The 144,179-nt window shown below is 45.0% G+C and overlaps 7 protein-coding genes, 2 long non-coding RNA genes and 1 pseudogene across 10 annotated transcripts in view; 5 read left to right on the forward strand and 5 right to left on the reverse strand.

Moving 5' to 3' along the window:
* LOC102705972 (probable protein phosphatase 2C 8) overlaps positions 1 to 4,330 on the forward strand; it is a 6,320-nt gene extending 1,990 nt beyond the window's left edge. Inside the window, exons 2-3 of the mRNA XM_040528399.1 lie at positions 3,102 to 3,207; positions 3,690 to 4,330. Coding sequence (XP_040384333.1) covers positions 3,102 to 3,207; positions 3,690 to 4,024 — 441 coding nt within the window. The 3' untranslated portion in view covers positions 4,025 to 4,330. The remainder of the gene's footprint in view (positions 1 to 3,101; positions 3,208 to 3,689) is intronic.
* A 2,622-nt stretch (positions 4,331 to 6,952) lies between these two features.
* On the reverse strand, positions 6,953 to 7,489 carry LOC121053319. The gene has a single exon (XM_040520131.1). The coding sequence runs from the start codon at positions 7,410 to 7,412 to the stop codon at positions 7,089 to 7,091; it is 324 nt and encodes a 107-aa protein (XP_040376065.1). The 5' UTR covers positions 7,413 to 7,489; the 3' UTR covers positions 6,953 to 7,088.
* A 12,294-nt stretch (positions 7,490 to 19,783) lies between these two features.
* LOC121054947 (glycerol-3-phosphate acyltransferase 1-like) lies at positions 19,784 to 21,854 on the forward strand. The gene is made up of 2 exons (XM_040526107.1): positions 19,784 to 20,023; positions 20,945 to 21,854. Exons 1-2 carry the CDS (start codon positions 19,784 to 19,786, stop codon positions 21,767 to 21,769), a joined length of 1,065 nt encoding a protein of 354 aa, XP_040382041.1. The 3' UTR covers positions 21,770 to 21,854.
* Positions 21,855 to 35,863: 14,009 nt separating this feature from the next.
* Positions 35,864 to 37,190, reverse strand: LOC102714963. The gene is made up of 2 exons (XR_423035.3): positions 36,793 to 37,190; positions 35,864 to 36,253 (listed from the first exon to the last, which is right to left on the reverse strand). It is a non-coding gene; the product is annotated as an uncharacterized LOC102714963 (long non-coding RNA).
* A 6,957-nt stretch (positions 37,191 to 44,147) lies between these two features.
* Positions 44,148 to 49,142, reverse strand: LOC102714412 (coiled-coil domain-containing protein 12-like). The gene is made up of 4 exons (XM_015837918.2): positions 49,058 to 49,142; positions 44,919 to 45,054; positions 44,722 to 44,836; positions 44,148 to 44,612 (listed from the first exon to the last, which is right to left on the reverse strand). The coding sequence occupies exons 2-4, from the start codon at positions 45,039 to 45,041 to the stop codon at positions 44,557 to 44,559; spliced, it is 294 nt and encodes a 97-aa protein (XP_015693404.1). The 5' UTR covers positions 45,042 to 45,054; positions 49,058 to 49,142; the 3' UTR covers positions 44,148 to 44,556.
* A 200-nt stretch (positions 49,143 to 49,342) lies between these two features.
* LOC102706526 lies at positions 49,343 to 52,283 on the forward strand (annotated as a pseudogene).
* A 4,553-nt stretch (positions 52,284 to 56,836) lies between these two features.
* LOC102714234 lies at positions 56,837 to 59,248 on the forward strand. Its single transcript, XR_423034.3, has 3 exons — positions 56,837 to 57,556; positions 57,753 to 57,854; positions 58,920 to 59,248. It is a non-coding gene; the product is annotated as an uncharacterized LOC102714234 (long non-coding RNA).
* A 40,738-nt stretch (positions 59,249 to 99,986) lies between these two features.
* LOC102721612 (transcription factor WRKY19-like) lies at positions 99,987 to 101,643 on the reverse strand. The gene is made up of 3 exons (XM_040530033.1): positions 101,176 to 101,643; positions 100,909 to 101,034; positions 99,987 to 100,832 (listed from the first exon to the last, which is right to left on the reverse strand). Exons 1-3 carry the CDS (start codon positions 101,535 to 101,537, stop codon positions 100,277 to 100,279), a joined length of 1,044 nt encoding a protein of 347 aa, XP_040385967.1. The 5' UTR covers positions 101,538 to 101,643; the 3' UTR covers positions 99,987 to 100,276.
* A 10,476-nt stretch (positions 101,644 to 112,119) lies between these two features.
* LOC102721045 (COP1-interactive protein 1-like) lies at positions 112,120 to 119,312 on the reverse strand. Of its 2 annotated transcripts, none has more exons than XM_006664914.3 (4): positions 119,222 to 119,312; positions 119,024 to 119,088; positions 116,198 to 116,393; positions 112,120 to 115,855 (listed from the first exon to the last, which is right to left on the reverse strand). In XM_006664914.3, exons 3-4 carry the CDS (start codon positions 116,250 to 116,252, stop codon positions 112,341 to 112,343), a joined length of 3,570 nt encoding a protein of 1,189 aa, XP_006664977.1. In that variant the 5' UTR covers positions 116,253 to 116,393; positions 119,024 to 119,088; positions 119,222 to 119,312; the 3' UTR covers positions 112,120 to 112,340. The 2 variants fall into 2 exon arrangements, with proteins under 2 accessions (XP_006664977.1, XP_015698979.1); XM_015843493.2 differs by lacking the exon at positions 119,222 to 119,312 and adding an exon at positions 119,192 to 119,209.
* A 14,367-nt stretch (positions 119,313 to 133,679) lies between these two features.
* On the forward strand, positions 133,680 to 143,147 carry LOC102707085. The gene is made up of 4 exons (XM_040526145.1): positions 133,680 to 133,685; positions 134,115 to 134,342; positions 138,716 to 140,883; positions 142,700 to 143,147. Exons 1-4 carry the CDS (start codon positions 133,680 to 133,682, stop codon positions 142,878 to 142,880), a joined length of 2,583 nt encoding a protein of 860 aa, XP_040382079.1. The 3' UTR covers positions 142,881 to 143,147.
* Positions 143,148 to 144,179: the final 1,032 nt, after the last annotated feature.

Raw genomic sequence — 144,179 nt, forward strand, 5'->3', positions numbered from 1 at the left:
GTTAGGAAATGTAGTTCAGGCTCTTTGAGTTGGGATGCAGTAATTAGCTAATGGCTCATATATTTTGAACTACCTCTCCTGTTTGTCATTAGTCATTACGGTGACGCTTGAGATGATAGCATATGTGTTGGTGAATTCGGAAAGCACAACGCGTTAACTAACTAAAATGAAATTCTGTCCTATGGGAAGAAGTAGCTTAGTACGGCTAGGCCTGCTAATGGGTTAGATGGAAATGGATTAAATGGGTTGGTTTTAATTTGGATCATCTTTGGTTGGATGCAATTACAAATCGATTATTACTTCACATGGTTTAGATTGATATGGGTTATAGAAACAAATGGATTGGTATCAAGTGGATTTGGTTAGATGATTTTAGGTTCTAAATGGATTTGACACATGGAGGACAAAGGGATCCTTTAATTAGGAACTTAATGGATAAGAGAATAGACATATGTGGGACCCACATATAGAAATAGATCAAAATTTGTATAAAGTTGCTTTTATACATAATAAATCATCCCACTAAGTTTTAGTCAAATTTGATAAATTTTTATAGTGTGAACGTATGTTTTAAAATTTTAGGTCCGAGTTTATACATACCAAATCGGTACATCTATTCTGCAAGAGTGGATTGGATCCATTTTAATTAAATGGTTTGGTGCGGGTTAGGCTAAAATCAAAGTTGGATTGGATTCTAATGAAGAATAATTGGTGCGGGTTGGTTTGGTAGACTAATTAACAAAGAGATGGATTGGAGTAGATTTGGATTGGATTTCAATCCATTAGCAGGCTTAAGTACAGCGTCCAAGATGATTTACGCTCCATGATTGGCTGGCTCCTTATAGTTGATAGAATACGACAGCAGCGGATCCAGCTCCCAGGCAAGTTGGACGGCGCCCCTAGCTCTGCCACTGCTGGCTCCATTACAAACCACTATTAATGTCCGAAAGAATTGGTTGATCACCGTAACACACTACTAATAACCCATGCTAGCTTAATCGTATTGCTGGCTTCGCCACTGAAATACGTAATCGCTGCCTTTAACTGACCAGCAATCGGTTCATTGCCTTTGCTAGGTCGTTAGGTGTTAGTTGCTTCAAATTGGGGCGAGAATGAGTTCTTTCTCTGTTTATACTTTCTTTTGAAATGGTATCTAGAACTGAGTTCGCCTTCATGGAATCTAATAAACCTTAAGAGTACAGTTATGTGGGGGGAGAAGGATAGATAGGAAGCAAGTCTGCACGTGCAGAAAATAAACTGGCAATCTCCAAGACAGATACTTCAAACATTAGCAGCAAATCCCTTTCTCTGTTTTGCATGTCCCTGTCTTAAGTGTGCTAAAAGTTCCCTTTTGCGGAACGAAACCGCAAGGCTTCTAATCAACTCGTGTTTTTTTTGTTTTGTAAGTTGGTAGTTCTATGCATTAGGAGTGAGCAAAGTTTTTCTATTCTGATGTTTTGGCTAGGTTTGGATTTGTAGTGATATATGCCCTTGTTTGGAAATATTGACAACCAAGTAGATTGACTCGAGCTGCCTTTTGCTTTATTATTGATGGCTAGCTTAACTTCTTAAGTTTATTGATGCCAAATTAAAGGATTACTTTTATCTTGTCAAAGTTTGATTTAACTCCAGCTCTTTAGGATAGGATTTTTTTTAAGGTACCCTCGAATAATTGCGAGCCGTCTATTGCTTTGATCCAACGGATCTGATTTTGTTATACTACACCGGTAGTATGTGTGGTAGAAATCCTATAAGGATAAAATTGAAACTAAAATATATAACTCTTCGATAAAATTGTGTGTCATATATCATTTTAAAATAGATAAATTGATAAATATATCTTACCAAAGTTTGGAATAAAATATTTAATATACTTATAAAAATAGATATAAATTTTACTAAACTATTACCACTACTACTAGTAAAATTTACCGTAACATTGCCCTTATGATAATATTGCTTTGCCAATTTCTGTGAAGAGAACTCCCCATGTCCTTAATATGTTCATTCACATAGTATTGCCACCTTATTTGGCCATAATTGAACTTGAACGTGCCATATAGGAAGTTTTTTTTATTTATTTAAATATATTTTTTTCTCACCTACAATAAATGTTAGGCTATACTATCTTAAGCTTCAATCTGTATGGGAACATTTTATTTTAAATTTTCTACAGTACGAACATCATACTGCATATGGTGATTGTAGGGTATATGATGCATGCTGAGAAAGTAGATATAGCAATGAGGAGCGAAACGTTTGGCATTTTTAGGTGTGGAGGAAGTTGAGGTTGGTGTCTATAGTAAGTGTACGCGTGAGCACTACTAAATACAAGCGAGGAAATGTTGTGTTGTAGATGCGGGTGTGTTAAGTCATATCAAGTGCGACAGTCGTTTTTGTTGAATTATTGCCAGGTTGCTGCCTTAAGAATTGTCATTTGTCAGCAAGGCGTTTTCAGTGCCAATGTGGGGACCAACCTTGATTACATGGCGTGCAAGCCTTGACCTGCAATGATATAGGATTCAAAAGTGATATTAGACAGTCCTCTATGTGTGATTGAATAAATTTGTAGTAAGAGGAGAGAGTTCAATATATTGGCTATAGCTGCTAACTGCTAAGTACATGGAGGTGCGTGCACACAGCACAACCAACATTGTAGTCACATTGCCACTTCTTTTAGATTATCCTATTGGAGGTGACTGGCATTAGATGGCTGCATTGGTACTGTGAGTGATTAGGAAGGTTGTTGACAAACAATTTTCCTGTTTGCTACACTGTCAATACTTGAAAAGTTAGGTTCTCACGTCGCACTTGATATGGCTTGATACACCCGCAACTAGAACATATCATTTTCTTACATTTCCTGAGAGTTGATGCATCATGCTTCCTTTTAGATACCAACCTCTGCTTTGTTCAATATGTCCTTTCTGTTCTAGCCACTTTATACTACAAAAAGCACTGAAGTTTCATCATACTCATCATTTTAAACTACAAGTTGTGCAAATTGTCTGCCATTTTCCATGCACGGAAACAGTAAACTTAAAGTTCCTGAAATGTTTGTTGCAACAAATTTTAATGAAACTTTTATTGACTGTACACAGCCAGACAGACCTGACGAAATGGAGAGAGTAGAAGCAGCAGGTGGCAGGGTCATCAATTGGAATGGATATCGTATCCTTGGGGTCCTTGCTACTTCAAGGTCAATTGGTACGATTTCGTCTTCTGTTGCCCTGTATACATATTCCAGACTAGGGTAATCAACATATTTTATACTTCTAGCTGACTACCACTTTAAGTATTATCAGTGGAGAGAAAATATAGCAGAAGATAGGTCATTTTGTCATATGCAAGTATCTAACCATTTTAAAGATTTGTGATGCCTGTGCACTCCAGTAGGACATTCTAAGCTAGTACTACTGGTCATTGTGATAGCTAGTAGTTCAGCGACCAATTTCCCTGATTCATCTCAAAAAAGAAAAAAAAAACCCAACTTCCCTGAGATGAGCAAAGCAGGACACGTGTGATTACTGTAGATAAACTGTCACAATTCACAAGTAATGATCTTATTAGAAGCGGGAGGTATAACTTCGAGCCGTTACACCAACTACGAATGTACACAATGCTATCACAAGTTACGATCTATCTCTATTTTGAATTGCTCACTGAATTTCTTTCGTCTGCAATTTCAGGAGACTATTACCTCAAGCCCTATGTGATAGCAGAGCCTGAGGTCACCGTCATGGACAGGACGGACAAGGACGAGTTCCTCATATTGGCCAGCGACGGGCTGTGGGACGTGGTATCCAACGAAGTGGCCTGCAAGATTGCGAGAAATTGCTTAAGCGGGCGGGCGGCTTCCAGGTACCCAGAGTCCGTGCCCGGGAGCACCGCTGCCGATGCCGCCGCGCTGCTGGTCGAGCTCGCCATCTCTCGTGGCAGCAAGGACAACATCAGTGTTGTCGTCGTCGAGCTGAGACGGCTGAAGAGTAGGAGGACGACGGCGAGCAAAGAGAACGCCAGGTAGCATAGCATGTAGAAGTGGGAGCGGCTGTCGCAGTACTCGAGGCATGGCGCGCGCGAGAGAGAGAGGGGGGAAGAAACTAGAGAATTTGCAGCTGAGTTTGCTGGGATGTTGTAAAGAAAGGCTCAGGATTCAGTCGCTAGAGTTTGAGCTGCGCCGGTGTTGGGACCGTTTGAGAGTACTGCGCGTGCGCTATTTGTAGCTGAGATGATATATTGCGTTGCGTTCCGTTCTTTAGTTCAGCTGACATTTCGGCCGAAGCAGCACAAAGCATGAGCTGCTCTCGTCTGTTCTGATCTTTGGTTGGTTCCTTCTGTCTCATGTCATGTGCTTCCCTGATTTGGGAGGGGGGGGGGGGGGGGGGGGCGGATTAGCGCCTTTTGGTCACTGTTACTGCAGTCACGTTGCCAGATCTTGCGGTGTGCTCGTCGTGTGCTTTCTGCCCTGAACACTGGACTTGGCTTAACTGGAGAAGCAGTCGCATGTGGGTGGTCCTTGAGCCTGCGCTTGGATGTTCATGGCATGCCTGGCGTGACACGGTGAAGACTCGGGGCAGATGCTATTGTTGAGAAAATATTCTAAACTTTTAAGGCCAAGTCCTCTAGTATATCAAATATCATCCAAATAGTTACTAAAGAATTTGAAAAAAATATGAAGATAGATTAATACTAAATATAAAACTTCATAAACATACAAGTTCTAACGTTCTCGTTCTTCAGAGTTTAATTTAGTTCTTCAGAGTTTAATTTATTATTTTTGTTATGTATTGTATAAGTTATATTTAAACTTATATATTTATATAGTGATATATTTCATATTAATCTATCTTTATAGTTTTTTTAAATTAATAACTATTTAAATAAAATACAATAAATGATGAGACGTCCACCAATAGTTTAAAATAAGTGAAGTGATGGTGGTGAGCGTTTTCCCGGGTGGGCCATTACCTAGACATGCGCGCATGCATGGCCGGATGGCGAATTTTTTGGATTTTAAATTTTATTTATTAAATAATTTATAAATTTAATTTTGTATTTTAAAAACTTACAAAACTAATCTTCTGTCACCCTATAGGAGGGCGGAAAGGTGACTGCCACGTCCACTCGGTCCCGATGGACGGCCGGAAACGGTGGCACCCATCGGCCGAAAACGGTGGCACGACAAATTGGTTTGATGCTCTAACGAGGATTCGAAGTGGGAGACGATGACCACGGAGCCAAAGGAGTATTTGTGACTAAACAATTATATATGTTATACATATATGTATCAAACCGTGTTTCAATCGAAAAATTCTGGGTTCAATCACAAAATTTCTGGGCGACACCGTGAATTTTGCATAAGGGCGGTAAAGGCCTAAATGCAAAATTCACGGCGCGCCATTTCCGGCCGGTTGTCACGTCATCTTTACGCCCTCCTAAAAAACTATAGGAAGTTAGTTTTATGATTTATTGAAATACAAAATTAAATTTATAAATTATTTAATAAAAAAATTAAAAATTCAAAAAATTCGCCGGATGGCTGTGAAGCCCAGCCACCCAGGCTCGTGGGTCTCGGTTACGGGTTCTCACTTCTTAGCGATACCGCTACGTTTAGGTATCACGACGGGTACTGCAGGCACGCAATGCTGTACGGAAAAGGTACGTTTTAATTGCTGATATTTGAACAAAAAGTACATGGGTAAGGCCAGTCTCAATGCTCAGTTTCATCGTATAGTTTCTAAAACAGCTAACTCGATAAAACGATACATGAAACAGCAACTCATAGTGCAACGTTTTATTGTACTATTTTCAAAGCTAAATAAACCATTTAATTACTGCTGAAAGTTTGATTGCATACAGAGAGTGTTTGATTGCATGAAACGCCTTAAGCCCCTCAATGCTAGTTTCACTACGTTACCGATGACTTGGTAACAGTGCCCAAAGGTTTCATGGTCATGAAACTAATTCCTTCTCTCTCCTCGTAGTTTCATACAAATATTTCTTTTTTTACTGATGTGTCACCTAATTAATGTATATGACACCTCTATGAAACTTCCATTGAGACTAGCCTAAGGGCAGTGAAAGTTTTATGGTCAATAAATAGGGTGTCGTGTAGACATTTTTGATGATATGATAACGTATTAATGAAGAGAGATGAAATGAGTTTCATGGGGATAAAACCCTATATGCACAGTTACCTAGACAGTTTATGTCTTGCATGTAACCTAGGAAACAACGATAGATAAAACTATGCATTGAGAGAGGGGTGTTTTATTCTAGTTTCAAATATTTTTAGATAACATATCACTCTAGGTAATCGTGTACATGAAAGTTACATTGAGAATGACCTAACAGCTAATGTTGTTTCACTAATTAGCACATGTAAAACAAGAAAAATTGTTAGCGCCAGATTAATTATGTAGTAGCTGCTAGAAACTTAAAAAATAGATTAATATGATTTTTAAAGTAACTTTGATTTTTTTTAAAAAATACATAGTTTTACCGTGTAGGAAACATGCACTAGAAAATAGCTCAGATTGAAGGTGGTGAACACGCTCAACATGTGTTACGTAAGATCTGAAAAATGCAGTATATCACACTTTCTCCAACCCAGACCTTTTCGGTACGTGGTCACTCCCCAAACACAATGTATACCTTTTTTTTATGTGAAAATAAGAAAAACGTACACTTTCTTTTAGCCCCCATGATAGAAAATGTATCATCCATATTTATTTTCCTTCTGTTTATGCTCATAGGTTAAATTTGTAATTTTCAATCTTAAATTTTAAGTTCAATTTAAAGTGTTTTCATCAAAATTTATTTCTCAGGCTTGCCTTTTAAATCGCAAATAATATATATATATATATATTTTATTCATAAATTAATTTTTTGTTTGTAAATATATTGTGAAAAAAAAACCAAACAATCACACCGTAATCCACAACTAGTAACGCGTAGCTGCATACTTTGTTCGTGCGCCCCAAGATAGGAACAATGTACATGTACCGTAATACACACAATCGGGCTCTCGCTCTCCAAGAATAATCCAGAGTAGACGCATCTGCATATACCCATACCGAATCCTCTAATTACGGCGTCCTCCAGCACGCGACAGCCCTGCAGATGGCCGCCATGGCCTTCCTCCAGGCCGTCCTCCTCGTCCTCCGCCTGCTGCTGGTCTTCCTCGCCACTGCACCGCGCTTGTCGTCGTCGTCCACCTCGGCGGCACGGCCGGCGCCACGCCAACCGTCCAGCATCCGCTGCGCCGCGGCGTCGGGCGGGAACGGCAGGATCATCAGGTGGCTGTCGACGACGTGGTAGAGCCTCGCCAGCTCGAAGGAGTCGTACAGCGGGCTCCCACAGTCCCATGCGGCTCCCAGTACTGCTGCCTCCTGCTTCTCATGATCCTCCATGCTTGGCTAACGTGGTACTGGATCAGGCGTCGAGCTAGCTAAAGCTCCTGATGAGCAATTGGTAGGATAGGAGTACGCAGCTGGTTAGGTGCAGTGTGTTGCGATTAGGAGGATATTATAGTGGCATTATGTTCATTGCTTTCCGTCTAATTTTATCAGGTTGTTGCGTCCCATCTTTTCGGTTTTGCTTTATATTTATAAACCAAAATTTAAAATTAGATTTTTTTATCGTAGTTTAGTTTTAACCTTTGTTTTTGGTTTAAAAAATACACATATAAAAGTTTTTTACATGTAAATATGATGTTTAGAAAAACAAAAAAAATGATTCGGGGAGGGGTAGTACTCTTGTGGTTGACAGTGTCAGGTTCCTAATTTCATAATGGGAAATAAATACGCCATAGGATGTGATGAGTGGGTGTGGGGCCGCGCCTGTAACAACGTACGTACGTGCTTCTTCTGGTCGAGCATGAGCTTCATGCACATGTTTTGTGGACTTTTCGTTTCTCCAACTAAATGTTTGTACATGCAAACTGATAGCTCCAGATTCAGAGACTAATTAGTCATACAATCCGGAAAATTTAACTACCTAGAAGCTGGGTAATCCGTATTAGTACTCCAAATTCGAATATAATCAACTGGAATTAGTACACCGCCGGTAAATTTGCATCTATGGAACTCCGTAAGTCATCTAAAAAGACAATTTCGTTCCTTGACTTTGTTAAGTGCCATCATACTCAATGCTTAAGTTACCTTAAGAATCTTGTAAATAACTGGATAACAAAAATGTACAAATTCTGTAAATGGTCTCAATGGGGTCTTTCTTGGGACAAAATGTTCTTTTATACCTTTTAAATACTTACATAGGTGTATAGATGAGCGACATGTAAATAAATTATAACAAAGAGTTTATACGATGGTATTTCGTTGAACTTGGATTCATCAACAATAATTTATAATTTATAGAGCTTATCGTTTATAAATGGCAAAATGTAGAAATTTTCTGGAAAGATTGTGTGATGTTGCCGGTACGTTAAGAATCTTTTGAACTCAAAAATCGGTGGGGGCGAAGTTGTTGCTTTGTGGGACGTTATAGCCTTGTAGGGCTGGACGGCGCTACAGAAATAGACCTGACAAATATCTACCTTACACGTGCTATTTTCTTTTTTCTTTGTGAAGAATCTTCATGGAGTAGCGATTACCTAGGGGCCAATCTTATCTTTGAGCAAGTTTAATAGTATAGCCAATTCCTAGCTCCAATTAATCTATAGTTAATCTAATAGTCAATTCATACAATAGCTAACTATAAAACATATACTACTCCGTCCGACCTGTCATACAAATGTTATGTCATGGAGTTCGTGCTGCAGTTGACTATAAATTTATAGCCCATTGCTCTTCTCTCTCCTCTTTTATTTTCTTAAAATATGTTTATAGCTCACTAGCATGGGATCGCTCATCTCTAACAAGCTAAAAGCCATCTCTATCGGGTACAACCCCCGTCAGTCAGCAAAGGTCACTGATATGTGCTAATATCTCAATCAGACATGATGCAGCATTGATGGATGTTATCTCAATCGGGCCAAATGAAATGCCCGTCAGTGATGAGCTTGACCAAACGGTGCGAGTCATACCTAGCCCATCACGAATAGTCTATCTCAATCGAACGAACCAACCAACCCGTCACAGATAACTACTTATCTCTATCGGGCAAAGTAACTAGCCCGTCACAGATAGATTTGACCCACATGAGAGTCAAAATTGACCTGACTCGTATGACCTTATCTTTATCGGGCTCAAACTTTTAGCCCGTCACAGATAACGATATCTTTACCGGCCTATTATAGAGCCCGTCACAGATGACACTATCTGCAACGGGCATAAGTACTACACCCGTCAGTGATGAGTAGGTTAGGAAAGAAATAAAATTTATACTTTTGGCTATCCACAGAAGTTTGCTAGCTATGTCTGCTGCGAAAATGACGTAATACCGACTCCACCTACATCGTTCTTGCATTAACACCCGCGGATTAACTACCTTTACTCGCAGCGAGATAGTAGCTCGATCGATCAGCCGTTAACTGGGATGCATGGTTCCAAGATGTTAGGTGCCTTTTATGGGTCTTAACTATCTTGGTCTATCCCCTGCACGGTGAAGGCGCACGACGAGTAATGGCTTGGGGGTAGGACGACGTCGGAACTAGTGGCTCGATCCATTTAACTATGTGTGGCTATGTGCAAGTGCGACACTGCAGTCCCTGCGTAGGACTCCCGGAATGTGTGGCTCAATCATATCAATAAATTCACAAACATTTAGAATACATGATAATTTCAAAATAAATTGTATAATAAACATGTTCGTGCAACACATTATAATCTAATCATTTAAAAATAACTCTCTCCCTATTGAAGTTGAAATAATAATACACAGCAATATTTAAAAATAGAATGCGCATCTCGCCATGTACTTAATTCTTGAGGCCCAATTTGAAGTTGCTTATGAAATTTTGCAGCCAAGCATCCTAAGCTCTTAAACACTATGACTCCCATCATTTCGCTTTTTAGAGGAATAAGCGAAAACATGTTTTTACAAACGAAAAATAATTTACAGTTAAAACTTTTATATACGTATCCATTGTGACTTAAAAGCAAAATGTGTAAAACAAACCATGATGAAAAAACCACAAAATCAAATCTAGAATTAAGTTCTAAAATTCAAATTTTGGTTTATAAGCAGTTACAACTGCGAAACGATGGGAATCTATATCTTGTGTAAAAGTTTATACACAAAAATGTCTACGATAAAAGAAAATATTCACAGTAAATTATGTGTTCCTGTCAATCAAACTGTTTAGAGGTTATATACTAGCACTTCTAGAGCGTTGCCAAAAAAAAAAAAAGTAGAGAACCATTAAATGATGATGGCAATATGCATTTACACACTGGATGGTATATTCCAAATTTCCAATTCCGTAGTCTTTGTGACACATCAATATGACTGGTTCAGTGGTTGTGAGGAAAGCAATCAATTTTCATCAGTTTGTTGGGAGCATTTCACAAAGAGATTTTCTTTTTGCAAGGACAAAGAGAACTTTCGAAGCTAAGGTAACAGCTTATTATTGCCACACTAATAATATTTTAATTTTCTCATTCTGACTGCGATCGTGAAAACATTTCGTCCCTAAAGTCTTTGCATCCCATCTTTTCGTTCATGCTTATTCATAAGCCAAAATTTAAATTTTTAACCTTAAATCTAGAATTGATTTTAGGGGTTCTTTTACCAAAGTATATTTTTTTATCCTTCACTTTTAAATCATAAATTTTTTAGTCATAAATTATATATTATTTATAAATATATTATTTGACTTTTTTGATAAAACACTCAAACAATAGCCCTGTAACTCGAGTAAGGAAAGAATTACTCCTACGCAGAGTAAAGACCAGAGAGTATAGTTACCAGTTACCACACGTGGATTGATTTCTACACGAAGTTTACGTGGTGAACAGAGACAGCAGCAACAGCGATAACGCTCGCACTAGTACAGATCGGGCTATCCACAACGGTGTAACCGTAACGGCTCAACTTGGCCCGTTACGGGTGAATTAGACCGTAACGGGCTGTATTGAGGCTCGTGCCTAATATGGTGCATCATATTAGACCGTGACGGATAGAGAAGTATCTGTCACAGTCCAAGTAAAAGAGCCGTGGCCGATATATCCGTAATGGTTCCAAATCACCAGCCATTACCGATACATACATATCAGTAACGGTTTTGAACTTACCGACCGTGACTGATATTGGCCATTAACCGTAACGGTCGGTTTCTACAGAACCGTGACCGATACACTGTTATCGGTCACGGCTCTTTTGTTGCGAGCCGTGAGAGATTTTATTTAATATTTGAAACGGTTTATTTTGTAAGAACCATGACCCATATTGTGGCACTATATATATCTATATGAACCAAAGTTTTGGCTATCCCAGCCCATTTGACTGTTCACATTTTGGGTGGGAGACATAGGGGGGAGAATTTTTGCCCCAGAAAACTGCAAAAGTTAAATTGAACATTGAAGAGAGCAAGATACTATTGACTACACCCTTATTGCATAATTAAGTTCAGTTTGCAAGTATTACATAATTGATAATGATCTTCATTGATTTTAGATGGATCGAACCTGGATGTACAACACGAATCGTTTGAGCAGTGAATATAGAAGTGGACTCAGAGAATTTCTAAATGCAGCAGAAGATGAGAAGCGTGCGAGAAATGCTCAGTTCATGCGTTGCCCATGCACAGACTGTAAGAATGAGAAGTCTTGGGAAAATCGAGTGCAGATACAGAGTCACTTAGTGAGAAGAGGCTTCATGCCAGGATACGACCATTGGATCTGGCATGGTGAGGGAGTTGAAGCGACGAGCGATGCAATAGAAATAAACGAAGATGAGCACGAAGAACAAGAAGGAATCAAGCATATGTTTGTGCCATCAACATTGGGGTGGGGAAGGTTTGATGTGGACTGGAACACACTGGACGCAATATTGCGAGATGTAGAGCAAAAAGAGTACAATGAGAGAGACTATGAAAAGTTCACTCGGTTACTGTCCGATGTGGAGACACCAGTCTATCTAGAATGCAAGACGAAGTACACAACATTGTCTACTGTCCTGGAGCTTATGAAATTGAAAGCTAGCAATGGATGGTCAGATAAGAGTTTTTCAGAACTTCTAGTTGTTCTAAAAGATCTGCTACTGGAAGAGAATACACTGCCGCGTAGTACATATGAAGCTAAGAAGGTGTTGTGCCTTCTCCGACTGGAAGTAAGGAGAATTCATGCATGTCTCAATCACTGCATACTGTACTATGGGGAACATGAGAGTCTTGATAGTTGTCTCGTGTGCAATGTTTCCCGTTACAAGAGGAAGGCTAGCTCCATTGATGGCAAGAGGTCCAAGAAGGGTGGTCCAGCAAAAGTTCTGTGGTATCTTTCGATTGTAGGACGTGTGCAAAGGGTTTTTGCGAATTCGAAGCTAAGTTAGTTCGTTGGCACGACGTTGATCGGAAGAAGGATGGTATGCTTAGACATCCCCCAGATTCCATGCAATGGCGGAATATCAATAACATATTCCCTGCCCTCGTCTAGAAGATCCATGAAACATACGGTTTGGTTTAAGTACAGATGGTATGAACCCGTTTGGGGATATGAGCAGTCGTCACAGCACATGGCCTGTTCTGCTTGTTAACTACAACCTACCCTCTTGGTTGTGTTTCAAGAGAAAGCACATTATGTTGATTTTGCTTGTGCAAGGTCCAAAACAACCTGGAAATGACATTGATGTATTCCTACAGCCACTCGTTGATGACCTTCAAGTACTTTGGGGTGGTGTCGATACTTGGGATGCGTACGGAGAGGAGAATTTCCAAGTGCATGCTATGTTATTCAACACCATTAGCGATTGGCCGGCTCTTGGAAACCTATCAGGCCAAACCGTCAAAGGAAAATGTGCCTGCTCAGAGTGCATGGAAGAAGAAACACACAGCAGGTGGTTGAAACACTCTCGCAAGATGGTGTACATGGGTCACACGTGATTTCTTAGGCGGAATCACCCGTATAGATCTATGACTAAACCATTCGATGGTAAGAAGGAGCTTCGTGAGGCCCCTCGGTCATTGTCCGGAGATGAAGTGTATAATAAGGTAAAGGACATTGAGCATGTCTTTGGAAAGAGAAGTAAAACCAGTAAAAGTAAAGAAAGAACAATATGGAAGAAAAAATCTATGTTCTGGCAGTTAGAGTACTGGAAGCACCTAGAGGTTCGACATTGCATAGACCTAATGCACGTCGAGAAGAATGTGACGGATAGTGTCATTGGACTGTTGCTGAACATCAAAGGGAAAACGAAGGATGGGTTCAATGCACGGAAGGACATGGAGGATATGAAGATTCGACCTGGACTAGCAGGTAGAGTGAACGAGGACACGGGAAAAGTTTACCTTCCGCCTGCTTGCTATACGCTGTCAGACCTAGAGAGAAAGTCCTTCCTGGACTACATAAGTGGTATTAAGGTACCCACAGGATACTCATAACGGATCAATAAGTTTGTCTCCGACAGCGAGTTCAAGTTGGGTAGTCTGAAGTCACACGATTGTCATGTCATGATAACTCAACTTCTTCCAGTTGCTATTAGGAATATTTTGCCACCTAAAGTCCGACACATGGTTATGCGGTTGTGTTTCTTCTTCAATGCAATTGGTTAGAAGGTTCTAGATCCCGCTATGTTGGATGGATTACAAGAAGATACAGTGAAAACCCTGTGTCATCTGGAGATGTACTTTCTGCCTTCGTTCTTTGATATCATGGTCCATGTCATCGTGTACCTTGTGAAGCAGACGAAAAATTGTTGTCCAGCATTCATGAGGCAGATGTACCCATTTAAAAGATACATGGGCATTTTGAAGGGATATGTGCGTAACAGAGCACGTCTAGAAGGAAGTATTATGGAAGGGTACACGACGGAGGAGGTCATTGAGTTCTGTGTTGACAACATGGAAGAGCAAACAGCCATTAGAGTTCCGAAGTCATGTCACGAAGGAAGACTTCAAGGTGTAGGCATTATCGGTAGAAAGATTATTATATTAGATCGAGAGCTATATGAGAAGGTCCATTTGACGGTGCTACAACACATGGTAGATGTTGGCCCATACATTCAAGAGCATCTTTCACATATACGGAAAGATAACAGTGGTCGGTCGGAAGGTTGGACATCCAAGGAGCACAACACACACTTCAATGCATGGTTTAAGAAAAGAATAGCGACTAGTACTTTGCCCGTCAGCGACACACTGAAATGGTTGGCGCATGGTCCATCATGGAATGTGCAAACATGTCAAGGGTTTGACATCAATGGTTACACATTCTACACATGTGAACAAGATGACAAAAGCACCATGCAAAATAGTGGTGTCCGTATAGATGCTATTCAGGATGGTGGGGGTTATAATTCATACTATGGCCGAATCACCGATATTTGGGAGATCAACTATGTGAAGTTCAAAGTGACGTTGTTTCGGTGCACATGGGTCAATAACCTTCGAGGCGGGGTGACGATCGATAAAGAGGGCTTCATATTAGTTGATTTCTCGAAGATAGGTTACAAGGATGAGCCTTTCGTCCTAGCGAAACAGGTAGTACAAGTTTTCTACATTAAAGACCCGGTAAATAAGAAGCTACATGTTGTTCGCGAAGGCAAAAGGAGTATAGTTAGGGTCGAACACGTTGTTGACGAGGAGTACAACAAATGCGTGAACGCAACGCAAGAGCTACCTCAAGAAGAGGAGTCATCCGAAGATAGTAATGTGTACGTGAGAGTAGATCATGACGAAGGCCTTACTGTCGAGATGTAATAAATTATGTATTGTACTTAATTGTTCTAAAATTAAATGTTCTGAATTGCTGCGCAAGTGGTTCCTCAAAATTTAATTTTTCTATAATTGCTATAGATTATTCATGTATAATTATATTGTTATGCATTTATGGAATAAATTTAATTGATCTAAATTTAATGTTCTATATTTAAAGTGGTAAATACCCTGTAATTGCTATAGATTATTCATGTATAATTAAATTGTTTTGCATTTATGGAATATATTTAATTCATCTAAAATTTAATGTTCCATATTGAAAGTGGTAAATACCCTATATTTGCTATAGATTATTCATGTATAATTAAATTGTTTTGCATTTATGGAATATATTTAATTCATCTAAAATTTATATCATGGTGCAATGTATCCGTCATGGTCTAGGAAACGTTGACCATGACGGATAGATGTTTTCGTCTCGGTCGGTACAATACGAACCGTGACGAATACACCATTTCGATCACGGTCTGTGATTTGAAAACCATGACCGAAATACATATCCGTCACGGTTTGGACCACACCGCCCGTTACGAATAGGTTGCAATGGTTTTTTTTGCCCACTTCGGTCTGTATAGTGGACACTAGTCCACTCCATCCCAAAACCCTCACCGACCCCGTGCGCGTCGCCGCCCCCTCCCCGAGCGCGGCGCCGCCCCCCTCCCAGACCCCGGCGCCGCCCCCCTCCCCCGAGCTTGGTGGCCCCCTCCCCGAGCGTGGCACCGCCCCCCACCTCGACCCCGGCGGCCCCCTCCCCGAGCGTGGCGCCGCTCCCCTCCCCGACCCCGGCGGCCTCCCCTCCCGACCCGCCAGTCCCCTCCCCGTCCCCTACCCGACGGTCCCCTCCCCGTCCCCTACCCGACGGCCCCTCCCTGGTAACTTCTTGTTCATATCATTTTTATATGAACATATTATGTTATTCCTACAATAAATAAAATAATATTTGTCATGAAATATGTGAACATGGTTTTTATATAGTAAAAATGCATCTAGATAACAACTTAAAATAGAAATGTGTATATGTGTTCATATCATTTTTTATATGTGTTCTTTTGTACTGTTACAATAGAAATGTGTACGTGTTATATGGTATGGAGACTATTGAATTGTGTGGTGAGCAAACTAGATTTTTTTTCGGGCGTGAGCAACTTTCGTCTAGTCTCCTAAGATGTGTAACACATTTGGTTGCCGCCATCGTACGGTTTTGTCTTAGGCTGAAGTTGACTGGCACGCTCAGTCCGAACAAAAACTCGTATGCTCACGGGATATTTTGTATGTTCATGTAGCCATGTGTCCATGAGTTTGGTAATAGTCTTGTAGTACCAAAATATTAGTCCCTAAGTAAATGTGATTGGACTGGCAGTAACTACAGGCTAGTTAATGTACACTTGTTGTGACAGGAAACCAGACCCTTCGCTCTTGCGAAATGCATATTTACTTGTGTTCTTGGGGCAAGCATGCACACTATGGGATGAGAATCCAGTTGTAGAGCGCGTAAAGCGTGACACAACCAAAAAAGCAGGAAGGGTACCTCTGTAGATACTGGACTCCGTATGACATGATGCAAACTCCGTACCAATCCTATGCGATGTGTCATACGGAGTTCGGTCTCTTCGAAGGCACCAATCATTTTTTGTTGTGTCACGCTTTACACTCTCTACATCAGGATTTTCATCCTATAGTGTGCATGCTTGCCCCAAGAACACGAGTAAACATGCATTTCCTAAGAGCGAACGGTCTGGTTTCTTGTCATGGAGGAATCGTTAATTACCTTGTAATTACTGGCTTTACCAATATAGACAAGATTTATGTCATGCCTCTTAGACGAATTTGTAATTTGTGAGTGTGGTGTCCATGAGTTCGTGAAGTAAATTTGATTGGACTGGTAATAACTATAGGCTAGTTAATGTACACTTCGTGACTCGAAACCAAAACCCTTCGCTCTTAGAAAATGCATATGTACTCGTGTTCTTGGGGCAAGCATGCACACTGCGGGAGGAAAATTCAGCAAAAAAAGCAGGAAAGGTGCCTCCATAGATACCAAACTCCGTATGACACGACGCAAACTCCGTACCAATCCTATGCGACGTGTCATGCAGAGTCCGGTTTCTTCGGAGGCACCCTTCCTGCTTTTTTCGCTGTTTCCGGCTTTACGCGGTCTACGACTAGCTTTTCGTCACGCAGTGTGCATATTTGCCCCAAGAACACGAGAATATATGTTCTATTAGAGAACAGTCTGGTTTCTTGTCACAGAGGCATTATTAATTACCCTGTAATCACTGCCTTTACCAATATAGACAATATTTATTTCATGCCTCTTACATGGATAACATATTTATATGCCGTCAATTTCACGTGACTTAGGTTAATTTAGATTGTTACTCCGACGTGTCTAACATATATTAATTGTATATGCAACTAACTCTTAATTGTATTTGTTATATTGTTAGTCCGACATGTCGGATAATCAAGACATAACCACATCGGCTGGTACAAGTGCAACAACTGGGGGCCGGCCCCCCAAGTCACGTAACAGGTTGCCAGAATCAAAGCTCACAATCACTGTAGTTGACCTAAACGGGAACCCCACACAACCCCCTACGATAACTAGTAATTTTGCAAGCTCCTGTGGGGTTGTAGCTCGGGAGTGCATTGGGATACTACAAAAGACCTTTAAGGAAGTGCTGCAAGAGGAGAAAGAGTTTGCTTGGGAGAAATTAAAGGAGAAGTTTGACTATCCTCCGGAAGCAGGGTTAGCGTTGAAACGTCAAGTGTTGATCAAGATAGACAGCTCCTGGAAGAAGTTCAAATCAATGTTGGTCAACGAGTACGTCTTCAATAGAGTGGACCCACCCCCCGACCCGACTGGCGAGTACCCTCAAATCACGGCAGAAGTATGGAAAGAATTCCTAAGTTGAAGAACTCACCTGAGTTCGTCAACATTAGTGATGACCACAAGCGACTCCAGGCTAGGAACGTACATCCACACCTACTAGGAACGGGTGGATATATTGGAAAGACGGATAGATGGGCCGAGGAAGATGAGGCTGCTCGTAGGTCAGGGGGCCCTGTCTCCTTTGCTGACCTCGAGGAGGAACGTGCTAGGAACTGGGCAAGGGCTCGGGCTAAGAAAAACCCGGACGACACCTTAATGTTTCCGAATCAAGCTGATGCTGATGTTTTCAGACAAATGCAGCTCTTTGCGGTGTCAGATTAATCTTCACAAAGTGAGGTAGAATCGGCCAGACGTGAGGACGACATCTTAACGAGGGCGTTAGGAAACCCTGAACATGGGGGCCAAACAAGAGGCATCGGTTCAACCGTGCCTTGGAACATAGGAATGCCCAAATATCTCACCTAGTACAAGAAGCGCAAGATATGAAGGGCGGAGAAAGAGGCCCTTATGGAGGAGTTCAATGCATGATTAACACGCGAGGTTGCCCAAATATCTCACTTAGCTAAGAGCTTATGGAGGAGTTCAATGCATGATTAACACGCGAGGTCGCCCAAATAAGGCAAGAACTTCACAGTAGACAAGCCGGCACAGCAATTGTCAGGACATGCAGTTCCTCAGGTTGATGTTAGCCTCACAGGTCTACCAAGCAGCTGTGCATCAATGGGCATGGATGCTCAAGACTGTGTGGTACCCTCCTCAATCGACCACATAAATGAGTTAATACCATCTATAGTTCACACGACTCTAATCGTACTATACTAATATTTTTGTTTGCCCTCTCGTGTAGGATATTTCCCCGTGCGTGCTACAAGTTAGGGTGATGGCAAAGTTTAGCTCTGATGCAGCTGAGGGACTTGTTTTCAAGCCTTCGAAAACAATTAGAGTACACGGTGCTCAATTGTTGGATGGCCATGCCAAGGTCCAAGTCGATAGAGTTCTCGATGGTTGGGCCACCTTTCCACTTGAGCACCCTCCAATCGACGAGATCCTGACCTTGGATGCTGCAAAGGGCACATACATACAATGGCCTAAACACGACATCATCATAAGGATGAAACCCAAGGCTCCTCCTATTCCTGAGCCTATGGATTCCATGCCACCTCCAGATGAGCCGAATGTTGAGGTCTCCATCGGTCAAGCCCTTACGGATCCTCATTTTGGTTCTGGTCCAGCTTTGGAGGTTGAAGATGTCCCGCAAATTTGCCTCCTATCAAGACTATTGTCCGGGCTTCCTCCTCCCCTTCCATGACGTACCAAAAAAAATATACTAAGGGAAGGCGATGGGGAAAGGGCTCCAAAAAGCCAGCATTGGCCAAGAAACTTGACATGGGTAAACGAGCCGTACCATCCGGTGTATCCAATAAAGGTAAAGCTAAACAATTTGTGCTAGGTTGGCGATTGGTGGACGACCTAGCACTAACATTAGTTGGTCAGGCATGCCAGGACCTTCACGCATGGTACATGACCACGACCTCTTCGAAATGCCAAAATATGGATGAGTCTGTAGTCGGTTCACATGGGTGCGAGCCTTTCCTATCTCCAATGGCCATGTTCGTCGTGGGCTTCAATGATCTATGGGATTTGTTCAACCTAACCCAACTCGACACGGGATTGCTCAAGTGCTACAGTTTGTAAGTCCGCTAGACTTATCAACATTTAACGCACTATTATTACGTGTTCTAATCTAACCCTTAATGAGCTCAATTACTGCAAGATGTGTTGGAGAGAGAGTCGAAAGAAGGGCTTGAGGGTTGGTTTCTTAGATCCATCCCTCATCAACGAGACAACTCTTCAGTCCAACTTGGATTCCACTATTGAGTACATTAGGATGAGCTTGTGGGCCCATCAAGACAAGGAAGCTATATTTTTGGCTCATAATCAACAGTAAGGGTGATAGCTCACTAATTGAGTTTTCCATTCGATTATGACGTATTTACAAATTTACTCTCGCCTATTATAGGAGACATTGGATCCTCATATGCATATGCCCAAAGTGGAACATGGTGTACTACCTCAATTCCGCCATATCGCCGATTTACACATGGATCCCAATCAAAGAAGCTTTGGAGAGAGCGTGGGAACCATATGTCACTAAGGGTGGGAAGCATGATGCAAAGAGATCGGGTCTTACTCATAAGTTCGACTTCCCCATCGCTCAACAAACTGGACTCATGTGTGGTTTTCATGTTTGTCACCACATGAGCAACTTATCCCAGCAGGTGAACACGTTTGATCCTGAGGTTTGTCTAAGTCACCCAAACTATGCCACCATCTTACCTATTTCCTAACTTAAGTAATAACTAAACCTTTTATCTTACAGCTAGCTTTCGTGAAGTCAATACATTTGATGCGAGCAAGATCCGAGGAGAAATTGCCGCATTCTTGTTAACCGATGTAATCAATCCAAAGGGGCAATTTCATGCTAGCAAGTATAAAGGATAACTGATTAGTCACTGTCTTAAATTTCATTCAAAATTTTCAATATACCTATGTCACTGTAATTCGATGAGTTTTTCTTACACGTCTAACTTTTTTTATTGTGATGGAAGAGTTGATTGATTGTGTATATAGCTGATATTTCGTTGTTACATCGTGCATTACTGTTTATGTGTTACTAATTGCTTGCGTACCATAATATTTGGCATGACGTATATTTAATTGAAATATACCAGTTTGCTGCACATATTACTGGAATATATTGCTTGTTTACAGAGGGTATGGCTGGCATTACCTGAGACCAGTCGATTTTTAGAATTTCTTTTTTTTAATAACTACATATCCGTAACGGGTATAAACTACTAGCCGTTGCCGATATTTACAATATCGGTAACGGGCCGTAATCTAGAACCGTGATAGGAGAGTATCGGTTACGGTTCTACAAGTACGGACCGTGACCGATACTCTCCTATCGGTCATAGTTCTACATTCTCGGCCGTTACGGCTAAGTATCGGTCACGGGTCTTCTCCGCTTACCATGGGTTCCTGGATCAGTATCGGTCACAGTTCTAAATGACGAACCGTTACGGGAATAGTTTATCCGTAACGGTCCGTTGGCCCGTGAGTGAAACATTTGGGTTTCAGTGACCCTTTGTCCGTCACGGACCACATACCCGTGACTGATACCTATTTCGGCCCGTTACGGATAGGGGGTTCCGTAGTAGTGCCGGCTGCTGCGGGATAGGTACCCGAAGCCGCTCATCTTCCACGACGGCCACCTCGCATTCCTCCCGACCCCCTCCGCCGTGCTTGCTTTCTTCCTCTTCCCCCCGCTCGGCGTCACCCTCTCCGTTATCCGCATCTCCATCGGCATCGTGGTTTCCTACAAGATTAGCTTCAGTGCCGGCGCCGTCTTCGGCGTCCGTTTCCGCACGTCCGGCCTCCGCGCCCTGGAACCCGGCGTCAAGCGCAGGGGCATCCTGTACGTGTGCACGCACCGGACGCTGGTCGACCCGATCATGCTCACCGCCGCGCTGCAGAAGCCCGTGCCCACCATGACGTACAGCCTCAGCCAGCTGTCCGAGATCATCGCGCCCATCAGCACGGTGCGGCTGACGCGCGACCGGGTGCGTGACGCCGAGACGATGTCGTGCCTGCTGGAGCATGGTGACCTCACGGTCTGCCCCGAGGGCACCACCTGCCGTGAGCCGTACCTGCTGTGGTTCAGCCCGCTGTTCGCGGAGCTGGCCGACGACATGGAGCCCGTGGTGCTGGACGTGCAGGTGACGACGCTGTACGGCACGACGGTGAGCGGCCACAAGTGGCTGGACCCCGTGGTGTTCTTCGCCAACCCGCAGCCCGCGTACCGGTTGGAATTCCTGGGCGCCGTGCCACGCGAGTGGCCCCGCACCGGGGGCAGGCCCGGCACCGAGGTGGCCAACTGGGTGCAGCGGCGGCTCGGCGAGGCGCTTAGGTACGAGTGCACCGGGCTGACCCGCCGCGACAAGTACATGATGTTCGCCGGCAACGACGGTGTGGTCGCCAAGTAGAGTGGGTGCGCCCCATCTGCTCCTGTCGTTATGCATACTTGCATGCTCTGTAACCAAATTATCAAAATTAGTTACTGTAATATGCGTCGAATGTTAGCGACAAGAGGGATGACGAGCTACAGGACTAGGAAGCGGCAATGAGCGGCCACGCCGTCGATGCAGACCAAGTGTATGCGTCTCTGGGCCGGAGTGGGCCAAATGAACTCGGCCTGCGTGCCAAGTGTGTTTTGGCCTGCGTGCCAGCTGTTCCCGCGTTGTGCGTGTCGTGTAGCGAACTCGGAGTTGGCGAGACATATATAAGGGAGGCGAGACCCGGGGAGAAGGGTGGCTTTTGGCTGGGCGGCGATCGGCGGTGGTGGCTCACCCATGTCGGGTTGAGAAGGTTGTAATAGCCACAAACCATTCCTCTACTAAGCCGTTCCTTCCCTCGCTGAATTCTTCTGTGAAATTGTGTTTGATCGATCGATCGGGTAGCTAACAAAACTGGTATCAGAGCCAATTCTGAGTCCACTACTAAATTCTCTTGATTGAGCTGTAGAATTACCAGGAAGGGTGGGATTGATTGCGTAAGCAATCGTGATCTGCAAAAGCTACGGCTACCCGGACTGGGTTGGCTTGATTCGGAGTGTGGTGATCGTGAATAGCCAATCTGGAGAAACCACGCTATTTGACCAAGCAAACCGTGAAGATCATGGAGCGGAACGACAAGCTGGATCTGCTGCTCATGAAGATGGATGAAGTGGAGCAGAAGCGCGCGGTTTTGGACCACCAGAATCGCACCGAAATTCAAGCCATCAAGAGAGTTGTTGAGACAAGATTGCCCGAGATTGAGAAGAGGGTGGATGGCCTGCATGCTACTATCGCCGGGTTGCAAACCAAGGTGGAGAACTTGTAGAAATTGGCTAGCAACTTCACACGATCTTCTCATGGCTACGACACACCACCACCTATGGGTAAGCCACCATTCTCATCTAGCCCTGATTTCAATTCTGGCTCCTCTCATATTTCTGCTGGCATTAATGCAAATGTGCCCCCATGACTTGCCCTCAGTTCAATGGGGAAAATCCTCAACTCTGGAAAGACAATTGTGAAGCCTATTTTGATGTGTATGGGGTTCACCCAAATCACTGGGTCAAGGTGGCTGCCTTGAATTTTGTCGGACCCGTAGCATTCTGGTTGCAGTCAGTACGATCTGGTCTGGTAGGAGTAACTTGGCTGGAGTTTTGTGACCGTGTGGGAGGCAGATTTCTGAAAGACAAGAAGGAAGCACTCATTAGGCAGTATATTCATATCAGTCAAACTAGCACATTTGCTGAATATGTTGAGAGGTTTGATGTTCTCATGCAACAGCTAAACTCCTATGACAATCCTGCTGAACCATCATATTTTGTCACTAAATTTGTTGATGGGCTTAGAGAGGACATCAGAGTGGTGGTAATGATTCAGAAACCCAGGGATATTGATTCAGCTTGCTCAATTGCCCTACTGTATGAGGAAGCAATGGAAGGAAGCAAGGCTTCAGGATCAAAAAGACAGGAAGGTCATGGCAACATCAAATTCAGCAACCGCCCTACTTCTCACACCAATTCTAATTCACCACCCAAATCTGCAACCAGTTCAGGTGGAGATGGTAGTAAATCCAGAGAAGACAGGCAATCAGCACTTAAGGCCTATAGGAGAGCTAAGGGACTCTGCTTTGTGTGTGGTGAAAGATGGGGAAGGGATCACAAATGTGCACCTTCTATTCAACTTCATGTCGTCCAAGAAATGATGGAAGTAGTGCAATTGGATTCTGACATTGAGGAAGAACATACACTTGAAGAAAATACTGATGGTGACAATGGGAACCTCATGACCATTTCACAGCAGGCATTGTGGGGTACTGAATCAAACAAGTCTATCAGATTACATGTATGGGTGCAAGGTCAGGAACTACTTATGTTGGTTGATTTAGGCAGCACACATTCATTCATTGATCAAGTAATTGGAACCAAATTACAAGGAGTCAGAAAGTTGAACCAACCTGTGTCTGTCAGAGTGGCTGATGGTAGTACTCTCAGCTGTGAACAATTTGTTCCAAATTGTCAATGGTACATGCAGGGCCACTGTTTCACCTCTGATTTCAGATTGCTACCTTTGGGTAGTTATGACATCATACTTGGCATGGACTGGCTGCAACAGTTCAGTCCAATGAAAATTGACTGGAACTTAAAATGGTTAGAGTTCTCTTACCAGGGAGAAATTATCAAGTTACAGGGCCTCACTGCTGATCTACCCACTGTTCTACTGTTACTTGTGACCAAGTCCAAGGAATGCTAAGACAAGGATCTTTGTTGCATTTGGTTCAAGTTCAGTTACAACAATCTGATAGCCCTAAAAGTGTACCTGAACCAGTTCAGAAATTGGTACAACGTTATTCTGATATATTTGCTGAACAAACTTGACTACCCCCTAAGAGATCATGTGACCACTCCATTCCTCTCTTACCTAGCAGCAAACCAGTGAACTTGAGGCCCTACAGACATAATCCAGCTCTCAAGGATGAAATTGAGAAACAGATTGCTGAAATGCTTAATTCTGGAGTCATCCAACACAGCCAAAGTTCCTTTTCATCCCCAGCAATTCTGGTCAAAAAGAAAGATGGAACCTGGAGGCTAGTAATTGATTACTGGAAACTCAATGATATAACTGTCAAAGGAAAATATCCTGTGCCAGTTATAGAAGAATTACTGGATGAATTATCAGGGGCACAATGATTTTCTAAATTAGATTTGAGGGTTGGGTATCACCAAATTAGGATGGCACCAGGGGAAGAGCATAAAACAGCCTTTCAAACACACACCGGTCATTATGAGTACAAGGTTATGTCATTTGGCCTTACTGGAGCTCCAGCCACATTTTTATCAGCTATGAATGATACCTTGCAACCAGTACTCAAAAAATGTGCTCTTGTCTTCTTTGATGACATCCTTATTTACAGCCCAGACCTACAGTCTCATTTAGCTCATTTGCAACAAGTTTTTCAGCTATTAAGAGAGGGACATTGGAATGTCAAATTAAGCAAATGTTCATTTGCTCAAAGGAGGTTATCCTATTTGGGCCATGTCATTGGAGTTGATGGTGTCTCTACAGAACCCAGTAAAATACAAGATGTTCTCAACTGGCAACCACCAACCAATGTGAAGAAATTAAGGGGCTTCTTGGGTCTCACTGGTTACTACAGAAAATTTGTCAAGAATTATGGACTAATTAGCAAACCATTAACACAGCTGCTCAGGAAGGATGCTCCTTTCCAGTGGACACCAGCAGTCAATTCAGCCTTCCTTGAACTCAAACAAGCCCTGGTAACTGCTCCTGTGCTAGCATTACCAGATTTCAAGAAATCCTTTGTTGTTGAGACTGATGCTTGTGACAAATTGGAGCTGTTCTGTCACAAGAAAACCATCCCATTGCTTATGTGAGCAAGGCTTTGAGTCCCAGATATATTGGACTATCTACCTATGAAAAGGAATGCATGGCAGTTTTATTAGCTGTGGACCACTGGAGATCATACCTTCAATTGGGTTCTTTCACTATTCTCACTGATCATCATAGTCTCATGCATCTCAGTGACCAGAGACTCCGTACTGTCTGGCAACACAAGGCTTTCACTAAGTTACTAGGTCTGGACTACAAGATCTGTTACAGAAAAGGGAGCTGTAATGCAGCTGCTGATGCTCTCTCTAGGCAATTTCAGGAAACCAATGCCATATCTACCTGCACTCCTCTCTGGTTAGAGGAAGTAGCCAAGGGCTATGAGCAAGATCCTGACTCAATGCAGTTGTTGTCCTCCTTGGTTACCAACTCTACCACTAAGGCAGGTTTCACACTCCACAATGGTATTATTAAGTTCAAGGGGAGAATTTGGATCGACCACAGTTCTAACTTACAGAACAAGATCATTACAGAACTCCATGCCAGCCCCATTAGGGGCCATTCAGGTTTTCCAGTGACATACAGGAGAATCAAACAACTTTTTGCTTGGCCACACATGAAAAACATGGTAAAACTCCAATTAAAGAACTGTCAGACTTGTATCCAGGCTAAACCTGACAGAGTTAAGTACCCAGGATTGTTGCAGCCATTACCTGTACCACAAGGAGCTTGGCAGGTGATTTCTATGGACTTCATTGAGGGCTTACCCAAATCACATAGATTTAACTGCATCATGGTTGTGGTTGACAAATTCTCCAAATATGCTCATTTCATACCTCTGGCACATCCATTTACTGCTTTAGATGTAGCCAAGGCATTTATGTCCCAAGTTAACAAATTGCATGGGTTACCCACTACCATCATTTCAGATAGAGACAAGATTTTTACTAGTAATCTCTGGGAGCAACTCTTTATGTTGGCTGGTACTTCCTTACATCTCAGTTCTGCTTATCACAGCCAAACCAATGATAGAACAGTATACCTTCATGTCGACATCCTTACCATTGATGTCGAGGTCGAGGTGCCCATTGATTTGCATAGGTGTCTTGATGGGTTTGGCGCCATCCATATCGAACTTCTTGAGAACGTCTTTCAAATACTTTGCTTGCGATATGAATGTACCATCTTTGAGTTGTCTTACTTGTAATCCGAGGAAAAACTTCAATTCCCCCATCATTGACATCTCAAATCGCTTGGTCATGATCCTACTAAATTCTTCACTAAAAGAGACATTAGTTGAACCAAATATTATGTCATCGACATAAATTTGGCACACAAATAGATCATTCTTGAATTTCTTAGTAAAGAGAGTAGTGTCGGCCTTCCCGATTTCGAAGCCATTCTTGGCTAAGAAATCACGAAGACATTCATACCAAGCTCTAGGAGCTTGCTTGAGCCCATAGAGAGCCTTGTGAGCTTGTAGACGTGCTCGGGGTGCTTTGGATCTTCAAATCTCGGTGGTTGCTCCGTATACACCAATTTAGAGATTGGCCCATTCAAGAAGGCACTCTTGACATCTATTTGATACAACTTGAAATCATGGTTAGCGGTATAAGCTAATAAAATTCGAATGGACTCAAGGCGAGCAACCGGCGTGAAAGTTTCACCGAAGTCAAGTCCTTTTGACTTGGGTGAAGCCTTGTGCCACTAACCGAGCTTTGTTGCGTGTCACGACTCCATGTTCATCTTGCTTGTTGCGGAAGACCCACTTGGTCCTGATGATGTTTTGCTTGGGCCTCTCGACTAGCGACCATACTTCATTCCTCTTGAAGTTATTGAGCTCTTCTTGCATGGCCATTACCCAATCCGGGTCACCAAGTGTCTCTTCCACTTTTACTGGTTCCAAAGATGAAACAAAGGAGTAATTTTCACAAAAGCTTGCAATACGAGAGCGAGTTGTTACCCCTTTACGCATGTCGCCTAGGATATTGTCGATCGGATGATCCCTTTGTACAACTTGGTGAATTCAAGGATGATGAACCGTGGGGGCTTGAGCTTGATCAATTTGCTCACTTGTGCCCACGACATCAATCCCATCCCCAAGGTCTTTATTTTCACCACCATCACCAACTTGTACTTGATCATCTTGGGTTGAGGGATCTTGTGGTATTTCTTGCTCTAGCTCCCCCTCAACCTCACGGGGTCTCACATCTTCAATTGCCTTGTGGTCTATGTCCTCCTTGGAAGTGGGAATATCTGCAACATCAACTTCAACTTGCTCTACTTGAGAGCCGTTAGATTCATCGAACATCACGTCCCTAGAGATTTCAACAATTTCGGTGGACTTGTTGAAAACCCAGTAGGCACATGCATTCGCCTCATATCGTATTAAGAAGCCTTCATCTACTTTGGATGCAAACTTAGAAGATCTAGGTCTTTTGCTAAGAATGAAACATTTGCAACCAAAAAGACTCAAAAGTAAGACACATTAGGCTTTTTATCGATAAGAAGTTCATATGCAGTTTTCTTGAGTAGTTTGTGGAGGTATAGACGGTTGAGGGAGTGGCACGCGGTATTGACGGCTTTGGCCCAAAAGATATCCGGTGTCTTGTACTCGTCGAGCATTGTCCGAGCCATCTCAATGAGTGTCCGGTTCTTCCTCTCCACAATCACATTTTGAGGGGGATCGTATGGAGCGGAGAACTCGTGCTTGATCCCTTCTTCTTTAAGGAACTCTTCAACTTGGGTGTTCTTGAATTCTCTTTCATTATCACTCCGAATTCCTTTAATCTTCACTTCGAATTCACTTTGCACCCTCTTGGTGAATTTCTTGAAGATTTCTTGAGTTTCGCTCTTGTCATGAAGAAAGAAAACCTAAGTGAAGCGAGAAAAGTCATTGATAATTAGTAGACCATGCTTATTACCTCCTAAGCTTAGATAAGCTATTGGCCCGAAGAACTCCAATGGTCTTGTAGTCGTCATGATGTTCTTTGGGGGATGAAATGCTCCGACTTGCTTCCCCGCTTGACAAGCACTACATACACGGTCTTTCTCAAAAGATACATTAGATATGCCAAGTATGTGCTCCCCCTTTAGAAGATTTGATAGATTTCTCATCCCGGAATGGCTAAGGCGACGATGCCAAAGCCATCCTAGAGTGGACTTGGCAATTAAGCAAGATTCGGGGTTAACTCTATCATTGTCAAAGTCAACAAGATAGAGATCTCCCTTCAATGTACCCTTAAACACCTCCAACTTGTCATCTCTCCTAAAGACGGTAACATCTATATCGGTGAAGAGGCAATTGAATCCAAGCTTACACAATTGAGAAACCAAAAGTAGATTATAGCTAAGAGACTCGACAAGAAGAGCATTGGAAAGGGAATTGTCTTTGGAGATTGCAATTTTACCTAAGTCCATTACCTTCCCTTTGTTGTCATCTTCAAAGATTATATTTTCATGATCTCCGCTGTTCTTGTCGAGTGAGGTAAACATACTCCTTTCTCCGGTCATATGGTTTGTGCATCCACTATCGATCACCCAACTTGAGCCACCGGAGGAGTATGCCTATAAAAGACATGTCAAACATGCAATTTAGGTACCCAAACTTGTTTTAAGTTTGGGTCCCTTTACAATAGTGGTCAAGTCCTTTATAATCCATATGCTTACCCTTCTTTCTCTTTGATTCGATCCAATAAAGATAGTAACCACACGTCCACGGCCGTTCTTCATGATCTCATAAGAGCCATAGATAAGCCTAATTTTAGCTGGACCCTCATGAGTTAAGGGAAGCTTGAAATCAGTCTTTCTGCTCTGCTGGGGTCGGACTGTTCGGACATTGGGACCAGACCATCCGGTTGGACTTCTCTGCCAGGCAGATGGTTCTGGTCGGACTGTCCGGACACTGGGGCCAGACCGTTCGGCCGGACCTTTCTGCCAGACTGAGAGGTCTGGTCGGACTGGCCGACCCAGACCGAACTGTCTGGTCTGCCCTTTCTGTTGGACAGAGTGGCCGAACCGGATCATTCAGCCTGGACCAGACCGTCCGGCCTGACTTCTCTGTTGAGCAGAAGTCACAGTTCGAACTGTCCGGCCATGTCCGGACTGTCTGTCTACATAGCAGATTTTGTCTCCTTTACCAATTAACTCTCCTTCCTTCACAAATGCAAGGCACGGTTTACCATTGATCATTACCCTTTTTTGAGCTTGCATTTGAGTCGGAAGAATACCCAAGACCCCTCTTATCCTTGTTGTGATAAGAGGTAATTGTCTTGAAGAGGACATCCTTGGATTGATATGTTCGAATACATCCAAACTTCACCAAGGTCTCCAACCTCTCATTCTCCTTCTTCAATTCCTTTAGAGCTACATTGTTAGTCTCAACAACACTTAAGTCAATAGTTTTGCATTTCTCACATTCAAATATGGTATTGACTATAATGTTGTCCTTAGAGTTGCCCTTAAGAGTGTCAATTTCATTCTCAGGACTATTGTGCCTCAATTTCATGGACACAATTGTTTTCTCAAGAATTTCATTGACATCCTTAAGATTGATCATGGTTTGGTTTGCTATTTTGAGTTTCTTAGTCAAACCATCCATTTTCTCTTCATTTGTGGCAATGATTTCTTCAAGAGAGGCATTTTTCATTCTCTCCTGAACTAGAAGATCCTCTTGCCTTTCAAGTGAGTTTTCTTTCATTTCTAGAGTTCTCATAAGCTTGGCAATATGAATGAGAGCAGGTTTACTAAAATTCTTAAGCATAGCATCATCATCATCATCATGATCCACATCATCATCATCACTAGTATCAACACTATGCTTAGGAGCAAGGAATACCTTACGCTCTTGAGCCAGAAGGCACAATGACATGTGATCATTGTCGTCGTCACTCAAGTTGGGGAAGAGCCGCTCTGTGCTTGATGAAGAGATAGCCATGGTGGCGACACCTCCACCCTTGGAGTCACTTGCCTTGGAGTCATCCTTCTTCTCATCTTCATCTTCACTAGAAAACCATTCCTCTCCAATATGAGCCATTCCGGATCTTCTCTTGAAGTATTTAGGCTTGTCATCTTTGTTCTTGGAGAGCTTGGGGCAATCCGCTATGAAATGCCCAAACTCCTTGCATTCATAGCAAGTTTTCTTGGATTGGCGCTTGGACCGATCACCATCCTTTCTTCCATAGCTTTTCTTGCGAAGAAACTTCTTGAATTTGTGGACCAAGAGAGCGAGTTCCTCATCCTCACACTCCGAGTCACTTGAACTCTCCACTTGAACCTTGGAGCTACTTCTCTTTGCCTTGGAGGCCACCTCCTTGTTCTTGGCTTGAGCGGAGGTGGTGGCGAACTTCTTGACTTGGTTTCTTCCTCCAAGAGCTCATGTGATATGATCCTTGATAGTACGTCGCTTGGAGTCATCCTCTTCAACCCGCTTGACTCACGGATCAAGGTCACCAAGGTGGGATTCCTTGGTGAGATGGCTCGAAGTAAGCGCTTTACCACAACATAATCCGTCATGTCTTCGCTTCCAAGCCCACGGATCTTGTTCACTATGACCATCACGCGGTCATACATTTCTTGTGGTGACTTGTCGTCCTCCCTGACGAACCTTCCAAGTTTGCCTTCTAGAAGTTCAATTCTTGACTCTCGAACTCCTCTTGTTCCTTCATGTGCCACCCGGAGAGTATTCCAAATTTCCTTGGCCCCATCAAGTTGGTCAACCTTGTTGAACTCCTCCGGGCTCAAGGAGTTGAGGATGACGCTCGCCGCTTGAGCATTGTGATGGATGAGGAACTCTTGTGCCGGGGTGAGTTCTTCTTTATCCGACATGTCACCTATTCCTGTGCAAACAACCTTCCACACACTTGGATGCATAGATATTAGATAGAGTCTCATCTTGTGCTTCCACGCCCCATGGTGTGTGCTATCAAAGAGTGGGGCGCGGCCAGAAGATAGAGACACATTAGTGGAAGAAGAGTTGTTGAGTTTAGAATAGTCGAACTCATAGGATGCTCCCTTCTTGGAGTTGGTTGATTTTTCAGAGAACTCTTCTCCTCCTCCTCCTTCATTGCTCTTGTTGTTGAAAGCCTCGTCTCTCATCTTGGATCACTTCAAGCATTAAAGCATTTTCAGAAGAATAGGCTCTGATACCAATTGAAGTCCTAGGGGAGACAGCCTAGAGGGGGGGTGAATAGGTGTCCTGAGAAATTCTTTGAACCTGCAGCGGTTAAATAGGGGCCGGACCGTCCGGTTGGCGCTCTCGGGTTGAGCCGAGAGCTCTGGCCAGACTGTCCGGGATAGAACATCGGACTGTCCGGTCAGTTGAAAAGGAAGACCTGAGAGTCTCCTTTTCTAGTGAGGTTCCTGGGAACGTGAAGTGCTCGTGTGCAAGAAATAAACACTAAATGATCACAGGATAAACAGAACACCGAAAGAAAAAGACGTGCACAAGAGATTTATCCCAAAGTTCGGATCTCTTGATCCTACTCTCCATTGAGGCACTCCTGCGAGCAGGATCTCTCTCGATCCTTTTTCTCTCTTGGCTTCCTCCCACAAGGCTAGCACGGGTCTTTGGATTCACACCTAAGAACTAACAAGTCCTTGATCGACCATCAAGGTCAAGATCAAGCGACCATGCCCAGTCCTAGGTTGCAACCCGCTCTACCCTGTAGCCTTCTATGAAGAAGCCCAAGAATCTACTATCAATCTTACATATTTCCTTGCGGAAGTTAGGTATCAACTTTCACAACTTGCTCCCGGGCGATTCACGAGAATCGGAGGCTCGCGGGCAACGCCTATCCGTCTAGGAGATCAATCTCCAAGAGTAATAAGCCACCTTGACTCCACATGCATCCATCAACGCCCAAGAACTCACTCAATCACTCACTAGCCTAAACACTCTTCCTAGGATTCGATCCAGCGATTAATCTCTCTAGGATGTCTTTTTGGGTTAGTGGGGAGGCTTGAGAGGTGCTAAACTTGCCCTAACACCCAGTGAATTCGGACATAAAACCTCACCAACAGCTAGATCTAAAGGGGGCCTTATATATGCTGGCAGACGTCACTTAGCCGTTGAAAAAGAAACCTAACCAAACTGTCCGGCTAGGGGGCCGGACCGTCCTGCCACCAGATTGTCCGGCCATGCTGCTGAGGAAAAGCAACGACAAAACTCTACTCGACCCAGACTTAACTCTAAACACTCTTGGATGCATGCTAAGCTTCTGGTGACCCCTCTTAATAATACGGAGTTCCTACTACTCAAAAGTGAAAAAGAAATTTCGTCGTCGAACGTCTTCAACTCCGAGGAAACATCGCTTTGGGTCACTCAAGCTTCAAATTAGATCACTTAATCCTTTAATCAAATTTATCCTTTATCTTCTCTGCAATCACAAGTCATTAACGCATACATACTTGGCTAGCATTGTCATTAGTCATCCAAAACTCCGTTTAGGGGCTAGATGCACTTTCAGGGACGACGATCTGGACCGGCGACGGCTGGGGCACGGGTGCGGCAGGGCTGGCGCATGGGAGAGAAACGGGAGTTGAAAAAGGCGAGGCCCTAGGGGGTTATTTATAGAGGAAACTAGGGATAAACTAGAAATCCATCTCCTATAAAAAGGAATTGATTGAGTCTCAAAGAAAATATTGTCCTAATATGTGGGGATTGATTTTTGGCAGGAGGGAGAGAGTTGGGGCTGCTCACGGCTACGCAGGAGGAGAAGATTGCACACACAGGAGAGGTGCTGGGGGGAGCATGTGCGACAGGGAGGGGGAAGGGGTGGAGGTCGCACAGGGGGAGGAGGGAAAAATTGAGTGCGGCACTGGAGGGGAAGAAAAGGAAAAGAGAAAAAGAAAAGGAAGAAAGTTAGAAAGAAAGAAGGGAAAAAGAAAGGAAAGGACGGGAAAAGGGAAGGGAAAAATGGAAAAGGAAAAAAAGAAATTGCCTCTAATTTTGCCGATTTTTACTTAATTTATTTGAGTAAATTTTATTCTCTGAGATTCAAGTTTAAATCCTGTTAATAATTAAAATGCTTTCGGGACATTTTAGAACATCCGAAAAGCTTCCATTTAATTAAATTAATTTATACACTGTTTCCTCTTGAATTTTAATTAACAATTTATTTTTAATGTATTATTTAATTATTTTTAGCTTGGGAAAAAGTCTGGACGTGACACTTGATTGACGGTAATCCACAATCCATTCCTCATATTTACGAGGCACATAGACACAACTACCATCATCAAGCTTAGCTGTATATCGACCAAACTGAACACACACTAAATGCCACATCATGATTGATCCTATCATATATGAATAACAAAATCCAAAAAATTAATTTGTTAGTTTGCTCGATATTTTTTCTACCCTAAGTTAATGTGCCTACTATCGAACAGTAATGGAGATGATGATTTTATGGTCTTACTGGAAGGGAGCTCGCTAGAAACTTTAGAATATTTCACCGATTGCACCTTGCCCTTTTCCGGAACCGCCATCACCATATCAACCCTCTCTTTCCCTTCAAACCCTAGGTGAGAAAATCCATGGCAGCATCGACTAGAGATGTGTTGGGGGGAGGGCTGCGGTGACTGCCGCTACTAGGGCCGCCGATCACCTGGAGTTAGGGCAGAGACGCAGATGGATGCGATGGAAGAGAGAGCGAGTAGGTGCGCGACGTGAGAGAACAAGCAGCGATGGCAAAGAGGGAGAGAACAATCTGGTCGTTCTCATCTTTCCCTATCCCATCGTAAACTCTAAACCTTCTGATTGGTGGGGCTAGGGGCAAATATGTCCATAAGGATGAAAATAAAAATAAAACTATTAAGAAAATTACAAACTAAGAAAAAAAGGATGTTGTGGTACCAAATAAAATAATTTGTAGCCCCAGTGGTATTTTATTAAATATGAGTGGTAAAAGATCAAAGGTTACCAATTGAGTGCTATATTATCAAAAATCTCGTTTAAAGGTGGGCCGATCGGTCATTTCGGTTGATTGGATCTTCGTTTTCAGTTTTCATCAAAATTTTGCTCTTTAAAAATTCAGGATATATCGATTTTGAGAAAAGTTAGCCACCGAATTTTTTTGGGTGTTTTTGATCTTTATCTTGGTATTAGTCATGACCAAAATTAAGCAATATATATATATATAGCAGCACTAATATGCACAACCCCCTTAGAAAAACCTATTTTGTGCACCCCTCACCTTTTCCTAACTACCACCTCCACCTTCCCTCCCTTCCTCCTCCTCCCAACGGCAGCGACCTCCCCCCCCACTCCTCGTCCTCCTCCTCCCCTCCACGGCGCCAGCAGCCTCCCCCCTCCCCATCCTCCTGCCCTCCATGGTACCGGCAGCAACCTCCCCTCCCCCTCCCCGTCCTCCTCCTCCCCTCCAAGGCGGCAGCATCGTCCCCTCCCCCTCCTCGTCCTTCTCCTCCCCTCTAAGGCGGCAGCAACCTCTCCCCTCCCCCGTCCTCCTCCTTCCCTTAAAGGCAGCAGCACCTCCACCCCCTCCTCATCATCCTCCTCCCCTGCAAGGCAGCAGCACCTCGCCATCCCTCCCTACAGCAGCGACGATCTGGGGCTCCTCCCCACCCCCATTGCAACAGGTTCGTCCTCCTTGAACCCAAAAAAACTGCTATCTCGATCTTGTTACTGCACAAAAGTTTTTGTTACTGCAAATTGAGGATTTTTTTTACTGCATAAATAATTCTGGCTCCGCCTCCCTAGCCTAAATTCAGGCTTCGATCTACTGCATAAATTAGTTAGATTACAGAAAAATTTACTGTTTTGTGTTTCTGCTAAAAAACCTAGGATTTCCCCCCTTTTGAGGTTTTGTGTTACTGCAAGTTAATTATGTTACTGCAAAATTTCATGCTTTCGTTGCTGAAAAAAATGAGGCATTTTAGGGTTTTATGATACTACATGAATAGTCAGGTTACTGTAAAAAATTTATGGTTTGTTTTACTAAAAAAAATCAGGATCACCCCTTCCCAATTGAGGCTTTGTGTTACTGCATATTGATTATGTTTTTACTGTAAATTCATGATTTATGTTGATGAAAAAAATTCAGGACATCGACGAAGTGTTTGATAAAGGAAAAGAACACGTGATGAGGTCTATGAGGAAGAAGACGAAGAGGATGTAGATGAAAAAAATGGTGAACCCAATTAGTTGCTGCTATGCTCCAATACTTTCATGATCTTTTGTACTTAAACTAGTTTGATGTACTGTCTTGGTACTTGTTACTGCAGACATACACTTATGATGCTATAATAATAATGCAATATTACTGCAGTTCTGCTACATTCGTGCTCTAGTTGGTTTGTTGGTTGCAACATTGTACAACTACTGTGATGTCTGTTACTGTATATATATACATGTGTTACTGCAGAAATGTACATATGTTACTGTGTACTATGGAAAATTTTGGCGGCAGAGTTCCTCGTGTAGATATGGACATGCAGGACATGCAATTAGTGAAAAAAATATACATGTATGATAAAAAGAATCACAATGTTACCACTGTTACTGCAGATATACACATATGTTGCTGCAAACATACACATATGTTACTGCATATTATGAAAAATTTTGACAGAGTCCCTCTTGAAAATATGGGCATCCACGACAGGCAATTAGCAAACACACACATATATATAGCAGTGGAGCAGTGTATAAAACAAAAATATCACAATGTTATCACAAGTTGCCACCAAACATAGTTATAAACACATGAAACTAAAGTTTCAATGCCACCACAATTTTGGCACAAAACACATGCCATTCACAAAAGGACGCTGCTGCAACCACTTAGGTACACATGTTTGGTTTTTACATAACTAGGATACTAATTGGGGGCCTTTGCATTTACATAACTAGGATACTCTCTTCATCATCAGCTTGTTTTGGCTTTTCTTTTCTTTGGGCAGTTAGTTCTTGATTACGCCGACATCCTGGTGTTGCCGACGTACTTTGTGTTTGCGTGAGATCGAAAGAAACCTCCAGGTCATGGTCACTATCTCTAACCACGACCTTGGCTACTTTCAATTGCTTCCCTTACTTTGTAACTGACCATACTGCAATGCACCCAAAAAAAATAGTTGAGTTATGAATCATATTCATTGACATAAAAAAAACATACTCTAAAAAATGAGTTACTGCATATTTGGAGTTATGTTACTGCACACTCAGAGCTATGTTACTGCATATACAGGGCTGTGGTAATGCACATTCAAAAACAAGTTGAGTTTGTAAACATGTTCATTGCTATTGAAGTAAAATTTAAATGTGTTTTTGCAAAATTATAAATGTGTTATTGCATATTCAGATTTGTGTTACTTCATGTACATGGTAATATTACTGCAGATTAATTGCACAGTTACTACATATTAAGAGCAGTGTTACTGCAAATTCTGATTCACACACAGAGCATAACATCAATCTGTCAAAAGACTCACATACATTCAAACGCGACAAAACATTCCACATCCAAGAACACAAAAAGATCACACAGTATATCGATTAATAACATGAAGTACTCCTCCAATAAACATGAAGATAAAAAAAACATGAGTTTGAAAAAAAGAGGGGAAGAAAAAGGGAAGAAAAAAAATACCGTCCCAAGTCAGGCGCCTCCACCTCCTGCACCCACCGCCGGCCGACCGCCCCCTGCCACCGGCCGCCTTCCCCCAGGATTTTCCCTGTCCGCGTCGGCCCCCTGCAGCACCGACGCCGGCAGCCCCATGTAGCCCCGCCACCGGCAGACCGCGACGGCTGCCCCGTCTTCTTCGCCCGCTGCCCGCGTGCGCGCGGCTGCCCCGACGCCAGCCGCCCGTGACAGAATCTGCCCCCGACGCCAGTCGCTCGCCTCTTCGCACGCCGCCCGCCGCCAGAATCCGGGCGCCGCCGACGAAAATCGCCCAACCCTAACTCTACCGCACAAGCACGGGCGTTTCAGATTTTGGGGTTTTTTTTCCTAGCTTATTCTCTTTCCTTATTTTTTGTTAGTGGGCCGGTGGGAGCGCAGGCCGCGCAGGCGGGCGGGAGGGGAGGTCGCACGCGCACGCGGGCTGGGTGCGCGCGCGCGCATATATATATATATATATATATATATATATATATATATATATATATATATATATATATATATATATATATATATATATATATATATATATATATATATATATATATATATCAGCACTAATCTATATCTACCTCACCTTCCTAGCCTAGCCCCACCTCTTTTATTCCTCTCTCTCCCTCCCTCTTTCAGCAAAGTCCCAATGCGTCCTCCATCCTCACCGTCCTTCTTCCTCCCTCCATCCATCTATCCCTGCATGAGCGATTCCTCCCTCCATCCGGCCGTTCATCCTCTCCCTCAATCCTCTGCACAGCGCCCGAGGTTGTCTTTCTCTCCCCAAGCGGCGGCCATCTGTCCTCCCCCCATCCCTCCCTGCATCGGCGCCTACCAGTCCTCCTCCCCGCCACATCATATAGATTTCACGCATAAAAAAGGTGAACATACGTAGCAAAAAATACATATATGCAGAAACACACTCACATGTGTGTAAGTACGGTTATTGTCGAGTGTTGCACAAGCCTCTAGATTTATTGGGAGAGGTGGGGTGATATTGGTCCTGTGTAATAATGGATCTGTGTAACGCTCTTCTACATTTGGTGGAGGAGGGCTCGTCGCTATTGGCAATACATCCAACACTTCGTCCATGTTCTACAGTAATGGGGATGCAGTATCTCCTATGTGTATGCCATCTTATTACCTCTTACTATAAAGTATCATATTTAACATCCAAACATGAGGAAGCCTGAATTGGGGCAATCCTAATTTTTTTTCAGTAACACAAATCATGAATTTTGCGGTAACCTAATTATTATGCAGTAACACAAAGCTTGAATTGGGGAAAGCATGAATCTTTTTTGCAGTAACAGAAAATGTGAATTTACAGCAACATAATTATTATGCAGTAACAAGATCAAGAAAGCAGTTTATTTCGAGGAGGGCATGCCTATTGCAAGCGGGTGGGAACGCCGGGGAGGAGGATTAGTAGACGCTGATGCAGGGAGGGATGGGGGAGGACAGATGGCCGCCGCTTGGGGAGAGAAAGACAACCTCAGGCGCTGTGCAGAGGATTGAGGGGAGGATGAACGGCCGGATGGAGGGAGGAATCGCTCATGCAGGGATAGATGGATGGGGGGAGGAAGGAGGACGGTGAGGATGGGGGACGCAGTGGGACTTTGCTAAAAGAGGGAGGGAGGGAGAGGAATAAAAGAGGTGGGGTTGGGCTAGGAAGGTGAGGTAGATATAGATTAGTGCTGATATATATATATATATATATATATATATATATATATATATATATATATATATATATATATATATATATATATATATATATATTCGTTGCTTAATTTTTGTCATGACTAATACCAAGATAAAGATCAAAAACACCCAAAAAAATTTCGGTGGTTAACTTTTCTCAAAATCGATATATCCTGAATTTTTAAAGAGCAAAATTTTTATGAAAACCGAAAACTAAGATCCAATCAACCGAAATGACCGATCGGCCCACTTTTAAACGAGATTTTTTGATAATATAGCACTCAATCGGTAACCTTTGATCTTTTACCACTCAATCCGTATATATTTAATAAAATACCACTGGGGCTACTAATTATTTTATTTGGTACCACAACATCCTTTTTTTCTCAGTTTGTAATTTTCTTAATAGTTTTATTTTTACTTTCATCCTTATGGACATATTTGCCCCTAGTCCCACCAATCAGAAGTTTAGAGTTTACGGTGGGATAGGGAAAGATGAGAACGACCAGATCGTTCTCTCCCTCTTTGCCATCGCTGCTTGTTCTCTCACGTCGCGCACCTACTCGTTCTCTCCTCCATCGCATTCATCTGCGTCTCTTCCCTAACTCCAGGTGACCGGCGGCCCTAGCAGCGGCAGTCGCCGCAGCCCTCCCCCCAACACATCTCTAGTCGATGCTGCCATGGATTTTCTCACTTAGGGTTTGAAGGGAAAGAGAGGGTTGATATGGTGATGGCGGTTCCGGAAAAGGGCAAGGTGCAATTCGGTGAAATATTCTGAAGTTTCAAGCGAGCTCCCTTCCAGTAAGACCATAAAATCATCATCTCCATTACTGTTCGACAGTAGGCACATTAACTTAGGGTAGAAAAAATATCGAGCAAACTAACAAATTAATTTTTTGGATTTTGTTATTCATATATGATAGGATCAATCATGATGTGGCATTTAGTGTGTGTGTTCAGTTTGGTCGGTATACAGCTAAGCTTGATGATGGTAGTTGTGTCTGTGTGCCTCGTAAATATGAGGAATGGATTGTGGATTGCCGTCAATCACATGTCACGTCCAGACTTTTCCCAAGCTAAAAATAATAAAATAATACATTAAAAATAAATTGTTAATTACAATTCAAGAGAAAACAGTGTATAAATTAATTTAATTAAATGGAAGCTTTTCGGATGTTCTAAAATGTCCGAAAGCATTTTAATTATTAACAGGATTTAAACTTAAATCTCAAAGAATAAAATTTGCTTAAATAAATTAAATAAAAATCGGCAAAATTAGAGGCAATTTTTTTCTTTTTTCCCTTTTTCCCTTCCCTCCCTGTTGCACATCCTCCCCCCAGTCCCTCTCCTGTGCACGCAATGTCCTCCTCCTGCCTAGCCGTGAGCAGCCCCAACTCTCTCCCTCATGCCAAAAATCAATCCCCACATATTAGGACAATATTTCCTTTGAGACTCAGTCAATTTCTTTTTTTATAGGAGATGAATTTCTAGTTTATTCCTAGTTTCCCCTATAAATAACTCCCTAGGGCCTCGCCTTTTTCACCTCCTGTTTCTCTCCCATGCGCCAGCCCTGCCGCACCCGTGCGCCAACCGCCCCCTCTCCCCCGCTGTTGTGCGCTGTCCTGTCCAAGCCGAACAGCGAGCAACAGCAGCAATTCATCACCAATCACTCCACCGAATCACAGTTCACGGTTTTGCGTTTTGGATCTGATTCGTCGTGCGAGTCTCCGATTCGTGCACGTCTTGTTTCTGTTTTGCGAATACATGTTTTGTTCACAATTTCCTGAGACACCGCCTCCTCGCGCAGCTGGGCCACCCCTTTGCCTACGCGTGTCGTCGCTCGCACGATTGTGCCGCTGGTTGTCGCGTCCTTGCCCGTGCCCGCAATCCCGGCCGCGCGCGCGCAAGCCGCGATCCCCGCCGCCAGTCCCTTAAATCCCGCCGCGATCAATGCCGCTAATTCCGCCACCAATCACACCCCTAATCATGCCCAAATCCCCGCTTTCCATGTTCCCCGCCCTTTCCAAACCTAGTGGCACCCCTCCTCCTATTTAAACCCCTCCCCTCGTTGTCGTCGCCGGTTTCCTCGCTTCACCCATGTGCCGCCGCCGAGCGCCACTCCTCCTGCGCCCATGCCCTACCTTCCCCGGCTGACGCAACGACCACGCCGCATTCATCGCCCGTGCGCCGCCAAACGTCGATCGCCGCCTGTCTGTCACCGCCCCTCCGCACCTTCCCCGGTCCTCGTCGCGCCAGTGAACCAATCTCCCCTTCCTCCTCTCTGCGTCTCCCTCGGTGCTCGCCACCGCACGCACGCCATGCGCCACCGTCGATGTCTAGCCGCATCGCCATCACTGCCGGTCGTCGCTGTCACCACCTCGCTCCCCTCCCTTCCTCTCCGCTTCCCCACGCGCGCTGTCGCTGTCTTCCCGATGCCGTCACCACCTCGGGCCTCCTCGGCCATCGCCGCTGCCTCTCCCTCCGCTCTCCTTCCCTTCCTCCCCTGCCGCTCACCCACGCCGTCACCCATGCCTGCATGGCCGATGCCGATGTCTCCTCCTCGTGCTGTCGTCGTCGCCGTGCCGCCGCCACTCCTCCCCTTCCCTCGCCGCGGTCGCCGCCTCCTCTCCCCGTCCGCTCCCTTTCCTCTCCCCGCTTCGCCATCATTGCCTCACCGCGATGCCCCACTACCGCTCGGCCAAGCCGGTCTCGCTCTTCTCCCTCCACACACGCCGCCACCGCTCAGCCGCCGCCGCACACACGCATGCACGCTCAGCCACCCGCCGCCGTCGCCGTAGATGCACCGCCGCTGCTCACCGCCGCCGAAGCCGGGTCACCAATCGTCGCCACCGTCGGTGCTCGCCGCCGCCGCCGGTGTTTAGAATGAGTACGAAAAGCCTCCTTCATGTGTTGTCTCCTTCATGGCATGGTATCTTGAGTAAAAAAAATACATTTTGCTCGTCACTAACAACTGGAGTACATTAAAAAAAAACTGATATCACACAATAATTTATGATTTCCAAGTGCAGGAACAGATTTAAAAACACATGGTTGACTAACCTAAGTCAACCATCCGGAATAAGATCACACTTGTCTTCCAAATAATGGTGCCATTTATAATTTATTTTTGTCCCAAGAGTTCCCGCAAAAGCTAACATGCGTAGAAAAGTCACAGGTCGTTGCCATCTGGTTGCACTTGCATTTACACCACACCTCACTTCTCCTCTTAATATAAAAATGGTTTCCACGATGACTGGCTGTTGTATCAATACCATTAACAAGAGGAGTTAAAACCACAAGCTCCTTATTCTGTTTGGATACTTCCAGGTAGAATATAAAGCTTGTGTTTTTGCTTCCAGATTCAACAAACATACTGCTTGCTTTCAGAAGATCGGAGGCCAAGGGAGAACATATCATCTTTTTCATGATACAAGCGTATATCATTTGACTGATCAGATCCTAACATGTGCAACCATACCTTAAAATGACCATAAAATAAAGGAAAAAGTCAACATAAATATTAAAAAAGCAGTGCAGAAAAAAAGGAAAGAAACACGTTGTCGGTTTGCCGGTAGTACCAAAATTTGGTACTGTAACAACAAGAGAGTCTCAACAGACTTTGGCATGAATCAATAGTCTGAACAGATCACTAGCATTTTCTTGAACAGTAATTGCGAATAGAAATCCTAAGAGAAATTTCTAAGAATAGTATATTCCGCACAGGATTGCAATTAATAGCTTGAGAGAGTAATGATGACCTGGGGTAATTGCATTTAATATGATGATGAATCGAGACTTTGTTAATTTATTTCTAGAGAAATGCCATTTGCTAATTGAATGACAATATGCAAAATGTCCAGCAAGGGAGAAACAAACCATCCTTGTTTTTATTATGTTCCCTTGTGTTGTACATACACCTTGAACCAAGACACATGTCATATAGGGGCCAGAAGAAGAGGGCACATACTTTATCTGGCCGGAGAATAGCGTTCATTGTGACGTAAACAAGGTAGTCATCACCGGCCCACTTAATGTCATAAGTAATTCCTTCAAGTGGTTGGCCAACATATTTTCCACTCTCGGCATCAATAACATAAACAGTGTAAATTTCATCGCCTTTAGTGTCTTGTGCGTAAGCAACTAGCTTACCATTAGGACTGACCTGAAATGCATATAAGAGAGGTTAAAGAGGCACATGCATAAGAGGAGCAGAGACAATGAAACTTGGACACAGGAGTAGGAGGATAGAAATGATACCTTGAAAGCCCCAATGCTATAGTAGTCATGGCCCTCGGCCTTGACATTCTCATCCAAAATAATATGCTCATGGCTTCTTGATCTTGACCTCGCCTGAGACCTTATCATCTAAGACTAGGTTCTTCTTCTACTTGGCTTGCTCGGTCACTCGTTCGTTCATGACCGGCATGACCAACATAAATTGTACCTGTCTCACTGACAGGTGGGCCTTCACATTCTTTATTATCCTTTTCAACCTGTTTAATATCCATGTGGAGATAGGGAAGGGAACCCAAAGAGAAAATTCTCCGTGGAAATTAATTGATGGCTGCGTCCCTTTTGATATTTTCTTTTGTTGGTGGAGAAAAGAATGTCGGCAGGGTGTGATTTCAGGATGCATTTTCTTGTTTTTCTTTTCTTTTTTTTTTTCATTTGCGGCAGGAGTTGTCTGTCGCCATGTTAGTGTGGTTAGTCTAATTAGCTATTCATCATACTACCTGCAGTTGCTAGTTTTGTGGATAAGTCTTGTGTATTGCATACATGCGTCATACCTACCTGCCACTGTCATCTAGGTGCCAAGTGCAGGTTGTCGTTCAAAGCCTCACCTCTGTCCTGCTATCGCCCATTCAGTTCAAAAAGCCTGGACAAAAACGAAAACCCTAAAAAAAGATAAAAATTTAAAATAAGAGTAAGAACGGAATTGTCTCTTGTTTTTTTATTCTTGGTACAGTTTTATAGTTTAAGAAAGGACGTTGAGTTTGACAATACTCCGTCCAATAAAAAATATATGAGACGTTTTGAAAAAAGAAAGTTCTATTAGGACCTCATTTTTATAATACAAAAGAATAATCATGAGGATCTGAAATAGGCGCATCTTCTTCCAGAATTCCATTGACAGAATTCCGGAAGCCATTTTGGCTATTCCGCCTGCCATGCCTTTGTTTTTAATTCTTGGTATAAATCAAACAAACCTGAAAGGGAACACATAAAGTTCAATAGTTTAAGGCTTTTAAGTTTGACGATTCTTCGGTCGTTCAAAATTAAATGCATATTAGGTTTGGTTAGGATAAGATTTTAATTAAAAAAACTTTCCCTGGTAGAATTTCATTTTTTAAATACAAAAGCATAATCCCAATTAAACACTTTTAAATATGAATCTAACAACATCAATTTTATGTTATAAAAGTTATATGCGTTAGTTAAACCCTTATTACTAACAAAACCTAATACATCTTGTATTTTTGAAGGGAGTATATTGATAGATATTTTGCTCGTTCGTCTTGAATATACTGCTCAGCAGAGGCCAGCGTGTTGAAAAGAGAATCTGCCACCTACCAGCTCTGTTGTATTTTTCACCAACTATTTCGTATACTTTAATACTACAAATAGTCATGTATATTGGTTCTATCTTATTTCATCTTCAAAGACAAGTTTATCATGGAAGCATGTTATAGGTCAAATTGTTTTAAAAATCTTACAAGTGATCTGTTCCAAATAATACTAAGATACACACAATTCATATTTATACATCCCAAAGCACGGGTATTTAGCTAGTTAACTGATATCCACGGCAGCCTGTTGACGGCTTGACGCAAGCTAGGTCTGCACCACAGCCACTTTAAACTGCTTGTTAGGTAACCATCAGAATCTAAGCACAATTGAGATGCAACCAAGCTTTTACGGTTTTCCATGTTCACAAGCATAACACACTAACTGCCAGACACGGAATGTTACCATTAGCAACGCAACCCTTCAGCATTCTTGACATTACAAGATTCAGCTATTTCCATCTACCTTGATGTCTCAATCTTGGGCATCGCTTCCTTCCTCCAGTGCTTCTTTCTCCCTTTGTTGCTCCACTGCTCCACAATAGTTCAACATGCGTAAATGCGCACCCAAGCATACCAGATAACCAACAAATGAGCTGAAAAGAAACCTGGCTGGATCAGACATCAGTTAACACAATACCTGCAATCTCAGCCAGTGCTTTCTGCGTGCGCTTCTCGAGTTTGTCGATCCTCTTCTGCACGTCTCGTTTCAGATCCCAATTTGGATTCTTTGGAGCTATGTTTCCAAAAGGGTCCTGCAAGAGAAAAACTAGTGTTGACAGTATTGCAATGGTGTTTGGTAAGTGTGTTAAACAAATAATACCACGATACTAGTACCTCCAGTTGCTTTGGCTCTGCAGTTTCAGCAGAAATTGGATCTTCAAAATTTGGAAGGGAAACTGGAGCCAGCTTACCACCCCGAAGTTGCTCGTCATGAGGAAGGTAGTTTCTGAACTTCATGGCTGGGATATCACTGTATGAAAACATTGAAAAGCCATGAGCATATATCATATTATACAGGATCAATCCACTAAAACCATAACCCAAGGACCCAAAGAACTTCAAATGCTAATATTACATGTTCGTTCAACAACAAACTAACACAATACACATCCTTGCAAACAATAAGGCCAGCAAGCCACCCAACATAAATAAGAAGTTTACAACCAATTGTCCAGTGAATACTCAGAGGAAATTTTATCTAAACAATTTGTCATGTACATTATTTATCGACCAGTGACCTGTTTAATTTTTATGAGGTCTATACAATGAGATTGCAAACATCAGCCTTTGCAATGAAAACTATAACTTATATCCAATTAAGTTTACACCAGAATCACAAGCATTCAATTGCGTGAATGACTAAAGAATGTCAAAATGATTATATGCAGAATATATAATGCAAAATATGGGTTATATTTGATGCACTCCTTGCTCAAGCATGCTAGGCAAAGCCGGTCTTCCAGATTTACTTAATCATCATCGTTAACTTTTTCAGAGTCCTCACTAGGGTAATGTTCTCCTTTGAGGCCTCCTTAGCCTCAGGTGTGTGCAGGGGAGCTAGTAAAGTTGGATTCTCCAGTTGTTGTCCTGTGGTGTCATGGTTCCCATTTCTAAATGCAGTCAATGAGAATAGCAATCAGATAGATGAACCAAGTCAGTTGATAAAAATAGTAGACAAGATTTACATCTTTCTAAGTTAGTTTATTTGGTATTCTCATATTTAGAGCAGTAAACTAGTAACTAGCAAGGTGTAAAGATGATCAAAGTATGACATCATAGATAAAAAGCATGATTCATTTCCAGCAGCAGAGTGGCCTGTAGGGTTGATGTTACCCAATTACTGGTGGGGAAGAAGGGGGAGAGAATTGGTACTTACTGGTGGTGTCCGGCGGTGGTGTAGAGGAGGTCCTTGGCAACGCGAAGGGCGAGCAGGCGGTCATGGCGAGCGGCAGCGTCTTCCATCTCCTCTCCTATGGTGGTTATGGAATCGATCTGTGGGAGGGAGGCGGCGTCTCGTCGTTCGGAGTGGAGTGAGAGAAGGGAAGGAAGGAGGGGGCGGCGTGCGTCGGTATGGGCTAATTGGGCCAAACCCAAAGAGTAATGGGCCTAGCAGATCTCTCTCGCTCTCCTCTGAAGAGAGGAGCGGCCGGCGTCGGAGAAGACAAGAGAAGAAGCATGCGCATCCCCTTCCCCGCCTTCAGTTCGCTTCTCTCTTCGCGCTCGCGTCCTCGCTTCTCCGCCTTCAGTTCGCTTCTCTCCTCACGATTCTCCGCCTTCGCCATGGCCACCCCGCCGCTGGTACCCAGGAAGGTGCCGCGAGAGCTCCTCCAGCACGGCGATATCCGCGTCGACAACTACTATTGGCTGCACGACGACTTCCGCTCCAATCCCAACGTCCTCGCCTACCTCCGCGATGAGAACCATTACACCACCACCATCATATCTGGTATCAATGCTTCTTGCAACGCAACGCACTACCCCTTCCCCTAAGCTAAATCCCCCAACCAAACCATACCCCCTACCTACTAGACTAGATCAATTCTTCAATTTGCACTCATTACTTTCTCTCCCAATGTCGCTCAATGGGCCATTCCCAAGCAGGGGGCTTGGCCAAATTTTATTAAGATAAAAGGGAATTTACATGTAATGTCGCTCAATCTACGATGTCATTGCTACTTGCATACCTTAACTAGCTTACCATTAGGACTGACCGTGGCAAGATGGTAAAATTGAGGTATGCAAGATGGCAGACCGTGGCAGCAATGACATCATAGATTGAGCGACATTACATGTAAATTCCCTTTTATCTTAATAAAATTTGGCCAAGCCCCCTGCTTGGGAATAGCCCATTGAGCGACATTGGAGAGAAAGCAACGAGTGCAGATTGAAGAATTGACCTAGTCTTAGTAGGTAGGAGGTATGGTTTGGTTGGGGGATTTAGCTTAGGGGAAGGGGTAGTGCGTTGCAAGAAGAAGCATTGATACCAGACATGATGATGGTGGTGTAATGGTTCTCGTCACGGAGGTAGGCGAGGACGTCAGGATCGGAGCGACAGTCATCGCGGAGCCAGTAGTAGTTGTCGACGCAAACATCGTCGTGCTGGAGGAGCTCTCGCGGCACCTTCCTGGTACCGGCGGCGGGGTGGCCATGGCGGAGGCGGAGAATCGTGAGGAGAGAAGCGAACCGAAGGCGAAGAAAGGGGGACGCGAGCGCGAGGAGAGAAGCGAACCGAAGGCGGGGAAGGGGATGCGCATGCTTCTTCTCTTGTCTTCTCCGACGCCGGCCGCTCCTCTTTTTAAAGGAGAGCGAGAGAGATTTGCTAGGCCCATTACTCTTTGGGTTTGGCCCAATTAGCCAATACCGACGCACGTCGCCCCCTCCTTCCTTCCCTTCTCTCACTCCACTCCCAACGATGAGATGCCGCCTCCCTCCCACAGATCGATTCCATTTCCACCATAGGAGAGGAGATGGAAGACGCCGCCGCTCGCCATGACCGCCTGCTTGCCCTTCTCGCTGCCAAGTACCTCCTCTCCACCGCCGGACACCACCAGTAAGTACCAATTCTCTCCCCCTTCTTCCCCACCAGTAATTGGGTAACATCAACCCTACAGGCCACTCTGCTGCTGGAAATGAATCATGCCTTTTATCTACGATGTCATACCTTGATCATCTTTACACCTTGCTAGTTACTAGTTTACTGCTCTAAATATGAGAATACCAAATAAACTAACTTAGGAAGACATAAATCTTGTCTACTATTTTTATCAGCTGATTGGTTCATTTATCTAATTGCTATTCTCATTGACTGCATTTAGAAATGGGAACCATGACACCACAACACAACAACTGGAGAACCCAACTTTACCAACTCCCCTGCACACACCTGAGGCTAAGGAGGCCTCAAAGAAGAACATTACCCCCAGTGAGGACTCTAACAAAGTTAACGATGATGAGTAAGTTAATCTAGAAGACCGGCTTTGCCTAGCATGCTTGAGCAAGGAGTGCATCAAATATAACCCATATTTTGCATTATATATTCTGCATATAATCATTTTGACATTCTTTAGTCATTCACGCAATTGAATGCTTGTGATTCTGGTGTAAACTTAATTGGATATAAGTTATAGTTTTCATTGCAAATGCTGATGTTTGCAAAGAGATGGTCTGCCATCTTGCATACATGAATATTAGCAAATGGTTTAAGTTTAATATTAGCAAATAAATAGAAAAATAGTTTCAGTCAGCAAAGGTCACTGATATGTGGTAACATCTCAATCGGGCACATGGCCGTCACTAATGGATGTTATCTCAATCGGGCTTCACTTCGCGTGGTACATTTGAATATGCTGAACAATCGGTCGTATATCCAAAAGTAAAAGATATTAAATAAAATACGGATGGAGTAATATATAGCCAATCATAAATTAGGAGAATCCCAATGCTTATCGGAGAGTTTGTCTAGAAGCCTGATATATTAAACCGGGAATTAATCCCCTGAGACCTTATCGTCTAAGACCGTGTTCTTTTGTGACTGTGACTGTGACTGTGACTGTTTGTCTAGGTTGCAACTTGACTGTGACCGAGGTTGCAACTTGAGCCGTAATAGAATGTCTCCACTTTAGGCCTATTCTATCATGAGCTTTCTATAGGCACAGGAAGGAAAACCTTGTACGGGTAAATTATCACATCTACATTCAAGTTCATGGAAAGCAGGACAAAGAACAACTGTAAGGAATTTAAGTTGGAAAAACTATCAAACGCTAGTTACTACAGAACTGTTATGCCAGCATATAGAATAGCATATGAACAAGTAATCAGCCTCATAACATAACGCTTAAATCAAACAGGATCTAGCGTCATGCTACAGGAGTCGGCCTGCGAACAAGCGGAGCAGCACACAGAAGGGGGGCGTCAGCACGGGCAAAAGAGAGAGAGAGGGAGCACTAGGGCAAGGAAGAGGAAGGGAGACTCACCATGGACGGCGGCGACGCGGGTGCGGAGAGGGCAAGGGGGGCTAGGGTTTGGGTGCGGCTTCTCTCTCCCGTCTCCTCTCCTGCGCGTGATTTGGTCGGTCGAAATGGTTTCGCCTTGGGTTTTTGTACACGCACGCGCGGCCATGGGCCGAGACGCGTGAGGCCCAGGCCCACAGAACCAACACGGAATCAGGCCCGTTCGTTGCGAAATTGAACGGCCCATCTGCCACCTCCGCAACGCAACGGACTCAACGCAGCCGTCGCTCGCAGGCGACGAGGAGAGAAGAAACCCTCGCTTCGCTGCGGCGGAGGAAGAAGAAGAAGGCGATGGTGCCGCGGGAGGGGACGCGGATGGCGGGGCTGCGGGAGCGCGAGGTCGGCCGCATCCCGCCCAAGCTCTTCGCCAACTCCGTCATGGCCTCCCAGGTCCAATCCTCTCACGCACTCCCTCTCCCTCTCCCTCTCTAGTTTCTTCCCCTCCCCCTTGCTCTTCCGCACCATCCGGTAAAGGTCGCACTTCTGTTCGTTCCACCGTTCTGATCCTAAAATCGAGCAGTGTTAGTTTGATTTAGAACCAGATTAAGTATCCAATCCTACTGTGGAACTCGGCACGTTCCATTAATGTTTCGGGATTCTTGTGCTACAAAGTTGAGACCTCGGAGAGGAGGATCGTCAGCGCAACAAAGCAATTAGTTCATGTAAGCTTTATATTTCTGTAACCATGGGGGCATGATTGACTGATTGTGCAGGACTTTGTGCGGTCTCTCGGCCTCCAGAAGAGGCTGCGGAAGCACGGGGGTTTCGTGAACACCATCGGCTTTAATGGGGATGGGAACCTGCTCCTGTCTGGTTCCGACGATCGGACTGCTGTACTGTGGAATTGGCAAGACGGGACGCCTACCTTCACATTCCACACTGGCCACAGCAACAATGTGCTCCATGCGCAGTTCATGCCCTTCTCGGGTGACCGGAGCATTGTCACATGCGATGCTGATGGACAGGTATACATAATGGCACAGCGGCACCTGATCTCATGACCATGCTTTCATCATTCTCCTCCACATCGTTTCATATGGTCATATGCTATGTTCTTTTACTGCATCCATGTAACAGGTTAGGCATTCACAAATACAAGAAGGTGCTCGTGTAATTACAACTGAGCTAGTTGATATAGAGTTAGCTGTGCACAGATTAGCTATCGAGCCTGGAAATCCTCACACGTTCTTTAGCTGTGGAGAAGATGGCTAGGTTTTTCTTGTAAGCTGCTAAACTTTTTAGGTTCATCTGTAATAGTCATTGCTGGGTCCTGTTATTGCTAAAATGCTGATTATGGGATTGCTCCAGTTTGACCTTAGGGAGAAAGATGTTACAGAACTCTTTAAATGCGCAGAAGTTGATAACTTCAGTGGTGATACCATCGAAGTCTATGCTATTACCATAGACTCAAGAAAGCCCAGTTCTTTTGCAGTTGCTGGATCTGATGAGTATGTGAGAGTATATGATAGCCGCAAGATTCATGTGGATGGGGGTTCCAGTTTTGGTCGCCCAATTGAGTACTTTTGCCCTCCACATATGATTGGTGAAAACGAAGATGGAATAACTGGTTTGGCATTCTCACAAACCAGCGAACTTTTAGCATCCTATAGTTATGATAATATCTACCTTTTCTCGAGAGAGCATGTCTTACACTTTAACAATATTGAGGTAGGGGAACGACTCCTGATGGATGAGACTGAAGGAGACTGCCATATAAATACAGCCCCATTACCCTTTTGTAGAGATAAGTTACCAGTGCCTCAAACATTCAAGGGACATCGTAACAAGAACACCATTAAGGGTGTTAATTTCCTTGGGCCCAACTGTGATTACGTTACCACCGGATCAGACTGTGGACGTGTATTTATTTGGAGAAAGAAGGACGGGGACCTTATGCGAGTTATGAAAGGGGACAAACGAATTGTTAATTGTGTTGAACAGCACCCTTCTGGGATTGTTATTGCAAGCAGTGGCATTGAGAAGGATATCAAGATTTGGGCACCTGGTGAGAACCCCGATGAGGTATGGCCTTTATTACACAAACTTATTGTGCTTCAAGTGTTCTATGCACATTAGTTGCTAAAATTATCAGGCATGGGTATGTCAGTATGTGTTGGGTGGTCATGCTTTAAGGCACATACATAACATCGGAACTAATGTTCTTGAGATTTGTTCGTATGCTTGTAAAATTTGGCTTGAAAGTAGGGCGTGAATGTTAGTCGAGCTCATTCATAGTTTTTAATACTATTGTGATCCTGAGGTATTAGGTACTGAGAGAAGGACCAATTTTTACCCTGCTTCATCTATATGTTTCATACTGCTGCTTGAATGGTATTAGAACTCTGGTACATGTGGTATCACATCATATGTTCTCTACTGCTGCATCAATGAAATTAGAGCTGTGATATATGTCCTTTGCAGGTTGAGACAGACTCTTGTTGCTCCAGTAGCAGTGATTCCTATGACTCAATTTACATTTCTAGATCAATATATTTCTAAATCAATATATTCGCCGGCCGGTTGGGAAGCGAGGAAATAGATGGCGGACGGCGAGGCTACTTACACTTGCAGTTGCTGACCGGCGGCGTCTAGACGGCGAGCTTGAGGAAATAGACAGCGGATGCGTCGGGGAGGCCGGGTGAGGTTGATGCTGAGCCCGAGCACCGCAGTCGGCGTTGAGCGTGACGCAGAGGTACTCCGGCTGCGCCTTCACCACGTCGCCCAGCTTCGAGTAGCACGAAGCCGACGACCGGCGAGGGAGTGTCGTCGGCCGGCGTGGGAGCGGCGTGGAACGACGTCGGTGGCCAGCGTGGGAGGGCGGCCGGCGTGGGAGGGCGACCGGGGTGCTCGGCGGGCGTCGGCGCCGTCGAGTGCTCGGCCGGCCGGTGTGGAAGCAGCGGGCGTCGGTGTCGGCGGCGACAGAGGGTGGCAGAGGGCAGAGGGCAGCGGAGGCAAGAGGGCGGCGGCGGCGGAGGCAAGACAGGGTTGAGGGCGGCGGCGGCAAGATAGGGCTGAGGGCGGCGGCGGCTGTGTACGTACTGCAGTTGGCTGTGTGTATCGGCCCAGAGATAACCCTAGAAACACATCCGTGATGGGCTGTAATTTACAGCCCATCACCGATACGTCATCGGTGACGGGCGGTAGTTTACAGCCCATCACGGACGCAACTTCTTTGACAGGCCTCAGTCTATTGCCCATCACCGATGCTTCTTCTTTGACGGGTCGTAAGTTACAGCCCGTCACGGATGCGTCATCCGTGACGGGCTGTAATTTAAAGACCGTCACGGGTGATGCATCGGTGACGGGCTGTAACTTACGGCCTGTCAAAGATAGGTCAACAGAGGTGACGGGCTATTGTATTTGGCCTGTCACGGATGGTTTTATGACGGGTTGGTATTTTGGCCCGTCAAAGGTGTGTGACATTGGTGACGGGCCATGCCTATTTCAGTCATCGACAACAGATCAAATTTTGGCCCGTCACTGATACTTGCATCTGTGACGGGCTGGTCACGGATGTCCCGTCTAGTTTGCTTAGTTCTGTAGTAGTGTCTTACGATCAAAGTGTCCCTTATGGATAGGAGCATGGTGTATGTGTTGATGTGTTGTTGATACGTGATAAGTATTGAAGGAATTAACTTTTTATTTATGGACTCATGGTAGTTAAGGAGGTAAAAATCAGTTTATTTTAGGACAAAGTTTAATCTCTAGAAGTTTATTTTCTATAATGTAGGGAGAATGCATGAGTACACAGAGTTACGTCTGTTTTATTGAATAGTGTTTGATTTCTACCACCACTCTAACTTGCCTAACTCTTAATCACTTGGCTTACACATGTCATTTATTCTATTTTCTTGCCTAACTTTGCTTAAGCTTAGGGCCTTTTTGGTTGAGTAGTTTTACTTTATCTAAGTTTGCCTTAAGTTTTTTAGCTAACTTGGCTAAGTCGTAAAATTAGAACCACACTTTAGCTAGGATGATACACTTGCCACACTTTTCTTTGTCTCAATGATACGTATGATCTACATAATAGAGAGTATATTGTCAGAAGTGAGACTATGAATCAAGCAATCATCTAAATGTGCCTAACTTAAGGTGTGACGACCTTAGGCAAATTGTGTAAGTTATCCAAACAACCCGTATTTTATTATTTTATTTGTCACAAAAGCACAGTAAGACTAAAGTTAGTTGCCTTAATCAAGAATGTATGGCAATATTAGCTTTCAACCAAACTAAGTCCTAACTTCGCCACAACACAATTTGTCAAAATTATGGCAAGCCGTGTAAAGTGTGGCAAGGTTTAGCTAAATTATAAGCATATGACATATGGGCCAGTAAGTTATGGCTTGCCACAATTATAATAACTAACCAAACATCTAATAAAATATGACACTGAGCATCTCTAGCAGTACATCTATCCCATCATTCATCCTGAAAATAGAGGATGAAGGGTAAAATTGAGCTCTAGTAATACATCTATCTTATTCTCTATTTTTAGATGTCATCCATATTAAAAGAGATAAACTCTCTGTATTTAGATATCCTCTCTCCATTCTCCAAAGATATATAAATGATGTTATATATGGATGATGTGCTAGAGTACAAAGAGATATGAAGGATGAAACGATTTTAGATGATTATCCAAATAAAGATATGAATGACCAAATTTAGATGAACTGCTAGTAATGCTCTAACATGTGACGGCAAGCTGCCCCCTTTACAGGGTAAGAAACGTGTAGATCGAGCAAATTGCTCATGATGAATCGTTGCCACTTGCCATCCAACCACCTGGAGGCCCCATAGCCAGGTGCCCCATAGCAGGACTTCTTTGGGAGAATAGTGCACCCGGCCAATCAGAAACGAAGTACTTTTGGTCAGTGCTCCACGCACAATATCGATCAGCAAGCGTGTGTACGTTCTCTGTCCATTTCAAAATAACTTTATTTTCACTTATTATGTAACTATTAATATAACTAAAAAACTAAAATATCTTTTATTTTATTAATTCTCAATATAATTATTCTCTACTTTATTTATTCGTAATGTATTATTTTATTGCTTTCATAAACTCAAATGCAATGATTAGTTAATAATAAACTTATTTTGGGAAAAATTAGAATGGCTAGAACTGATCTTATTTTAAAGTGAAGGTAGTAGTATAATATATGGCTAGGACATTTATATATACCCTCGTCTTTTCACTTCTATTTATACTTATAAGAAATTTGAATTTTTAATCTTAAATTTAAAGTTAATATTATAATTTTTTTGTTGGAGTTTATTTTTAGCATTAGCTTTTAGATCACTAAGAATATACATATATTATTTATAAATTATTTTTTTATTTACGAATATGTTTTTGTTTTTTACGAAAAAGTCAATCAATCACTACAGAGCTGCGACCGTGGTCTGTCACCTCGATCCATAACAATAAAATCACGTCGCCTTCGGTATTAAAACAGAACCATCTTACCATAATGTGTCTGCTTTATCAGTGTTCATGATGACCTAGGAAATACGTTTATCTTACCTGATGTGACTAAAGTGAATATATAGGTTGTTAACCGTTTGGGATAGAGTTCGTCGTGATTTCGATGTACATGAATAATACATATGTGTGTATACATACACACTATGTAAACAAAAACATCCAATTAATATACTTACAAGCAAAGATGAAACCACCTTAGGGGTTATATTAATAGTACAGGCGTTACTCTCAGTCCCATGTAAAACAAATTTTAGAAGTTGGTTTTTCTTGAACGAATGACGATAGATGTCTGATTCTAAACTTCATAGTGATTAGATGGAATTTCATGCAAAGTTGAAGGGGTCAATATATACAAACTTTTTAACTTTTTTAATATAGTCCAAATTAGTTTGTTAGATTTAGTCTCACATCATAATTAATGATGGAGAGCACAACTTAAAACATGGGATGTCTTCATCCATCGCGCTAGGCTTTGGTTCAGCTTGAGTTTCGGAACGATCTCTCCGAACCCCACATGGATAATTAATCACCGGCGTGTGATAGCGGAAAGCGTTGGTCGATCGGAACGATCTCCGGTGCGCGAGAGAGGAGATTGTTGCTCGGAACGATCCCCAAATTGCATATATGGGCACGTCAGGCATGCATCCGATGTGTAATCAGGAGGAGAAGGTTGGCCCGTATTAATAAAACCTTCTCTTGCTTTTTTTTCCGTGTTAAGTTCCTAAATCTGATTCGTGAGCAATCAATTCATTTTAAAGTTGGAAGGTCGAGATCAGACTAGGTGATGGACAGAGACTAGAGAGTAGGGTTGAAAACGGATCGGATACAGTCGGAAACTAGCTTTATCGTATTCGTTTTCATATTTTTTTTCGGAATCGAAGTCGGAATCGGAAACCCGGATACGAAAATGGAATCGAATATTATCGAATACAAATACGGAGCGAATACGAATCGAAATGGATGCGGTGACGGATATTAATCGGAACATAAAAACCTCTTAAACTATGCTTCTCAAATCATAGAATAAATATAACTTGTTATATTTTCTAATATAACTCATCAATATTTCTAAATATAAGCAATTAATAATAGCATAACAAGTTGCACAATCAGACTGTAAATTATAATTCTCTATCATTTAAAATATTTCATCTTCTTTCTTGCAAATAAAAATACATATGAAATTACCTTTAGAAGCAAATGAAAAACATTATGTGATCTGTAGTTGAGCTAAACATGGCATTCATTTACTAATTAAACTGAAACTATATGCTAGCTGCAATATTTATACATGATATTATATGCATATAATGGAGTATGTAAAGTGATTCAGCAAGCTAGTTTGAATGCTGCCTGCCAGCCTCTGGACGGAGAAATTACAAACTGAAGTGATTCATTTACTGCAAGCTAGTTTGTACAGAGTAACAGAGGTATTGGTACGTGGTAGTGGTACCTGGCTACCTGCTGCTTGCAAGCGAGGAAAGCCGGCGTGGTCCGGCGAGGGGCAGCGGCGCAGCTAGATCTGACAAGGGCGGCGACGCAGCTCGCGCAGATCGATTCGGCGAGGGCAACGGGGCGCCGTGACCTCCGCTGTCCGATTCGGTGAGGGGCGGCGCCGCAGCACGAATCTATGAGGGGTGGCGGCGTAGCAAGATCCGACGAGGGGCTGCAGCGCTAGTTGGCGAGGTGCCGTCGGTGTCATCGTACACGGCAGCGGCGGAGGCGTTGTGGCGCGCCTGCGCGGCTCGAGGCTGAGGCAACTAATGCATCGTGGATTCTTGGTGGGCTTATTTTTAGTTGGGTTACAATCCGGATATCTGCGTATAATTTCTGATATTATCCGACCGTTATCCGATTCCCACGGATATTACTCGTACTGCATTCGTTTCCGTATCCGAAAAAAATATCCGAATTTGATTCCGAATCCGAAAATATCCAGAACTATCCGACCGAATCAATCCGTATTCGAAAATTGCTCCGGTCAGTTGGAAAATATCCAAACCAGTTATCCTGCTAGAGAGTGGTGCGACTAGTAAAACTATAGAATTTTTTAAGGATGGACCAGATGGAACAGACATGCTTAGTCCTATTAAAATAAGAGGAAAATAGGCATGCTCCGCTATTTCATTATAGTACTATATCATCGCTAAAAAAGACCAAACACAAATAATCTTATCATCCTTCAGAAGAAATCAAAGAGATACTATATTATGTTTACTACTAAAAGTTTGCAACGGTGGTTCACCATTGCTGAGAGGTAGGCTACCCCCACATCCCTCACCTCCCTCCACTCCCACACCCCTCGTCTCCCTCGCTCAACCACTCAACCAGCTCGGCCTCCCCAGTCGGTCGCCACACCAAAACCACCACCGCCGTCTTCCTGCCTCCCCGCCAGCGTGCTCCCCTGCCCGACACCACCATCCCCGGCCTCCACCCCGCCGGCCTCATTAGGGTTGGCAACAGGGCGGGTCGGGGCCGGGGTGAAGAGGAGAGTGGAGAGGAGAGAAGAGGACACTGACCTAGGTTCCTGGCCGCTGGCGTGGGGAGGCGGCGGCATCTGGGCTCCTGGCCACCGGGTAGGGAGGCACCGCCGGCATGGGGAGGAGGCAGCGACGTCCTGGCGACGGCGTCAACGAGGGGCCCATGCCGACATGGAGGGGAGGCGGCGGCGACATCGACGAGGGTCGGCGCCGGCTGGAGAGGAGGTAGAGTGAGGTCGGATCCGTTTACAATTAGGGTAGTGAGGTCGGATCCGTTTACACTTAGGGTTCGTGCTTGGCGGATAGTGGTGGCTGCGCGGGCGGACGACTACGACTGCACGGCGGCGGCTGCGGCCGGCCCGTGCTCGATGGACAACAGCGGCGGATGACTCTGTCGTCGGCTTGAGCCCGGCAACAGGGCGCTGTGCGTGGCCTCTGTTGGCAACATCCGGGGTTTCCGCCATCGCCATGCCTAGGTGGTTGCTGGTTTTGGAGGTAAAGCATCCGACCAATCTCATAATGTTTTCATCTTTTGGTGAAAAACTCAAACCTTGGAGGCCAACATGATAGAGCTCACGGACGGTTCTCTTCTCCTGTGCTAGATGGTGAAACTTTATGATATTGATCTGTTACATTAGGCAAAATGACACATTGCTGTTCATTATCTGCTCACCGAATTGAAATTTGCCAGGACCTGAGTATTCTGTAGAGCATGAGGAATCAGGCGCCATGTTAATGACTGAAATCACACTGGCGAAGCTGCAAAACACCATTAGGCCCACAATACTTCCAGGTATCAGTTTCCATTGCGTTACTTGCTTAGTTACATTTGTGCTGCAGGGTGAGTGAGTCCCAAACTGATGATTTCAGTTAGTTAAATTTTAATAAATGCACTCACTCAATGATATGTTTGATCAATTAGCCAATAATTGCTTATTTGTTCTATTAGTGAATAATTGCTTAAAAATGTTTTGGTGAGTATATGATGCATAAACAGAGTAGCTGGTTTCTATTGAGCTGTATATGGTCAATACATGAATCTTCCCGGCAGCTACACATGTGTGTGAAATATATATATGTACAACTTTTTACCTTGGATTATCCCCCTCTGATAATGTTAGCTTGTTTAGAGCATCTTATAAAGGTGAAATTAAAATAGGTGTTGCTTTGTTCCCTGTCTTTTGTTTTCTCTCAATCTCTAGCAATGGACTCCCACTGAGATGAAAAGAAAATGGGGATATATATAGATATATGAGCAATTTTACCATCCTTGAGAAGGTACCACTCTTTTCTATATAAAATTTGGTATCTCTTGGTACCTTAGATACTAAAAGGTACTAAATTTTATATAGAAAACAGTGATACCTCATGGTACCTCCTTAAGGATAAAAAAATGCTCTAGATATATAGGTTCTGAGTGTTAAAAATTATCCTTTGAATCTACTGTTAACAATGCAATTGAGTTTATCAAAATACTTTTATAAACCTACAGATATCTGTCACTCTGAATATACATGGACATTGGGTTTATAAAAATACAGTTATAAACCGTCAACTACTGTTAACAGTGGAATTGAGTTTAGAGGCAAAAGATTAGAGTTTCCCACAGGAGATTCAATGGGCTTCAAAGATTTTATGGATAAACTTCTGAAAATTGAGAAAAGAAAATGATATGTAGTTTATGAACACTGTTGTGAGTGTTGTCACATAGAACTTAGAAGAATGATGCCCAAACTGTTTATATATCAAAGAATTGAAAAACAAAAGCTTTCTTTCAGTGTTTTCTCATCTTATTCCACCTAGTTTTTGTAATGTTATTGCTCAAACATTACTAACACTTATCAATTTTTATCTGCAGAACCTGGATGACTCACTAGAGTGAATGGGCTTTAAGATAAATCACCTACAAAGTGGATATGTGATTTAATTATCCTGTCACTTTCTTTAAGCACTTCCAATACAGTATTGTCTATTCTCTGTTTGAGAGGTTGGTGTCATAGTTTGCAGACAGTTGTGTGATGCTGCTTTGAACTATGAGCAGTTGCTTACAAAAATTTGAACTGTTGTGTTATTGTTTCCTGCCTTGTTTCTTCTTCTTTTTTTTAGAATATCAACTCGAGACGACGTCAAACAGATATGGCAGCTGCAAGCATTTCTCCATCTGCATTGCTTGCTTGAAAAAACATAGAAAAAATATTGTTGCATAATACATATTTTTTTGCAAAAGACATGACGTCAAATCGATTGTTGCAAACAGCCAAAGTACCAAATAGTTTGTCCCATGAACCTAATGGTCCGGCCCCATTCCCTCCGGTGAAGGGCCAGATTAGTCCATCAAATGAAATGGGCCAAAGAAGGGCGGTAACGGGTCAGCCCATCCCGCCCCTTTGGCAGACTTAAGTGGAGGTGAGGCGACGTGGGCTAGAGGGGAGGTGGCGCCGACGTGGGCTGGAGGCGAGGGGACCGGTCGCTGGTGACCGGAGGAAGTGAGGGGCCATTATCACGCCCAGAAATTTCTCATACGAATTTCTAAACTTAATTGTGTATTAAAATCCCTGTCCAGGACCAGTCAGGGTACATAAAAAGACAATGTTGCTTACATAACCATCGTTCTTAGAAACAACTGAAAATAACACTTATTCTAACGAAAATACAGCGGAAAGAAAGGTAGACTAGCTCCAGCGGGTATGGCTCCAGGTCCACAGGCAAAGCTTCGAAGGCAGACCAGCTCACTCCTGAGAGTCACCTCCATCGGACTCAACTTCTAGCTCTGGAGGGGGAAAAGGGCAAGACTGAGTACAAACCACCGTGCTTAATAAGTAACACGGAAAATGATGATGCATAAGGATCATCAAGGACATGCTTAGGGTTAGTTGCAATAAAGCAGCAGTTAAACAAATAACAGAGGTTAAATGAATAAAGATAATTGAATAAATTAAAGGAATAAGTAAATAATAATTGTAAAATACCACCACACTCTCCAACGTTACACCACGTTGCGACAGACCCAACCACTACTCAACGTTACACCACGTTGTAGTAGTCCCGAGTGAAAACCAGTTTACCCAAGTTATTAAAGGTTCACTAATCACAGTGAAGCTGGGAGTTCGCTCTTAACCGTGGGCACGGTTATTCGAATAGGTTATACTCTGATCAGAGGTGTACTACTGTACCCACAAGACACGACTCAACTACACTTGAACGTGCGCCGACATACCACCATGGTATACCGGAAAGGAGACCGTGATAGGACCCGTCACATAACCCTCCCTATTTAATCGCACCGCACTTCAGGTTTCACCCCCTCCTTTACACCAAGTCGGGCAGTCCCCTCTTGTGCCTTGGTAGATCCGGAAGCAACAGAGGCTTTCGTTACACCACGATTGCCCGTCCATACTCCATCACGCCTACCCTTGCCTTGGTACGTCAAATAGTTCGAAGCCATGCTTCAAATCCCACCTTATCCATTTTGGCATGTGGTTAGCACAAAATTACTTCCAGGGTTTCCCGTGAACCGGTCCTTAATTGCCATGGGTGCGACTCTCAAAACCATGCACCCACAGCCCACCATTATCAATATTTTAGTTGACATTAACCCGAACCGGGTAATGAATCAATATTACAGCTATTCAGAACTAAGCATGATTAAATGTGATCCCATGGGCTACTTGTTCTAAGCACGGCTAAGTATTAACCTAGGCCTAACTCTAATCAAGTTACCCCTGGTCCATCATGAATAAAGTTGGATAATCAACAGCATAATAATAAGGATTACCCGAAAAATAAATACAGTAAATACTTTAATTAAAACAATGCATATTTGAATAAATAAAGTGGGGAATTTGCAATAATGGGTTCAATATGATCAAAGATGAGTGCCACTTGCCTTGCTCTGGCCCCTAGGAATTTTGGCGATGATCTCGAAGTAAACCGGCTCTTCGGCGGGGTCCGAATCTAAGCGACAGAGCACAAAAATAAATAAAATAGGGACAAACTCTACTGAAACAGTAAAAGAAAGTATTTTTAATGGATTCTTGACATTTTTATGAATTTAATGAAATTTGAATGGACCTAAACGGAGACTAGATGAATTACTTATGAATTTTAGAAGTTTTTTGGGTTTTTTTAACTAAATAGAAAAGTCCTAAATCAATTATTGCGCAATTAATGGGGTTGCCGACGTCAGCGAGGAGAGAGGAGGCGCTGACGGCTGACAGGTGGGGTCCACCTGTCGGTGGGAGAGGAGGAGAAAGGGACACTGACGGGTGGGCCCGAGAGGGAGAGAGAGGAGAGAGGGAGGGGCGGTCGGCTGACAAGTAGGGCCCGCTTGTTAGCGGCCTAGCACAGAGGAGCGGGGAGGGAGTTCGGCCGGGAGGGAGAGAGGGGCGGCAGCGCTCGGGAGCGACGGACGGCGACCGGCGGAGGGCGGCGTTCGGCGACGAGCGGCGTGAACCGGCGGGCGCGGCGAACGGCGACAACCTGACGGGCGGCGACGCGGGGGTCGGCGGCGACGCTAGGAGCGCGACGTCAAAGAGGGAGGAAAGCGGTGGCTCGGGGAGGACGATGTCGACGGCGTGACAGGAGGGCGGTGGCGCTCCGGCGACAACGGGTTTGCGTCGGTGACAGCGAGGCAGGGGCGACGGCGAGCGGAGGGGGGGGCGGCGACGTCCAAGGCGCGCAGGCGCGCGGCGGCGACGGCGTCCCCGGCGACGGCTCGCGGAGAGGAAAAAGAGGGAGAGGGAGTAGGGGAGAGCTCACCGGTGGCGACGGAAGGCGGCAGCAAGTCAGAGAGGACCTAGGGCAGGTGATGATGGCCGGTGGCGCGGTCGATCGACGGTGGCGGCGGAGATTGCTCGGCGGCGGTGAGGAGGTCGGGCGCGGTGACGGGAAGGAGGGAGAGGCGCGAGGGCGCTCGGGTGCCCACAGGCCGCGACGGAAGCCGACGGAAGGTCGGCGAGGTCGAGGCGACGGTGGCGACGCGGATACGCGGCGACGTCTGACGGCCGACGGCGAGATCGTCGGCGGACGGCGGTGGTGGGAGCTCCGGGCGGAGAGGGAAAAGTGGGCGACGGCGCGACGGCGGTGGGGATTTATAGGGGAAGGTGGTGCGGTTAGGGCGGCGAGGTAGTTGGAGACCGAGTCGGCAACGAGGCGGACTCAACGGCAGCGGTTGCGGCGGCCGTTGCGGCGGCGCGGCGAAGGCGGGGCGGAGGCGGACTTGAGCGCGGCCGGCGCAGCAGGGTGTGGTCGCTGACAGGCGGGCCCCGCCTGTCAGTGGCGTGCAGGAGGAGGGAGGATGGACTCCGCGGGCGGGCGCGGCGCGCGGGCGAGCTGGGCCGAGGCGGCGGCCCAGGAGGGAGGGAGGAGACGCGCGCGGGAGTGGCCGGCTCGGCTGGGGCGGCCCGGGAAGGAGGAGAGGAAAAAGAAAAAGGAAAAAGAAAAGGAAGGGGAGGCAAATTGGACTTCGGCCCAATTTGAGGAGGAAGGGAAAAAGAAGGAAAAAGAAGAAAAAAAGGGAAACCCCACTTTTGCGATGTTTTAAATTAATTTGTTTAGCCAAATTTATACTTCTTCAATTTGAGTTTAAATCCGGTTAATCGATTTGCGAGTCTCGATTTAATTAAATTAAGTTCTTTTAGAGGGATTTTTCCTGAGTTAATTAAGCCAATTATTATTTACGAATTTCTTTTACGAATTTAGGCTTAGGATAAAACTCCGGGTGTGACAAACCTACCCTCCTTAAACGGAATCTCGACCCTGAGATTCGGAGGTACTAGCGAAGAGGTGCGGATGGGCGGCCTTGAGCTCATCTTCTCTTTCCCATGTCGCTTCTTCTTCTGAGTGGTGACTCTACTGAACTCTGTAGAATCTGATCACACGGTTTCGAGTCTTCCTTTCACTGGTTTCTAGAACCCGTGCTGGTTTCTCCACATAAGTCAGATCTTCCTGTAAATCGATGTGCTCGGAGTTGGTCTGTTCTTCAAGCACACGGAGACACTTCTTGAGTTGCGACACATGGAACACATCATGGATTCCGGCCATGTTAGCAGGGAGTTCTAACTGATACGCAACTTCTCCCCTGCGTTCCACTATTCGGTATGGTCCCACGAAACGTGGTGCCAACTTTCCTTTGGTTTGAAACCGGTGTACTCCTCGCAAAGGTGTGACGCGGGAGGTACACATAGTCTCCTACTTTGAAGGCTAAATCCCTTCGACGATTATCTGCATAAATTTTCTGTCTGGTTTGGGCTGTTTTCAACCTTTCACGGATTATTCTGACTTTTTCTTCCGCCTGACTTAAAACTTCAGTCCCAAAAACTTGGCGTTCTCCTGTTTGATCCCAGAAGAGGGGTGTACGACATTTTCGCCCATACAACGCTTCAAAAGGTGCCATCTGTAAACTGGCTTGATAACTGTTGTTGTATGAGAACTCTACATACGGCAAATTCCTATCCCAAGTTCCACCAAAGTCGAGAGCGCAAGCTCTGAGCATGTCTTCAAGAATCTGGTTTACCCTTTCCGTCTAACCATCTGTCTGCGGATGATAAGCTGTACTGAAATTCAGTCGGGTTCCCAATTCTTCCTGCAGCTTCTGCCAAAATTTCGAAGTAAACTGACTTCCTCGGTCAGAAACAATCTTTTTAGGTACACCATGTAGACACATGATCCTAGCCAAGTAAATCTCAGCTAGTCTTTTCCCTGAGTAGGTAGTATGAACTGGTATGAAATGGACAACCTTCGTCAATCGATCAACGATTACCCAAATCGAGTCATGACCGGCAGCGGTCCTCGGTAAACCAGTGATGAAATCCATCCCGATTTCTTCCCACTTCCATTCTGGAATCTGAAGAGGCTGCAACAGTCCTGCTGGCCTTTGGTGTTCTGCTTTGACTCGTTGACAAACATTGCACAAGGCGACATATTCTGCAATTTCCCTCTTCATATTAACCCACCAAAACTTTTCTTTGAGGTCTTGATACATCTCGGTACTCCCGGGGTGAATAGAGTACTGGGTTTGATGAGCTTCTTGAAGTATCAACTCCTTTAGCTCCTTGTTATCCGGTACGCACAACCTGTTTCCCATCCAGATTGTTCCATGTTCATCTTCTGAAAAATCTCAAGCTTTACTAACTCGCATATTTTTCTTTAGCTCGGCTATCTCCGGATCATTTGCTTGGGATTGGCGAACCTGATCCACCAATGTCGGCTGCGCTTCTAGGGCTGCCACAAAACCTTCTTCGACTAAACCCAAATTTAGTCGTTCAAACTCCTGCCGTAACTGCTCACAAACTTCCGTTGATACAACGGCATTACAGTAATTCTTTCGGCTCAAAGCATCTGCAACCACATTTTCTTTGCCTGGGTGATAATGGATACTTAGATCATAATCCTTGATCAACTCTAACCATCTTCGCTGGCGGAGGTTCAAATCCGGCTGTGTAAAGATATACTTTAGACTCTTATGATCCGTATACACTTCACACTTGTTACCAATTAAGTAGTGTCGCCAGATTTTTAGGGCATGCACTACGGCTGCTAGTTCCAAATCATGGGTTGGGTAGTTACCCTCATGCGGTCTCAACTGACGAGAGGCATAAGCAACCACCTTTCCTTCTTGCATCAGCACACATCCAAGCCCTGATCTGGATGCATCACAGTAAACCTGGAAGTCTTTCGTTTGATCTGGCAAAATCAACACGGGTGCTGACACCAACCTTTACTTGAGCTCTTCAAAACTCTTATCGCACTCAATTGACCATCTGAACTTCTCTTCCTTTTTCAACAACTGTGTCATTGGTTTAGCAATCTTCGAGAAATTCTCAATGAACCGGCGGTAATAGCCCGCAAGTCCTAAGAAACTTCTGATCTGGAAAACCGTCTTAGGTGGGGTCCACTTGATCACTGACTCCACATTACTGGGGTCCACAGCAACTCCTTGAGCATTGATCACATGATCTAAAAACTTCACTTCACGAAGCCAGAAATCACACCTACTGAACTTGGCATACAACTGATGCTCTCTTAGTGTTTCTAGCACGATCCGTAAATGTTGCTCGTGCTCTTCTTCTGACTTGGAGTAGATAAGAATGTCATCAATGAAGACAACCACAAACTTATCCAGGTATTCCATGAACACCTTATTCATGAGATTCATGAAGAATGCTGTGGCATTAGTAAGTCCAAACGACATTACTGTACATTCATACAAGCCGTAGCGAGTAGTAAATGCCGTCTTGGGAATATCTTCTTTTCGAATTCTCAACTGGTGATACCCAGATCTCAAATCGATCTTGGAGAAAACTTTGGCTCCCTTCAACTGATCAAACAGATCATCAAGCCTTGGCAGAGGATACTTATTCTTGATGGTGACATCGTTCAGAGCACGATAGTCTACACACATTTTCTTAGTTTTGTCCTTCTTCTCAACAAAGATAACTGGGGCACCCCAAGGCGAGGTACTTGGTCGGATGTAACCTTTCTGAAGCTGTTCATCCACTTGCTTCTTTACTTCTGCCATCTCATTAGCTGCCATCCTGTAGGGTCTCTTATAGATCGATGCAGTTCCTGGTACCAAGTCGATGCGGAACTCGATCTCTCTTTCTGGCGGCATCGTTGTGAGATCATCTGGAAACACCTCCGGATACTCACAAACCACTGGTATGTCTTCCAACTTCTTCGAATCTTTGACTGTTTCTGAGGGTTGCTCTTCAGCTTCCATCTGATTCAAACTAGTCTCAATTATCACTGACTCCGGCGACTGATATGTCACCACTTCACCACCTTTACTAGTTAGGGTGACGCTACGCTTGGCACAATCAACCACTCCTTGATACTTGGTGAGCCAGTTCATTCCCAAAATGACATCTAGGTCTTTAGATTCGAGAAGGATGAGATTGGCTAGAAAGGATGTCCCTTGGATTTCTATGGATACATTCGGGCTATAAAGGTCCGAAAACATACTATGCCCTGGAGTACTAACCCGCATCGGGTTTCTTAACTTTTCCCTTCTCAACACAAGCATTCCCACAAACTTGCTTGAAATAAAAGAATGCGTAGCACCAGAATCAAAAAGTACTGTAGCAGGTACGGAGTTGACAGGAAACGTGCCCAGTATTACTTCTGGCGCAGCCTGTGCTTCTTCTGCGGTGACGTGGTTCACGCGAGCTTGCACGAACCTCTGCCCGCTATGCTTCGGCTTCAGGCACTTGTCGGCAAAGTGACCTGGGTCGCCATAGTTATAGCACACTCCAGGCTTTGCACCTGCATCCTTCCTGGCTGGAGGAGGTTGAGCTATTGGTGGAGGAGCATTCTGTTGTCGGGGAGCTGGTGCTGGAAGAGCGCGTTGAGGTGGGGCACGCTGGGACGAGCCACCATTGTAGAAGTTGTTGGGGTTGTAGGGACGGTGTTGACGGACAATAAAGGTCGGTTGCCCGTACTGCTGATTTTGTGGATGGGGGCCGGTGTGGAACCGGGGCTTCTGCGGGTACTACTGGTTGGATCTGAACTGGGAGGCCTTCCTTTTCTTATCCATCTGGAGGTGCTGATCCTCCTGACGGATGGCCTTGTCCACCAGTCTCTCAAAATCAGCATAGTCGCCCGAAAGCAACTGCTTTTTCAACTCATCATCCAAACCTCCGAGGAATTTTTCTTGCCTTTCGGCGTCAGTGCGGATGTCCTCGGGGGCATATTGAACTCATGAAGGTACTCTATCACCGTCTTGGTACCTTGCTGCAAAGCGCGGAACTCACGCTTCTTCTGTGTGACTACCCCATCAGGGATATGAGCTTTGCGGAAGTTAAGACAGAACTCCGCCCATGTCACTTCTGTGGTAGCGGTGCGGGTAACCAGGAAGTTATCCCACCAAGCAGAGGCGGGACCCATCAGTTGATGTGTGGCGAAGGAGACCTTCTCTTGGTCAGTGCATTGCAGTAAGTTGAGCTTCTTTTCAATGGCATGGAGCCAATCATTTGCCTCCATGGGGTTGGTGGTGCTTGAGAAGGTTGAGGGACAGACGCAGAGGAACTCTGGTAACTTTGATTGCACAGGGGGTGGTCCATGCTGTTGGTTGTTCTGGTTCTGGTTTAAGAGCTGTTGTAGCACTTGCTGGTGTTGCTACTGCTGTTGTTGCATCTGCAGCATCATCAAAGTGAGCATTTGGGTCTGGCTAGCAAGAATCTGAGCGAGCGACGAGTTCTCTGGTGGAGGAGGTGGAGATCCTCCGGTGCTGGACTGGTCGATGTCGCGGTTACCGTTGTGAGTGTTCACCATCTGCAGGAGCGGGAGGGAACAGAAAGAGAAAGGAGATAAAGGAACAGCTAAGCAAACCAGGGCTTTATTTAATTAATGAACTGTAATTGTCTTGCTTATGAAACACACTTAAAAACCACACAACTCCTGGCGGTACAACCATAACCCCACTACTGCTATGGTTTACCACTAGCCCCAAGCGAAGCAAACCTAACACACCAAAACTAGCACACAACGACTAAGAACGAAGCTAAAGGTGACGTCTAAGGCACGGAAGGAGAGCGACGATCGACGACTGGGGACGGATCTTCTTCCTCGTCTTCGGATCGGCTCCTAGAGTTGCTGGGGAGACCGTCTTCATCTTCACCAGAGGCGGACTCGCTGCTGCTAGAGACGATGACGGTCCCGTTGCGGCTTCTTGCAGCGTTGAAAGGGGAGACACCTTTCTCGGGCACTAGGGTCGGAGAGGTTGGCACCATCTGCATGAGTGGTCTTGGTTCATCCGGGGCACCAGGGTAAGACTAAACTCTTGGCGGCCCGCGAGTTCGCTTCCTTGCCGTGGTGCGAAGCCTTGCACCACCCGGTTCCGGGAGTCCTTTGAGAGGAGGAGAAAGGGACACTGATGGGTGGGCCCGAGAGGGAGAGAGAGGAGAGAGCGAGGGGCGGTCGGCTGACAAGTGGGGCCCGCTCGTTAGCGGCCAAGCACAGATGAGCGGGGAGGGAGTTCGGCCGGGAGGGAGAGAGGGGCAGAAGCGCTCGGGCGCGACGGACGGCGACCGACGGAGGGCGGCGTCCGGCGACGAGCGGCACGATCCGGCGAGCGCGGCGAACGGTGACAACCCGACGGGCGGCGACGCGGGGGTCGGCGGCGACGCTAGGAGCGCGACGTCGAAGAGGGAGGAAAGCAGCGGCTCGGGGAGAACGACGTCGACGACGCGACAGGAGGGCGATAGCGCTCCGGCGACGATGGGTTTGCGTCGGTGACAGCGAGGCAGGGGCGACGGCCAGCGGAGGGGTGGCGGCGACGTCCAAGGCGCACAGGCGCGCGGCGGCGACGGCGCGCGGAGAGGAAAAAGAGCGAGAGGGAGAAGGGGAGAGCTCACCGGCGGCGACGGAAGGCGGCAGCAAGTCAGCGAGGACCTGGGGCAGGTGATGACGGCCGGTGGCACGATCGATCGGCGATGGCGGCGGAGATTGCTCGGCGGTGGTGAGGACGTCGGGCGCGGTGACGGGAAGGAGGGAGAGGCGCGAGGGCGCTCGGGTGCCCACAGGCGACGACGGAAGCCGGCTGAAGATCGACGAGGTCGAGGCGACGGTGGCGACGCGGATACGAGGCGACGTCTGACGGCCGACGGCGAGATTGGCGGCGGACGGCGGCGCGGCGGCGGCAGGAGCTTCGAGCGGAGAGGGAAAAGTGGGCGACGGTGCGGCGGCGGTGGGGATTTATAGGGGAAGGTGGCGCAGTTAGGGCAGCGAGGTAGTTGGAGACCGAGTCGGCGACGAGGCGAACTCGACGACGGCGGTTGCGGCGGCCGTTGCGGCGGCGCGGAGGTGGACTCGGGCGCGGCCGGCGCAGCGGGGTGCGGTCGCTGACAGGTGGGCCCCGCCTGTCAGTGGCGCGAGGGAGGAGGGAGGATGGACTCCGTGGGCGGGCACGGCGCGCGGGCGAGCTGGGCCGAGGCGGCGGCCCAGGAGGGAGGGAGGAGACGCGCGCGGGAGAGGCCGGCTTGGCTGGGCCGGCCTAGAGGGAGAGATGGGCCGGCTCGGCTGGGGCGGCCCGGGAAGGAGGAGAGGAAAAAGAAAAAGGAAAAAGAAAAGGACGGGGAGGCAAATTGGACATAGGCCCAATTTGAGGAGGAAAGGAAAAAGAAAAGAAAAAGAAGGAAAAAAGGGAAACCCCACTTTTGCCAAGTTTTAAATTAATTTGTTTTGCCAAATTTTATACTTCTTCAATTTGAGTTTAAATCCGGTTAATCGATTTGCGAGTCTCGATTTAATTAAATTAAATTCTTTTAGAGGGATTTTTCCTGAGTTAATTAAGCTAATTGTTATTTACGAATTTCTTTTACGAATTTAGGCTTAGGATAAAACTCCGGGTGTGACAGCTATGGGAGGCAGCTCACGAGCGTAATGGAGGATCTCGGCGTAATGTCGGACTAGGTGGGGCGGTGGGATCTAGGGTTTGCTTGCTATCTGGGCCTGGCCCAACGTTTTTTTTTCTTTTCAACAAAAATCGTGGGCCCATGGGGATCCCTGCGGGGATTTTTTTGACCCCCAGCCCCGGGCTAGAACAAACCGGGGCTCCGGACCCGATTCCCCGCGGGGCCAAATTGCTCCCCGGCCCCGGCCCCGATGGGGCGGATACCCGCCAGGGTCATGCCCCTGACGGGGAATTTGCCAACCCTAGGCTTCATCACCCCTCCTACCATCGGCGTCTCTATGGCCTCAGCTGCCGGTGCCATCAGTCCCCTCCCCTGCTCGGCACAGTCGCACTACCGCCTAGCCTCGTCGCTCCCCCTCCCATAGCCGCCTTTGCTCTCCCTGCCTAGCCTCCTGGTCGGCGCCTCCTACACCTAGCGCCAATCCGCTGCCGTCCTCGGCCACTCTCCAGCCAGCGCGGGCTCGAGCCCTCGGCGCTACCAGCCACCAGCGTCGCCGCCTCCGGTTGCCCCTCTCCCTGGCTACCGGCCGCCCCATCTCCCTCCCGCCGGTGCCCTGTGAGGAGAGAAAGAGTGAGATACAGAGAGGGAGAGGTATGCTATGGGAGAAATGACAAAAATGAGAAAGAGAAAGAAGAGAAAAGGAAAGGGAGAAGGAGAAGAGAGAGAGAAAAAAAGGAGAAAAAGAAAAAGGAAGAGAGTGGATCCCACCTGTGATATAATGAAACTCACTCCTGTATACAATGAAGTTGTGATAGTATTGTGGTCAATGTGCTTATTATGATTTAAGCTATTTTGTATCATTTACATATAGCATGAAGTTGTTGGTATGAAATGTTTTCCCGTTGCAATACACGGGCACTCAACTAGTGTGTGTATATATATATATATATATAACTACTATACAACGCTCTTAGCGCTACGTAATAAACAATGTGTGATACACCATAACCAAACCAGACCCTACACCACCCACCAATAGAGCAACCACCCCGCTTATACAACATACAGTTAAATTTTAACTATTTGAATTACTTGTGGGGTGCACTGAATAAAGTGAGTTAAGTTTTGACTCTTTTCAGTTAAAGCATGAATACAAGCCAGGGAATACACATCATGTTGTTATACTATGCAGTTAAAGTTTAACTTATCGAACAATACAACACATGCTAGGTATTTGAGTTAATTTTTAACAACGTCAACCAGTAAATGCACACATTCCTTTCACGTTGTCGTCAGTTAATTTTTAACTCCTCAACCAGTAAACGCACATATTCCTTTCACGTTGTTATTAGTTAAATTTTAACTCCGCGGTGTATCGTAGTAAACACCCTCATGCATATATAAATTATTTTTTTAACTCAAACACTCGTATATGTCAGCTATTTTTTAACTCCACTAGCTTTGTTGGGTGGTGGTGGTGGTGGGAGGGGTAGGCTGACGTGGAGGATGATTGGTTGATCGCTATGTGATGCGCTACGTTGTTTCGTAGCACACATCTTCTCTGTGGCACATTGTGTAGCGCCACCGTGTGTATATATATATATACATACATACATACATACATACATATATATATATATATATATATATATATAATATATATACACACTAGCAAAATGAATGTGCTCTGCTACAAAGAAATATGCATTATACGCATGTTAGTATTGTTCGAAGCTTGTATTTTGAAGATAAAAAATAGAATCAACATATCGGACTATTTTGAAATATTTTGTATACATAAAAATGTAGTTGGTAAGATAATATAGTTGATAGTTGGTGGATGACAGATTCGTTGCTACCATCGTTACCTTCTTTTAAAGTAGTATACATATATATATATAGTTTGTACCTTTATTTACTTCTTTATTTACTTTTTTAAGGACGGTAAAATTTTCCAATTAGCATATACTATCTCCGTCCTAAATAGAATAAATTTATTTAGTCAAATTTGAAACATTATTTGAATTCACCTCTTAGAAATATTTTTTGATAGAGAGAGTACTCCCATAGCTAGTATATACTCTCTCCATTTCAAAAGATAAGCACCCGTAGGATTCAAATTTTATACCATACTATAAACATTTCTATGCTGAATCTCATCAAATCAATGCTTTCCTAATCAATTAGAGGCCTAGAAAGTGAATCTAAACCATTTAAAATTTTAAAATTGACTACGGAAGTGATTAAAATAGTATCTTTAATCCAACCTTAACAAGTGTTAAACAACATAAAAATGCTTATACAACACCTATTCCAAAAAGGTTAATTAGATACATGCCATTGTAAATATATCAGTTTAGAAAAATACCATTATAATTTTACTAATTAGAAATATATCATTATAATTCTTTCTTTGCTACGGACATGCCATTTTCTACGTCGTCAAGTCTGTTGGACCCACGTACATGCGGATGTATTTTTATATCACCCAAAATACCCCTTTCTACACCTCAGACACCTGGGCCCCCTCCCCCACCAGCTCACGGCAATCCCTTGGCGGAGTTGACTGCGGCAGGAGGCCGACGTCGCGACGGGCGGAGTCGACAGCGGCGGACGAGCGGATGAGCTGGTCGACCCGATGGCAGCGGGCGACCGACAAGGCGACAGGCGAAGTCGATAGCGGTGAGCGGAGTCGGGGGCGTCGACCGAGCGGAGTCGACGGCGGCGCCGGCGTGGCGACGGGTGGAATCGACGGCGGCGGCCGACCGACGTGGCGGCGAGCTGAGTTGGCGGCGGCGACCGAGCGGAGTCGACGGCGGCGCCGGCTAGCGACGGGCGAAATCGACGGAGGCTGCCGACCGACGCGGCGACGAGCTGAGTTGGGGGCGGCACAGCCGCGACCGACCGATGCGGCGGCCGAGCGTAGTCGACTGCAGCTCCGGCATGGCAAGGGGCGGAATAGACGACGGCGGGCGGCCGGCATGGCGACGGAGCGAAGTCGCTGCGAAGGGCGGAGTCGACGGCTTTGGTTGAGTGAAATCGACGGCGGCGGCGGCCGGCGCAGCGACGAGCGGCTGCGGCTGAGTGGAGCTAACCACATGCAACGCGAGGCGCAACAACAGCCAGCAGCGGCAACGTGCAGCAGCAACCAGCGGCAAGCCGGCAACGCGCAGCAGCAACGCCAGCAGCAGTAGCTATCTCGCCGGAGTACATCCGCCCGGAGGAGGAGCATGCCGCCGTGGCGACGCCCTCAAGCTAAGAGACTGAAGAGTTAAGTAAGGGGCATTTTGGGTGATACGAAAATACAATGGCCTACATGTGGGTCCAACAATCTTCAATACATAGAAAATGGCATGGCTGTGTATGAGGAAAAATTGTAATGGCATATTTCCTATTAGTGTAATTATAATGGTATTTTTCTAAACTAGTATATTTGTAATGGCATGAATCTAATTAACATATTTCAAAATATAAGTATTTCTATGTTGTCCAGTGGATTAATGTTAAGAAAAAAATACTATAATACCCCTCAATAAATTAGGGATGGATGGAGTGGGAGGGCAAGTGGGGATAAAATATGACGAATTTTCAACAGAAAGTGATTATTGTGACAAGTAATATTACGAATAGTGTCCAAACAATTATATTTTCGATCAAGTTTCAAATATTAGAAATACTTATATTTTGCATTGAGTCGATAATTTAGAACTGATGTGGTATACGGTGGTAAGGACATGCATAATATAGTGAGCTGGTAGGTGATTCTGGCCCAACATGTAGATGTCGTGCAGCCACCCTTACCAGAATTGCGCCCTTGCAGAGCCGCTCGTGGTTTACTGTCACGCCCAGAAATTCCTCACACGAATTTCTGAACTTAATTGTGTATTAAATCCCTGTCCAGGACCAGCCAGGGTACACAAAAAGACAATGTTGATTACATAACCATCGTTCTTAGAAACAACTGAAAATTACACTTATTCTAGCGGAAATGCAGCGGAAAGAAAAACAAAGGGGTAGACTAGCTCCAGCGGGTACGGCTCCAGTCCACAGGCAACACTTCGACGGCGGAACAGCTCACTCCTGAGAGGCACCTCCATCGGACTCTGCTTCTAGCTCTGGGTTGGGAAAGTTAAGCAAGGCTGAGTACAAACCACCGTACTCAACAAGTAACACGGACAAGGGGAAAACGAATGATGCATAGGGATTAACAAGGACAGGCTCGGGTTAGTTGCGATAAAGCAGCAATTTAAATAAATAACAGAGCTTAAAGAATAAAGGTAATTAAATACAGTGAAGCATAAATAGGTAAACAGTTGTAAAATACCACAACACTGTCCAACGTTACACCACGTTGCGACAGGCCCAACCACTACTCAACGTTACACCACGTTGCAGTAGTCCCAAGTGATACCAGATTTTACTCAAGTTATTAGGGTTCACTAATCACAGTGAAGCTGGGAGTTCGCCCGTAACCGTGGGCACGGCTATTCGAATAGTTTATACTCTGATCAGAGGTGTACTACTGTACCCACAAGACACGACTCCACTACACTTGAACGTGCGCCGACATACCACCACGGCATACCGGAAAGGAGACCGTGATAGGACCCGTTACACAACCCTCCCTATTTAATCGTACCACACTTCAGGTTTCACCCCCTCCTTTACACCAAGTCGGGCAGTCCCCTCTTGTGCCTCAGTAGATCCGGAAGCAGGAGAAGCTTTCGTTACACCACGATTGCCCGTCCATACTCCATCACGCCTACCCTTGCCTGGGTACGTCAAATAGTTCGAAGTCATGCTTCAAATCCCACCTTACCCATTTCGGCATGTGGTTAGCACTTATTTACTTCCAGGGTTTCCCGTGAACCGGTCCTTAATCGCCATGGGTGCGACTCTCAAAACCATGCACCCACAGCCCACCATTATCAATATTTTAGTTGACATTAACCCGAACCGGGTAGTGAATCATTATCTCGGCTATCCAGAATTAAGCATAATTATATGTGATCCCATGAGCTATTTGTTCTAAGCATGGCTAAGCATTAACCTAGGCCTGACTCTAATCAAGTTACCCCTGGTCCAGCAATGAACAAAGTTGGATAAACAACGGCATAATAATAAGGTTTACCCGAAAATAGCATAAAGTAAGTACTTTAATTAAAACAATGCATATTTGAAATAATAAAGCGGGGAATTTGCAATAATGGGTTCCATATGTTCAAGGATGAGTGTCACTTGCCTTGCTCTGGCCCTTGGGGAACTTCGGCGACGATCTCGAAGTAAACCGGCTCTTCGGCGGGGTCCGAATCTAAGCGACAAAGCACAAAAATAAATAAAACAGGCACAAACTCTACTGAAACAGCAAAAGAAACTATTTTTAATGGATTCTTGATATTTTTATGAATTTAATGAAATTTGAATGGACCTAAACGGAGACTAGATGAATTACTTATGAATTTTAGAAGTTTTCTGGGTTTTTTAACTAAACAGAAAAGTCCTAAATCAATTATTGCGCAATTAATGGGGCTGCTGACGTCAGCGAGGAGAGAGGGTACTGACGGCTGACAGGTGGGGACCACCTGTCGGTGAGAGAGAGAGGGAAACAGAGACTGACACGCGGGACCCACGGGAGGAGAGAGGAGGCGGGCGCAAGGAGCGACTAACGGGTGGGACCCACTCGTCAGCGAGAGGGAACAGAGAGCTGGGGACCGAACGCGCGGCTCGGCGGACGGCGGCGACCGGCGGGAGCGGCGGGCGACGCGGCGGCGGCGGCGCACGGCGACGGCGACGCGACGGCGACGGCGCGACGGCGACGACCGGCGAGCGGCGACGGCGCGACGGCGACGACGACCGGGGCGGCGATGCACGGGCGCAACCCGGCAGAACAGCGGCGACGGCGACTGGCGAGCGGCGGCAGCGCGGCACACGTGGGCGCAAGAGACGGCGGCCAGACGTCGGCGACGCGGAGGCGACGACGACCGCGGTGACCGACGGGAGCGGCGGGCTTCGGCCTCGTCCGGCGACGGCACGCGACTCGGCGGCGGTCGGCCGGAAAGGGGGAGAAAGAGGGGAGGTGGGTGCGGAGGCTCACCGGCGGCGGCGAGGGTGCGGACGGGTCGGCGAGACCGAGGCGAAGGTGGCGACGCGGGCGGGTGCGGGAGATCGGTGGTGGTGGTGGAGATCGATCGGCGGCAGCGACGGGCGAGACGCGGCGGCGGCCGGGCGACGAGGGAACGCGCGGCGCCGAGGAGGCTCCCTGGTGACGGCGAGGGCGGCAACAAGTCGGCGATAGAGGGACGGAGGTGGTGACGCAACAGAGCGGCGACGACCGGCGACGGGCGACGAGATTGCGCGGTGGCGGCGAACGGCGGCAGCGCGGCGGTGACTCGAGCGACGATGGAAAGCGAGCGACGGCGCGGCGGCGGAGGGGATTTATAGGGTGGCGGCGACCGGCTAGGGCGGGCGGAGGTTTGAGACCGAGTCGGCGACGACGCGGTCTCGGCGGCGGCGGATGCGGCGGCGGCGGCACGGAGTTCGGCTCGGACGCGGCGCGGACTCGCGGCGCAGCAGTCACTGACAGGTGGGCCCCACCTGTCAGTGGCGCGGGAGAGAGGAGGGAGGCGGCGCGGACTCGCGGCGCGGGCGACGCGGCGAGCTGGGCCGAAGCCGCGGCCCAGGCGGGGGCGCGCGCGGCGAGCGGAAGGAGGCCGGCTCGGCTGGGACGGCCGAGCGGGAAGACGGGCCGGCTCGGCTGGGCCAGCCCGGGAAGGAAAAGAAAAAGAAAAAGAAAAAGGAAAAAGAGAGGGAGGAAAATTGGACTTCGGCCCAATTTGAGAAGGAAGGGAAAAAGAAAGGAAAAAGGAGAGAAAAAGGAAAACCCCACTTTTGCCGAGTTTTAAATTAATTTGTTTGGCCGAATTTTATACTTCTGCAATTTGAATTTAAATCCTGTTAGTCGATTTGCGAGCCACGATTTAATTGAGTTAATTCCTTTTAGAGGGATTTTTCCTGAGTCAATTAAGCCAATTGTTATTTACGGATTTTTTTTTTACGATTTAAGCTTAGGACGAAACTCCGGGTGTGACAAACCTACCCCCCTTAAACGGAATCTCGACCCCGAGATTCGGAGGCACTGGCGAAGAGGTGCGGATGGGCGGCCTTGAGCTCATCTTCTCTTTCCCATGTTGCTTCTTCTTCTGGGTGGTGACTCCACTGAACTCTGCAGAATCTGATCACACGGTTCCGAGTCTTCCTTTCACTAGTTTCTAGAATCCGTGCTGGCTTCTCCACATAAGTTAGATCTTCCTGCAGATCGATGTGCTCGGAGTTGGCCTGTTCCTCAGGCACACGGAGACACTTCTTGAGCTGCGACACATGGAACACGTCATGGATTCCGGCCATGTTAGCGGGGAGTTCCAACTGATACGCAACCTCTCCCCTGCGTTCCACTATCCGGTATGGTCCCACGAAACGTGGTGCCAATTTTCCTTTGGTCTGAAACCGGTGCACTCCTCGCAAAGGTGTGACGCGGAGGTACACATAGTCTCCTGCTTCGAAGGCTAAGTCCCTTCGACGATTATCCGCATAACTCTTCTGTCTGGTTTGGGCCGTTTTCAACCTTTCACGGATTATTCTGACCTTTTCTTCCGCTTGGCTTAAAACTTCAGTCCCAAAAACTTGACGTTCTCCTGTTTGATCCCAGAAGAGGGGTGTACGACACTTTCGCCCATACAATGCTTCAAAAGGTGCCATCTGCAGACTGGCTTGATAACTGTTGTTATATGAGAACTCTGCATACGGTAGATTCTTATCCCACGTTCCACCAAAGTCGAGAGCGCAAGCTCTGAGCATATCTTCAAGAATCTGGTTTACCCTCTCTGTCTGACCATCTGTCTGGGGATGATAAGCTGTACTGAAGTTCAGTCGGGTTCCCAATTCTTCCTGTAGCTTCTGCCAAAACTTTGAAGTAAACTGACTCCCACGGTCAGAAACGATCTTCTTCGGTACTCCATGTAAACACATGATCCTAGCCAAGTAAATCTCGGCTAACCTTTTCCCTGAGTAGGTAGTGTGAACTGGTATGAAATGAGCGACCTTTGTCAATCGATCAACAATTACCCAAATCGAGTCATGACCAGCGGCAGTTCTTGGTAAACCAGTGATGAAATCCATCCCGATTTCTTCCCATTTCCATTCTGGAATCTGGAGAGGTTGCAATAGTCCTGCTGGCCTTTGGTGTTCTGCTTTGACTCGTTGACAAACATCGCACAAGGCGACGTATTCTGCAATCTCTCTCTTCATACTAACCCACCAAAACTTTTCTTTGAGGTCCTGATACATCTTAGTACTCCCAGGGTGAATAGAGTACTGGGTTTGATGAGCTTCTTGGAGTATCAACTCCTTCAACTCCTTGTTATCTGGTACGCACAACCTGTTTCCCATCCAGATTGTTCCATGTTCATCTTCTGAAAAATCTCGAGCCTTACCAACTCGCATATTTTTCTTTATTTCGGCTATCTCCGGGTCATTTGCTTGGGATTGGCGTACTTGATCCACCAAAGTGGGCTGCATTTCTAGGGCTGCCACAAAACCTTCTTCGACTAAACCCAAATTTAGTCGTTCAAACTCCTGTTGCAACTGCTCACAAACTTCTGTTGACATCGCAGCGTTGCAGTAATTCTTCCGGCTCAAGGCATCTGCAACCACATTCGCTTTGCCTGGATGGTAGTGGATACTTAGATCATAATCCTTGATCAATTCCAGCCATCTTCGCTGACGGAGATTCAAATCCGGTTGTGTAAAGATATACTTCAAACTCTTATGATCCGTATACACTTCACACTTGTTACCGATCAAGTAGTGTCGCCAAATCTTTAGGGCATGCACTACAGCTGCTAATTCCAAGTCGTGAGTCGGGTAGTTACCCTCATGTGGTCTCAACTGACGAGAGGCGTAAGCAACCACCTTTCCTTCTTGCATTAGCACACATCCCAGTCCTGATCTGGATGCGTCACAGTAAACCTGGAAGTCCTTCGTTTGATCCGGCAAAACCAACACGGGAGCCGAAACCAACCTTTGCTTGAGCTCTTCAAAACTCCTATCGCACTCACTTGACCACTTGAACTTCTCTTCCTTTTTCAACAACTGTGTCATTGGCTTGGCTATCTTTGAGAAATTCTCAATGAACCGGCGGTAATAGCCCGCAAGTCCTAAGAAACTCCTGATTTGGGAAACCGTCTTAGGCGGGGTCCACTTGATCACTGACTCCACATTACTGGGGTCTACGGCTACACCTTGGGCATTGATCACATGGCCAAGGAACTTCACTTCATGCAGCCAAAAACCACACTTGCTGAACTTGGCATACAACTGGTGTTCCCTTAGCTTTTCTAGCACAATCCGCAAATGTTGCTCGTGCTCTTCTTCTGACTTGGAGTAGATAAGAATGTCGTCGATGAAGACAACCACAAACTTATCCAGGTATTCCATGAACACCTTATTCATGAGATTCATGAAGAATGCCGGGGCATTAGTAAGTCCAAACGACATTACCGTACACTCATACAAGCCATAGCGAGTAGTGAATGCCGTCTTAGGGATATCTTCTTCCCGAATTCTCAACTGGTGATACCCTGATCTCAAATCGATCTTGGAGAAAACTCTGGCTCCCTTCAACTGATCAAATAGGTCATCAATCCTTGGCAGAGGATACTTATTCTTGATAGTGACATCGTTCAAAGCACGATAGTCCACACACATTCTCTTAGTTTTGTCCTTCTTCTCAACAAAAATAACCGGGGCACCCCAAGGCGAGGTACTCGGTCGGATGTAACCTTTCTGAAGCTGTTCATCCACTTGCTTCTTCACTTCTGCCATCTCATTGGCGGCCATCCTATAGGGTCTCTTATAGATCGGAGCGGTTCCGGGTACCAAGTCGATACGGAACTCGATCTCTCTTTCTGGCGGCATCGTTGTGAGATCATCTGGAAACACCTCTGGATACTCACAAACCACTGGTATGTCTTCCAACTTCTTTGGGTCTTTGTCTTTTTCCGAGGGTTGTTCTTCGGCTTCCATCTGATTTAAACAAGTCCTGGTTGACACTGACTCCAGCGACTGATAAGTCACCACTTTACCCTCTTCACTGGTCAAGGTGATTGTACGCTTGGCACAATCAATCACTCCTTGATGCTTGGTAAGCCAGTCCATTCCCAAAATGACATCTAGGTCTTTAGATTCGAGAAGGATGAGATTGGCTAGAAAGGGTGTCCCTTGGATTTCTATGGGCACAACAGGGCTATAAAGGTCCGAAAACATACTATGCCCTGGAGTATTAACCCGCATCGGGTCTCTTAACCTTTCCCTTTTTAACCCAAGCATTCCCACAAACTTCCTTGAAATAAAAGAGTGTGTAGCACCAGAATCAAAAAGTACTGTAGCAGGTACGGAGTTGACAGGAAACGTACCCAGTATTACTTCTGGCGCAGCCTGTGCTTCTTCGGCGGTGACGTGATTCACGCGAGCTTGCACAAACCTTTGCCCACCGCGCTTCGGCTTCGGGCACTTGTCCGCAAAGTGACCTGGGTCGCCACAGTTGTAGCACACCCCAGGCTTTGCACCTGCATCCTTCCTGGCTGGAGGAGGTTGAGCTGTCGGTGGAGGAGCATTTTGTTGCCGGGGAGCTGGTGCAGGAAGAGTACGCTGAGTAGGAGCACGCTGGGACGAACCACTGGAGAAGTTGTTGGGATTGTAAGGACGATGTTGGCGGACAATGAAGGTTGATTGCCCGTGTTGTTGATTCTGAGGATAGGGGCCGGTGTGGAATCGGGGCTTCTGAGGAGGCGGCTGGTTAGACCTGAACTGCGAAGCCTTCCTCTTCTTGTCCATCTGGAGGTGCTGGTCCTCTTGGCGGATGGCCTTGTCCACTAGTTTCTCAAAATCAGCATAGTCGCCCGAAAGCAACTGCTTCTTCAGTTCATCATCCAAGCCTCCGAGGAACTTTTCTTGCCTTTCGGCGTCGGTGCGGACATCCTCAGGAGCGTATCGCGCTAGGCGATTGAACTCATGAAGGTACTCAGTCACCGTCTTGGTACCTTGCTGCAAAGCGCGGAACTCACGCTTCCTCTGGGTGACTATCCCGTCGGGAATATGGGCCTTGCGGAAGTTAAGACAGAACTCCGCCCAAGTCACTTCCGTGGTAGCAGTGCGGGTAGCCAGGAAATTATCCCACCAAGCAGAGGCGGGACCCATCAGTTGATGTGCGGCGAAGGAAACCTTCTCTTGGTCAGTGCACTGCAATAAGTTGAGCTTCTTCTCGATAGCATGGAGCCAATCACTTGCCTCCATGGGGTTGGTGGTGCTTGAGAAAGTTGGGGGACGAACACGGAGGAACTCCGGTAACTTGGACTGCACTGGGGGTGGTCCCTGCTGTTGCTGGTTATTCTGACTTTGATTTAGAAGCTGCTGTAGCAGTTGTTGGTGCTGCTGCTGTTGCTGTTGCATCTGCTGCATCATCCAAGAGAGCATCTGCGTCTGGTTAGCAAGAACCTGGGCAAGCGACGGGTTCTCTGGTGGGGGCGGCGGGGGCGGCGGGGGCGGTCCTCCGGTGCTGGACTGGTCGGTGTCGCGGTTGCCGTGGCGGGTGTTCACCATCTGCGGGGCGGGAGGAACAGAGAGAGAAAGAAGAAAAAGGAACGACTAAGCAAACAGGGGCTTTATTTAATTAGTGAACTGTAATTGTCTTGCTTAAGAAACACACTTAAAAACCACACAACTCCTGGCGGTACAACCATAACCCCACTACTGCTATGGTTCACCACTAGCCCCAAGCGAAGCAAAACTAACACACCAAAACTAGCACACAACGACTAAAACGAAGCTAAGGGCGGCGTCTAGGGCACGGAAGGAGAGCGACGATCGACGACAGGGGACGGATCTTCTTCCTCGTCTTCAGAGCGGCTTCTTGAGTTGCTAGGGAGACCATCTTCGTCTTCACCAGAAGCGGACTCACTGCTGCTAGAGACCGCGACGACCCTGTTGCGGTTCCTTGCTGCGTTGAACGGGAAGACACCTTCCTCGGGCACTGGGGTCGGAGAGGTTGGCACTATCTGCATCAGGGGTCCTGATCCATCCGGGGCACTGGGGTAGGACTGAACTCTCGGCGGTCCACGGGTTCGCTTCCTTGCCGTCGTGCGACACCTTGCACCTCCGGGCTCTGGGAGTCCTTTGAGCCTGGCATTCTCCTTCTTCAAGTGGTCGACCTCATCTTGCAGACGAACGATCTGGGTGAGCTTGGCGTCGTTCAGAGCCTTGGACGCTTCGTGGAGGTCGTGATGCATCTGGTCGAGGCCCTGCAGCACCGTGCACATCCTACCGAAGGTAGGGTCTTGCTCACTTCGGGCAGACCGAAACCTACTGACCATGGAATTGGGTCCACGACCAGGGTGATACCGGTAAGCCGAATGCCGAAACGTCAGGTCATGCCTGGCCCTGAGCGTTGTCATCAGACTGTAGGCAGCTTCCTGGCAGGCATGCTCATGTGATCCTCCAGCTCCTTCTGCTTCCAAGTTAGGGAGAAAACCGGGGATTCCATGTAGCTCCAATCTTACTCGGTGGGGAAACTCGCCTTCAAGAGGATGGATCGTGGTGTACTCCGGCTCATAGGGGTATCCTGCGGTGAACGAGACTCTTGCCAACTCTGCCACGAATCCAGTCATCCCGTTTCCACGATGGTACAAAGGGTGGTCAGCCATCTAAAGAACACAAGGATTTGGAATCAATAGATGCAAAATTTTATTTCAAGATAAATAAATCATAAAAGAAAGAAAGTAAATAAAGTTTTACCCGTAAATCGATTTACTCACGCTTTTCAACAAAAGGGGTTTTGTCTTTTTAAATCACTCACGCTTTTGAAAAGCACTAACCCATTTTCAAAACACTCCCACTTTCGCAAACTATGCACAAACATGAAAAGCAGAGGGCTCTTAGGGTTTCCATTGGGCTGATCCTACGGTCAAAGGAGGCTCTGATACCAACTTGTCACGCCCAGAAATTCCTCACACGAATTTCTGAACTTAATTGTGTATTAAATCCCTGTCCAGGACCAGCTAGGGTACACAAAAAGACAATGTTGATTACATAACCATCGTTCTTAGAAACAACTGAAAATTACACTTATTCTAGCGGAAATGCAGCGGAAAGAAAAACAAAGGGGTAGACTAGCTCCAGCGGGTACGGCTCCAGTCCACAGGCAACACTTCGACGGCGGAACAGCTCACTCCTGAGAGGCACCTCCATCGGACTCTGCTTCTAGCTCTGGGTTGGGAAAGTTAAGCAAGGCTGAGTACAAACCACCGTACTCAACAAGTAACACGGACAAGGGGAAAACGAATGATGCATAGGGATTAACAAGGACAGGCTCGGGTTAGTTGCGATAAAGCAGCAATTTAAATAAATAACAGAGCTTAAAGAATAAAGGTAATTAAATACAGTGAAGCATAAATAGGTAAACAGTTGTAAAATACCACAACACTGTCTAACGTTACACCACGTTGCGACAGGCCCAACCACTACTCAACGTTACACCACGTTGCAGTAGTCCCAAGTGATACCAGATTTTACTCAAGTTATTAGGGTTCACTAATCACAGTGAAGCTGGGAGTTCGCCCGTAACCGTGGGCACGGCTATTCGAATAGTTTATACTCTGATCAGAGGTGTACTACTGTACCCACAAGACACGACTCCACTACACTTGAACGTGCGCCGACATACCACCACGGCATACCGGAAAGGAGACCGTGATAGGACCCGTTACACAACCCTCCCTATTTAATCGTACCACACTTCAGGTTTCACCCCCTCCTTTACACCAAGTCGGACAGTCCCCTCTTGTGCCTCAGTAGATCCGGAAGCAGGAGAAGCTTTCGTTACACCACGATTGCCCGTCCATACTCCATCACGCCTACCCTTGCCTGGGTACGTCAAATAGTTCGAAGTCATGCTTCAAATCCCACCTTACCCATTTCGGCATGTGGTTAGCACTTATTTACTTCCAGGGTTTCCCGTGAACCGGTCCTTAATCGCCATGGGTGCGACTCTCAAAACCATGCACCCACAGCCCACCATTATCAATATTTTAGTTGACATTAACCCGAACCGGGTAGTGAATCATTATCTCGGCTATCCAGAATTAAGCATAATTATATGTGATCCCATGAGCTATTTGTTCTAAGCATGGCTAAGCATTAACCTAGGCCTGACTCTAATCAAGTTACCCCTGGTCCAGCAATGAACAAAGTTGGATAAACAACGGCATAATAATAAGGTTTACCCGAAAATAGCATAAAGTAAGTACTTTAATTAAAACAATGCATATTTGAAATAATAAAGCGGGGAATTTGCAATAATGGGTTCCATATGTTCAAGGATGAGTGTCACTTGCCTTGCTCTGGCCCTTGGGGAACTTCGGCGACGATCTCGAAGTAAACCGGCTCTTCGGCGGGGTCCGAATCTAAGCGACAAAGCACAAAAATAAATAAAACAGGCACAAACTCTACTGAAACAGCAAAAGAAACTATTTTTAATGGATTCTTGATATTTTTATGAATTTAATGAAATTTGAATGGACCTAAACGGAGACTAGATGAATTACTTATGAATTTTAGAAGTTTTCTGGGTTTTTTAACTAAACAGAAAAGTCCTAAATCAATTATTGCGCAATTAATGGGGCTGCTGACGTCAGCGAGGAGAGAGGGTACTGACGGCTGACAGGTGGGGACCACCTGTCGGTGAGAGAGAGAGGGAAACAGAGACTGACACGCGGGACCCACGGGAGGAGAGAGGAGGCGGGCGCGAGGAGCGACTGACGGGTGGGACCCACTCGTCAGCGAGAGGGAACAGAGAGCTGGGGACCGAACGCGCGGCTCGGCGGACGGCGGCGACCGGCGGGAGCGGCGGGCGACGCGGCGGCGGCGGCGCACGGCGACGGCGACGCGACGGCGACGGCGCGACGGCCACGACCGGCGAGCGGCGACGGCGCGACGGCGACGACGACCGGGGCGGCGACGCACGGGCGCAACCCGGCAGAACAGCGGCGACGGCGACTGGCGAGCGGCGGCAGCGTGGCACACGTGGGCGCAAGAGACGGCGGCCAGACGTCGGCGACGCGGAGGCGACGACGACCGCGGTGACCGACGGGAGCGGCGGGCTTCGGCCTCGTCCGGCGACGGCACGCGACTCGGCGGCGGTCGGCCGGAAAGGGGGAGAAAGAGGGGAGGTGGGTGCGGAGGCTCACCGGCGGCGGCGAGGGTGCGGACGGGTCGGCGAGACCGAGGCGAAGGTGGCGACGCGGGCGGGTGCGGGAGATCGGTGGTGGTGGTGGAGATCGATCGGCGGCAGCGACGGGCGAGACGCGGCGGCGGCCGGGCGACGAGGGAACGCGCGGCGCCGAGGAGGCTCCCTGGTGACGGCGAGGGCGGCAACAAGTCGGCGACAGAGGGACGGAGGTGGTGACGCAACAGAGCGGCGACGACCGGCGACGGGCGACGAGATTGCGCGGTGGCGGCGAACGGCGGCAGCGCGGCGGCGACTCGAGCGACGATGGAAAGCGAGCGACGGCGCGGCGGCGGAGGGGATTTATAGGGTGGCGGCGACCGGCTAGGGCGGGCGGAGGTTGGAGACCGAGTCAGCGACGACGCGGTCTCGGCGGCGGCGGATGCGGCGGCGGCGGTTGCGGCGGCGGCGCGGAGTTCGGCTCGGACGCGGCGCGGACTCGCGGCGCAGCAGTCACTGACAGGTGGGCCCCACCTGTCAGTGGCGCGGGAGAGAGGAGGGAGGCGGCGCGGACTCGCGGCGCGGGCGACGCGGCGAGCTGGGCCGAAGCCGCGGCCCAGGCGGGGGCGCGCGCGGCGAGCGGAAGGAGGCCGGCTCGGCTGGGCCGGCCGAGCGGGAAGACGGGCCGGCTCGGCTGGGCCGGCCCGGGAAGGAAAAGAAAAAGAAAAAGAAAAAGGAAAAAGAGAGGGAGGAAAATTGGACTTCGGCCCAATTTGAGAAGGAAGGGAAAATGAAAGGAAAAAGGAGAGAAAAAGGAAAACCCCACTTTTGCCGAGTTTTAAATTAATTTGTTTGGCCGAATTTTATACTTCTGCAATTTGAATTTAAATCCTGTTAGTCGATTTGCGAGCCACGATTTAATTGAGTTAATTCCTTTTAGAGGGATTTTTCCTGAGTCAATTAAGCCAATTGTTATTTACGGATTTTTTTTTTACGATTTAGGCTTATGACGAAACTCCGGGTGTGACATTTACAGAGGGCACATGAGTTTTGCCAGGGCGAGGGCGCTCGCGAGTGGGGCTAGCACGTGTGTGGCATGTTGATTTTAACGCCAGATTTTGGCAAACCGTCGATATAGCTTGAAACATGGCCAAAATCGAATCGGACAAGAAATGACGAATCGACCGGAGAAAGAGATTGAAAGTGATTCTGTTGCGGCCGATAGAGTTTGAATCGGACAGGAAGTAGAGTCCGATTGGGCCCAGAGCTTAGAGATAGATTCGGTATTGATTGTGAGTCCGTGTAAATTAGTTAGGCTTTATCTTAGAGTTTGTTTAGGATTTTAGATTAATTAGCGTCCCGATGTAATAAGTTAGTTACTAATGCGGATCCTTATCCGGTTAGGTTAGTTAACACCCGAGGATATAAATATGTGTGCCCGGGGTTATTGTAAAGTATCTCTCGATCAATCAATCTCGGCGCATCGCCAAATTACTTCGATTTGCTTGGGTTTTCGGCGCGGGGTTTGTCAGCTTCGCAATGTAAGTTCTAGTTCGTCAAAACTCATCGATCGGCTAGAACAGGACTGTCTCGGTTAAGTCTGATCTCCTGCCTAGTTGATCGACGGGCTGAGTTCTATCATTGCTTTGATCTGTTTTGGCTTGAAGTAGTGGTAGTTCTCGATCAAGTTCTCGCGAGTTCTTCTGTCCAATCTGTTAGCATGAAGCTAGTTAACTTGATTCTGTCTCGGTTTGGTCCGATCAATCTAGCTGGCCGGGTTTATGTTGTTAGATTTAATCGAGTGGTTGTGAGGGCTTATCGCTGGAGTTCTAGCCAACATTATCTTGAGTAATTTGTTTGTTTATTCATTAAGCTCATCGATCTTCATATTCCTATGAGTCATATCGTGCTAGATCGCATACTGTCTTGGTTAGGTCCGATCTATGCGTGTTTGGTTTGATCTGCTTATAGGATCCGTCCGATCGGCTAAGATTAATGAATAGATTGGTAGATTACGCTTGTTTGATATCCTGTTATTCGCATGCTGCAATATTTTACTGATTTCACGCATGGTTATGCTTAGATCTGTACTGTCTCGGTTAAGTCTGATCTTCTAGGTCTAGCGTAGGTATGCGCGTGATTGATTATTATTGTTTTATGCTAGTAATTGGTATAGCATTCTAGTTTACCTTTAATTCCATGTTGAGTCTCCTATCGGCTACTGATTTCGATGCGCGATAAGTGTCGAATTGGTCCGATCGACTGATTAATCTTGAGACTGTCTTGATTAAGTCCGATCTCGCATGATTAATTGGTTGGTTGGTTTGTTTGGCGTTTATCCTACCCGTAACTCAGCGGATTGAGCATATTTATACTTGCTATCATGAAATTCCTGTAAAGCCGATTGTCTAGTTCATCGGCTAGGGTCCTGGAGCGGTATCGGCTATCTGGCCGATAGCGATTTTAGGGTTAACTGTTTTCTATGTTATATCTTGTCAGTTAGAGGATCAAACTGAATGTCACGCCCGGTATTTTCTAAGAATTAGGTCCTGCACTGGAGTGGTCTTAGATTAACTCCCAGGCCTACGTGTGTGATCGTTGATTGTTATTTTCAGTGTCAACACATTTTTGGCATGCCCGGTGGGACCAGTGCTAAGAAGACCTTAACACACTCGCAACCAGTCAATAGCTCAGGCGATCAAAACCGCACAGATGGCCGCCAAGGAGGTCAGCTCGGAAAACATCCTCCCGGTCACCTTCGACAAGCTCACGGATGAACAGAAAGCTCTGGTGCAGCAGCACATGGATAGCTACCAGAAACTCTCCCTTGAGTCGTTCAGCATGATCAGGGGTGATCCGATGCAGATGTCCCAGCTTCCCACGCCAAATATGGAGTCGGGACAATGCAGTAACCCGCCCCCGGCAAACCCGCCGAATCTGCAGGACATGGAAGATTCGGCGGTCCATCATGCTCTCATCAATCAGTCGGGATCGTTGGTAAACACGCTATCGGGGCTTATCAGGCAGGTGGCCGATGGGGCCCCGGATCAAGTTTCACACCAGAGAGGGCCGATCTACTTCCCAAGGGGAGAAAGGCCCAGATATCGGCTCCACAGGGATATGAGAGATCCCCTGTAGATGAGGAGCCGACAGAACAGCTTCCTCGGTTTGAACCCGAGAGGACCCCAGAGAGGCCTCGGCAACCCTACCAGGAGCAGACACCGTCAAGATACGCTCGGCAAGCCGAGCCATACCATCATGCGGATGCCCAGTACCAGCCACCACCAGCATGGCCACATCGGCAGGAGCCGATGTACGATGACCAGCATCGGCAGCCTAACCACGCGCCTAGGGGCAATTAAGAGACTAAGACTGGACAGACCGCATAGCCGAAGTCATGCGGGAACACTTCGGTTTGAAACCAAAGGAACAAACAATCAGATATCGGCGTCCGTACCCAGAATGGTTTGAGAGGGTGCCACTGCCACACCGGTATAGGATACCGGACTTCTCCAAGTTCTCAGGGCAAGATGGCATCTCCACAATCGAGCATGTCAGCCGATTCCTAGCCTAGTGTGGCGAAGCATCGGGCGAAGATGCATTGAAGGTGCGGTTTTTCCTGTTGTCGCTCTCGGGATCGGCTTTTACCTGGTTCTCTTCGCTACCACCAAATTCGGTAAGGAGCTGGGCCGATCTCGAAAAGTAGTTCCATAAGTACTTCTTCGCGGGGTACAAGAAATGACGCTGACCGACTTAACCACTGTAAAACAAAGAGTGGACGAGTCGGTCCATGACTACATACAGCGGTTCAGAGACATCAGGAGTCGTTGTTACAGCCTTAACCTGAGCAACCAACAGCTGGCCGAGCTGTCATTCCAAGGCTTGCATAGCTAAATCAAGGAGAAGTTCTCGGCCCAGGAGTTCGAGAGCCTGGCTCATCTGGTCCAAAAGGTATCGGCCCATGAGATCCGATACCAAGAAGCCAGAAAGGAAAAGTTTCAGCGCAGAGTGGCCTATCTGGCCGATGAGCCATCATACACCGACTCTGAAGAAGCCGATGTCGGCCTGGCGGAGTGGACCAGGAACAAGAAGCCGATCAACTGCCCGTGGGTGAAAGGCGGCAAGATTGAAGAAAAATTTGACTTCGATGTCAATAAAGCTAATAAAATCTTCGATCTTCTACTGTAAAAAAAGCACATCCAGCTACCTGCGGGACACGTCATCCCATCGGCTGAAGAACTAAAGAAAAAGCAGTACTGCAAGTGGCACAATTCCATGTCCCATCATACAAACGACTGCCACATCTTTCGGCAGCAAATCCAATCGGCCGTGGAACAAGGCCGCATCAAGTTCGAAGAGGTCAAAAAACCGATGAAAATAGACGTGCATCCTTTCCCGGTTAACATGGTACACACCAGCATCGGCTATGGACCAGCCCGATCCTCTAAAAGCGCGAAGGCATGACGCATATTACCTCGACATCCATGATGAACAGGTACTATCGGCGCTAAGAAAAGAGCCAGGAATATGAGGAGCGGACTGATTACGATGGTCATTGGGACTGTCCCTTCTTCCAGTACTACTGGGAGCGAAGGATTCGGTTGCCATCGAGGGAAGACTGCCCTGAATGCAACCCTGAAGAGTGGCAGGAAACCAGCCGACGACCACGCCAGAAGAGGCCAAGAACGCCACCTAGGGAAACAAGGCGCCACGTCTCCGTGCATGATCGGCTGGGCCCGCGGGAAGAAGAGTACGATGACGAAGAACTTGGGCAATACAATGAAAACAAAAGGCAACACTAGCCGATGAAGCCCAAACAGTGGTGGCCGACCGGTTTGTTCACTAAGAACTAGAAAAGGCGGCTGCAGTGCCTCCGACAACGAGAGTTATAGCAGCAGCAAGTTGAACAGCAGCCATTGACGCCCAAGAGGACACGCAAAGAGTGGCGTGTCAAATCTGAGGTCCACAAGCCAGCAGCCGATGTCGGCATGGTCATAATACTCCCAGCAGGGTACAGAGCTAACTGGTCTGATGATGAAGCACAAGAAGCCACCGCCCAACTGGTACTGCCGCCACAATAGGCCGTCTTCGAGAAGCCGGCAGAGAAGGACCATCGGCACCTTCGACCCCTATACATCCAGGGGCATGTCGATGGCAAGCCGATGGCCAGAATCTTAGTCGATGGAGGAGCAGCGGTCAACCTAATGCCATACTTCACCTACAGAAAGCTGGGCAAGACCCCCGAGGATCTCGTCAAGACAAATATGGTGCTCAAGGACTTCGGGGCCAACTCATCGGAGGCCAAGGGTTGCCTCAACGTGGAACTAACAGTCGGAAGCAAAACGCTGCCGACCACGTTCTTCGTTATCGACGGCAAGGGGTCCTACACCCTGCTCCTAGGCAGAGATTGGATCCACGCTAACTACTGCATCCTGTCCACCATGCATCAGAACCTGATACAGTGGTACGCTGACCAAGTGGAGGTGATAGTAGCCGACAGATCCGTCAACATGGCCACGACAGACCTACAAACATGGGAGTCAGAAGGCTACGAATGCATCTCAGGAAACCTTGGTCCGGGGAATTCCTGCGCGTATCGAACACTGGGATTCAGCCGATGCGCGGTCAGGAGTCCTTGTAAACAATTTGACCGGAACAGTTGATGATCTAGATGGAAAGCTAGGTGAGGGGTTTATGTCGACCAATAAGTTAGAAGAAATAGATATAGGGCCAGGAGATAGGCCAAGGCCGACATACATAAGTGCAAATCTACCTCTCGAGTTTTGGGAAAAGTTAATCAAGCTATTAAAGGAGTATATCGATTGCTTTGCATGGGAATACCATGAAATGCCAGGATTGAGCCGATCGATTTTTGAACATCGGCTGCCGATCAAACCAGGTTATCGGCCATTCAAGCAGCCACCATGCAGGTTCAAACCAGATATGTACGAGCCGATCAAGGCAGAAATAACCAGGCTATATGATACTGGATTCATTAGACCGTGTCAGTATGCAGAATGGGTCTCCAATATCATCGCGGTGCTCAAAAAGAACGGTAAGCTCAGGGTATGCTTGGACTTCAGGGATCTGAACAAGGCCACACCTAAAGATCAATATCCGATGCCGGTGGCCGATCTACTGGTAGACGCAGCCTTAGGGCATAAGATGATCAGCTTCATGGATGGCAATGCGGGGTACAATCAGATCTTCATGGCCAAAGAAGACACCCACAAGACTGCGTTCAGATGCCTAGGGGCAATCGGCTTGTTCGAATGGGTCATCATGATATTCGGACTTAAGAGTGTCGGAGCAACTTACCTGAGGGCCATGAACTACATATTCCATGATTTGATCGGCTCCCTGGTCGAGATCTATATTGATAACGTGGTGGTCAAGTCTAATACAGTTGAAGACCATCTTAGCAATCTTCGGTGGGTACTCAAGCGAACGAGGAAGTATGGGCTGAAGATGAATCCGACCAAGTGCGTATTCGCCGTATCGGCTGGAGAGTTCCTAGAATTCATGGTACATGAAAGAGAGGTTGAAGTTACCTAGAGGTGCTTGCAAGGTATAAACGAGACCAAACCCCCAGTGGATAAGACAGAATTACGATCCTTGATCGGCAAAATTAATTTCATCAGAAGATTCATATCAAACCTGTCCGGAAGAATTGAGCCGTTCTCTCCTTTGCTGAAATTAAAAGCCGATCAAGAATTCTCATGGGGGAGAGTCACCAGAAGGCGTTTGATAGAATCAAGGAGTATCTCAAGAAGCCACCAGTCATCATGCCACCCAAAAAAGGGGTACCCATCAAGCTCTATTTGTTAGCCGACGAAAAGACAATCGGCTCTGTACTAGTACAAGAGGTAGAAGATAAAGAGAGAGTCGTATTCTACTTGAGTAGAAAGTTACTCGATGCCGAGACCAGGTACCCAGAAGTTGAAAGATTATGTCTGTGCCTATACTTTTCCTGCACCAAATTGAGGCATTATCTCCTGGCGGCCGAGTGCAATGTGGTATGCAAGGCCGATGTGATCAAGTACATGCTATCGGCACCAGTCTTAAAAGGAAGAATGGGGAAGTGGATCCTGGCACTAACAGAATACGACCTAAAACACGAATCGGCCAAGGCAGTAAAAGGGCAAGTGATGGCCGATTTCATAGTCCAACATCACAAGGAAGCCGATTACGTTGAGGTCGTGCCCTGGACGGTTTTCTTCGACGGTTCCGTCTGCAGGCATGGTTGCGGCATCGGCTTAATGATAAATCTCGCCTCGGGGGTATGCTTCGAGTTTGCATACACCATTAAGCCTTATCGGACCAACAATCAGGCCGAATATGAAGCATTGATCAAGGGGTTGGAACTGCTAAAGGAAATAGGTGCCGAAGTGATCGAAGTCATGGGGGACTCCCAGCTGGTGATTAAGCAATTGTCCATTGAGTATGAATGCAGAGACGACATCCTTAGGACCTACTATGAAGCGGCTAAAGAATTGACAGAGAACTTCAAGCAGGTTACCGTAACTCACATCCCCAGAGAACAGAATATCGAAGCAAACTCCCTCGCACAAGGAGCGTCGGGTTATAGGCCGATGGCCCCGGGAACCAAAGCAGAAATTGCACAATTAGAGCAAAAGGAAGAAGCAAGCATAGCTTGCACGGAAGCCGATGACTGGCACCATGAGATCATCAATTACCTGAAAAACCCCTCGTCATCGGCTAACCATAAAGTTAAGTACAAGGCCCTCAAGTACATATTATTAGAAGACTTATTGTATTACAGGACGATGATGGCGTGCTGCTAAGATGCCTTGATAAAGAGGAAGCCAAGGTGGTAATGTGTGAGGTACATGATGGCATATGCGGTACACATCAATCGGCCTACAAGATGAAGTGGTTGCTACGGAGGGTTGGGTACTATTGGCCGACGATGTTGGAAGACTGCTTCACCGACTACAAGAGTTGTCAAGATTGTCAGAGGTTCAAAAACATACAGAGGTCACCAGCATCGGCCATGAATCCGATCATCAAACCATAGCCATTCAGAGGATGGGGCATTGATACGATCGGACAGATATATCCTCCGTCAAGCAAAGGGCACAAGTTCATACTGGTGGCAACTACTTCACCAAGTGGGTCAAAGCCATACCGTTGAAAAGGGTGACTTCGGCCGATGCGATCAATTTTATTAAGGAACACATCATATACAGATTCGGGATCCCACAGACAATAACTATAGATCAAGGATCGATATTTGTGTCGGAAGAGTTTCAGCAATTCATCGCCAGTATGGGAATCAAACTTCTCAACTCATTCCCTTATTATGCTCAGGCTAATGGACAAGCAGAGGCATCAAACAAATGTCTGATCAAACTGATAAAGAGAGATAGCAGAGCAACCCAGGAGATGCCATACTTCGCTGGCCGATTCACTGTGGGCTTATCGGATGGCGTGCCATGGATCTATACAATTACCTCCCTATCAGCTAGTATATGGGCATGAGGCAGTGCTGCCATGGGAAAACAACATCGGCTCTAGGAGATTAGCTTTGCAAGACCAACTGACGGCTGATGAGTATTACAACCTCATGGCAGAAGAACTGGAAGATGTCGCGCAGTCCCGGTTGAGAGCGCTTGAAAAGATAAAAGAAAACAAAGATAGGGTATCAAGACACTACAACAAGAAGGTTATATCCAAAACATTTGAAGAAGGTGAATTGGTATGGAAGTTGGTATTGCCGATAGGGTCCACAGATAACGTTTTCGACAAGTGGTCACCTAACTAGGAAGGGCCTTATCGGATTCACAAGTGTGCACCTGGGAATGCCCATATGCTAGAGTGTTTGGATGGAGAATTATTCGGAAGAGCGCTAAATGGTAAATACCTAAAGAAATACTACCCAAGCGTGTGGGAAAACTCATGATCGGCTAAGCCGATTAAAGTGTAAAAGCCGATACGATAGGTATCGCCTCAAGATGGTCGATGTCGATACATCGCCCTCAGACACAAAAATATCATCATACAATCAATGACAACAAAGACAAAAGCGGCAATAATAACAGAAGGACTATCTCATTGACAAAACATCTTGTAAATACAGAAGTTGTCAGGCGGTTAACAAAGACGAAGAAGTCAAACAAGATTACAGGCCCAGGTATTTTTTAAGGGCCGCTACCACACGCAGGCGGACGTCATCGGCGTCCTGGATAATTTTGAGGTTGTCAGCATCGGTGCCAGGTATTGCCTTGAGAGATCGGCAGCTACGGATAGCGGTCTGAACGGTCGATCTCATGCCTTGCTCTTGTGAGGCAATGACTGACGGCAGGTCGGCCAACCTCTGCTCTTCAGCACCAAGGCTTTCGGTGACTTTGGCCAGTTGCTCCTCCAAATCGGCTTTCTTCACTTTCAACTCATCAATGACGGCTAATATCCCTGGTACGATCGTTTGAGTTCATCCAGCTTGGCCTTCTCCGCGACAGCTTGTTCTCGGTCGGCTCGTACTTTTGCCTCAGCTGGGACTTAGGAGGCGTGATCAACAATTTGCTGGCAGGCCCGGAGCACGGAGAGCCAATGAGACTCGATATAGCCCGCGGGGGCAATTGCCTCTATCAGTTCGTCAAGCAACCGGTCTTGAATTTCTTCAATCCTGGATCTGATCGGCCCAACGTCATTGATAAGAGTGTCGACGGGGCAATCTAGCCTCGCCAGGATGTCGGTAAGCCGTTCCTTGACATCAGGTGATAGGGGAGTAGGGTCGTCGGCATCGGCTTCAGATGGATCCAAGTATTGGCCGATGTCAAACGAGAAGAAATCATCGAGATCCTGGCAAGAAGGTAATGGGTACGAGGAAGGTTGGCAATCGACTCTAAGGATGATTACCTGAGTAATGGAGACAACAGAAGGCGGAATCGCCAGTTGACTTACCACCACCGGCGAAGCAGGAGCAGTCAGCGTAGTTGCATCATCGGCAGCGGTGGATGGTTCAGGTGCGACGTCGGCTGATGGCATGACGACAACTACAGAAGGCTGTTATAATACAAGTGATAGGCGTTAGTGCTAAGCGAAGAAGATAGGCAAAAGTAATAAGGAAACTACCTGAGCCGATGATCTGGTCTTCGGGGAAGTCTGATGGGCCAACTTCTTCTTCTTCTTGTCGGTTTTCGAGGCCGGGCCAACAACTGCGGGTGCAGGAGATGGGCTCGGTGGAGTTGGCGCCACGGCCGCAGCAGGTACTAGATCAGCAATCTCGGTTGGCATCGGGTCAGTATCGGCCGATGTCTTGATAGGTGACTATGCAGGAAAGAGGGTTGATAAGGCAGTCAGAAAAGACCACATAATAAGTTGTCGATCGAAATGATTACCTGCTGAGAAGAGAAGAGAAGTGAGGCCACCTTCTGCCTGACCTCAGTATCGGAATCCTCATCGGCGGCAGCATCAACGATGGCATCCATGTCAGCCGATGTAGTTTCCAGTGGCGTGGCCTCCACAGTTATCTTCAGCTTCTTCTTCAGGGCCCGATCAACCTTCTTGCTATGTTTAGGCCATCTCAAGGGACTTGGCGGCCCTGAGAATTTCTTAATGTAGTCACTTGGAGAGGAGGCCCCATGACCCAGAGCCGGCAGCATCGAAGTCGAGTACTCGATCAGCTTGCCACTCCTGCTGATAGTGAGGACTGCGAGAGTAGGCTACAAGGTGAAAGTCAGTAACTACGCGAAAGTCAAAACAGTTAAAGAGTAAAGTAGTAAGTTCAGAAGTTAACTCAGTGTTAGAATACTCATAATCGGAATCGATCTGATTACAGATGAAGCCTACCAGTGCAGAAAATGGGTGCTGATGTAACTCCCCCCACCAGCTGATATAAGCATCCTGAGTAGTGACTCCAAAGCTGAAGGAAGTCATCGACCCAAAAGGTATCACTTCGGCCATTTTGCTGATCCGGTTAAATTCCAAGGCCGAGGATACCCTGCCCCTCATCTCGATTTTGCCAAGAAAGAAGAGATCGGCTGTCAATTGGCCACACCCAAATTGCCTGGCTGCTAAGGCTGGGTGGTAGAACTCGTATGACGCTTGAGCCAATCGTCCCGAGTGAAAGCTGACCGGCAGCAAACAAGGAGTAAGGGCAAAGGCCAAATTCTCCAATGAACACTTGTCGGCCAGTACTTCGTCCAATCTTAATATGCTTGGCACTTCATAATCCCTTGAGTCGGGGTATGCAAACCAGGTGCAAGCATTGGATTCTAGCGCAAGGAAGCATAACTTGAAAATGTGGGCTAATCGAACCACTGACATTCGGTGACCCGGGAAGGAAGAGATAACTTCACCATATGATATGCATCTCTAGGTCTCAGTGGGCTCTGATTCCAGATATGACAAAGAAGGGAAGCTGCATTGGTTGAAGGCCGATAGCTCCAGAGTCTTGGAAAAGTACAATCGGAGCCATAACTGAAGGAACCACCATGGTCCAGCTATGTGGCCAACCGGCTGGCCGATAGAGAGCTTCAAGGATACTTGGTGTAGCATGTGGTATACTGCCCCAAGCAAGTACTGACCAAGGGGTATGTGGTCTCCATCGGCTAGGTGTTCTGCTATATTCTCAAAGTTGGTCTTGGGACCCAAGGTTTGTCCACAGAACACAAACCGCTCCAGCCAGAGGTTGAGGAAGGCGTTGTGCTCTCTGTGATCGGCTGTCCCAGATTCTTTATGGTGGGCCTCGATGTAGCTTGACCAACCTCCGATGCCTTTGGTCTGCAGCCGATGCTGAAAGTTTCCTCTCAAGTTTAGAGGATTTACTAGAGCCATGACATTCAGGCCGGTTAACATGATTACATCCATGAGGGTGTGGGTAAGTATCCCGTGTCCAAAGGTGAAGGCATTCAAGGCATCAGAACAGAAATAAGAGGCGACTGTAAGGAGGGGTTCATCTTTTTCCATCTCAGACAAACTTAGCCCTATGCAATGGCCCATATCAAGTTCGTCCCATTGGGTGCCATATGTTTTGTATAGCTGATTGTACCAATCACTCCAGCCAGCTAAGGGAGTGGGGAAGGAGCGAAAGGATTGGGTCCAATCGGAGGTGTTCAGGCGAGCATTCTTAAAAGGAATTATGTTTGCTTCTGAGCAAATAATCTCTGTCGGATCAGGGCTACCCATTGAACCGAGAAAATAAAACCTAGGGTCTGGGCTGGGGATCATGATCTGGTTTTTGAATTGCTGGAAAAAGGAAAGCGATGTGGGGGTGACAAGAGAAGAACAAGTTAGTTATCATGCTGATGTGCAGCATGGTGAGTCAGTCTGATACAAGGCGGAATGAAAATTGAGCGAGAAAACCCTAACAGTAAACCCTAGGCAAGGAAAATAGGGGATTCAATGGCGGAAAGCAAAAGTGGAGCTAGAGCCAGGGGTTACCTCAGGAATCTCGTAGGCGGTGTCGGGCGATGAAGATGATGATGCCATTGCTGATGCCGGGTGCGAGGATGAAGCCGATTGAGGTGACGGCAGAGTCCGAGCGGTGGACGTCCTAGGTGCGGAACAGAGATGGGCTCCGGTGATCGCAACGATCTCCAGCGAAGGGATTCAGCGTGGTGAGAGCAAGGAGCGCAGAGGAGTCGCGACTGCTCACGATGGTTTGGAAGCAATGGAGAGAATGGCTAAGCCCAGAGGGAGCAAAAGCTTATAACGCAAGCCGATGGAGGTAGCCGTTAGCACAGTGCGATGGAACAGGCTGTCCGTTGGACTGTACCGTTGCTATAGTAAAAAGCCGATAACTAAAATTGGTTACAATTTAGGAAATTTTGGAACAAATGAATTATTCCGAAATTGGGGGGCATGTGTTAACGCCAGATTTTGGCAAACCGTCATTATAGATTGAAACATGGCTAAAATCGAATCGGACAAGAAAGGGCGAATCGGCTGGACAAAGAGATTGAAAGTGATTCTGTTGCAGCCGATAGAGTTTGAATCGGATAGGAAGTAGAATCCGATTGGGCCCAGAGCTTAGAGATAGATTTGGTATTGATTGTGAGTCCGTGTAAATTAGTTAGGCTTTATCTTAGAGTTTGTTTAGGATTTTAGATTAATTAAAGTCCGGATGTATTAAGTTAGTTACTAATGCGGATCCTTATCCGGTTAGGTTAGTTAACACCCGAGGGTATAAATATGTGTGCCCGGGGTCATTCTAAACTATATATCGATCAATCAATCTCGGCGCATCACCAAATTACTTTGACTTACTTGGGCTTTCGGCGCGGGGTTTGTTAGCTTCGCAATGTAAGTTCTAGTTCGTCAAAACCCGTCGATCGGCTAGAACAGGACTGTCTCGGTTAAGTCTGATCTCCTGCCTAGTTGATCGACGGGCTGAATTCTATCATTGCTTTGATCTGATTTGGCGCGAAGTAGTGGTAGTTCTCAATCAAGTTCTCGCGAGTTCTTCTGTTCGATCTGTTAGCATGAAGCTAGTTAACTTGATTCTGTCTCGGTTTGGTCTGATCAATCTAGCTGGTCGGGTTTATGTTGTCAGATTGAATCGAGTGCTCGTGAGGGCTTATCGCTGGAGTTCTAGCTAGCATTATCTTGAGTAATTTGTTTGTTTATTCGTTAAGCTCATCGATCTTCATATTCCTATGAGTCATATCGTGCTAGATCGCATACTGTCTTGGTTAGGTCTGATCTATGCGTGTTTGGTTCGATTTGCTTATAGGGATCCATCCGATCGGCTAAGATTAATGAATAGATTGGTAGATTACTTTAGTTTGATATACTGTTATTCGCATGCTGCAATACTTTACTGATTTCACGTATGGTTATGCTTAGATCTGTACTGTCTTGGTTAAGTCTGATCTTCTAGGTCTAGTGTAGGTATGCGCGTGATTGATTATTATTGTTTTATGCTAGTAATTGGTATAGCATTCTACTTTACCTTTAATTTCATGTTTAGTCTCCTATCGGCTACTAATTTGGATGCGCGATAAGTGTCGGATTGGTCCGATCGGCTGATTAATCTTGAGATTATCTTAGTTAAGTCCGATCTCGCAAGATTAATTGGTTGGTTGGTTCATTTGGCGTTTATCCTACTCGTAACTCAACCGATTGAGCATATTTATACTTGTTATCATGAAATTCCTGTAAAGTCGATTGTCTAGTTCATCGGCTAGGGTCCTGGAGCGGTATCGGCTATCCGACCGATAGCGATTTCAGGGTTAACTATTTTCTATGTTATATCTTGTCAGTTACAGGGTCAAACTGAATGGCACGCCCGACATTTTCTAAGAATTAGGCTCTACACTGGAGTGGTCTTAGATTAACTCCCAGGACTACGTGTGTGATCGTTGATTGTTATTTTCAGTGTCAACAGTTGGCAAGGAGAGCAAAGGGCGGTACGATCCTGCTTAGGGGGGCAACGGTGGAGGGCGACATGATAGGGTGGGAGGATAGGACGTCGCCGGTGCATCGAAGGGAGTGGAAGAGCATCGCCAATGTGTCCGAGGAGGAAAGGACGCCGCCGGCACGTCGAAGGGAGTGGAAGGGCATCGCCAATGTGTCCGAGGAGAGTGGGTGACGAGGACTCGAGGAGACCAGGGTAGAAGATGTGGTGAGAAGATTTTTTTTTTCTTTTTGATATTAGGGTGTTCGGTGTAAAAGTTTAGATCTGTACGTAAATTTTGGAAAATGTTAGAACTGAAATATAAATTAAGAGGAACGAAGATAAAAAAACTAAAGCTACACCTAAAGCCACATATATCATAAAGACAATTTTGACCGGTATACTCAGCGTACGTGCCACACTGAGATCACTTGTTCGAGTGCGCATACCCTAACTGTTGAATACAGACGTCAGCGTCGCAGTTCACTATGTCAGCATCCAGCTGTCGTTTCATTGTTGTCGTCGCTAGCGAGTGGCCTGCAGGTGACGGCAGGTGCTTTTTGTTCCTATTGGCAGAGGAGTTAAAGGAGCAGAATTTGTAGCTTGTACAAACTCAATCCACCAATTATCCACCAGAATCTACCTGTTCGCTGATCAATTAATTCGTCTCCTCTGACCTCGCACGGTGCAATTTAATGAACATCACATCTGCATCATGCTGTATTCCAGCCACTTTAGTCGGACCTACGAAGAATCTGATTAACGCAAGCGCTGTAGATCTGGGTGATACACAGCCAAGTTTATTATAAGAGCAATTTTACGAGCTTGAGCTTGAGAAAGTATCAGAAGATATTATTATTTTTTATGTAAAATTTAATACTTTCTATTATCTAACAGTAATATCTTATGATATCTTCTTAAAAATTAGAAAAATGCTCTTATTGTAATCGTTTCTATTCCTACCAGAAATGAGAGTATCTGTGTTCTAAATTCGTTGAAAAAAAACATGATTTCAAAGGTAGATAAGAGTAAAGAGGATAAACAAGCAGCGTCAGCGTGCAGAAGCTGAGGGACAAAGTGGAGAAGGTTCACTGGCTAAAAGATGCATGTAACATAGTACGTACGTGCTGCTTGCCCTAGCTATTGTGGCAAAAACTGGCAATGTGTACGAGGCTCAAAGCTACGTGTCGTGCGGCGGCGGCGGCGCTACTAGCCTAGCTACAGGTTTTCGCTTAGAAATAGCCGGGGTACTTGTGAAAGAAATCGGAGTCCATCTCCAGCGCGAGCATGAACTCCATGTCCTCTCCCATAGAGGAGTTGATCGTCTTGGAGGGGAGCTCGACGTCGGGCACGTTCCGGACTCCGGCCATAGTACTGCCACCACCCAGCTCGTAGACGCTGCTGCTGACCTGGCAGTCGGACGTGGAGCAGCCGTGGAGGAGGGTGCCGGTGCCGCCGCTGTCGTCGGCCGTGAACGTGAACGGCCGCGACGACGTGGGTTCCTGCAGCGACTGCTGCACGGGCCCCTCTTCTTTGGCGGGGTTGATCCCTACCGAGAAGGCGTTCTGCTCCTGCTGCGGCTGCGGCGGCGGCGGCTGCGGCTGCTGTTCCGGGCTCACCGTGTGGCGCGGCCTGGGATTGCCATCGACGACGGAGCGCGCGCCCTGCGCGCACGTGTGGTTGCCGTGGTACACGACGTCGAAGAGCAGCGGGTCGCCGTCAGCGCGCTGCACCTGCTTGCTGGCGTGGCAGCCCTGCGTGTGCCGATGCGTGCACCGGAAGTAGGCTCTGCAAGCGAGAGGGGCTCGTTAGTTTTTAGGACAACCTACGTACGCGCGGGCGCTGGAGAAGGAGCGGCAATGACCTTGGGTACTTGGCGCCGAGGATGTCCTTCTGTCCGTACTTCCTCCAGCTGAACCCGTCGTCGAGGGGGCCGACGTCCTGCACCGAGCACACCCTCACCTGCGTGCTCCACTTGGGCAGCATCTTCCTGCATTAATTGATCATCGCGATCGCGAGCTACAACGATTTAGTAAACGAAAACGCCCAGGAGCATCGATCGCATGATCAACTAGCTAGGCCTGCGGCCTGCCTGTGCTATCGCTCGCTCGTAATCAATTGAGAAAGTTACCTCTTCTTGGACGGCCCCGCCGCATTGGCGCGGCACCGGGAGTCGACGCCGTGGTCCGAGCCGGCGCTACCATCGGCGGAGGGGGGCGACTCCGGCGCGGCGCCGGCCGGCTGCGCCAGGCGCCCCTCCACGCAGCACGGCACCCTCGTCCTCGCGATGCTTATAGACCGGTCAATCGACGACAGCATGCTCGACACCAGCGCGCGGCGCCGCTCCTCTGCCCCAGCCATCGCCGCGCCGCCGCCGCCCTGCAGGCCCATCTGCGCCTCCAGCTGCCTCGCCATGCCTTGCATCTGCACCAGCTCCGCCTCCAGCGCGCACCTCGCGGCGCCGTACCTGCCGTCCGACGACGAGCCCTCCATCGCGGCTGCAACAAGCTTGGCTAGCTCGCTCGCTCGCTCGATCGATCGATCACTCGCTGCTGCTCATTCCACTCGCTAGCAGGCCGGTCGTGTGTGTTGCCGAGAGATGATGCGTTCGTGTGGGTGGCAGCGCGGTAGAAGGGGAGGTCGCCTCTTATAGGCGGCAGCAGCAACCCAGGCCGGGAATCAGCTGAGCTGAGTTTGAGCCTAGGCCACTTGGAAGAGTAAAAAGTTTGACCGGACCAGGACGAAAAGGTATTTTTCCAGGGCGTTTAAAGGGACGTGTTGTGCGTAATATTCAAAGGGTTGGACCGGTCTTTGGTCGTGGGACTAGACGCATACACTAGAGAGAATCGATGTGTGGAGAGCTGCTGCATGCCTTGGTCTAGCTCACCCTTTGACGGTTTGACCGGATCATCGGCCAATCGATCATCTCCAGATCGTTGTTGCGAGTGAGTGAAATTGTGAGGAAAATCCTGGTTAATTAGACGATGGAACCTTCTGAGTGAAATTGGCTACATGGACCGTGCTTTTGAAGACTTAGGACGTGTTTGTCACAGCTCCAGATCTTAAATTTATGCCAAACTTAGAGTTCAAAACTATTCATCCATATATAATCATCGATTGGATTTATGGAGTTAAGAATACGCAGGCCTAAAAAAATCTCGGATCTAGAACTATACTAAACTGGGTCATAATTTGGTTAGCAAAATTGTGTTACTAATGGCGTGTACCAACAAACTTTACGAGTTAGCAACGAGTCCCGTTTCTTTAGACGAAGTGAGTGCCGTTTGATGATCGAGATATGTGCCCGAGTTGGGGTACAGTGGTACTTGTCCTTGGCGCTCTTATGATTGGCTATTTCCATCTCCAAGTTGGCGTGACGGACCATAAATAACCCTGCTGGTCCATGCCTGAGACCTGAGCTGACCAAACAGCGAGCAGATCAGATCCAAAACCTTAACCAGAGCGAAGTGGTCGGGTTCGCTAAACGATCGAGCAGCGATGATTGGTGCGTTGCCTGGTTGGTGTGGCGTCGCGCTTGGACGTACGCCAGTGTCAGGCCGGGACTCATCTTGGCCGCGCGCGGGGCTCACCACATCCACCACGCACGTACGCGAATAAAGGTGGGCATGCAGCATGGAAGGAACGGGTCGTCGTCCCGTTTGCCGGAGCACGTTGTTCACAAGCCCCAGCCAGGCCAAACCGCAGAGCGGGCGAGGGCGACACGCACCCGGCTCTCTCTCTCTCGCCGACGACGGGTCGGCCAGCGGATACGGTGGCCCGTTGGTCAGTGAGATACGGTGGTGAGTCTGGTGACGTTCTGCTCTGCGCGCGGGGCGGGTCGCCGTGGTGCGCATCTCTCGTGGCGCACGTTTGTGGGGGCACACAGGAGAAGCAGAGGAACCCGTGCGGCGCGGGGTGGTCACTCGCTCCTTAGGAAAAAGGACGTTTCACAACCTCGCGAAAGCTTGGTCTGCTGCTTCCACTGACTGTGGGACTCAGCGACCGTGCGGCCCACCTGTCGGTGTCGTTACGGCATCTCACGCTCTGCGCCGGAAGCATCAGAATTCGGTGTGGATAAATAACCCAACGACACCTACGGGTCCCGACCAGCGCAAGAAAAAAGACGGCGTACATGAAAGTGGTAGCGGATTTTGCATTTTTAAAGGGCGGAGGAGGAGGAATGGAAGCATGGAACCCACCACGGACAGTCGCACGCCGCCTGATCTGCCACACTTTTGTTGTTAAGCACCCATTATTCAATATTGTAATCCCATTCATTTTGGGATTCAAACCATGTGTGTGTGTGCATGCTTTCTGTCTCGACGGAAATTCTTGCATCGCCCATGGCCAGCGCCTCCTGAAACTGTTCGTGAAGTGGCCTGCGTTGAGACGAGTTGTCGGCGATTTACATGGGTGTTGACAGTGCGGACAAGACAAAAATCATGTCCTATGTCTTGTTATTAGTCGGAGCGGGGTGATTTATATGAATAGGTTTAAATAACCCTCGAACTATTGCAAGTTAACTGCTTAATCCTTCAAACTATTAAACTGGGTGTTCTACATCTTAATCTTTTTAACCCCGTCTATATAACCCAAAGTTGGTTTTGTAGGATGGTTTTGCTGTAGTAGCACGCTGAGATAGATCGACCTTATTATAACGTTAGAGTAGACCACGGTGTTAGTGTGTTACGAATATAGGATACCTCATAGCACTATACTTACTGTGACAAGAGTACCATGTACCTAGTGCTATACAGTAGATAAAAAGATTATACTCGGATATGTGAATATAGATAGTCCGATCTAGGTATGATTTTACTTATCTAGTCATTCTCTGAGTCCTACTCAGTTACTACAAAGACTATTCATATAGTAACCATACTTATATCTCTAGTTCTACTTAGACAACAGAAAAAATCATCTGTACAAATACAAGACTCCTGGGAGGGGATACAGACCAACCCAAACCAAACAGACCTGAGGGGGAACAAGAGATACACAAGAAAAAATGCACCAAAACTCCAATAGTGCCCTTGTCAAGATCAATCCCATACAACCTTGTCGACTTCGTTAATATATAGCTATAGGGTAATACCGCGAGCACACAGTTCCAAGTCTTGTATTTGTATATATCTCCGACATCATTTACGTGCACAATAGGCTTCAACTGACAGGAGTAGGGTTATTATCTGATAGGGTGCAAACATGTATAAAAATCCTTATATTTTCTTCTCTATCATAGCGTATACCTTCGCACCGGCTGAACTCTATCTATAAATACTATTGTTGGATCTCTAGCTGACGACAATTAGCGTGCTAGGTAGGGGCACATGGTGTTCCTAAGATATTCGTCGAAGATAACTTCAAGAAGCGACACTTCCGACGAGGACTCGGGTTATAGCTTGAGCCTGGGAGATCCAATGGCTAGCGGTCACGTACCTTCAGATTAGTACCATCACCAAAGATCTTCATCTCTTTCGCTAAGAGGAGGACTCCAAGAGTGTGTGGTACCAAATGACGAAGGGCAACAAATTTGTAGTTTTTACATTTATGCATTTAAATTTGAGTAAAATTCACTTTGGACTATATATTTACAAAATGTTTCTCTTTAGACTAGTTTTCCTATTTTAACTAGTTCTACATCTCTTCTATCTCCTTTCTATGATTGCCTTAGCTCACCGTGCCACTCAACTAGCCATGCTAATGATCACAATATTTTTGACCATTAGTGGCTTGAGAAAATGACATAATGCAGGTGCACAACCTTGTCTGTTGCCCTCTGTAGGGGTTGAAAAGCACTTCCCGACTATATATAACTTAATTTCAAGAAGCAACAAGTTGCTAGCATCAACTAAGAATATTGTTGCATTCATGTGGAGGCAAGGCATGTGCATGCTAAGTGGATGGGTGAGTTTATTAGAGAAAGATGAGAGGAGGAAGGCGAATGGGTCCAAAGGGAAACATTTTGTAACAATTTCTAGTCCAAAGTGAAAAGAGTGTACCTTCCTAGTCCAAGCAGCAATGGTGTCAAAAAAAATATGGTCCATTGTGTGATTAACTCTATAAATTTTGTACTTTATGTATTTTTGTATGCGCCTTTCGACTACTCGCATAATCACCGAGAACCAAGTAGTCAATGCGGGCTAGGGGGCTTTCATATGTCATATTATATTATGTAAATTATCCGAGTACTATATATACTTGGAATTTCTTGTTCTATAATTGGAAGAAGGGCCTAGTCTCGAGTATTTTGTTCCGACAACTACTGTAGAAGGAAAGATTCTTTCCTTGTTCGGAGTATTTGAGTATTTGTAGTGTTTGTAGTCAGAATGAGTCGTATAAAATAGATGATCTAACAATGGTCACAACTAGAGAGAGTAAAAGTAAATAAGCATTGACAAACTACATCCCACAAAAGTTACTGGGTGTTTTATAATTCTATTTTACTTGCTTTGACATAGAGGTAAGGGGAGGTGGCGATCACCACCCGCCGTCACAAGCGGTGCATGGTGGGTGAGGCGACGACTGCTGTGGGCTACGAGTTGGGGTAGACAGGAGGTTGACGAGGATAAGGGTTAGGGTTATATGTGTTTGGCCAATGGATACGAGAGTTGTTGGGCTTCTTTCAGTCAATTCTGTCAACTGAGGTGGATGATCGAATTGGCCGAACTAAATTCAGTTAGTTGTGGGTGGAGACCGAATTTGTTACCAAAATTCTCGGTCTCAGTCAGTATAGTTTGGGTGTTTGGTCTTGGTTGTACATGTTAGCCTGTGTAATGCAGCAAGAAGATCCAACCCATGAAACAATCTAAGAGGTTAAGTAAATAGTATTGAAAATGTTAGGGGACAAAATACCCAACTAGATGATTCGGGGAGTTGAGTAGTTAACTTGTGATAGTTTAGGTGGTTACTTGGACTTATTCTATCATTTATGTGTCACAAATGATAATTATGGGGAGCAATCTAGCCTTACTGCTGGTTGGACCTACCGAGGTTAATTGTAAACATGTATGATCAGATTCAAATTTAAGTTGACGTGCGGTTTTACTCTTGGGGAAATGTTTTCTTTATAATAAGATTGACCCTAAACTTCAAAACCGGCTACTATTAATTTATCCCTTAAATATCCGTACCATTCACTTTTCATCCTTAATTTAACCATGATCAAAGTGGCTTAATTTTTTATGAGATGGCACTGGTTTTAAAGTTTAATTACCATATCATATAAAACAGAAGTACGATTTATATGCATAGCCTAGTTTAGCACTAGATTGCAACGTGAGCACTATATGACCGTGTATAAACAGGCATGCATTCTTCAGCCAGGTCATTGAAAGAAACTCGCGAATCGAATAATCAATCATCCTGGGCGTGGTGTTAATAATTACTGGGTACTGTTCCAGTAGATACTACGAAAAGGTTAACACGGTTTTAAACTTTTTTTCACATGGTTTTGACATGTTCAAAGCACGTAGAGATCTTTCGATCGATCTCTTTTACCACGTCCCGGCCTTGCATCTAGCTCTAGCTAGCTCTATCGTTCACTTCACTGGCATCGTTTTCACTGGGAATTTACGTGGACATGAAGACGTCACTGGGCTCACGGCACATTTATTTATGCTCTAGAAGGCCTGTGCAGCTTGCTTTAAATTGTTTAGTCAATTTCCGGTTTGATCTCATCCTCTTCGACAAATTAACTAATTTAGAGTTCGTTATCACTAACAACGATGGAGGAGTTTGTACTTACTTAGTTCGTTGTATATGTATATGTATTATTGGATTGAAGCCTAGAAGAAATCTACCGGTTCAAACTCAGTGCAATACGTTATCACCAATGAGATTGACAGCAGTGGCCGGGCTAGCAACGTTATCAATCGTAGACCGCGAACTGCGCGCGCTCCTATTGGCTACGGAGTACATACCGATTACCAGTAAGGCCGTGTTCGGCTGTCCATTTCCTTATCCAGATTTCCTTATTTTTCGTATGCATGTTTCTCAAACTACTAAACGATGTATTTTTATAAAAAATTTAATAGAAAAATTATTTTAAAAATCATATTAATCTATTTTATAATTTTTTATAATTAATAATTAATTAATCATATACTTATCTATTACTATATTTTCTGTATTGAACAACTAACCCTCATTTCTCACTATCGAACACGGCCTAAGTAGCCATAGTGCATCCACCGTTGCGCTGTGCAGTCACCTGACCTGTTCGGGACAAGGATGATGTCAAACGGTAAATTTATAAATAAAAAATAATTTATGAATAAAGCTTTTTATATATGTACTCTTAGCAATCTAATGTTGTAAAATAAATTTTGGTGAAAAAACATCACAATCAACTCAAGTTTAAAATTAAAAGTTTAAATTTTGATTCATAAGCATGGACTATGAGATGAAAACGGTCGGACGGATGCTTTCTACGAAGCTATCACCCGGAGTCCCGGACCATTCCAATTGATAATTGCTTATCGGTGCAATTCGGACATTTGTACACAAGCTATGCATTCACACGAAGGTTATTTCTCTGTAGAAAATTCCTGGCCAATATCCAAGAACATTATCGCGAGTGTCGATTATCTTCTGGACGTTGTACTAATGCTGTTGAGTGTTGACCGTGGACTGGCCGGACAGCCTCAGATGAGTGAGCCGGTAGACTGCGACCAACGACGGGAAAACGCACGGTTTCGTCGCGGAAAACAGCTGGAAAAATACACTACGGCCGCGTTCGTTCGGGTGAGAGCTGGGCTAAGTTATCTAGCACAGAAAATAGTTATAGGTTAATACATGATTAATTAATTATTAATTATAAAAACATTAAAAATATATTAATATAATATATTAAAAACAACTTTTTCATAGAAATTTTTAAAAAATAATGTTTAGCAGTTCAGGTAAAAAACGAGAAAATCTAAATAACTTATCCTATAGCATGCGGTGGAGGAGGGAGCGAGCGATATAGATGAAATTGTACTGTACCCACAAGCAGAATAGTGCTTCAAGTTGGTTGCGTGCGTGCGTTCATCATATAGTTAAGCACATTTGTTCCATCGAGTCTTGTGAAATTCCAACGAAAATCACTGCTACTTGGATATGATTATCTCGATCTCACCACAACTTAAAGAGAGCTGACTTACGTACGAAGAGGAACTTGGTGCGTGCACCGACCCACTTGTATATGCACGTATGAGAGGGACATCACAATTAATTGATCGTTCGGATGCTAGCATCTAGTACAAATTCTTTTTTTCGACAAAGAAAATACTTTTAGTTCTTGGGTGCGTGCATCCTCACTTCAAAATCAGGTTAATTCGTATGAACTCGGAAGAAATTAAAAATATGCCATGGTCAAAAGTAATGGAGTGTTACGTACTAGGTTAGTCCTTGCATATATAGGTTATACCAAGGGGACCGAAGATAGCGATGTAAGCAGAATCATAAAAATATCACAGCTGATCGCAACGGGGGGAGAGCGAACTCAAGTTCGCACCTGACAAATCAAATCAAAGCGCATACTGAACAATAAATAGCCATTGGCATGTCTTATTGTAGAATCTGAAACCTAGCTTTACTGTGGTCACTATTTATACTATTCTACTATATATCAGGGACAGAACGATCTCAATAGTTGATTTATAAGTTCTTCTATCAGTAAGAAAAAAATTCTATTGTCACCAGTGTTGATAAATACGATGAATTGAATATATTAGTGTACAATCAATCATATCGTTGAAGAAATGTCCATAAGATCATAGTTATGATTAATATTTTGTGATTAAAGTTGGCTTGTAAATTGATTTATTAATATAAATTGGTTTGAATATTCGTGGTGTTGATGTGGGTGCATGCGACTAACCAACGTAGGTCAGGTTACGATATCTGTGCCTAAAAATAGTTTATTTGTATCTATATGTGCAGGTAATTTGATGTCAACATTGATCAATGATGATAACCAGGATTAGGTTTGGGGAGCAACCGATGCCTGGACGGTCGGGATTCCATGTGATGTGGTTGGACTAGTCGTGACCCTAGCTTGGAGGTCAACATCGGTCAACGGTGAGATCAGAACTAAGCTCGAGGAGGAGCTGAGGTCTAGGTGATCAAGTATGCTAAGTAACAATATTAAATACAAGGTAACATACGGTAGATGGACACCATGTGAGAATAGAATCATAACGGGCTTTATAAATGTTATCTGAAAGTGTTAGAATAATTGTTTAGAAATTTGGAAGGAATTAGCGAATAGAGAAAAGGGAATAAAAGGAATAGAGAATTGTTACCGTACTCGGCTACATGGGTTATATGCACACGTGGGTTTGCTTCGTGTTTTGAAAATTGAGTTTTATGAGTTCTGGTGATGGAGTTTTTGGTATAAATAGATGCGGAGTTGAGGCGCCAGAGATATAACCCTTTGTGTAACTTTTTAAAAAGAAAAATATTAGGGTTTAAAAGAAGTGCTATATATGTATGCACTTTTTAAAAAAACTCGATGCAATAAAGTTAATTAATATACTTATATTCCCCATCTCGATCCGCTGTCATGTACGTCGTAACCGTCGTCGCCTGCAAAGCTTACATAGATACAGAGTAGATTGGAGTCCCTGAGGATGGTCAGGGGCGAACATACATGTTCTTATTCATGGTCCTCGTACCCTGGGTAAATTATCCAATTTTTACTAAATTATATCATATTAATTAGTGTATAAATATAAAAATTAGATAATTAATACGTATTAGATCTTCGATAATTTCTGTTCTATGTTCGCCACTGAGGATGGTGTATCATCAAGGTTGGCAGGGACGCGATGGTTGATGCTTCCTCGATCGCCATTAATTAGCACTGTGCACCCTCTCCCCCAACAGGCCAATATCCCTTTCAATCGCTGATCCGTTCGGCTCCTGGGAGGAATGCCGCGCCCGCCGGCTACAACACCGTCACCATCGATCATCACCATCACCGGCGCCCGGCCGTTCACTGCCGGCCAGATCCCTGCTACGGCATGTGCAGTCTCCTCTTCTCCAATGTGCAGTCGCCGTTGTCCGATCGGCGCCCGTTGATGAGGTCCTCCCCGTCACAGCCTCGTCCCCATCGAGTTCTCTGGACTGGACGGGATAGCCCGGCCAACAAAATTCGTATCCACAGTTCCACGTCTCAACTCCAAGGTTGTCTCCTGGTATTTACATGTACTATAAGCTGGACTTGGGCAACGCTGGCTACGGGGCCAAGCGACCGGGTCGGTCGGGACGACACAGGCAAAATCAAAGGGAAAACAACCCGGCTGGTGACAGCAACAACGCCTGTAGTTAGCGACTACTAGCGAGACCAGTGGAGTGCAAGTAGCTAAGCTAGTGCTGCAGCTAGCTACTGGTAGAAAGAGTAAGCTAGCAAGGGCAACTACTGGACATGGGCCAGGCAACTACCGGATAAAAGGGAGGAGACGACATGGGCCAGTTCAATCTCTTTGTGCTCGCGGCTGATAGTTCGCTACTCTCGTGTGTGGCTGTGCGCTTTGCTGCTGTTAAGATTTTTGGTGTGCTCGGTCAGATTCGTCTTTCCCACTGTAACTGATCCTGTACGTTGCTAAGGCAATCTTTAAGTTTTTTTTTACTGTGTACTCATATGGTTATAAACCATCTACTGATTTGGATCAAATAAATTATTAAAGTATAATTTATTTTGCTTGTGACTTACTTGGTTATCAAAAGAACTTTAAGCACGACTTGTCATTTTTTATATTTATACTAAATTTTTAATAAGACAAATGATCAAACGTTGTAATAAAAAAATTAAATATTCTACGTTATGAAACGGAGGTAGTATATGATGGGCCTTATACGCCAGTACAAAACTACCATGGGCTAAAAAGGGATGCCCGCAAGTTTGGGCTACTGGGCTAGCACCTATCCTAATCATTTCTAAGTGGGCCATATTAATTAGCCCATTGATCATATCATCATTGCCCAAGCAACTCGCCTTCGTCGGCTCGCCGCGCGGCGCCGGCGACGGAGCAGCGGCAGGACAGGCTGCAGTGCTGCGTCCTTGCATCCATCCTTAGGCGCGCGGCGCGCCCCGCTACCCCCCACCTAGAGCTGCCGTCTCGGCCGGCACGCGCGCGCCGCCATCGCTTCCCTCCTTGCCCCCTTGCTCTTGCTAGCTGCGGCCACCCCGTTCGTTTGCCGGCCACCAGGGCACCGCCAAGTCCCGGGGTACTCTGTTGAACTCGCGGTGTTCTGCGACAGCCGGAGCCGCCCACAAATCGGCCGCAAATCTCCTTGGGCGGGTGGGGGCCGGCACCCGCGCACTTGGCTCTGTGGCTATTTCAGGTTTGCTACTTGAATTGTCTGAAGAAAACTTTCCTGAACTTTTTTCTTTCAGACGCCTGATAGTAAAGGGTTAATAGTTAATACCACTATACCAGTAGCATATTTGTGCAGTAGGATTTCTGCATAATTTACTAGTGTATGTAAATAGAAACAAAACATTTTTTTTTGGCTTCTACTAGTAATCCTTTGCAACTGAACTATACAAGCACTACTCTCTCCGTTTCATAATATAAAAAGTTTTAGCTATGCTTAGATTCATCTATTAACCAATGTATATTGTTTATATATATGTCTGGATTTATTGATATCTATATGAATTTTTTAGATACGTACTTGCTTAGCATTGAGAGAAGAGGTACAGGATTTAGCAGGACTTGCTTTGCTTTGCATTGTCAGTGTTATGTTGCAGTACCAGCAGCACTGCAGAAGGCAGCTAAACTGCGGCATTGAATTGGCAAACTCCGCCCTACCCGGATTAATATCAGTAACAAATCCTTGGGTGTCGATTGTCCAGCCAGCAGCCAGCAACCTTAGTGTTCATTTTTATTGTGAAGCGAAACGTTGAAAACACAGAGCTTAGCAGACCAAAAAAAGACATCTCCAGACAACCTGATGAAACTATAAATAGGTCATACAATCATGCAAAAATATCAAACAAGAATCTTGGGACGACTAGCTTACAAAGGCAATCACAGATAACCCCAATCTTATGCACACTGCAAATCTAGGCTTCAGGGGTTTGTGACACGAGCAAAGAACAACACAAATATGTTCAGCAGTTCCAGCTGCCAACAAAGAATAAAGGCCAATCTGTTTGACTGCTTCCATGAGTATTTGAGAACTTTATATGATACATGAGGAGAAAAAAAAATCTGGCAATGGTTCCCTCTCTGCGGCAGTTCAAAGCTACTAGAATATACACAAGCTTTACATCTACACACATTACCTTTTTGGTAACCAAAATTAGAAACAAAATGGAAGACGAGGGCGGTTATAATTGCGAATGTAGCGGACCAGATCATCACTGTTGTTCTTGTGGTAAATAATCGCATCACTCAATTGCTTGATAGCTTCTCTTTTCTCTTGCACCCTAGCTGATAACTCTTCTTCTTTGTCATCAATTGTCTTCTCAAGCTGAGCCATCTTTTCATTCGCCTCCGAAGCACTTCTCACCATCTCTGACAAAACATTTTCTTTCTCTCTCAACTTAGTACACAGCTCATCATTCTCCTTGACCAATTCTTTCTGTTCAGCAAGATGGTGATGTAACCTGTTCCTTAAGAGCTCGAGCTCTTCAGTGCATGCAAATGAACGGGCAGAGAATTTGGAAAAACTGTTATTGAAATGTGATTCTAGCTCATCCAAGTGATCAACTAGTGTGGAGATTCCGGACTCGGCATTTCCTTTCATTTGTACAAGAGTTTGTTCCAGCAAGCTGTTCTGTCCACAAAAATTCTGTATTTTCTGTTCAAGACACTGGATCTCTCTATGTGATGTTTGCACTGTCATCACATAGCTGTCTTCTTTGCTTTTGCTCTCTGCCTCGGTAACTCTAAGCTTCTGCTTGGCTAGCTGGAGCTGAGCTTCAAGTTCTTGGACATGATTTTGTAGTTTTCTGGTTTCTTTATTTGCATATACATTGTCCTCCTCTAAATGACGATGTTTCTCTAGAATTTCTTTGTATTTGTCCTCCAGTTTATCTATCTGCTCAATGTGATTCCTCCTAAGTACCTCAAGGTGCGACGCCCTTGTGGACACCTCTCCATATGCATATTGGAGGCTCTGGCAGCTGCCAACAATTCCTCTGAGGCTCTGTTGGAGGCAAGCAATTGCTATCTCACGATCTGTAACCTTTTGCTTTACTTGATCTTCGAAATCTTTCATAAACGATAATTTTTCCATGCATGCTTCAGTAATAATTTTCATATTCTCCTCCACTTTGATCTTCTGAGAAGATAATAGATCAATTGTTTTCACCAGATCTTTTGTATTAGCGCTCATTTCATTAATTTTACTGGCAGTTTCAGCTTGAACAGTCTTGAGCTCCTCATTTAAGTTTGACACTTTCAATATTGCTTCCTCCAACTGCTTATTCAGGCTGGAATTGTTTTCCATCTGAATTGAAAGTTCCTCCTTCAGCTGCACCATCTCACTTTCAAGCTTCTTGATAGAATCTTCTGACTTCTCTAGTTGTGTTAGTGTGGCATCCTTCTCTTCATGTGCCATCGTAACCTCCTCCTGCAACTCAATCTTGATTACTTCAAACTGCTCGGTCAAGGTATGATTGTTCTTCTTCAAGTCATCATTAGCTTGCTGTAGGCTTGAAAGGCTCTCTGTTTGCTTTCCTATCACAGTCTCGAAGTTTCTCACAGAAGCCAGAGACTGCTGCAACTCTATTTGAGCTGTGTCTTTCTCAGCACGTAATGCTGCAATATCAGCATGAAGACTAGTCCTTGTCTCCTCCAATTGCTGGTTCAACCTATCATTGTTATCCTTCATATCTTCATTAGATAGATGCAAGATTGAAATTTCCTCTCTTCCTTGCTCTAACTCCATTCTAAGATTCTTGATTGAAACCTCAGACTGCTGCAAGTCTGAAAGTGCTTTGTTCTTCTGTTCTTGTAGTTCTAAAATTTCAGCATGAGAACTAACCTTGTTGTCTTCAAGTTCCTTCTCCAGGTTAGCGATACTCTTGTGCAGATCTTCACTGGCGAGCTGCAGGATAGAATTATGTTCTCTCTGCTTTTCTAACTCCTCTCCAAGGGTCTTAATTGAGGTGTTTGACTGCTGCAAATTATCGAGCACTTTTTCCTTCTCTCCTTGTAGCGCAATGATCTCATCCTGCAGCGTACTTCTAGCCTCCTCCAACTGCCTCTCCAAGCTAGAACTTTTCTCTAGTAATTCTTCATTAGCTTTCTGTAGAGCTAAAACTTGGTTCTGTTTCTGTTCAAGCTCACTTTCCAGATTCTTAAGACAAGCATCCAGCTCTTGTACCTGTAGGAGTGCTGCATTTTTTTCCTCTTGGAGTACTGTAACCTCGTTGTACATATTGCTCTTTGCTGCTTCAAGGTTTTCAATGGCTTCCTGAAGATTTATAATTTGTTGGTTTTGCTCTTCTAACTTATTACCAAGCTCAACAGTAGAAGCAACAGCTACATCCTTTTGTCCTTGCACCGTTGCAAGCTCATTTTGTAAATTGGAATTCACTGACTCCAGGTCTTCATTATTCTTCTGCATAACTGAAATCCGCTCAAGTTCCTGTTCCAACTCATTACCAAGATTCTTAAAAGAAGCTTCTAGCTGCTGTAACTTTGATGCCAGAGCAATTTTCTCTTCTTGTATTGCTGCAATTTCATCGTTCAAAGCACCATTTGTTGATTCTAGTTCCTTGAGACTTGACTGTGCCTTATCCAACTCATGTAGACACTTGGAATGTTCTGATACTAATCTTTCTTTTTCTTCTCCTGCAGCTCCACGTTCTATGTTCATATTGTTCATTAGTTCCTCTTTCTCTGCGATCAAACCATTTATATTCACCCCTAAAAGTTGAAGTTTGCTCTCAAGTAAATGTTTTTCTTCAGTCAATGTGTTGTTTTCAGCTTTTGTTTCCGCGATAGTTGCCTTCAGTTGAGAACATTCAGTATCTAAATTCTTCTCACAAACTTTCAGGTTATCATTCTCCCTAGAGAGCATCAACTTCTCATTCTTCATCATCTCAATTTCTGATAACAAGGTCTGCACTTCTTTCTCAGTTAGCTGGGCCTTCTCGAGTTGGGATGACAAGAAGGTACATTTCTCCATTGTATCTTGCAGCTGATTGCTCAAATCTACCCTCTTGTTCTCCAGATCTACTACTGAAATCTTCAGGCCATCTCTCTCCTTTTCAACAACTTGTTTCTCAACAGACAATGTCCTGATCTCATTCTCCATCAGTGCTATTGTTTTGTGTGATTCTCCTGTCTCCCTCTCTGCAGTATCGACCAATAGTTTTAAATTTTCATTCTCAGATGACAAATTTGCGAAATCTGAGCTTAACTCTAGCCTTGTAGCTTCTTTATCCTTGATTGCTCTATCCAGCAGTTCCTTCAGATCAGATATTTCCTTTGCTTGTTCTTCTGTGTTTTTCTTCAGCTTCTGAATTTCTACTTCCAGACTTTGTTCTTTGCCTTGGGGATCTTCAACAAGCTTCTGTTTCCAGCCATTTTCTTCACTAACTGCATCATTGTGTGATCCGTCTTCCTCGTCGTCTGAATCAGATGAATCCGAATCACTGGAACTGTGCCCAACATTTTCTAGTTTACCAATTAACTGCTTGTAGTGCTTGTGAAGATACTCATATTCTTCATGGAAGCCCTTTACAAGGGAGGAAAGTTTCGATTTCTTGAAGGCATTTCCAGAATCATCTGAGGGTTCGTTCTCAGCTGATTCGTTATCCTCGCCTATCATCCGTAGAATGTTTTCTACATTATCATCGACATCTGGGGGAAAACCAAAACAGAGACTCTTTTCAGACTGGCTATGAGAGGTTATTGATTACAGTAAAAAAACGGAGTTATTCTTGAAGAACAAAATATAGCATTTCTCATCAGGACCACTGAGCGAATGCAAAAAATACATGAACTTTATGAGTGTGCTACTGATGTTTGAACTATACTAGTAGGATCACCCAAACGGAATGACAAAATATTAACAACAGACCAACAGAAATATTCTAATTACAAGAATAACTTGGTACACAAACAAAATGCAAAATGTGAGCCAAGCAAATATATCTAATAGACTAACAATTGATTTGAATTAAATACTAGTCAAGAGGATACCCTTTTTGTTCTCCAGAATATGTTTGGACTTCCTAAGTTTGTGTTTCTTCGTCATGTCGAACCACTGCAGATTCTTGTATTTGTTTGCAGAGAAGATGATCTAGTCAAAATTGATCATGGTTGGGATGATATGATTCTCTAGCTTCTAGCTCCAGATTATACTTTTACTCGTGAACAAGATACGTCTCTGAGTGAACTGTGTAAACAACATAAGAATATAATTATTAATTGGTCCCTGATCGTCTCATCCCAGAGAAGACCTCACCTAGAACAGCAAAAGAAAACTCTGGCAAGAAATCATTCGATTGTGTCATGTTTAAAGATTATTCGAAAAACATTGAAGCCCATTAGCAAAATTACAGAAATATAGAATTGCTTTTCCAACTTCAATTAAACGGGCCCAAAAGTGTACATTCTCTTAGGTTTGAGGTTTTTTCTTTTTTCTGCCGGGCCGGCCAAAAACCGACCAAGGAATTAAGATTAGACAGAAAAGAGTATAAGAATGTAAGTAGGTGAAATATCGAAATAATAAGGTTTTCTGATGATGGATGTGTAAGGTATATGTTTGGAAGATTAGAAAGAACATATCTGGGATGTTATTTGCAGACATTAAAATTTGCTATAAATTTGTTAGCTTTGCACTTGAACTATTTAAGTAGCATATCAAACATGAGCTCACTGAACCATAATATATGATGTGTAAGGTATATGCGTGAATCATATCCATACAGCAGTACAAAATGTTTTAAGTAGCATATCAAACATGAGCTCACTGAATCATAAAAAAGGGATGATCTAAGAAGATTAAGGCAATCTTTCAGCCTGTATCGATACTTCTCAAGCTGGCAGGGTTTCAGCCAGACGATCGGTCCACATGGACCTGCAAATTGTCGACACGTGGAGAAAAAACGGATGCTGCAGCTAGCTACGCAGCCTACGCTGAAAGGCCTTATCGTTTTGGTAACTGCACGTAATCATATGCCAAAAGTAAAATTTTAGAGTTGATTTTAGAATTTTTATTATTATTATTTATTTTATAGTATTTATTTTAAGAACGATAAGAAAACATGTGTAAAAGCTCATGCTCTCTTTCTCCTAAGAGTTCCAAACGATGGTCAATAAATTAACTGAGAAATCTAGATCTTTCTGGTGATTTCGACAATGCTAGAACAAACATAACAGTCCCAAAAATTGCAAAAGAAATAGATAGGAAGAACTAGGAAGAGTATAATAAAATAGAAAATAAATGATGACATGTTGAATTATATAGCGGTTAAAAAAATAAAAAAGGCACCATGACTTTCTTTAAAAAAAAATCAACGATTCAAGGCCATCTAAGAGCCCAGAGACTTCTAGCTCTCTAATTAAACCAGAGCTCAAAGAAATAAACATAGAACACTTCTTAAAACCTAAATGTAATCTTTTAGCTTATAGGAATTTAAATTTTCAACATTAAGTTTAAACTTGAGTTTGAGGTTTTCATCGTAATTTATTTATTACCCTTGACTTTTAGATAAATATAAATACGTATATAAAAGTTTTATTCATAAGTTATTATTTGCTTGTAAATACGTTGTTTAGTTTTTTTCTCAAAAAAGTGAGACCCCCCCCCCCCCCCCAAGATGGCTCCATAACGATGCCATAACAGACCTGACCAATCATCTGTGCTAAAATTTAAAAATTCTATTCTAAAAAACTATCCAACAAAAATTTCAAACTTACGAAAGTTATACACGCTTTTAAAAAAAATCATGCATCCTTTTTTAAATAACGTTTTCACCAGCATAGCAATGCAAATAAACTGTAGGTAACCCAATAAGCCTAACAGTTATAGCATATTAATACTATACTTCAATTCTCAAACTTTGACAACATCAAATTAAAGAGTCTATTAAATGTTTATTTTCAAATAAATTAATATTATATGAATTTTAGAATTAAATCAGAAATACCTGCAAATTTCTTCTGTAAAGAAGCTTTCCACAGGATGCACGCGGTATAAATTATGAAGCGTGCCAAATGGCACGCAGATTTTTCTAGTTTTTTATTTAGAAAAGAACATTCACCGGCAGATCCTATATACACCCATATCTTTTGGTTTTTCTTATACTTATAAGCCAAAATTTAAATTTTTAAACTTAGATTTAAATTTGATTTTAAGGTTTTTCATCACGGTTTACTTTTCAGCCTTAGCTTTTAAATCACTATGAGCACGTATATAAAAAATTTTATTTGTATTTTTTTCATTTGCAAATATGTCATCTTGCTTTTTTTTTCTCGAGAAAGCGAAAAGATAACACCAATAGCGGTACTACTATATAAACATAATATAATTCCGATTCTCTACTGTAGGTCTGTAAGCAGAGGACAGAGTTGAGCTTAAGCTACTCATATATAGGTAGATAAAGTGAAAAATTCTTCCTCGAGGTTTCATCTAACGGATTAATTTTGTTTCTTTTCGCTATTGTTGTGAGGATGGCAGGTCCCACGTAAAGAAATACAGTAGAAATAAAAGTTGCAGAACTATTCAAGAACAGTGAGCTGACATGTGCCAACCACACTGCAAACACCATAGCTCAATAATATCAAGGAAGAAACCTAAAAGAATCAAAAAGGAAAAAAAAAAGGATCCATGGTCAGAGGGCAAACAGACATGAAGACAGCACCCTCCTCCAATCGGTACCATCCGTGTACTACCACTTGATGCATCAAGAACACCCATAATCACAAGGAACCATTACCCAACCAGTAGTACTACACACACTAGTACTGTCCAAGAACTGATGAAGAAAGCAAGAAGGGAAAAGGACAAATCAAGAGACGTACCAAAACGAAATGCCTCCTCTTCTCCGTCCACAACCACTTCCTGAACCTTGAATCTGACCTAAGATCTGAGAAGAAGAAGAAGAAATTCCAAGAGTGATCAAGAAACGGGCATGACTGCAACCGAGCAGGGAAATCAAACCGAAGAAGCAGAAGATGCAGAAACCGAACCTGACAAAGCCAAGCCAAGAGGAGAGTTACCTGCCTGAAGGATGAAGAACCGCTCGCCTATCTCGACGAAGCAAAACAAAAGGCTGAAGATTACGGCGGCGGCGGCGGCGGCGGCACGCTGATCGCTGCCCTACTCTAGTGCGTAGACTCTAATGTGTGGGCAGAGTTGGAAACATATCCAGAGAGAGGCTATTAACAAGTGAACAACAATTTGTCCTTTTGAGCATCCGGCCAGTTGCAGCGTCGACCTGAAAGGGCCCCTCGTGGCCGCACCTTATTACGCGGGAATGCCACTGAGCAGTTCACATTCACACACAGTGCTCCGCCATTCTCAAACGCACGGGGACGGTCACCGCCATGCGGGGCCCGGGAGCTGTGTGGTTCTGAGCTGGCGCAGCGTGGGAGCTGACGTGGCGTCTTCCAGCTTCGGGTTCCCGCCTTCATGGCGGGAAGAGCGGTCTCGAGTCGGGGATCCTCTGCGTCAAGGGGGTTGCATGCGATTTCTTTCTTATTAATCAGATGCTCTACTCCTAGATGAGAATGCAATCCTGTGGCTGCTATCTGTGTGGTGGTATCACAATGTGGAGTATCGTATTTACACGTCAAACTACGTAATGAAACCCGTTGTTGTTTGCGACGCAGAAGATCGTTGCTGGGAGAAGTGGGGTGTGGTGGGGGCTGACGAGGACAGCACGCCATGATGGCATCCTACTTGCTTGAATTTAACTGGCGCCCTGCGTTTTTTTTTTTTTGTTCCTGTTGTCTTGTCTCCTCCCCGAGGAATCCTTTTTCTTGTGGATTCGAATTCCGCGGCATCAAATAGTAGAAAACAAATACTAAAGGGGAATTTCACGCGTCCATTAATCCGTACAAACACTTGTAATTTATATATATATATATATATATAGATATATATATATAAGTATAGTCTTTGTAAATATAACTTTTAAGATAATTTTTTCAATTAGTTACTTTATATGGTAAATTTGTTTCTATGTGTAAATCTTCTATATAAAAATTTTCTATACATAAAGATAATTTTTTATACATATAAATACAAAATATAAAATAGTTTGTATATATAATTGTTCTAGACATATAGATATATTCGCTTGGATTAATGGACACGCGGAGTCGCGGACGTTCGTCGATTAGACATACCAGTAGGAAATTCGTTGCAGATTAGTCGACCGATGCGGTTACGAAATGGTCTGTGTATAGATTACTCGTCGCTTTAGCTGAAGATCAGTTTAATGAAATCTCTCGTGTGAGCCTGCAACGAAGGCGCCAACAGAGAATGGGAAATTCTGTAACCGTGTCGGCAACGAAACTGATCGCTGACGTAGACGAATGATATAGTAATCTTTTGCAATGCTACTGCGTATTTCTAATTACTACTGTAGTAGTATTTGGTTGGTTCCGTCATCCACCACTGAGATCATGGTTTCTCTTTCTCACGTCGAGTAACTTTCGTCTTTCTAAGCTGAGCAATCAGATCATCCTACTGTAAACATGCCGGGCAAATTCGTTCTTCCATCTCTAAAATTATACTATGCAGTTCATTTTTGCTTTTGACTAACCGGCTCCAGCGCCTATCTTAAGCTCTGAACGCGGCTCGTTTAGAACCGCAGATGAACAGACTCCAGGTTCTCATGTTTTTCTTTTGATCAGGCTACTTCAGAGTTCCTCCTCAAGCTGAAAAACCTGCAACTTGGCATCAGAACAGATTCTTTGGACGGTGGAAGAACTGCGAATTCGGCGCAGATCCGATCCGATCCGATCCAATCCAAGTCCAGTCCAGATCATCCTCACAGTCGCCCATGATAGAACAGAACGAGCAACTGACCTGTAGCTGAGCTTGAGCCTCAGATTCTTTTTTCTGAAAGGCTTCAACTTCAAGAGCCAGATTATTGGCGCGTAATCGCGGGTGCACCATGTGGCCATGGCCTGTGGGGATCCATCGCTCTCTGGACGGCAGTGCAAGAGAGGACAAGACCCTGAGCATTGTTAACTGTGCCTACCAATGTGATACCACAGTACTGTGTTGCATATACGAGATGCATGTGCACATGCACTGGGTATTACATGGGCATGGATTTATTAGCTGTTTTATCTTTATTTTTTGTGTGTTTAGCTCTGACGTACTCGATCCCTAAAGAGAAAGGTGACAGATTATGCTGTTGGTTGGTTGTTCATACATCTCACAGTTCTCCCAGGGGAGAAGAGTGGAAAACGTGAAGGATCAACTGAATATAAGGGGTATCATTTGGTAACAAATTAAACTGAATCTGAATTGATCAGAGTATATGCATGTGCCCTGTTGTGATTGCCAGAGATTCCTACTCCAGGCTGTTGTAGTACGTGTGATCGATCCAAAAAGTTCAGAGTTTGGCTATGAGAGCAGTAGTCGTAGCAACGTAGCACAGGTTCATAGGACCCAAGTCCGGCTTTGCTTGAGATATTTTTTTGTCCTTCTCTTTTTTGCATATGAGGTAGACTCGTGAAAAGGCCCAGAATGTGACTGGGAGGAAATTAGGAAATTCTCAACATTTTGGAGTGGTTGTACTTGCCTCTGCTCTCATTGGTCCAATGCCTGCAGGATCATACTCCTACATACAATGGGTGAAGTTTGGTTTCTTCAATTTGCAGTTATTATCCTCTCACTGTCACTCTGACCTCTAAGCACTACTAGCAGGGAGCTAAAGTTCAAAAGCTTCTGGTGATATCTGAATGTCGCATTCTTGAGCAGACGTACGTCCTCGAATTTTCAGTTGGAATGTGTTGAGGTCAATGAGCTCGTATGGGCTTATTATTAACCTGTTACTGGACCTCACTGGATCACTGCCCTCTGGCTCGGCCGAAACAATGAAGAGAGAAAGGAGGAGAAGATGAGGAAAGGAAGCTGGGCTAGAAGGATTTGTCACTGGGAGGTGATGGGCTAATGGCCCAAGAAGAAAATAAATGAGAGCGTAGTAGACACAAACATAGATGTTTTTCATAGAAAGGAATAAACACAGGCGTAAGTGAGGTGGCATGGGCGCAAGGAAGACGGCAACGTGGCTAGAACATGGTGTCCATAGGAAGCAGTTTATTATCACACGGGTGTATATACAGCTGTTGCTTGCATGCTATCTAGTTAGTTATTAAAAAATATTTAAAAAATTAACAAGATAGTTTAATATGAGCTATATCACTCCACCAACATGTAAGTTTAAATTCAACTTCTACAAATTGTAGCAAAAATAACAAAAACAATTATGAATATGCATATAGTTAGTTTCAGTTTTGTTTGTTTTTTTTTTGCTACAACTTATAGACATTAAATTTAAACTTGCATGTTTGTGGAATGATATAACTCATATTTATCTATCTTATCAAATTTTTTCATATTTTTTGATGACTATTTAGATGACATGCAAGCACACGTATGTACCTACACCCGTGTGCTAAAAACAGTTTCCCGATGTCCATAAGCTACTGACCTACTGTGGTTTCACAGCTAGCCAGCTAGGTTCATGATGTCACTGCAGGACATATCACCAAATCAAAACGCCTCCAATGCTATGTTAGGGCCCCTTCAGAACAAAGAAAAATTTAGAAATTTTTTAAAAATAGATTCGTATGGAATAATTTATATATGTTCATTTGAAACAAAGGCATGCCTCTACAAATTTCTTTGAATTTCCTTAGGAATATCACGAAACGTAAGAAATTTGGAGGATCTTCACATGAGGTCCAACATCTTGAAAAAAATTCCTTTGTATCTATCTCTTTTAATTCTTGTATTTTTCCTATACTTAATTTAAACAATTATTATAGTTTTCCTTTTTCCTATCATGTATTCTTTTCCAATTCCTGTGTTTTAAGAATCATGCATTCTAAATGAGTCGTCTTACTATATCTTCATAGGTATTTCTAAAAGCGCCAAATATAATAGTACTAGATGAAAACCCTGCGTGTTGCTGTGGGAGAGCTGTATAATAATATAGTAGATATGCGTTCTAAATTTTTTTCCTTACCTACTATACGAATTTTTTTCAAGTGTTTATATATTTTTGTCTTTATCAATTATCAATAGGTTATAAATGATTGGTTTGGATGGTGTGTCTTTTAGAGAAGAGATGCAATTTACACTCTTGATGTATCATCCTAAGACTAAAAACAATTGAGGTGGCATTGCTTCATGAGAGAAGAGAGAATCAACATTAACTACACTTAGTGGTTACTAAGTGTCCAGATTAAATCCAATGAGTGAGATTTATTGATGACGTGACTTAACCACAATTCAGCTTTGAGTCTTAACTTTAAAGAATGGATTAGGGGAAGTGTATAGTTACGAAACTAAAAAGATGTCTTGCAAAGTAGTTTTTGAGGTGTTTCTAAGAACACCTCAGAAATAGTTTAAAGACCTCAAAGGTGCTTTGCAAACTGAAATTTGAGATTGTGCCACCGCTTCGATGCTATATTATCTTACAAATGAGCTTTGATAAATAGCCACGTTTAACTTGATCTTTTGTTATTTTAGCTCATTTATGTATTTTAGGTGTATTTTTGGTATTACATATGTAACAGAGGAGTACATAGTACTAGTATTACATCCATAATTGTGACCAATTAACACCTCAAACAACATACAGGTGATCGTTTGGCTTATGGTTGAGTGGGACGGAGGTAGAGTACGATCTGTGGTTGGGTGGGGTTTCCAGATCAGAGCAGAGCATGCATTCGTCCTCGCAGTCACGCTCTTGGCTATTGCTGTTTATCTCCGTCGTGTCGCATTCATGACAGCGAACCAAGCCGAGCCCACTCTCGATCAACCTCTCGGTTCCCCCCGCGTCTTTGGCTGCCACAACCACGACGGTCGTCGTCCCTGGCCGCGATGGCCACCGGCGAATCCGACCACCCCGCGGCGCGCGAGGCCGAGCTCGCCCGTCTCCCCGGCCCGAAGCTCGTCGAGCACCTCCGCAACACGCACCGCCGGGCCGACTACGAGGCAGTCGCGCGCGTGCTCGTGTGAGATCGGATTTGGCTATAGAGGGGGGGTGAATATAGCTAAATTGTAACTATCTCCGAAAAGGAACAAAATTCCAACTCGATCGCAAAACTCCAAAAAATATCTCCGTGAAAATAGAAGGACAGGAATGGAGATATCAAAAATAAAACAGAGCAGGAAATATTGACAGGAATTTAAATGCGGAAAGCGTAAAATTTAAATGCGGTAAATAAAATTTCATTTCACAAGTAAACTTCAAATTTCATTTGAAGTTTACAAAGCTTGGTTTCACAAGCTTAACAATAACAATTCATGAGAGTTAATGTCACATCTAGCCAACACAGGCTAGAGTAACAAACCACTCTCGAAAAATATTTTTCATTCCATTACCAAGTTACAAACTCAAGCAACCATTTCACCCCTATTTATAGGGCTAATCCTCCATTGGAAAAAGACCAAAATACCCCCAAAACTTGGCGGCTACTCTAAGTCCTCACAGCCGTCGGACTGAGAATCAGCGCTCCAGAATGCACCACGTAGCTTGCCACATCTTGATCCGTTGAACCGTAGAAGATCTAGCCTCCAGCTGCCTCCAGCCCGCGCGCACGGGAGAGCAATCCTGCCACGCGTCGCCCTCCGTTTGGAACGCTCGTGAGCGCCGAAGCAGAATAGGCCGCGTGTCCCGTGCGGGAGAGCTCCTCCCACCTGAAGCCAAACACGCACGCACCTGCGGCCTGGGCCCGCTCGTCAGCGGCCGAGCACAACGCTCGCGGTCGCACCACGCGCGTCCTGATGCCTCGCTAGGCCCGCCTGCCAGTGACGCTTCCTCCATAGACCGAACGGTCGACGCCGCTTCCTCCCGTGAGCAAAAACGCATGCGTGCACTCGCACTTCCGACTTCTCTGCCGATTGCTTGCCATCCGCCCAAAAGCTAGCTAGCACCGGTACATGCATGCATGCAGGTTGACCAGGCCATGCACGTTAGACCATGCAATCCAAGCCAGCCATGCCTTGCACCAACCAGCTAGCTAGCCATCCATTCTTTTCACGTAGGTATGCATACAGCCATATACACTTGTGCATGCATGCATCCATGTACATACTCCTTCTCCTTTTCTATTTTCTTCGCGAATATCCAATGCGTCCACACGACGTTCGTTTTTGTGTATGCTCTTGTGTCCACCTTGTCACCTGACGCCCTCGACCGTGCTAGACCCCAACTCCCCCTGAGTTTGATCCCGGTCTGTCGTTGACAAAGGTTGACCCCAAGCACCTGCACACAAACAATTCGAACCATCGTTTTGTGGGCACAGATTTTACGACCTGACCCTCGTTAGTCAATACACACGCTTCTCTCACACTTACCAATTTTCCATCACAATTAATCGAAACCACTCTTGGTTTCACAATCTGCCCCTTGATGGAAACATTGGCAACACTCAGGCAGAAAAAAAATGATGTTTTGAAATTTTAAAAGCGAAAGATTCGCAAAAAGTCAAACTTGGTCAAACGAGAACAAAACGCAAGAACCAAGTGACAAATACAGAGAAAAACACTTTTTTTTTAATTTTCTCAAAGAAAGCATATATTTCTCCCCCTTTGACAATGAGGCCATCAAGGTAAAAAGAACATATGCATAGAGATGCAAGATGCACAAAGTAAATGTGTGAGCTTTGGAAGTTATCTAAAAACATCCAAACGAGGTGCATGGTCCACATAAGAGCAAGAAAGTGCCAATATCTAGCTATGTATGCGCAAAAGAAGTATGAATCATGACATATTGAAGCAAGAATGTATCACAAGCAACAGTAAAAGCTTTCAACTGAATTTAACAGCTTAGTGTGCAATGCAAATTCTAAAAGAGACTTAAGAAGAAACAATCGACCTCATAAGAATGCAATGAAGACTCCAACTCCACAAAAGGCCCATGCTTGACGTGCTAGGTCAAAGTCCATGAAGAATCAGCCATGTTTTTCAAGAAGAGCACATGTCATCATCAAATTTTTTTATTTTTTTTTTCGCCATTCATCATCCTTTTTTTTATGCCTTATCACACTTTTTGTTTTTAATAGCACAATCGCGATGGTACTTCTGATTTGGTCAATCAGAACATCCAGCTGGAGTTCCCATTACAGGCAGTCTCCGTGCTATCTTCGGAACTACTCGCACGTAAACACACTCAGTAGTCCGGACAAGAGCAAAAGATGACATAGATAATATGAAAGATTCAAAACATGGACCATAGCAAAGCTTTCCGACAGCATGTATAGCTATTGCAAAGAAGGAGTAAAGCATGACATAAGTATGAGAAAGAAGCTTCAATTTAAGCAAACTCTTAGAACAAGCACTTGCACAAGATTTATGTTTAAGTGAAAATTCAAGTTAGGCAAGTTTCAACGCACTTGATTAAACATGGCAAGTTCATACAAGCTACTAGAGCACATCAAAGTTAGACAAGGGATCAAACTGGCACATATGTAAACCATGCACAACAAAGTGATGCGAAAGAGATAACATGCAAAGCTCACATGCAGGAAGACATGATAGAATGCAAAACAGATATTTGTAAACATGATGCACTATGTACAAATGTAGAGCAAAGCACAGAACTCCCCCTCAACTCAAGCCATAGGGATGAATTACCCCTAACTCAGCCCTCAAGAACTCAAACCGAGAACGATGAAGCGGCTTGGTCAAGATATCAGCAAGTTGCCTTTCTGATTCAACAAACTCTAGCACAATAGTACCTTTCTCGACATTATCTCGGAGAAAATGGTACTGAATTTCAATGTGCTTGGTCCTCGAATGTTGAACAGGATTTTTTGCAATGTTAATGGCACTAGTGTTATCACAAAGCAAAGGAACACTCGAGAAAGACAACCCGTAATCTCGTAAAGTTGAGATCATCCAAAGCGCTTGACTGCAAGCACTAGAAGCAGCCACATATTCGGCCTCAGCAGTAGATTGCGCAACAGATGATTGTTTACGAGACGACCAGGAAACCAAAGAAGTCCCCAAGAAATGGCAAGAACCAGAAGTGCTTTTTCGATCGATTTTGCAGCCAGCAAAGTCAGAATCAGAAAACGCTCGAATAGACAAGATAGAAGAACGAGAGTACCAGAGTCCATACTCGAGCGTCGACTTGATGTAGCGAAGAATGCGCTTGACGGCTTGTCGATGAGAAGTCCTTGGAGAAGCTTGGAATCGTGCACAAAGGCATATAACAAAGTGTATGTCTGGTCTTGACGCGGTCAGGTAGAGGAGGGAGCCGATCATGCTTCGGTACTCACGCTGGTCAACTGCTTCCCCATCCTCATCTGGTCCAAGAGTAGCAGTTGTGGCCATGGGAGTGGCGATCGGCTTGCAGTCCGCCATGTCAAACTTCTTCAGGAGATCTTTAGAGTACTTGGTTTGGTGCACAAAGATGCCTTCCTCAGTTTGATTGATTTGAAGTCCAAGGAAGTAGGTCAGCTCACCCATCATGCTCATCTCAAACTCTCTGCTCATAGTTTCTGAAAACTTGGCCACAAGATGATGAGAAGAACCACCAAAAATGATGTCATCAACATATATCTGAACAAGAAGGAAATCAATGCCATCTCTGAGTGTAAAAAGAGTTTTGTCAACCTTTCCCATTTCAAAGCCATTGGAAAGCAAGAAATTTTTCAGCCTTTCGTACCAAGCACGTGGTGCTTGTTTCAAACCATACAAAGCTTTGTCAAGTTTAAAAACATGGTTAGGAAATTTTGGATTTTCAAAACCAGGGGGCTGTTTGACATAAACTTCTTCTTCAATAACACCATTTAAGAAAGCACTTTTGACATCCATTTGAAAAAGTTTGAAACCTTTAGAAGAAGCAAAAGCCAACAGAATTCGGATAACTTCTAACCTAGCAACTGATGCGAAAGTTTTCTCAAAGTCCAAGCCTTCGACTTGAGAAAAACCTTGTGCAACCAGTCTGGCTTTGTTTCTAACTATGGTTCCATCTTCCCCTTGTTTGTTTTTGAAAACCCATTTTGTGCCTATGACATTGTGCCATATGGGAGGTTCAACAAGACACCAAACATTGTTTCTCTCAAAATTTTCTAACTCCTCATGCATGGCATTGACCCAATTCTCATCAGTTAAAGCGTGACAGACATTTTTGGGCTCAAAAGAAGCAACAAAAGCAGAATTAGCAATTTCATAGGATCGATTTCTAGTTACCCTCTCATCCAGGCTTCCGATCATCATGTGAGACGGATGTCGATTCTGGATATGCCGGGGAGCTGTTGGTCCTGAAGTGCCACCATTCATCTCCGTATGATCAACTGATGATAAAGATGTTGCAGGTGCGTCTGCCAGAGGTGTAGTGGTAGGAGCTCCATTATCTTGCTCAAGTGCCACCTCACGATCTGGAGGTGGGTGATGAAAATCATCGTCATCCTCATCGGACTCCTCTTCTATAAACAAAGTCTCTGAAACAATTGGAGTCCCTGAAATATTTGGTCTAGCACCAGGGCTAGCCTCATCAAAAGAAACCTCACAGGTCTCCACAATTTTGTTAGTTTCAAGAATGAGAACTTTATAAGCGCGTGAATGATCAGCATAGCCAAGAAACACACCATCAGAAGAACGAGAGTCAAACTTGTCCAAATTAACAGGCTTAAGAACAAAACACTTGCAACCAAAGACTCGAAAGTGAGAAACACTAGGTCGACGACCAAAACGCAGTTCATATGGAGTCTTGTGCAAGGAAGTTCTTAAGAAGACCCGATTTGAAATGAAGCAAGCAGCCGAAATTGCTTCGGTCCAAAACCTTCTTGGAGTAGAGTACTCATCGAGCATGGTACGCGCCATTTCCACAAGTGTGCGGTTCTTTCTCTCAACCACACCATTCTGTTGTGGAACATATGGCGACGAAAATTGATGCTCAATACCAGAAGAATCACAGAAGGTTTCAAAAGTATCATTCTTGAATTCCGACCCATTGTCAGTGTGAATTGCTTTTAGGGTTCCAGGAAATTCAATGGCCAAGCGACGAGTAAGATCACGAAAAAAGCCAAAAGTTTCACTCTTTGATTTCAAGAAAAAGACCCAAGAGTATCTAGAGTAGTCATCCACAATGACAAGAACATACCACTTCCCACCCACTGACTGAACCCGAGCAGGACCAACTGTATCCATGTGAAGCAGCTATCCGGGTCCATCTGTCATGACCCAAGTCATTGGTGGATGTGAAGTAGCAGTCATTTTTCCATGACGACAGGGAGCACATACCAAATCCTTGGAAGCTTTCAGTTTTGGCAAACCACGAATCAAATCCATGCCACTCAAACGAGACAAGTGATCAAAACCAATGTGTCCAAGTCGTCGGTGCCAGAAAAATAGATCAGAAGAGCTAGATGCAATGAGACATCGAGAAGGACCAAAAGAGTGATCAAAATCAGCAAAATAAACTCGGCCGACTCGAGAAATCTCAAAGACACGAGACCCACAAGAATCCAGCACTTTAGAATCATTCTTTTTGAAACTGACTTCTAGATCAACATCACAGAGCTGAGAAACAGAAAGCAGATTGTATTTGAGTTTGCTTACCAAAGCCACATCATTCAGTGTGAATTTTTCATTTACTTTGACTGTTCCCTTGCCTATCACAGATCCATAGCTTGCATCCCCAAAAGTGATCGTCTCATCACCGGATGCGCGAGTGAGAGAAGTAAAACATTTGGCATCACCTGTCATGTGACGAGAACATCCAGAATCTACAAGCCAAGAGTTACTTCTCCCACCTTGAAGGACCTAATGCAAAGAAAGATCAGACCTCGAGAAATCAGTACTGGGGTTAGTGAGAAGGGACTTAGGAATCCAGTACTGATTCACTCGAGGGGTAGAGGCACTGTTAGAGTTCACCAAAATTTTACGCACATGCTGATCCCACCTGTTCTGCCCCAACCCTGCCAAGTCATGCCGAGGGTGCATATCTCGGCGAGGAAAACGAGATACACCACTTGAACGACAATGACAAGCGCACTCAAACCTCTTAGGGACTCTAGACTGACTACGCAGGGCTCTCAAAGTCCTAAGACGCTCTTGTCGCTCTTTCTTGGCCTTTCTAAAGCAGAACCCAACCAAATGACCAGACTTATTGCAAAAGGTGCATTCATATTTGGTTTTCTCTACAGACTTGTGTATCTTGGTAGGTATGGGATTTTTCTTGAGTTGTTCTAGCGTTGGCTCCTTAGGTTTAGACTCTGCTGATTCTAGAGAGATAGGCTTAGGTTCCTTTTCAACTTCTACAGACTTGGGTATACTAGAGCTAGAGCTATCTAAGAAGCCAGCTGACTTGAAAACAATAGATTTTTTAGCTAACTCTATAACACCATCCTGAAAGCCAAGAATCTCATGTCCACCTATCCTCAAAGACTCAGCAAAATCATAACCTATACCTTGGTTGAACTTGCTCACCTTGGATTGGTCTAGGATCATATTGAGCTTTTTCTTTCCCTGGGCAAATTTTTTTAAAAATTGCTGCAAGTAGATTTTCTCTCTCTCTAGGATACCTAGGGACTCATCTTTCCTGACACACTCTTTCTTAGCAGCTACAAGATCATGCTCTAGAATGGCTATCTGCTCCTCCTTTTTAGCACATTCTTTCTTAACAGAACCAAGATCTTGTCTAAGAGAGATGCAAGAAGCACAAGAAGCATGAGACTCAACAGCACTCTTAATGTCTTTTAGCTCAGCTTCTAAATTAGCACAGTTTGAGCAACAAGTTTCAACAGAAGTTTTAGTTGTCATGAGCTTTAACAAATTGTTCCTAATCTTATGTAAACCAAATTTCTTTTTAAGTTCATCATTCTCACTAGCAAGATTTTGACAAATTTCAAAATTCCTAGACTTATCATGATCAAGCATTTCTTTCACTTCTTTTAGCTCGATTTCAAGCAAACCAATATCGAGTTTCAATTCATAGCATTTTGAGCAAGCATTTTTAGCACTAGCAGTTATCCCAGCTCCTAAAGCACAAAAATCATTTCTAGACTTGAGAAGAGCAATTTCAGCAAGATAGGTTTTGCAAGAAGAACACTCATCATCTTCAGGTATCATGGATTGAAGCCTAGCAATTTCTACTAACATATCATCTTTTTCAGATTTTAGTTTCACAATTTTAGTACCACATAGCTTGTATTTTTCAATGAGAGTAGTCATCAACCTAGCCATTCTTTCTCTACTAATGCCATCCTCATCAAAGTCATCACTCGAATAATTCTCATCACAAGACAATTAATTCATATCATTTTCAGAATCATCGAGGGAGAAGGCATCATAGGGTCGTACCTTAGAATGCTTGGTTGAGTCATCCATGTTCTCAAGTGCCATGAGACACATGTCGATGAGGTAGTCGTCGGTGTAGCAGCACATGCCGGCGAGCTCCTTGTCCTTCTTGGCCTTGTCACGATCGTTGTCGGAGTCTGAGTCGACGTCGCTGAGCTGCACCTCCTCGAGCGCGGCAAGTACCTTGTGGATCACCTTCCGCAATCCTTCCTTTCGGCTCCCACGTGCTCGGCCCTCAGGTCGTTTGGACATATTCTCGCCTTTCTTCTTCAGTTTTGGACAATTAGCACGAATGTGATTTGGTTCTCCACACTCAAAGCATGTAAATGATTTTGTGGATTTAACTCTTTTTCTCTCTCTCACATTGTTGTAAGCCCTAGTAAATTCCTTAGCAAAAAGAGCCAAATCATCTTCAGGAAATTTTTCAAACTGTTCATCAGAGATGGAGTGTAATGCAGCAAGGGAGATGCCACCACACACCAAAGCAGTTTCATTAGCACAAGCGCTAGAAGAGGGCTCAGCTACAAGTGCCATTGAGTGCTTTTGCCCTTTGCGATGGAAAATTTCCATCTCATGGGTTTTTAGCTTAGAGTAAAGCATTTCCACGGTGAGAGAACTCAAAGGTGCACTTTCTGTGATGGATGTAACTTTCATAGCCCAAAGTCCAAGATCGAGATTGTTGAGGAGGTGTCGAGCCTTTGCATTTTCTTCAAGCTCAAGACCGACTGACCTCATGTTTGAAATAATTTTCTGAAATCTCTTAAAGTACTCATCAATAGATTCTCCAGGGTTCATCTCAAATCGCTGGTATTCCCTCTGGAATTGGTTTTGACGAACCAATTTAATCTCCTTGCTTCCTTCATGGAAGGAGCATAGATTTTTCCAGATTTCGTTAGCAGTCTTGAGGTGGTTCAATCTGCTGAACTCCCCAGACCCTAACCCAGCAAGAAGTGCATTTCGAGCTCGATAATTTGCCTCCCATTTTGCAACGGCGTCTGCCATGAGACTTGAGGTATCCTCGGGTATTTGGTAGGCAGCGGTAACACTTTGCCATTCCTTCAACCCTAACCCCTGGAGGTAAGATTCCATTCGAGCCTTCCATAACATAAAATCTGAGCCACCATCGAAAACGAACGGCTTCGTTGAGTACTTCTCCATAGCCTAAGTACAGTTCGTTGCCACGGTTAAGTTACAGCGAACTATAACCGTGCTCTGATACCAATTGTGAGATCGGATTTGGCTATAGAGGGGGGGTGAATATAGCTAAATTGTAACTATCTCCGAAAAGGAACAAAATTCCAACTCGATCGCAAAACTCCAAAAAATATCTCCGTGAAAATAGAAGGACAGGAATGGAGATATCAAAAATAAAACAGAGCAGGAAATATTGACAGGAATTTAAATGCGGAAAGCGTAAAATTTAAATGCGGTAAATAAAATTTCATTTCACAAGTAAACTTCAAATTTCATTTGAAGTTTACAAAGCTTGGTTTCACAAGCTTAACAATAACAATTCATGAGAGTTAATGTCACATCTAGCCAACACAGGCTAGAGTAACAAACCACTCTCGAAAAATATTTTTCATTCCATTACCAAGTTACAAACTCAAGCAACCATTTCACCCCTATTTATAGGGCTAATCCTCCATTGGAAAAAGACCAAAATACCCCCAAAACTTGGCGGCTACTCTAAGTCCTCACAGCCGTCGGACTGAGAATCAGCGCTCCAGAATGCACCACGTAGCTTGCCACATCTTGATCCGTTGAACCGTAGAAGATCTAGCCTCCAGCTGCCTCCAGCCCGCGCGCACGGGAGAGCAATCCTGCCACGCGTCGCCCTTCGTTTGGAACGCTCGTGAGCGCCGAAGCAGAATAGGCCGCGTGTCCCGTGCGGGAGAGCTCCTCCCACCTGAAGCCAAACACGCACGCACCTGCGGCCTGGGCCCGCTCGTCAGCGGCCGAGCACAACGCTCGCGGTCGCACCACGCGCGTCCTGATGCCTCGCTAGGCCCGCCTGCCAGTGACGCTTCCTCCATAGACCGAACGGTCGACGCCGCTTCCTCCCGTGAGCAAAAACGCATGCGTGCACTCGCACTTCCGACTTCTCTGCCGATTGCTTGCCATCCGCCCAAAAGCTAGCTAGCACCGGTACATGCATGCATGCAGGTTGACCAGGCCATGCACGTTAGACCATGCAATCCAAGCCAGCCATGCCTTGCACCAACCAGCTAGCTAGCCATCCATTCTTTTCACGTAGGTATGCATACAGCCATATACACTTGTGCATGCATGCATCCATGTACATACTCCTTCTCCTTTTCTATTTTCTTCGCGAATATCCAATGCGTCCACACGACGTTCGTTTTTGTGTATGCTCTTGTGTCCACCTTGTCACCTGACGCCCTCGACCGTGCTAGACCCCAACTCCCCCTGAGTTTGATCCCGGTCTGTCGTTGACAAAGGTTGACCCCAAGCACCTGCACACAAACAATTCGAACCATCGTTTTGTGGGCACAGATTTTACGACCTGACCCTCGTTAGTCAATACACACGCTTCTCTCACACTTACCAATTTTCCATCACAATTAATCGAAACCACTCTTGGTTTCACAGCTCGACGCCCGGGACCGCAGGCTCGTGGCCGCGCTCGCCGAGAACGAGGCCCTGCTGAGCAGGTACGGCGCGCTCCTCGACGCGCAGCGCCCGCGCCCGCGCCCGACGCCGCGGGAGGAGGCCGCCGAGGAGAAGCCGCGCCACGGGATCGCCACGACCCCGACCCAGCTGGTAGTGCCGGCACGGCGGGACGAGCCGGGAGCCGAGGAACCAGAGGAAGGGGAAGTGGTAGGCGCCCACTATATTGACCTCTGCCGCAGCAGCGACGACGACGACGGCGAGGTGGAGGCAGGCCGCGGCGCTGGTTCGACTTCGAGGCCCTGGTGAACACGTACGTTAATTAATGCTAGTGACTACTATTGTAATTTATACCAACGATATGCATTATGTATTATTCATTAATGCATGTGCTTGCTCTGATGATCAGAGAGAGTTTCCTACTCAAGGCTGTTGCTTTTTTTTTTCTTTTTTACATGCATATATACCTTAGATTTTTTTTTTTGGTTGAAATCTGCAATACAATGAAGTGGTTGTACTTTTCCATGCTATCATCGACACAATGTTTACAGGATCGTATAAATAGGAGGGGGTGAGGCCTGGTTCTTCGATTTGCAGTTACTATGTCCTTAGTATCACTCTGACCTCTAAGTTGCATCCATCCTTCAAAGAGCAGCATTGCACAGAGCTAAGCACTCAAAGTCAAAAGTTAAAAGCTTCTACTTCCTCCCTCCGCTGATGTCTATCATGTATGAATCTCGCATTCTATTCTGTATGTCCACAAAATGTGTTGAGAAATGGAAAAGGATCATTTTTGACCCCCTCAACTATAGGAAGATAGACAGAAAGCTCGTGGCTCGTTATCTCGCTTGACTCGTGATAAACTCTGCTCGGCTCGTTTCATTTTTTCTAACGAGTCGAGCTGGCATTTTAGCTCGTTAGAAATAACGAGACAGCTCGAGCTGGCTCGCGAGCCTTAACGAGCTAGACTAAAGACACACCTTTCGCTGCCGTTCATCGACTCCACCCCAGAATGCATGTATAAATTTTATGTTCAGTACTTAATATGTTCTGGTTTCTAATTTCTAGGCGGGGCGGTTGATTACTTGACAAGCTATACAAGAAAACATGTCTAAAATAATGCTAGACGGTAGATTGAATTGAATCCGAAGGAATAGCTCAAGAAAATAAAATGACGTATGTGCAGTAAAACTAACCATGACCTCAAGTAGCTGTCCTTTCTAGAACAAAATTTAAGGGTAGTTAATTAGCTAAGGAATGCATAACCAATTCAGTCAATCAAACAGTTTAAACTAATCATGTGTTCTACTCGGGTTCATTATGTGATTTGTTGGTTCAAACTTTACTATTTAGATATAATTTCATATGATTTGTATGTTTGAACTAGAACTTTGCTTGTATACCCTATTGAAAAATTATTTATGTCAACTTTTCATGCATTGGCTCATGAGCCTAACGAGCCAGCTCAAGCTTTACAATGAGCCGAACCGAGCTAGACTGAGCCGAGCTGAGCCGGCTTGTTATCCACCCCTATATGGGACGAATCTAATTCATATATATCCCTCAATTACAAAATCGGGCATGACAACTCCTAATTCCCTTATATGAAAAACATGTGGTATATTGACATAGTCTTCGAATCTTTGATCTATATAGTGGCTTATGTGAAATCACAACTGGAAAAAAAATAGAAAACTAAATAGGGCTCACTTGTCATTGGTAATTTCAAACAAAATCAAAATAATCTATGGAGCCCACATGTCAATCACAAATGGAGCCCACTTGCCATCCTCTCTCCCTCACTTCTTCCTCCCTTCTCCCACTTTTCCCCTCTCTCTCTCTCTTCCACCGATGGCAAAGGGCGGTGGTAGATGGGCCCTTCCCTCCGCGTGCCCTATTACCCAACAACCACACCAGCGCCTCCACCACTCCGCTTCTTGTTACTTACCAAGTTGCATAACCCTCTCTACTTTGTCCGGGTACCTATTGGCTCTATCCCCCATGGTGACGCTCCTACAGGTGCCCCATGTCATAAGCACGCTGTGTTAAGGTCATCTACATTGACAACAGTTGTGTCATAGCCACACAAGGACCTTGTCCCTCCTTCTCTTAGCGCTAGTGACGATCCTACATTGAGGCCCAGTGGGGGCGGGTTGTGGTGGGACTAATAGAAGTGTTCCAACAGAGTGTTCTTGTAACATGTCTTTTTGTGTTACAAAATTGTGTTACAAAATGTAGGTGTCTTTTTATGTTACAAAATTGTGTTACAAAATGTAGGTTCCGACGTAGTGCAGCCAAAGTCGAACATTGGTTAAAAAACAGGACCAACATAAAATTCACGCTAGTAAGTACTCCCTTTGTTTCATATTATAAATTACTTTAGATTTGTTATAATCAAACCTTTTCAAGTTTGACTAAATTGATAGGAAAATATAATAACATGCACACCGTCAAACTAGTTTCATTAAATCCACAATTAAATATTTTTAGAGTATATTCATTTCATATTAAAAATGTTGCCATATTTTTCTATAAACATAGCTGAACTTGAAGAGATCTAACTTGGGGGAAAAAAATCCAAAATGACTTATAATACGAAATGAAGTGAGAAAGAATGAACAACCCTAACTATTTATTTTACTTTCATCTCTACTTCATTAAAATTGTAAATATTATTTGCATTATAGACCAATATCTAGATATGAACCACTAGAATCTCATCGTCTTCATCTTTATCACATCTCACATGATCGGTGTTATAGGTATGGCATAGTACCCTCAAATATTGTGGTGGTGTATATACAGAAATACCATGCATCCCATCGATCATATACATGATCTGCATGCTTCAAAAATGATATGACTAAGGAAATATGGTCATACTCAGATAGGACAATGATTAGTTTGATCCGGGTACAAGACATACTTTCTAAGTCATATTTGGCAGCACAATACCCAAGTCTTACTTTGAGAAGGAGGAGGATTCTATAGTATAATTAGATAGGTCTCTTAAGAGTGGAGAGAACGAAAAAACAAGAGATACATAAGCCACGTCATACAAAGTTTGGGAAGCACCTTCATGGAAATCAAGCTCATACAATCTTGTTGACTTCGTTAAAATCTAGTCTAGGGTTGTCCAACCAAGTGGAGACTTCTCAACTTGTATTCTTGTACATTTAATTGAAATCCTACAAAGAGAAAATCAGGCTTCGATTGGCTATGTTAGGGTTGTTACCTGTTATTAGGGAGCCTGAACCAATATAAAGATCAATATCTCCCCTCTTTGCATACACTCTCGCGCATACCTCGATACCAACCGAACTTTATGTCCTAATATATCATAGTTGGATCCCTATTTGATGACACACACACCAATACAAAGCTTAAGAAAACCAAAATGTCCTTCACTTTAACAAACTATAATGTATATACCTTCCATTGTAGAGTACTCAAATGCATTGGTCCCTTACTTTAGTAAATTGTTGTGCATTTTTCCTCCGCTTCAACAAACTCCAATACAATAAATGATTTAAAGATGAAATACTTGTGGGATAATAGGATGGTAAAAAAGATGTACTCCCTCCATTTTATATTGTAACACTTTTTTGGTATGTCTAGATTCAACTATTGATCAATGTATATTTTGTATATATGTCTAAATTCATTAGCAAATCTAGATAACACTGAAATCTTACACCGTAAATCGGAGATAGTGGTCTTTTTGGGATAAATAGAGTATCTACCAAGATAACTAATCATAAAAATCACATTTACATATACCTATTAAAAGATCATGAGACCGTATCATAGAAGAAAGGACCACCTGCAAATAGGGAAAACAAAACGAAGAGAAAAAGTTACAAGGATAGAACAAATTTCCATTGAGGTAGAGATATTAAGCGTCAATTAATTACATCAAAACCTAGCAGTTATCTTCCAAACTCGTCATGGTTAGCCTGTAACTAATGTATAATTAAAGCCCTCTAAATTAGAAAAAGCCTCAACTGAGGCTGGCCTATCTAATCAACAAAATAGATAAAATTAAATTTTATATAGACAAGTCTAACGTTAGCCGTATGAAGTTATAGCTTTGTATTTATCACGATGAGTACCATTCATACTACTTAATCCTCAGTAAAATAAAGACCTTATAGCAACCGACTCCATGAAATTACAACACTTACGTAACCAAAAACATTTCAATAAAAATTGGCGCGGTTTGTAGATACTTAAACGAGGAAGCCTACTAATCACAACCAAATTAGCATTATTGCTTATGTTTACCTACTAATATAAAAAAAAGAATTAAACAGAGATACTGCAATTATGGATTTATCATTAAGGGTCTCCCCGGTTTGGAGAACTTTAAAGGTGTAATTAAAGGAAATAAACTTATTCCTATAAACGATACCCTAAAACCATTTGCCGTTCAGGGAGAGCAGGCATCCTCCGGCAGTCACACCCGGCTCTCGTCACACTCAGGCGTAGACTCGCGTTCTTGAAAGCGATAGCGAGGGAGCAAAACCCCCGCTCGACCAGTCTCCCCGATTTCCTAATACCAACCAAACCCCCCGATCGCCTAGGGCTTTTTGGCTGCCACGGCCAACGACGGTTCGCTCCGCGCCTCCCCTCCCCGGTCGGCGATGGGCACCGGCGGCTTCGACCCCGTCGCCCGCGAGTCCGACCTCGCCCGCCTCCCCGGCCCGAAGCTCGTCGAACACCTCTGCACCACCCACCGCCGGGCCGACTACGAGGCGGTCGCGCGCGTGCTCGGCGACCGGGACCGCAGGCTCGAGGCCGCGCTCGCCGAGAACGAAGGCCTGCGGAGGAAGTGCGACGCGCTGCTAGGCCTGGGCGGCGCGCAGGCGCAGCCCCGGCCGCGGGAGGAGGCCGAGGAGGAGCCCGCCCCGGCCCCGCCACCACGGCGGGACGGGCGTGGAGTCGAGGGGGCAGGGGAAGTGGAGGTGAAAGGCGCCAACTTTATTGACCTCTGCGACGACGACGACGACGAAGACGACGAGGAGGCCGGCGACGAGGTGGAGGCGGGCCGCGGCGCTGGTTCGAGGGTTCCGATCATGGAGGCATGCGAAGACGCGGAGGTGGACGAGGACGACGACGTGCCGCTGAGCCAGCTCTGGAAGAGGCGGCGGCTAGGCGAGCACGCGGCTGTGAAATCGGAGAAAGGAGATGGGCAGGAGCAGCACAATTCGGTCGATTCCGGGGGGAATTATCCACGGAAATGTACTTGTGTGAGGACGGATGTTCCGGAAGCATTAACCGGGGAGATGGTGAGTAGGCCGCCTGAGGATTCAATGGTAGCAGCCTTCGTGCAGGGTAAGGGGACCTTTCAACCGGAGAAGGGGGGTGGCGAAATGCCCAGGGCAGTACTGCATTCCGCAGGAGAAGTTGTCTGGAGCACCTTGCAGAAAAGAAAGTTTGGCAAGAAATATGGTTCATCTGCTGCTCCAGGGTTCACTACGTCTTCTTCCCAAGCAAGAAGCACAAATCTTATCCCCAAGAAATGCAGGGAATCAACGAGTCCAGATGATGAAATGTGCAATGCACGCTCTGTTTCTGTACCGGTTGGAGCTGTTAACACGTCGCCGAGGGGTCGCGGTGAGCAAGAGAACGGAACTGGTGTAGTGCAAAGGGCAAAGGTGCTGCAGGGGACTGGTGGAATTGGCGAGCGAGGTGATAAGCTTGATTCTACTCCGACTAAAGTTGGGGAGTCAAACAAGAGAGAGGGAGAATTGCAGAAGAAATCCATCAATTCCAAGTCAAATGATGTGCTGGAATGTCAGGATAAAGAAGATGCTAGAATGGTACAGAAAAGGGGTCTCTCAATGCATTCACGTGATCTTCCGATGCCAATAGTTGCTGGTGTTCCTTCGGTAACTAAAAATCTTAAAAAGGGAAAACATGTAATGCGCAGTGCACCTGGTGATTCTTCTAGAGCTGGTTCAAAAAATGGTGTGCCAGCAAGGGGAGTTAGTGAACCACCAAATGGAAATAACCAAATGAAGAAGATGTCAATGGTGGAACCATCATCCAATTGTGGGTATGAGAAAGTTGGGGCTGATATGCAGAAGTGCTCATCTCTACCAAGAGAAAGCGAAGAAGGAACTGTAGCAAGGGAAGTAGTGTTATTTGAAGTGACAAAAATGACACCAGTTCAGCCTCTGAGCATTCGCAATTTGTCAGGACTAGAACTTCTAAATTTAACCAAAGGAGGTGGTGAATCATCAAAGAAACTGGTGATTGAAGGGTCTCCAAAATATGGAGAACAGAATAATGATACTGGTTCTGGGAAAAGTTCATCTCCATTAAGACAGAGGGAGGGGTTGAAGATCATTGGTGAAAGAGCTTCAAATGAAGAGTCAAGGGTGGGAAGATTGTCACCGTCAGTTGAACGAATGCATTCAGTGAGTAAGAATGATGAACTATGCAACTCGACAATGACAAAAGCTTTGTTAGAACCTTGGTCTTCATCTACGCCTTTGAAGCACACGATTTTTCCACCTTACAGTAGTAAAAGCACCTCTATCCAGGAAAAAAGGGAAATAAATTTGTCACCTTCAGCTACGACAAGGCGCTGGGAATCTGCTGCACATATGATTACCTCACTCAGGGGAAACATGGAGCTCTCTATGCAAGCTCTCTGTGCTCTTTACCGCCGAAGGAAATTAGTACTCAGTTCAACTGAAGGACGACAAAATGGGTCTGCTGGACTCAGCAAAATTGATGCCGCCAGGTTTGTGAAATTAATTTCACTGAATGTTAATTCCATGCTTCTATAAACTACCTGCAGACTTAATTTAAACTGTAGACTGTTTCAGATATTTATTTTCTGCCAGCCATATGCAAGGTATAAATAGCAAAATATTTATTGTCGGTGAAGTATATATATCTGGTTTGCCATTTAATCAAGTGCTAACAGAATTAATTTTGTATTTCTCTATGTTAAACTTGGAAGTTAAGCAGAATTTAGTTGTCCAAACCGTATTAAAAATGCTCACCGAATGCACAACGTAGCGCCATTTAAAGCTACTATCTGGTGGCAATTTAGTAATAAAACAAGTGTTTCACAAAAAAATAGATTTGTGCATGCCGTTGGAAACCCTTTTATTTGAATGTTTTGATTCAACATTTGTTACTTTACTGTTCCAAGATTTCCCAGTCAATCAGTTCAGATAGAAATAGAGTTAACCCAGAATCTGTTCATGAATTCTCTGTATATTGCCACTTTACTTAAGGGAAACTCGATATCCTTTTTTTTTCAAATCTCCAAAAATAATTACTGTTCTTGGTACTTTTAAGAATACGAAGTTTAGTCCACTTGAGAGAGCATAATCATTCCATGGCATATTATTCTAGCTCTATTGCTTGTAAGCAAGCCATGAATTTTGAATACATATGCTGAGTCTTCATAAGGTATACATGAAAAAGAAACAGGCAAAAAGAGGTTATGGAATCAAAGCAGAATTCGTTTTGCCAGTGGCCAAAACGGAGTTTAATTTGTAGATTATAATGTACACCAATGTTTATACTTTATTGCCATGTCACCACTAAAGCAGTGCGTACCATATTAGAGGGCAATAATTTACATCCTTCGAACTTCCTATTATTTTTTGTGATGTATTCAATTGATTGTTACTGCATATTAGAGGCAAGGTCTAACACCAGGTTCGATTAGCGACTTATTAAATGTGATGGATCTTCCTGTTTGAATAATTTGATTAAGTGCTTCAGTTATCATAATTCTTATTTGTATCCAACTAAACGTTGAATTCCTTTCATGGATTTGAGTAACGACCTGTAGTTTCCACTTTCAATGCTGTGGTGAAGCTATTGTAATCATGCATTTTTTTTAATTTAGAAATTGTTTCCCATAAAGATTTTAGTATGTAGTTTTCAAATTGAACTTTTTGCTGGTGGATTGTATTACATATACAGCCTGCAGTAATACCGCTCTCACTGAACGAGGAATACAAACAAATAATGATGCTAAGGGATTATTTTGAGTAGCAAAAAGGCATAACTGGCATGTGGAACTGTGGTGGAAGTTCATATAAAATATCCCTGCTTCAACATGTGGTCTCTGCATTTTTTTTCCAGAAACTTCTTTTTAACCTAGTTACCACAAAAATGAAAAGAAAACGATAACATGTAGTAATATGCGATATATCACTCTACAAGCACGCTGAGTTTAAATTTGGTTTTATAAGTTACAACAAAAGAGACTGAATACACTTATGCTAGTTAGCGTTTAACTTGTTGTTTTCTTATAACTTGTAAAGGTCGAATTGAACTTGCATGTATGTTTATGGAGTGATATATCACATATTAATCTACCTTATTAAATTTGTCAATCACTATTTGGATGCCATATAAGAGCGAGAGGGCATCCCATTGGGACTCGAGAGATTAAAATCTATTTCCAATTTTTCCCTTCTGTAAAAGAAAAATTATTCCTGATAATACATGGTCCCTTTTTCTATACAAAAGCGATTAATTTGCCTTGTCCCTTACACTGATTTCTGAAACTAGTTTGATGATTTTCACCTCAGGGCAGCTAAGTTGGCAGAATTTCTTTTGGATGGTAAGCTTCAGGGGCCTTTGAAAAGAACTGCGGAGGAACTAAAAGGCCATGATTCTACAGGGCCCACTTTCCTGGAGAAAGTATTACTGATTTTATCGAAAAAGCTGTTCGATATTTACAAGAACAAGGAGGATCCATACTTCTGTTAACAGAAACTTGGCGATATGTGGTTAACATTCAGATATCCATAACTTGTCATATAGTGGGGTTACTCACCTTCCCCTGACTACAACAACCAGCAGCCTAGGTCCAACGTGAACCATGCTTTCAGCTAATACTGATGAAGTTTGGATGTGGCGAACGCCTGTTTTTACGCATTTAAATACAAAATATTGAATTGGGAAGCACTGCTAGAGCTTTGAAGCTCCAAGGTCTTCCACTGTTTTAGGATGTTGATGCTGCATGGTACCTCCTGTACTTGCGTACTATGTTTTTTTTAAATCGACTTTTGGATATATGTTTAACCGTTTATCTTATTTAAAAAAATATAGTCATTAATTATTTTGTTGTGATTTAATTTATTACTAAAAGCACCTTAAGCATGTATAATTTTATATATCTGCATTTTTTTAAAGACAAATTATCAAACGTAAATCTAAAAGTTAGCGGTGTCAGGTAAAAATACTAAAGGGAGTCCTAGCCTCCAGGAGCTCCTATTTGGTGACTTTTTTGGTTCCATTTGGAAAGTTTAGATTTTGAGAAACAACTGTTTGGTAATCAGTTTCTGACAATATGGAAAATCTTTGAAACTTAGCTTCTCCGGCTTTTGGCTTTTTAGTTCATTACAAAATATGTAACTATATATTCTTAGAAGTCGTAGACTATTTAGGACAGCTTCTAGCAGCTGTAGTTTTTGGGAAAAGTTGTAGCTGAGAAAAACTCTCAAACAGACCCTTAGATATCATGGAAAGCATGAATCAATTGATGGATCTAGAATTGCAGGTACTCTCTGATCCACAAGGAATTTATTTTGCTACAGTGAAGAGCTTACTTTTAGCTTTCTATTGACATGCTTGTCCCTGCACCATGCAGAAGGAGGGCAAGTGGCCAAGTGCTGCAGATGCCAAACTGAGAGGGTAAATATAGCCACCGTTTCCAAGTGGAAGATGTGATTTATTCCTTTACCCGTTAAGGTGGCAGGCAGGATCATTCCTGAATCTAAGCCCGCGAAGAACAGGGTCGTCCACTCCTTAAACCGTTCCACCACGCATCGATCGTTTTATGCACGGGTTAAACCTCTTTTTATCAGGATGCCGGTATAAATCGTGATCTCCACTGCATTTCCAAAAATTTATGCGAGCACAAACGAGGCGCCCACCTCTCGCTTTCCTCTCTCCTTCTCGTCCTGACCTCCGGTGCGAGGGGGAGGGGGATCCAGAACGCATTGCTGTCGAGGTTTTTGATCGTCTCGGCCCCGTTTGTCGAGAAGGGCAAAAAAAAAATATATG

Source organism: Oryza brachyantha, chromosome 1 (assembly GCF_000231095.2).
Source record: "Oryza brachyantha chromosome 1, ObraRS2, whole genome shotgun sequence".
Lineage (NCBI taxonomy): Eukaryota > Viridiplantae > Streptophyta > Magnoliopsida > Poales > Poaceae > Oryza > Oryza brachyantha.

Coding starts and splice junctions, on each gene's coding strand:
- LOC121053319 (XM_040520131.1), bottom strand. CDS start 7,412: ATGGAGGATCATGAGAAGCAGGAGGCAGCAGTACTGGGAGCCGCATGG.
- LOC121054947 (XM_040526107.1), top strand. CDS start 19,784: ATGGTGTACTACCTCAATTCCGCCATATCGCCGATTTACACATGGATC. Junction 20,024..20,944: donor TGAACACGTTTGATCCTGAG/GTTTGTCTAAGT, acceptor GTTCCGTAGTAG/TGCCGGCTGCTGCGGGATAG.
- LOC102714412 (XM_015837918.2), bottom strand. CDS start 45,041: ATGAAGTTCAGAAACTACCTTCCTCATGACGAGCAACTTCGGGGTGGT. Junction 44,837..44,918: donor CAGAGCCAAAGCAACTGGAG/GTACTAGTATCG, acceptor TTTCTCTTGCAG/GACCCTTTTGGAAACATAGC. Junction 44,613..44,721: donor AGCACTGGCTGAGATTGCAG/GTATTGTGTTAA, acceptor ATTGTGGAGCAG/TGGAGCAACAAAGGGAGAAA.
- LOC102721612 (XM_040530033.1), bottom strand. CDS start 101,537: ATGGAGGGCTCGTCGTCGGACGGCAGGTACGGCGCCGCGAGGTGCGCG. Junction 101,035..101,175: donor GCGGGGCCGTCCAAGAAGAG/GTAACTTTCTCA, acceptor CAATTAATGCAG/GAAGATGCTGCCCAAGTGGA. Junction 100,833..100,908: donor CTCGGCGCCAAGTACCCAAG/GTCATTGCCGCT, acceptor TCTCGCTTGCAG/AGCCTACTTCCGGTGCACGC.
- LOC102721045 (XM_006664914.3), bottom strand. CDS start 116,252: ATGACGAAGAAACACAAACTTAGGAAGTCCAAACATATTCTGGAGAAC. Junction 115,856..116,197: donor TATTCTGGAGAACAAAAAGG/GTATCCTCTTGA, acceptor GTTTTCCCCCAG/ATGTCGATGATAATGTAGAA.
- LOC102707085 (XM_040526145.1), top strand. Junction 134,343..138,715: donor AACCAGAGGAAGGGGAAGTG/GTAGGCGCCCAC, acceptor CCGATCGCCTAG/GGCTTTTTGGCTGCCACGGC. Junction 140,884..142,699: donor AGCAAAATTGATGCCGCCAG/GTTTGTGAAATT, acceptor TTTTCACCTCAG/GGCAGCTAAGTTGGCAGAAT.